This window comes from Hyperolius riggenbachi, chromosome 12, assembly GCF_040937935.1.
Source record: "Hyperolius riggenbachi isolate aHypRig1 chromosome 12, aHypRig1.pri, whole genome shotgun sequence".
Taxonomy (NCBI): Eukaryota; Metazoa; Chordata; class Amphibia; order Anura; family Hyperoliidae; genus Hyperolius; species Hyperolius riggenbachi.
This window is the reverse complement of record NC_090657.1, coordinates 33,699,340-33,843,249: the sequence shown is the minus strand read 5'-3', so window position 1 is coordinate 33,843,249 and position 143,910 is coordinate 33,699,340. Positions and strand designations below refer to the sequence as shown.

The window sequence follows — 143,910 nt, the reverse complement described above, 5'->3', positions numbered from 1 at the left end:
TAATCTACTCGATGCGTATCGACGGACGCGTGCGACGCGGAAACGCATGGTGTGTATTCAGCATTAAAGAAAAACTCCAGTGAAAATAATGTAATAAAAAAGTGATTCATTTTTACAACAATTATGTATAAATGATGTAGTCAGCGTTTGCCCCTTGTAAAATCTTTTAAATCCCCGATTTATATTCTGACATTTATCACATGGTGACAATTTTACTGCTGGCAAGTGATGTAGCTGCTGCTTGCTGTTTTGGCAGTTGGAAACAGCTGTAAACAGCTATTTCCCACAATGCAACAGGGTTCCCAGACAGGAAACTGACAAGAGTATGTACTCAGAATTTCTTTGTTGAAGGGGTTTCACCACAATATCAGCCATACAGCGCCCCCTTATGGTCTGTTTGTGAAAAGGAATAGATTTCTCATGTAAAAGGGGGTATCAGCTACTGATTGGGATAAAGTTCAATTGTTGGTCGGAGGTTCTCTTTAAGGGGTCCATATAAACTGGTCAATTTCAGCCTTCGATCGACAGCCGATTCCACTGCAGTGATCGAATCGGCTAGAAATCGATGCAGCAGGAAGCATGTTCGATCGGCCAATCGATCGATTTCAATAGATTTGCTTGATCGGCCCCAGATGGAAAATCTAGATCGATCGGCTGCTGGTCGTAGAGTTGCATTGGGTCAAATGGTGCAATAATGCATTTTTGATCGATTTCATTCTGAAACCTATTGGCAATCTGTTCCTAGTGTGTGGCACACATCAGATAGATTCCTGTCAGATTCCACCTGACAGCATCTGACAGAAATCTATCTGATGGTCGTATCTGCTGAAAATCTATAAGTGTATGGCCACCTTTACTCCACATTGGTTCATATGCAATAAACTTTTTAACCTAAGTCTTCTCCTAGGAGATCATATTTTTTCATCTTTCCTTTGAAACAACTTTTCAACATTTTGCAACTGAAAAAGTATCAAAAAGTAATTGAAAAAGTACTACCAAAATTATTTTGAGTATTTTCTTGCTTGCTGGGGGTTTAAAAAGGCATCGTATTGACAAGGTGTGACAATATCACCAAGGAGAAAACTTCGGAGAAAGTTAATTACATATGAGCCATTGTGTCCTGTTCTCTAATAGGTAAAGAGAACCTAAACTGAGAGAAATATGGATTTTTCCTATTAAAATAATACCAGTTGCCTGACTGTCCTGCTGATCCTGTGTCTCTAATACTTTTAGCCACAGCCCCTCAACAAGCATGCAGATCAGGTGTTCTGACTGAAGGGCCCGTTCAGATCACAAATGCGGATGGCCATGCGTGCGGAACGCGTGCGGACCGCAACGCGTACGAACGCATGGCCATCCGCGTTTGTGTGCGTTGCGTGGCTGATCCCATCACTGAAAAGTGAATAGGACAGCCACGCGTTTTAGCAAAATCTGCATGCAGCATGCGTTCCCGGACCGACCAGGTCCAGAACGCATGCAGTGTGAACATCAGACATTGCACTCTATGCAATGTCTGATGTCGTGCGTATCGGCCACCTGCACGCGTTTCCAAAACGCGGCTGGAAATGCGTGCAGTGTGAACGGGCCCGAAGTCAGACTGGATTAGCTGCATGCTTGTTTCAGGTGTGAGATCCAGATACTACTGCAGCAAATTGATCAGCAGGAGAGTCAGGCAACTGGTATTGTTTAAAAGGAAACATCCATATCCAGTTTAGGTTCCCTTTAAAGGGAAGGTCCAAGCTCAAAAAAAAAAAATCCACTTACCTGGCGCTTCCTCCAGCCCCTGGCAGCCGTCCTGTGCCCTCGCTGCAGCTCTGGAGGGCGGAGCTTAGCTAAAAATGCAGCTAAAAATGAGACTTCTATAAGAAAAACAAAGTTCTGATGCTGTGAAACTGTTAAATGAAACACCAGGCCTTTTCAGTGCGGCTGAGTAGATTTTTAGTCTAGAGGTTCACTTTAATAAAAGTTAAAGTGGATTTAGACTCGCTACAGAGTCTTTTTAAGAGCTGTTCCAAACTGAAAACTGCTCATCACAATCACTGAAAAAAAATGCCACATGCAGTGCTTTTGCAATGTTAATAAAAATCAAATTTTTAGATACTGGAAATCGGATGAGCAGTTGCTTTAGTAACACAAGCCAGTAGGAAGGGCAGCTGGAGAGCCAAATCAGTCCTATCCAGGTCTATTTAGGGATGTACAATGTGTTATTATATTACACAGAACAAGATAGTAAGTTACTCATGATCAGGCGATCCTGTTTTTCCAGATACTGAACTTGCACAGAAATCACTGAAAATGATATTGTTGTGAGCAATGTGTGAGCTATGCGAGAGAAGCTGATCCATGCCTTGATTACATATAATGTGATGGGTGATGTCACTAGAATGGATTATTAGCCATATATAGCCTCACCTAAGTAAGGCTATAGACGGCAAGGAAAAGAATGAAGGGTTTTTACAAAGCAAGGAAAAAAAATAAGTCCGTCTCTACAGAGGTCAATTTTATGGCATAGTAAAAAAGGGTTATTGAAAAATGAACTCTTGTCATTCTGAAGTTGAACATGTGACGAGCGGTGATTTATGTGCTTGTTTGTCTTTTTATTATACATCAACCACACCAAAACACATCGCTCAGAAGTGGAGGAACATCAAAGGGGTGGTGGAATGAGGCTGTGGCTCAGCAAAAAGCAAGAGACAGAAATGGACCATCTTACTGACCTGCCTACCAGACACTGCCAACCTTTTTCCCAATGCAACCAATTCATATATTCAGATTTCACATTAGCAGCCTGAATTTTAGTTGCGCTGCTATCAAATAATGGCATTGCACCGCAATGCTAAAAAGGAGCCTAGTATACACCCGCTTTGGTGCACGGTATTGTGATTTTTGGCAGAAAACAAAACTATAGGTGAGGCTCTCTAGCACTCCCTGTGGCCGAAATACGAATTGCAAGGGAGTGTTTTGAAAAAAACATGCTTCCGTGCATGCGCCCTCCTGCAACGTGAAACAGTCATGTCGCCATGGATGTTGACCTATAACACACTGATGCTTTTGCATCAGATGCGCCACTTCCAGTGCATGGCATCGCACAGCATCAGGTATGAAGGGTCCCATAGACAAAAAAAAAGGGTAACGCAACAGGTTGATCCTTGTTCTCAGTTGGTAATGGGTAGGATGGAGGCGCATTATATTTTAGTGTTTTAAAATATAAATAAAAATAAAGAAAGTTAGGTAATCCATTACCTCTCCAGAAGATATAGACACTAGTATAACTAGAAAAAAAGCTTTTAATGAAAAAGCAATCTGACAACACGTTTCACGGGTTATGGCATACTTCCTCAGGTCAATACAAAATGCCTAAAACAGTAAATACTGTATGTGTATACACACACACACACACACACACACACACACACACACACACACACACACACACACACACGCGTAAACAACAGAACATGTATAGATAATCATATTTGACATGCACTTTAGTTGCAGCAACATGAATGCATGTAATTAATAATTATAACTCCACTTGTATTAACTGTTTTATTGTGTACTTTGTATTGTTATACTTTGTATGCTGTTGTACAGCACCATGGAAGATGCTAGCAGCGCTATATAAATCAATAATAATAATAATAAAATACAAACAGATTAGCATAACATAGAATGAAAGTCCCTTCTCCAAAGCATGTAACCTATCATAATATCTAATTGGCATATTGCATAGCATAGGATAGGATGAAAGTCCCCAAACTGTAACAAATAGGAATTTGCATAGTATTATTTACATAATGCTTATTCACCATGCATCCCAAAAAACTAACATATAACATCATAAACCACCTTTCCGCTATGAGGTAAGGGCTTTGGAGAAGGGACTTTTATTCTTTGTTATGCCAATTATGGATCACATTTTATTAAACTGTATTTAACTCCTAAGAGGTTATTCTGATCCTCAGCAGAGATCATTTTTGGTAGCTAAATGGATTTTTTTTTTTTTTTTACACACACACACAGTTTTCCCGAATGGTTCGCACGTGACCTTATTTGTGCAAACATCGCTGGTTCACGTTTGCGATTGAACGCAAACTTTATGCGAGTTCGACCTGCTCTCTATACTACATCATTGGGCTAAACTTTGACCCTCTACATCACAGTCAGCAGACACATGGCAGCCAATCAGGCTGCACTCCCTCCTGGAGCTCCCCCCCCCCGCCCTTATAATAGGCAGCAGCGTCGGCCATGATCTCACTCTGTCTGCTGCTGTAGTGAGAGAGAAGAGAGAGGAATCTGCTGCAGAGACATAGGGAAAGCTTAGTTAGGCTCTTGTAGCTTGCTCCTAGCTGATATTTGTTGCTGAAAAGCACCACAAAAAGATCTCTTTTCTGAGCTAATGTTCTTGTGAAGTGTTTTTTTGTGTGTGTGTGGCCCACTCACACTGCATATACAGCCCTGTCTGTCGCAGCTGGCCCTTGCTAATTGCTATACTGTGCCAGGCCCAGCACATTCAGTGTATACCTTTCACTGGCACTGGACCTATGTGTGGGACAGCTGCACATTATATTGTGTAATACCAGTCCATGCATACCTGTAACTGCACCTGTGACTGACCGCACATTGTATTATATACCAGCAGTCACTGCATACCGTTTACTGCACCTGTGTGACAGCTGCACATTGTTATACCAGCAGTCACTACATACCTTTTACTGCACCTGTGTGGCTGCAAACTGTTTTATATACCAGTCAGTGCATAAATTTCACTGCATTTGTGACTGCGCATTGTATTATACCAGCAGTCAGTGCATACCTTTCACTAGGGATGGTCGCTGGATTCCGCGATTCTGACCGGAATTTGGTGATTCCGGTTCAGATATGATGGAACGGAATTGTCATAACTGTAAAACGGAATTCCGTGGAAAATTTTTCAATTCCGCTTAATTTTACGGAAGTCAAATTTATTTCCACACCTAACTAATTTCTGCCTGATAACCTGTCTCCCTTCCTCCCCTCCTCCCTCCTCCCAGAGGGAGGAGGGTCTCATCTTCCAGGGAATTGTAATATTTCAAAAGCCAGCTTACATACCTTGGCTGGGAATTGAACTCAGGTCTGAGTGCATGGTAGGTAGCTCACTTCACCACTATACCACCACCAACACTACATGCTGAAGCCAGCCTAGCATGTACCATTATGATATATCCAAGAGAAAAATGAGCTTGCTTAAGGATTTTTAGCATGTCAAAAGCCAACTCACATTAGCCAGGAATAGAACCCAGGCCTACCACTCTGTAGGCTGCTATCCTAACCATTATACCACCAACACAACACACTACAATGCTACATGCTGAAGCCAGCCTAGCATGTACCATTAGGATATATCCAAGAGAAAAATTAGCTTGCTTAGGGATTTTTAGCATGTCAAAAGCCAACTCACATTGGACGGGAATTGAACCCAGGTCTAGTGCTCGGTAGGCTGCTATCCTAACCATTATACCACCAACACAATACCACCAACAAAACAAACTGCAATAGAATCCGCACACCCGCAGGTAGAATCCAAGGGTTTTTATTTAGGCTATGAGTAAGGATAAGATCCGAAACATGTCAGCCATTGTACTGCTTTTGTGAATTGGACTAAATAAAAACCCTTGGATTCTACCTGCGGGTGTGCGGATTCTATTCCTCCTGTATCTTTTAGGCTATGAGTAAGGATAAGATCCGAAACATGTCAGCCATTGTACTGCTTTTGTGAATTGGACTAAATAAAAACCCTTGGATTCTACCTGCGGGTGTGCGGATTCTATTCCTCCTGTATCCTGAATTGCCGCATTGGATTCCAGCACCTTGCCTTGGGTAGCAGAGGTAGAGCGATCTGATCTACTGCAAAACAAACTGCAATGCTAGATGCTGAAGCCAGCCTAGCATGTACCATTGTGATATACCCAAGAGAAAAATCATCTCTCTCTCTCTAGGACTTGATGCCATTGAACTGAATTTTCAGCTTAAAACCATCAACGGATACCGGCAGAAATTCACAGGCAATTTCGGAATTCCGCCAGATTGAAAAAGCAATTCTGTTCTGACCAAACGGAACGGAATGCCCAATTTCCGCCTAAAATTGCAGAAAATACAATTCTGTGGAAAGCGGTGACCATCCCTACTAGAGAGAGAGAGAGAGAGAGATGAATCTACCTGGCTATCTGGGGTTCTCTTCGGACAACTGTTGAACACAAAAGGCAAGGCCATGCCTGGGTAGGCTTGAACCACCAACCTTGCAGTTAACAGCCAAACGTGCTAACCAATTGTGCTACAGAGACTGTGTACCACAAAGACTGTGCATGCAGTTGCTGTTGAATGATTTTATGGGGATGTATGTGTGTCTTTTGGAGGGAGGAAGTAAGTCTGCTCCAAGAAGTTTCAGCATGTAGTGTTGGTGGTATAATGGTCGGGATAGCAGCCTGCAAAGCGGTAGGCCTGGGTTCTATTCCCGGCCAATGTGAGTTGGCTTTTGACATGCTACAAATCCTTAAGCAAGCTAATTTTTCTCTTGGATACATCATAATGGTACATGCTAGGCTGGCTTTAGCATGTAGCTAGCATGTATCATTGTAGTGTGTTGTGTTGGTGGTATAGTATAGGCTGGCTTCAGCATGTAGTGTTGGTGGTGGTATAGTGGTGAAGTGAGCTACCTACCAAGCACTCAGACCTGGGTTCAATTCCCAGCCAAGGTATGTAAGCTGGCTTTTGAAATACTACAATTCCCTGGAAGACGAGACCCTCCTCCGGGAGGAAGGGAGGCAGGGAGGAAGAAAAGGACTAAGGGAACAGTCAATAGGGTCTATGGGCTACCATATAGGATAAACAATGTTACTCTTGCGATTATTTTAATTTTTCCGGCGGATTCTGGAATTCCGCAGAATTTCGTACAAATCCAGCGGAATTTTCATAGCGACGGAATTTAACCCTGATGGAACCTGCGATTTCCGGCGGAACGGAATTTGGTCTTTCCAAACATCCCTACACATATTTTCTAAATTTGAAGAAAGGCAACCAAACCATGTATAACAGCATGAATAACAATTTTTCACACAAAGAAAAATCAGTACAATATTTCAAGGTTCTAAGCATTGATCATAGAACAAAGCCTTAGCTGACATTTTTTGTAATAAGGTTCTTCATTGGTCCTGTGCTGGTAATGATCACCTCTGTGCTTTGGTGTCCAGGGCCGATTTAAGCTAAGGCCACATAGGCCATGGCCTAGGGCACCACAGGGTCAAGGGCGGGTGGACAGCAGATTATACTAGGGGGAAGGGAAGAGTCACCTGGCTACCTATACTTGAGTTAGGGGGGGGGGGTCATCAGGCTATCTATACAGCAGAGAGGGGAAGGGTAATCTGGCTTTTTATACTGGAGGGAAGGGGGAAGGGTCATCTGGCTATGTATACTGGAGGGAAGGGTCAGTGGGCTACCTATACTGGAGGGAGGAGGAAGGGTCATCTGGCTAGCTAAACTGTAGGGAAGGGTCAATGGGCTACCTATACTGGAGGGCTATCTATACTGAAGGGTGGCGGCTGCTTAGAGTGGCCTTCGGCGGTAAAGAGTTCAAATCCGGCCCTGATGGTGTCAATCATCAAAAAACTACCACCCCTCCCCTACTTATTCCTCTCTGATACTGTGATTGTCCTTGGCAGGTTTTGGTGCTCCACAACAATTTTTATGTACAGAGCGCTTGAGGGAGCCCAATGTAAAAGCCAGAAAGGACCCCATAGTTCCTTAGCTATGCTACTGGTTTCAGCCCTCTGTGTTTGAGCATGTCTCTGAACATTGCAGTTTAGCTGTAAACAGAGGTTTGTGTGTTTTGAGTGGAAACTCAAATGCTAGAAGAACACTGCCAAAAAGTTTAATGCTGGGAGATAGTGGAGACAACCAGATATGCAGTCTCTGCCTTTCACTTGTATTGTACATGTGAGGCCATAAACACTAAAGTGTAAGAGGAATTCCTGACATTTGAGAGGCACGTGCCTTCTGAATGTGTTCAGCGCCAAACCAAGGTGATGATGAGTCAGAGCTTATGAGTACACAGGATCATCATACTTACTGTAAGTCTGCAGCTTTTACACAGAATGGGTAGATTCTCTGTGACTGGCAATGCACTGTGTACATATTTCACAGTATTAGATTGTTTATTCGAAGGTTGTTGTGAGGCAATAGAGGCAACAGCCAAGAAAAAGGGACAGCCTTGACTTATCTTTCATTTGACTAAAGTTCTTCAAAGTATTCCAGAACCCACCTGGTACTAGGCTATATTCAATCATCCCCTTTTTGTATAGAAGCAAATAAAAGAGATGGATGGATTGGCTAGATGCTTAGGAGTGTTTAGGAGTGAATGCCCTCTTAGCTCTGACCATTGCTGAAAAACATGTTCTGCATGTAGCCATGTTCTTGATGAGCTTCTGGCACCCCTGAAAGATTTCTGGTTTAAAATATATTTAAAAAATGATACTTACCTAGGTCGAGGGATCCTGCAGAGGCTTCCCACTTCCTCCCGGCCCCACCTTTGTCACGTGTGGACCCACAAAAGGAATCCAACAAGAGCTTGTAGGCTATCTGACCTCCACTGCGCTCCTCTCTTTGATGCAGGCCTGACCTCACTCATGCAGTTACAGTAGGCTGCAATGATGCATGAGGAGAAGCGTGGTGGTAAACTTAAGGTGGATCCCAGGCAGTGACGTTAAGCACGAGGAGGACAACGAGAATCCAGAGGCTTTGTTCTACCTAGTCAAGTATCTTTTATTGCCTGAGGTTTGTCTTGGGTTTACTTTATGAAGTGGTATTCATTTGGGTACTAGGTCAATGCAAAGAGATTTCCAAAATACCCCTTATGTTTGCATGTCTAGTTCCTGTAATTCTCTTCCAGATTCAGTCATGCATCTGGTTTTTGATGACCTGTTCTGTGCTTAACCTGTTAGCAAATATAAGCGTATAGTCTTTAGCAGGAGTTATGCCCTTGGGGTAAGTATGGGGGAATCTGCAAACCTCTAAAAATGTCCAGGAATGATCCTTTTGAGGTCACAGTGATTACACATGTCTGGTCTCTGGTCCTTAAAGTGGTCTGAACAGAACATTCAATAAAAATGTGTTTTCCTACATTTTATTACTCATACAGTTATCATATTTGCTTTTGTGCATATGTAATATTGTCTGTTTACAAATTACAAGTTTCCAAAGTGTAGTTTTTCTTGCCCTGAAAGCTGGCATTGCATTTTATTCTTTTTCTAGTATAACTGTATTTTATTATATTGTATATTAAAACCTTCTAATGAGCTATTCTGAACACTGTGTGTGCCTGAAGCAGAGACAGTTTCTCAGAGAGTGTTTTTTACATTCCAGTGTTGATACATTTGTGTTTAACAAGTAAAAAAGATACTGTTATCTACAGTTTGGGTGCGGATTTTAAGCTGGATAGCAGGAGAAAATGCTTTGCTTAAAGAGAACCCGAGGTGGGTTTAAAGAATGTTATCTGCATACAGAGGCTAAATCTGCCTATACAGCCCAGCCTCTGTTGCTATCCCAAACCCCACTAAGGTCCCCCTGCACTCTGCAATCCCTCATAAATCACAGCCGTGCTGTGAGGCTGTGTTTACATCTGTAGTGTCAGTCTCAGCTGCTCCCCCGCCTCCTGCATAGCTCCGGTCCCTGCCCCCGTCCCTTCCCTCCAATCAGCAGGGAGGGAAGGGATGCAGGCGGGGACTGGAGTTCTGCAGGAGGCGGGGAGAGCAGCAGACTGACACTATAGAGATAAACACAGCCAGCTCTGACAAGCTGTTTGTCAGCAGCATGGCTGTGAATTATGAGGGATTGCAGAGTGCAGGGGGACCTTAGGGGGGTTTGGGATAGCAACAGAGGCTGGGCTGTATAGGCAGATCCAGCCTCTGTATGCAGATAATATTCTTTAAACCCACCTCGGGTTCTCTTTAACCATTTCAGTGATGTTCTGCTGTTCTCTGGGATAGTAGCTTTTAAGCTGTGAGGAATCTTTTAGAGCAAAGTAGAAATGCTGGATTTCAGACCACTTTAAGGGGTCAAAGACTGCATGTCCCAAAGTGGTTAAATTCATAATCAAATTCATAAAGTTTAATAATGTGCCTATTATATTATGTTAGACAATCAAAATGCTATTTCTATCGTGTTATGCTTAGCTGTGAATAAGAGAGTAGCAGTGCGTCTGTTTCATGCAGTTCGAGGCTTTAGGGCAAGCCTGGCTGGTACGCATTCACTTGAAGCTGTAACTTGTTCATTAAGTTTTATAAATAGCACTTTGGGACTTAGATACGGTTTAATACCATTTCATTAAAATATTTTACTGCTAAGACTGTCCTATGCAGATATCCCTGCAGCAAAAGGAACAAAAACCCCCAAAAAGTACCCAATAACAGCACCAACCTGACTCAATGTAAGAAGTATCATGCATATATGTTGTTGATAATCTATATAACAACATATTAAAAACAATTAAAAATGAAAAGTGATATTTTTCAGTGTGAGATTATCATTCATGAGAGGTCTTTCCAGCAAGAGATTGAAGGCGAAGTGGGATTAAGCTAATTGAGGACAATAATCTTGCATGCATAGAATAAGGCCTTTCGAATAATGAATCTGTGTCCTTTAGACCAGTGTTCCCCAAACCCTGTCCTCAAGGCCCACCAGCGGTGCATGTTTTGTGGAAATCCACAGAGGTGGTTAATCAGCTCTGCTAGGCCACTAATTACCTCACCTGCAAAGGTTTGTGGTTTCCTGCAAAACATGTATTGTTGGTGGGCCTTGAGGACAGGGTTGGGGAGCTCTGCTTTAGACCAATCCTTTTCATCCAAAATACCTAGTAAAGCAATCTGTGATGTGGGTGCAGTATTAATATCAATAATTAACATACCGTAAATAAGGCAAAACATAATTCCAGAAGTCTCTCAATCGAGGGCATTGCCAGATCAGATGCTAGTAATCAACAGCATATGCATGGCACCTAGGGCAGGAGTCGGTACAAGAACTACCCACATTTTAAGCAACCTTTTACGGGAGAGATACACTTGATGTTGCAGGTATAGCTGAATCAATCATTGGCAGTGACGGAACCTTGACGAGTGAGTTCCCAAATCTCGTCCCATTACTCCTCAGTGTAGGTATAAACTTGACCCATTTGTCCATGCCATGCTGTATAATAGTGCAATTTTTTAGTGTGTTTAAATATAGTATCATTGGTGCTCAGCAAGATTTCGGATATCCGAACTTTTTCCACTATCCGAACTTTGAATAGCAATTCGGATATTTTTTCAAATCCGAATAGACTATCCGAGCAAACTCAGATTTCCCATCTGAAATCCGGGCGGTTAGTAGAGAGAGAGAGAAAGAGAGAGAGAGAGAGAGAAAGAGAGAGAGAGAGAGAGAGACCTCCGAAAGGGTTTTTTGCTATTTAAAGAGACTATTGGAAGCATTTTAAGCCATTTGAAGGTCACTACCGGTTTTCTATCCGGATATCCGAATCCAGACGGATACTGAGGTTGGATATCCGATTCGGATTGGAAAATTTTAATCTCGGATATCCGGATCCGAATTAGATCCAGATAGTGAAAAGTGGTATCCGAGCAGCACTGTATAGTATTATATATAGGTATATAGTTTGTATATAGTGTAGTGGGATTATACATAGTGTTAAGGTAGTAGGTTGCATGTACAGTATATAGGTAGTATATAGTTATGCCCTTTAATTAAACCCCTTACCAAATACATTGGGGAGGTGGGAGGAATCTAGTTTTCTAGATGGGGTAATTTTGGGGGATATTCAGGAGGTCTTAGATCTTCTGCAAAGCTATAAATGAAGTATCGTTCAATAAATTCTGCTTTGGGGTGGGGGGTGGGACTCAGGCTGGGTGGGTTCTAGGGGAGGGGATGGGTCTGGGGCAAGGGATAGGGTTCACATACTCTAGGGCTTGGCCGCTTTGGGCCGAGACACCTGGTTGGTCTTATAATGGAGTAGCTATCGGCTCTTCCACATTGAAGTTGAGACTGTTCTGCAATCTGCATGCCATCATCAGCCTTTGTGTAACACTAACATGTCATACAAATTATGTTATTACTGTCATGCAGTCCAGTTCTGGGTGAACATTGATCCCTTATTGGTGTTGTAAATTTCGCTTTGAAAATTTTCAATAAAATATTTGAAATAGAAAAAATTCTGCCTTGGATTTTCAGTCCACAAAAGTCCACTCCATTGATTCTGCCCCCCCCCCCCACACAAGTTCTCCAACAATGTGACTGAGTATGGTGCAAAAAAATCAGCTTTGATTATTTTGATATTCAACGGTCTTTAACCACCCTGGCATTCAATTAAATGCGCCAGGGTGGCTGCTGCGCAGTATTTTTTTTCATTTATTTTTTTAAATCATGTAGCTAGCCTTGCGCTAGCTACATGATGCCTCCCTCCCTGCGGCGTCCCTCCCACCCCTTCGATTGCCGCCAGCACGTATGCCCATAAGGAAATCCCATTCTGAACGGGATTACCTTTAGGGCTTCCCCCGTCACCATGGTGATGAATGGAATGACGTCATCGATGTCGTGACATCACAGGGAGTCCCGGATCCATCCCTCAGCGCTGCCTGGCACTGATTGGCCAGGCTGCGCACGGGGTCTCGGGGAGGGGGCCTTGTAACGCGGCGGGTAGCGGCGCATCAGATCGTCACCAACACGCAGCTAGCAAAGTTCTAGCTGCGTGTTTTTAAAAAAAAAATAAGAAAATCGGCCCGGCAGGGCCTGAGCGGTGCCGTCCGGCGGTTATGGACGAGCTGAGCTCATCCATACCGCCAAGGAGGTTAACCTTTTGCCCTATATTGAACTATATTGAACTATTGTGCAAAAAAGGTGCTTTTCTTTTTTAGTCTTCTAAAACCTAAATACGTATAAGTTTTCCTGTGACATTTGATAATAACACATTGCAAATAAATACACAAAACTTGGTGTGTCTACACTCAAGGGACATTTAAGAAGTAGATTTAAGGAAAAAATACACGTTGACTGCCCTATTAAAATATATTTTGCCGTGTCAAAGTGAAAAAAAATGTAATTTTTTTTCCTTAGTTTGCCTAAAATAATACCAAGATTGTTTATGTCGGACAAAGTACAGCCAAACCATAAGCTGTGAAACGAACGCTACAAGAGGCAAAACATTGCTCTGATAATGAAAACTGCTTTCTAGAGATGGCTCGAACTGTTCGCAGCAAACAGGCCATGTGGAATGACCTCAGGGTAATTTCCGCATTTGTCATATTGCGCATCACTGCGCAAACGCTTTCCAAGTGGCCGCGCATCCTTGATCGCGCACCTGCAGCCGGGAGTGCTCTGTGTGACGTCGTGCTCATGCGCAGAGCACTCCCGGCTGCAGGTACGCAATAAATGACGCGTGGCCACCAGGAAAGCATTTGCGCAATAATGCATAATATGACGAATGCAGAAATTACCCCAATGTCATTCCCCATAGCCTGTTCACTGCGAACAGTTCGGCGAACAGTTTGCAACATCACTACTGCTTTTTACTGATGGTAGTGAAGTGGTTATCAAAGCAAAAGGCGACCATAATAAAAAGGCCAACCAGTCAGAAATCACGCTCGCTAGTCTGGCTACTCTACACTGATAGTCTGCTATGGTTTATTGTAGTTTGGATTTTACATTACATCTTGTATTTATTATAACAAGCTGAAACTTGAATTTCCTAGGTTATGGGTCAGCTTTGTTCCTCCCCATCATTTGTTTCTTCTTTCTTAAAGTATGTTTAAAGTATGTTTTCATGGCAGCTCATCTGAGTAACTGGTAGTATATTTTTGAAATCGGTTTACTTACTATACCTTAATGTTGGCCATACACCAAGCAAGTTCTTAACAAATCTACTGAAAACTGGTGGTGCCACGAGCATGCCAGATCTACGATGTGCCTACTTTTGGGCCACAATTGGTCGCTTGTATGGATCAGATATGCTGCAAGATGTAGGGCTGACATGCTCGGCCGGGTGCGCGGCGGTAACAGCATGCAATATCAGGACAAGTGACAAGGAGGTGGAACCCTTGGAGCTGTCCCCTTAGTGTATTATGTGCCTCCCCCCACTGACGCCTGTGCATGGATACTTTACCTGCCGTCTTTAGCTGGCTCTGTGTCTACATTGCTTCCCATAGACGCGCCCCACATGGTTGCCGTCATAACTGTGGGTGTGTGTGTTGAGCTCTGGCAACAAGTCACCTATTAGTGGGTCACTGCATTAATTACTCATTAATATACAAATTACTCATTACACCGCTAGCCCACAAGAAAAAGCTCTACCAAAAGCACAGGGAAAAAGATTTCGGTTATGAAATTACAGAATCACAATGGACATCCATATGGAAGAACACCTCTAGATGCTCAAACAATGTTTCGCTATCTGAAACGTCCATTAAACTTTTATTCCGCACTTAAAGTGGAATATAACCCTGCATTTCAACTTTGCTCTAAAACATTATTTACAGTATATTATATGCAACCAGCATTTTTTTTTTACTAGACCAGCATTGGAAGGGTTACACAGGGCTTTAAAGTCCCTAGAGATTTCTGCAGACGCATCCGAAGTCGAGTTAGATACTTTTTGTTTACAAATATGTATCTAAGTGTTTATTGTGACTCATCTCTCTGTTGGAGGACAGCCAAAGAGTGTGTAACATTTCTAAATATATACATATAACTAAATAGAATGTAACTATCTGAACGTCTGCACGGAACTTAAAACCTCTGTGTTTAACCCTTCCAATGCTGGTCTAGTAAAAAAAAAATGCTTTTTGCATATAATATGCTGTAAATAATGTTTTAGAGCAAAGTTGAAATGCAGGGTTATATTCCGCTTTAACTCCATCGAGAATAAGTAAATATAACACACAAAAGCCCAATACATGTTTCAGAGGTTGCTCGGTTTTAGGTGACGTCCTCCACATTTGGTGAAGCTGCCCGGCAGTACAAATAATTTGGTCTACGACCTTTCACCTAACAAACAAATTTTGGAACAAACATTCTTCTCTCAACCCCTTGCCAGCCTTACTTAATAGAAGCATTCCTAACTTATCCCGCTTAGAAAACACCTTATTTACAAAGATATTAGTAGCCACTAGATCACATATAGCACAAAATTGGCTTTCTAAAGATCTGAGCTGGGAAAAGGTAATACAAAAAGTTAAAGCGGACCCAAACTAAACATTTTTTTAATTCAAAATATTTAGTTGCACCACTCTGACACATACAAAAATAAATAAACACTCCTTAAAGCCTATGAGCATTTTAGTGCATGCTTTTCACCCTTCTCTTTCCATAACTAGGGTTATACAGGTGGCAGCTAGGGATGCTCATTCGGATTCCGCGGAAATGCAAATTCCGAAATTCCGATCGGAAATTGCATTTCCGCATCGGAATGCGGAAATCGGCAATGCGAGTGCTGTAGGCGGATTTCCGCCGGAAATCGCGGAAATTTCCGCCGGAAATCGCGGAAATTCCACCCGACTTTAACATCGATTTTCTCAAAAACTATAAGGTCTTTTTGAAAACTTTTTTTTGCATCTTGTTCACAAGATTCGGTTTAATAAACCCTGAAAATTTGGTGTTTCTAGGACATAAGGGGGCTTTGCTATTAACTGCTAAAATCGGCAGATTTTTACTGTAATGTAAAATGCAGAAAACCTGCATCTGCCTATTTTCTGCATTTTACATTACAGTAAAAATCCGCCGACTTTAGCAGTTGATAGCAAAGCCCCCATAAGTCCTAGAAACACCAAATTTTCAGGGTTTATTAAACCGAATCTTCTGAACAAGATGCAAAAAAAAGTTTTCAAAAAGACCTTATAGTTTTTGAGAAAATCGATGTTAAAGTCGGGCGGAATTTCCGCGATTTCCGGCGGAAATTCCGCATTGGAATGCGGAAATTGGTAGCGGTATGCGGAATCGGTAATCTGTACATGACGGAATGCGGATTTACCGCGGAATCGGAAATTAGCATTCCGACCATCCCTAGTGGCAGCCATTAGCAATTCCTCCTTTGCTGGACACCATCTACTCCACCAGTTTGCTGGATTTTTTGCCGGCAATATGAAAAAAAGGGAGGGGTTCCTCCAATAAATGTAAAATATTTTATATTTGTCATCATGCAGCTGAAAAAAGGCTGCTATTTATTATTATAATTTAGAAAATAGATTTTATTTCTGAAATCTTGTATTTTTAGTTTGGGTCCACCTTAATTATATTTGTCTGAATGAATTCATAATGGCTCTAACAAATGGAGATATTTCATTGTTTTCTTCTATTTGGACCCCTTGGTTGTTATCAGACCATGGGAAACACATCAAAAGAATTATGGACAAATACTAACTGCAGATAACGCTTTGTTTGACCCCTACCTACTACAAAAATAAACCAATATAGGATTCTGAGTGGGCACCTCTAACCCTAACTTACAAGAAAATCCTTGATCCGATTGATATTACAGCTTGCTTGCTCTGTTTATAAGAATATACTCTGTTGTATAGATGTTTCTATGCTAATCTTTATCCCTTGTACCATATAACGGGAATTAATAATGATTTGTTTGTTATACCGTTTTGTCTGATATACTGTTATTAGCACTGTACAAACTCTTTTGTTCTGCTGAAAATTAATAAAAATTGTAAAATTTTTCTGCGATAAATTCAATACATAACACTTCTTTGGGGAGGTCTTTATTGCTAAAGTGGAACATTAAAAAAACAAACACTTTTATTACTGTTAAGTCACAGATTGTTCATTTTATCCAGTTCGGTTTTTAGATATATGATTAAATATACATACAAATCTTAAAGTGGACCCAAATTAAAAATACAAGATTTCAGAAATAAAACCTATTTTCTAAATTATAATAATAAATAGCAGCCTTTTTTCAGCTGCATGATGACAAATATAAAAATTTTTACATTTATTGGAGGAACCCCTCCCTTCCTTTCAAATTGCCGGGACAGAATCTGGCAAACTGGTGAAGTAGATGGTGTCCAGCAATGGAGGAATTGCTAATGGCTGCCCCCAGTATAACCCTAGATATGAAAAAGAGAAGGGTGAAAAGCATGTACTGAAATGTTCATAGGCTTGAAGGAGTGTTTATTTATCTTTGTATGTGTCAGAGTGGTGCAACTAAATATTTTTAATTAAAAAAATGTTTGGTTTGGGTCTGCTTTAAATGAAATGAACAAAAAATAATTTCACAATCAGATTGTGGGTAAAGGGCTTCACACTTCTTCCTGTGCTAGAGGTCCTGGTGGTCCTTGGCCTGCTCAGCAGAATCATTCTAGTCTGACCTATCAGTGAGCGTTAGCTTCCCAGTTTCTTATTCCCATTTTTCTAATATCCTCCAGGACATCATCCATCCACCTGATGCTCTTTGGCTCGCTTGTCTCCATTTTACTAATGTTTTTGCTGTTTATCCATTTTCTTCGGTGCCCGAGCCTTGCTAATCTTGAGTTTTTATGAATCTTACTATATCCTCTCCATCTATTAATACTCTTTAAAGCATACCTGACCTGAGGTAATGCTACCTAAGCTAAGCACAGAGATATTGTCCATTCCTCTCCTTATTCCCTCTAATCCACGTAATCATAGTCCTTTCTACTAAAGTCAAATTTTCAGATAGGAAGACCCATCACTCTATGGAAAAATATGTTCTACTTGATGAACCTCAACTTCCCTGGTTCAGACCCGTCAATTAACTTGAGCTGTGCCAAAAATGCGTGAGGACCTCAGACCTTGAGGACTGGAGTATAGGGATTCTCATTCGGATTCTGCAGAAATTATATTTCTGCATTTCCATTTGGAAATTGGCATTTACGATCGGAACTCAGGAAAACGGAAATTGGATTTCTATGGAGTTAATGCATTACCACAACTCGGTAATTTTAGCCCAATCACAGAACTCAGAAGCAGAGAATGCAAAGTCAACTCAGAAATTGGATTTCTTGGCCAATCAGAGAATGCAAAACATTAACTCCCTTATCCCCCCTCCAAAAAAAGAAAAAAAAGAAAAAGAAAGACTCCTCTGAAATTGGAGTCTGAAATCCGCAGACTCAGTAATAGGCATCGGTGGAAATTGCCATTTCCAATCATCCATAATTATATAATTATGACATCCCTGGCATAGTCCATGCTTCACAGCCATGTGTTACCACTGGTCTTTTTATGGCTTTATAGAACTTAAAGAGGAACTCCAGTGAAAATAATGTAATAACAAAGTGCTTCATTTTTACAATAATTATGTATAAATGATTTAGTCAGTGTTTGCTCATTGTAAAATATTTCCTCTCCCCGATTTACATTCTGACATTTATTACATGGTGACATTTTTACTGTGGGCAGGTTATGTAGCTGCTGCTAGCTGTTTTGGCCGTTAGAGACAGCTATAAACAGCTAATTCCTGTCTGTGAAGCTTGTTACATTGTAACAAACTGCCAAAAGTACTGCGGTTCCAGAGCTTCTTGTGGGAGGGGTTTCAGCACAAAATCAGTCATACAGCGCCCCCTGATGGTCTGTTTGTGAAAAGCAATATATTTTTCATGTAAAAGGGGGTATCAGCTACTGATTGGGATAAAGTTCAATTCTTGGTTGGAGTTTCTCTTTAAGCTGTGATTGCTGGTAAAAGTGAACCTCCAGACTAAAAATCTACTCAGCAGCACTGAAAAGGCTTGGTATTTCTTTCACAGTTTCACAGCATCAGAACTTTGTTTTTGTTACCCAAACCTCATTTTTAGCTGCACAAATGCTAAGCTCCGCTCCATCAAAGAAAACTGCCCGAGCATTTTTTCCCTGATGCTGTGCAAAGCATGATTTTTTTTTTATGCTGCTGTTCTCGTTGTCTAGCGCCGCTCACAGCTGGGAGGGGTGATCAAGACACAGAACAGTTGGAACTGTGTCTCATGCTCCCTGTCACCTCCTTTCAATCAAAAAGATGGCTGCCCTCATGAAATCACAAACCTTTGCCTGTTCTTTTAAAAGAGGGTGGGTAAGAGATTTTAATTAGCATAACTAATGTAACTTAATGATATTATGTTTGTTTAGGCTGAAGTTCCTCTTTAACTAGTCTGATTTTCATTAGAGGTATATAGGCATGGTGCCATTTTATAGCACAGTGGGATTTAGCAATAATCTGTTAAATTATATTTTGTTTCATTAATTCTAGATCCAAGAAATGAACTCAAAAGGTATAATTTTATACTATAGCTTTATTAGACAGTACTCTTTGTGTTCTTGCTAGAGATGGGCCAAACCTCCGATTTTAGGTCCGCGAACCCCGTTTGCAAACCTTCACGGAATGTTCGGTTCAAGGAAAAGTTCACAAACCGCAATAGACCTCAAAGGGGAAGCGAACTTTGAAAAATAGCAAAAATTATGCTGGCCACAAAAGTGATGGTAAACATGTTTCAAGGGGTCTAACACCTGGAGGAGGGCATGGCGGAGTGGGATACATGCCCAAAGTCCCGGGGAAAAATCTGGATGTGACGCAAAGCAGCGTTTTAAGGACAGAAATCACATTGAATGCTAAATTGCAGGCCTAAAGTGCTTTCAAACATCTTGCATGTGTATACATCAATCAGGGAGTGTAATTAGAGTTCTGCTTCACACTGACACACCAAACTCACTGTGTAATGCACCGCAAACAGCTGTTTGCGTAGTGACGGCCGTGCTGGACTGGTGCGCACCATGGCCAGAGTGTAGGCCGTGGCGGTTTTCAAGCCCATATGGTCGCCGGGCTGTGGTAGCTCAATGATAGAACAACAGTGACTGTCCAGCTGATCAAATTTGGTCTGACCACAATGAAGCAATGACCTTATTATCTTTTGTGTCCCACCCCCACCCAAGACACTCAAATAGCCGGCGGTCATTGCTTCATTGTGATACGCAAGCCCCTTCACCGTGGCAAGGTAATGATCACGAAGGGGGATGGGCACATGTATATGCCTTTGTTTTTTTGTTGCAGCCGCCCGCAGTGCAGCCAGAAAAATTAGGCAGGCATGTACACGCACCAGAAAAATTAGTGTAGTGGCCGCTGCTAGCATTCAGGAATCCGCCTAGAGTCCTGGACCCTGTTGGTGGGGGTGGAGAAGGCAAGTGTCCTGCAGGCAGAGATGCTGTGTGTGGGGACTGACTTAGTCTTCGGTCGTGCAGTAGCCCTCCGTGATCCATTCCTCATTCATTTTGATAAAGGTCAGGTACTGAACACTGTCGTGACTTAGGCGACTTCTCTTCTCAGTGACAATGCCTCCAGCTGCACTGAAGGTCCTTTCTGACAGGACACTTGTGGCAGGGCAAGAGAGAAGTTGGATGGCAAATTGGGACAGCTCTGGCCACAGGTCAAGCCTGCGCAACCAGTAGTCCAAGGGTTCATTGTCGCTTTTCGCAGTGTCTACATCCACAAGGCCAGGTAGTCGGCTATCTGCCAGTCCAGGCGTTGGTGGAGGGTGGATCCGGAGGGACTATGGCGAGGAGTTGGACTAAAGAATGTCTGCATGTCCGACATCACCCTGAGATCACTGGAGCATCCTGTCCTTGCCTGCATGGACTTGGGAGGAGGGTTACTGCCAGTGGTACCTTGATTGCGTTGTGCAGCCACATCACCCTTAAACGCATTGTAAAGCATCATCGCCAGCTTGTTCTGCAAGTGCTGCTGCATCCTTTCCGCCTTCTGTTGAGTTGGTAACAGGTCCGCCACTTTGTGCCTGTACCGAGGGTCAAGTAGCGTGGCCACCCAGTACAGGTCATTCCCCTTGAGTTTTTTGATACGGGGGTCCCTCAACAGGCTGGACAACATGAAAGAGGCCATCTGCACAAAGCTGGATGCAGATGTACTCTCCATCTCCTCTTGCTCTTCCTCAGTGACGGCACGCAACTCCTCTTCCTCCCCCCAGCCACGAACAATACCACGGGAACGTGGAGCAGCAGAAGCCCCTTGTGACGGCTGCCGCAGTTGTTCTTCCGCCGCCTCTTCCTCCTCCACAGAAACACCTTCCTCATCATCATCAGAGTCTGACTCCTCTCCTTCCCCACACGACTCCTCTTCTTCCTCCTCCTCCTCCTCCCCCCTCTGTGCTGCCGCAGGTGTTGTGGAAACATCGGGTTCGGATGTAAATCGCTCCCCTGACTCCTGCTGCCGTAACCGTTCTCGTTCACGCTCCTCCACGGCTGTATCCACCACTCTACACACGGCACACTCCAGGAAGTAGGCGTAGGGGATCAAGTCGATGATGGTGCCCTCACCAGTTTGGTCACCTCCTCAAAGGGCTCCATGACCCTGCATGCATTTCACATCAGTGTCCAGTTGTTGGGCCACAACATCCCCATCCTCCCAGATTGTGTCCTTGTACTGTAATGATACAGGTACTGGGTGACGGCTTTCTCCTGGTCTAGCAGGCGAGAGAACATCAGTACAGTGCTGGGCCGAAATTACGCATTAGCGTAATTACGCATCGTAATTCACTACAAATGCACCGTAAGCGTTACGTGTAAGGTTACGGTATTACGCGTAATTAATTACGCGTAGACCGTAGGGTTACGTTTTACGCGTAACAAATTACGCGTAAGACAGTAAACTCCCATTGAAATTACACAGTCTGCCGTAATCGCGTAATATTACGCTCCCGTATAATATAAAAAAGCCGCCGACTTTAAGGGTTAATAGCAAAGCCCCCTTAAGTGCTAAAAGCCTCAAATTTGGAGAATATATTAAGGAGATCAGAAGGAATAAGAAAAAAAATTTTTTTTTCAAAAAGACCTTATAGTTTTTGAGAAAATCGATGTTAAAGTTTCAAAGGAAAAATATATACATTTAAAAACCCACCGACTTTAACGGTTAATAGCAAAGCCTGCTTAAAATTTAGGAACACCAAATTCACAGGGTATATTAACCAGCTGAGCGGTCTGGACGAGCTCAGCTCGTCCAACACCGCAAGCGGCTGCCGCTCAGGCCCTGCTGGGCCGATTTGAATGAAATAAAAAGCAGCACACGCAGCCGGCACTTTGCCAGCCGCGTGTGCTGCCTGATCGCCGCCGCTCTGCGGCGATTCGCTGCGAGCAGCGGCGAAAGAGGGTCCCCCCAGCCGCCTGAGCCCAGCGTAGCCGGAACAAAAAGTTCCGGCCAGCGCTAAGGGCTGGATCGGAGGCGGCTGACGTCAGGACGTCGGCTGACGTTGATGACGTCACTCCGCTCGTCGCTATGGCGACGATATAAGCAAAACAAGGAAGGCCGCTCATTGCGGCCTTCCTTGTTTATTCTGGGCGCCGGAGGCGATCGGAAGATCGCCTCCGGAGCGCCCTCTAGTGGGCTTTCATGCAGCCAACTTTCAGTTGGCTGCATGAAATAGTTTTTTTTTTATTTAAAAAAAACCCTCCCGCAGCCACCCTGGCGATTTAATCAGAACGCCAGGGTGGTTAAGGGGATCAGTGGGAATAAGAGGAAATTTTTTTTTTCAAAAAGACCTTATAGTTTTTGAGAAAATCGATTTTTAAGTTTCAAGGGCGAAAATGTCTTTTAAATGCGGAAAATGTCCGTTTTTTTTGCACAGGTAACAATAGTGTTTTATTTTCATAGATTCCCCCAAGTGGGAAGAGTTTTACTTACTTCGTTCTGAGTGTGGGAAATATAAAAAAAAAACGACGTGGGGTCCCCCCTCCCAGACCTCTTTAACCCCTTGTCCCCCATGCAGACTGGGATAGCCAGAATGCGGAGCACCGGCCGCGTGGGGCTCCGCACCCTGACTATACCAGCCCGCATGGTCCATGGATTGGGGTCTCGGAAGGGGAGGGGCAGCCAAGCTTTCCCCTCCCCCTCCGAGCCCTTGTCCAATCCAAGGACAAGGGGCTCTTCTCCACCTCCGATGGGCGGTGGAGGTGGAGGCCGCGATTTCCTGGGGAGGGGTTCATGGTGGCATCTGGGAGTCCCCTTTAAAAAGGGGTCCCCCAGATGCCCACCCCCCTCCCAGGAGAAATGAGTATAGAGGTACTTGTAGTACCCCTTACCCATTTCCTTTAAGAGTTAAAAGTAAATAAACACACAAACACATAGAAAAAGTATTTTAATTGAACAAAAAACATAACCACGAAAAAAGTCCTTTAATATTCTTAATTAACTATTAATACTTACCTGTCCCTTTAAAAGCCAGTTCCCACGCAATATCCTCGGAAATATACTAATCAGTTACAATGTAACAAAGTTATTACAATGTAACAACTTTGTTACATTGTAACTACGCCGCACCCGACGTCACTTACCGCCGCCGCCGCATCTGTGCTGCAGGACCCGACAGAGCTCTGAGCTATAGCTCAGAGCTCTCTAAGCCTCTTTGTATTTGGGCTCCAAGGAGCCCCATTGGTCCTTAGCAGACCAATGGGGTTCCTTCTGATTTGAAGGAACCCCATTGGTCTGCTAAGGACCAATGGGGCTCCTTGGAGCCCAAATACAAAGATGCTTTCGAGAGCTCTGAGCTAATATAGCTCAGAGCTCTGTCGAGTGAAGGGACGCTAAGTCCCCGCCGGCTCCGCTGCCCTCCCCGCCTCTCCCACATGTCACCTATATACATGCTGGCACCCATGGGTGCCAGCATGTATATGAGTGACAGGTGTGGGCGGAGTGGACGGCGGGAGCCGGCGGGGACTAGCGTGTATGCGGCGGCCGGCGGGTGAGCGGCGAGTGACGTCGGGTGCGGTGGTGTTACAAAGTAACAAAGTTGTTACATTGTAATAACTTTGTTACATTGTAACTGATTAGTATATTTCTGAGGATATTGCGTGGGAACTGGCTTTTAAAGGGACAGGTAAGTATTAATGGTTAATTAAGAATATTAAAGGACTTTTTTCGTGGTTATGTTTTTTGTTCAATTAAAACACTTTTTCTATGTGTTTGTGTGTTTATTTACTTTTAACTCTTAAAGGAAATGGGTAAGGGTTACTACAAGTACCTCTATACTCATTTCTCCTGGGAGGGGGGTGGGCATCTGGGGGACCCCTTTTTAAAGGGGACTCCCAGATGCCACCATGAACCCCTCCCCAGGAAATCGCGGCCTCCACCTCCACCGCCCATCGGAGGTGGAGAAGAGCCCCTTGTCCTTGGATTGGACAAGGGCTCGGAGGGGGAGGGGAAAGCTTGGCTGCCCCTCCCCTTCCGAGACCCCCCAATCCATGGACCATGCGGGCTGGTATAGTCAGGGTGCGGAGCCCCACGCGGCCGGTGCTCCGCATTCTGGCTATCCCAGTCTGCATGGGGGACAAGGGGTTAAAGAGGTCTGGGAGGGGGGACCCCACGTCGTTTTTTTTTTATATTTCCCACACTCAGAACGAAGTAAGTAAAACTCTTCCCACTTGGGGGAATCTATGAAAATAAAACACTATTGTTACCTGTGCAAAAAAAACGGACATTTTCCGCATTTAAAAGACATTTTCGCCCTTGAAACTTAAAAATCGATTTTCTCAAAAACTATAAGGTCTTTTTGAAAAAAATTTTTTTCCTCTTATTCCCACTGATCCCCTTAATATACCCTGTGAATTTGGTGTTCCTAAATTTTAAGCAGGCTTTGCTATTAACCGTTAAAGTCGGCGGGTTTTTAAATGTATATATTTTTCCTTTGAAACTTTAACATCGATTTTCTCAAAAACTATAAGGTCTTTTTGAAAAAAATTTTTTTTCCTCTTATTCCTTCTGATCTCCTTAATATATTCTCCAAATTTGAGGCTCTTAGCACTTAAGGGGGCTTTGCTATTAACCCTTAAAGTCGGCGGCTACCTAACATTGATCCATGCGTCAACTTTTCCGCTTGGCAGCATGACCTTACGCATTAATTGCTAGTAGGATTTTACGCGTAACCCTATAACGTAATAACCTGAATTACGGTATACTTACGCGTAATTGCGTAAGTGCTATGCGTAATTATAGACATGTACCGAAATTGAATGTCTATGCCGTAAGCGTAATTTCGTAATGCGTAATAGCGTAAAATTACGCGTAATGATCCGTAAGCGTAGCTTTCTCCATTACGACCAGCACTGCATCAGTAGCGTGGAATTCCAGCGAGTCGGGCTATCGCAAATCAGGCGTCTCACCGGCAAGTTGTTTCTACGCTGAATGTCCGCAAAGCGTGCCATGGCCTTGTAAGAGCACCTGAAATGCCCACACAACTTCCTGGCCTGCTTCAGGACGTCCTCTAAGCCTGGGTACTTGGACACAAATATTTGCACGACCAGCTTCAGCACATGTGCCATGCAGGGTACGTGTGTCAGCTTTCCCAAATTCAACGCGGAAATGATATTGCTGCCATTGTCACACACCACGTTGCCGATCTCAAGCTTGTGCGGGGTCAGCCATTGATCCACCTGTTTGTTAAGAGCAGCCAGGAGAGCTGCTCCAGTGTGACTCTCCGCTTTGAGGCAAGACATGTCTAACACTGAGTGACACCGTCGTACCTGGCATGCAGCATAGGCCCTGAGGTGTGGGGGCTGTGTAGTAGGAGAGGAGATTGCGGCACCAGCCAAGGAGGAGGAGGAGGATGATGACAGCGAAGAGGTGGTAGCAGGCGGAGAGGAGGTGGCAGGAGGCCTGCCTGCAAGCCGTGGAGGTGTGACAAGTCTGTCCGCTGCGCAGCCACGTACTCCCTGCTTGCTGCCATCGGTCACCAGGTTGACCCAATGGGCTGTGTACGTAATGTAGCGGCCCTGCCCGTGCTTGGCAGACCAGGCATCCGAGGTCAGGTGGATCCTTGACCCAACGCTGTTCACAATAGATGACACCACTAGCCTCTCAACTGCACGGTGCAGTTTGGGTATGGCCTTTCGTGAAAAATAAGTGTGGCCTGGTATCTTCCACTGCGGTGTCCCAATGGCATCAAATTTACGGAAAGCCTCTGACTCCACCAGCTTGTATGGTAATAGCTGGAGAGCTAATAGTTCCGCCATGCAAGCTGTCAGATGCTGAGCAAGAGGGTGACTGGCAGACATTTGCTTCTTACGCTCAAATACTTCCTTTACGGACAGCTGGGTACTGCTGTGGGCAGAGGAGAAGGAACCGCTCAAGGGAAGAGGCGGTGTGGAGGAGGGTGGCTGTAAAGGTGCAAGGGAGAAAGCGGATGAAGACGATGCACCTGAAGGAGGAAGAGGAGAAGGAGGGTGGCTTGTCTTTTGGGTGCTGCTCTTCCTCAGGTGTTCTTGCCATAGCTGTTTGTGCCTTCTCTCCAGGTGCCTTCGTAAGGCACTTGTCCCTACGTGAGAGTTGGCCTTTCCATGGCTCAATTTTTGCTGGCAGAGACAACAGATGGCTTTGCGCTGATCTGAGACACACATGTTAAATTTCCAAACTGCTGAGCCCCCCTGGGGTGATGGCGCTACGGTGGCATCAGCAGCTGACGTTGAAGGGCATGTTGGCTTGCTGTCCATAGCTGGCAATACATGGCGCCGGACACTGCCCCCAGCTGTTTCTGAGGACGAGTTCCCTCTGCTTCTATCATGGAGTAGTCTCCTCCCACTCCTCTCTGACTCCCCCTCTGAACTGTCCACCTGGTCATCTCCTCTACTGGGAACATACAAGGCATCCGTATAATCCTCATCATAATCCTCCTGCCCAGCTTCGCTTTCGTCAGACACCTCAACTGTACCAAGTCCATACTATCGCCACCTATCTCAGACGTATGAGGTGGCGTACCTGCACCTTCTTGTTGTTGCAGTAGTGGCTGGGAATCAGTGATTTCACCACTACCACCAAATAACTTATGCGAAGTGTCAAATGCAGCGGATGTGGTGCTTGTTGTAGCGCTGGTGGCTGCGGGAGATGAGGTGTTCTGTGTTACATACTCAACCACGTCCTCACAATTTTGGGAAGTGATGACACGTGCCTTCTTCTGAGCACTGTATTTTGGGCCAGGTCCGCACGAAATCACAGCAACACCACCTCGCACAGACCTGCCGGTGCCTGGTGGCCTTCCTCTGGGTCTGCCTCTACCTCTTCCTCTACCTTGTTTGTCTATTTTGTCCATCTCGGGGGGATGCTAGGTAAATGCAGTGAGCTGGGTTCACTCAACCCAACAGGTAGTTCGATGCAGTGAGCTGGGTTCACTGAACAGTAAAGGTATTTAGATGCAGTGAGGTGGGTTCACTCAACACAAAGTTAGGTATATGCAGTGATGAGGTGGGTTAAGTAAACACAACAGGTACTGGGTATATGCAGTACTGGTTAGTACAATGTGCAGCTCCCTGTCACACACACAGGTAGTCACTGAATGTGCTGGGCTGCTGGCAGTGGCACACACACTATGAATTAGCAAGGCTGTGCATGCAACAAAAGTGTCAGTTTGACACACAGGAAAAAAAAAAGTACAGGATGAGCTCTGAAAAGAGCTGTTGAGGGGTGCTATAAAAGCAATAATAATCAGCCAGGAGCAAGCTAAGCAGCCAAGTACCTAACTAATCTGTCCCTAGAAGAACAAGTCTGCAGCAGCTGTCCCTAGTCTGTCTCTAGCAGGCACACGAGTGAGGCTAATGGCCGCCGGAGCCTGCCTTATATAAGGGGGGGGGGGCTCCAGGGCTTAGTGTAGCCTGCATGGCTACAATGTGCCTGCTGACTGTGATGCAGAGGGTCAAAGTTGACCCTCATAGTGCATTATGGGGCGAATCGAACTTCCACAAAAGTTCGCTTGGTCCAGGCGAACGCGAACCACCGAAGTTCACCTGAAACCGTTCGGCCCATCTAGTTCTTGCAAATGCCATATAATTGTTTTTGATTGAAACACTAGACAACAAATCATCAACATTACAAACCAGGAAATATGATTTTTATAGGAAAAAGAAAAGCAAAGATGGCAGCCTCCATATTCCTTTGAGTGCAAGAACTCCGTAATTAAAGAGGCATTGTGCTTGTACTTAAGTTTGGTTAAAATTACTTAGATTAGGCGCTGATCAATAATGCAGTTCATTTGCATAATTGATTTTAGCCCTTTTTTAAAGTGGACCTATAAGGCTGTATTGATGCTGTGTACACTGAATCACATCTGAGCTTATGCAGCAGCTGGGGGGAAATAGGGTGGTTATGAATTGGGTCCCTAACTTGTATGAGAGCTAATGGGGGAGAGGGAGCATTTTAGAGCCAGTTAATCTGCTCATATGTTGCTTTGCTGTTCTTGTGGCTCCTTACTGCATATCGGTAAAGGATTTTAGGCAGAGGCATAAAAATAGTGGGAGTCACCTGCAACATGCAAAAGAGGCCCAAGTTGTGTGGGGGAGGGCAAAACTGCTTACCCTTCCACCCTTGGATACAGGCTTCCATGCTCCAAGATGAGTATTATTGTGGCCACTCTTGTTATATGACCCACGGGCAAATGGGTTCCCCCAACTGTGGGAATTAAAAAGGAGAGGAGGGGGAAAGGTATATGCAGTGCCCAATCAGTGCGGATGCTGGTTGGGCTCAATCAAAGCTTTATTGGTTTGGCCCCATGATGTATGCTTTTTTATGCTTTTTGCATGGTTTTTGTATAATTGTATGACCTGATGTTAAACGTAAGGCCCGGTTCACACTTGCATTTTTTTCCGGACTGGATCCGGAACGTATACTGTACAAACGGAACGGACAAGATTGGATCCAATGATAACCTATGGGTCCGTACACATACGTCCATCCCACTGGATCAGTTTCCTTCCAGATCTTACGTTCCGGCGGCCAGTCTGGAAAAATGCTGCAGCCCCTATTTTTCCTGAACTTGCAGCTCAAAAGGAACAAATGGAAAACGGAAGTTGACAACACACTGCCTATAAAAAAGGAGTTAGGGTGAGGTGTTTAGGTATGGATAAAGGGGTTGTGGGGGTGGGTTGTTTAGGTATGGATACTTACAGGGGTACTATGGACACTTCCGGCAGTAGCTGTAGAACTTTTCTGGGTGTCGTCTAAGGTCCCGGTACAGCGCCTGGAACTGTCCCTTCCCCTTTTCATTAGTAGATAGTGCACCCACGTTCTCCTGCGAGTAGCACGCTTACGTCCCACATAGTAGTAGGTAAATATCAGGAACGATGCTATTCTAAGCCTGAAGCTGTATAAATAAACTGGATCCATGGTCCTCACAGCAGTCTCTGTCTCCAACGATGACGTCCACACAGTAGGCTCTCTCCAACAATGACGGCAGTGCATTTCCACACCTTCTAGACCCCACGTATATATCTCTTTGAAAAATGGAAACTGATCTAAAACATATGCAGAACGTATGAAAAACCGGATACAAATGGAACAGAAACGGAACCGGAAGGGAGCCGGACCGGAACGGACTTCAATGGATCTGTTTCAACTGACCGTTTGGGCTGCAAACGCAAGAGTGAACCAGGCCTAAGTATGATGCCAGCGATGCTTAGTTGGGTGCAGGGATAAGCAGAGATATGCCTCTCCCTGCACTAGACAATGTATGGGAATGTCACAAATATATTCTTCTACTGTTATCCTACTTTGTCCCTCCCGACGCAAACTTCAAGGTCCGGCTATTGCGAGCGCCCTAATTACAGTGATTTTAGGAGAAATTCCCCCTGCGCCGCTATAGCAACATTACGGTCTATGGTGGCACCCAAGTCAGGCACTATGAAGTGCTATGCAGGTGCCAAGATGTCCTAACGCATGGTGTTAGAAGCCCCCTTTAAGATAGTTTTTACTAACATGATGAAGACAACACTATCTCCCGGCTGGCTAGAAAGTAAAAACAGCACAGGCATGACAATGAGTACATAAATACAAATTACAGCGGGGAAGAGGAAGGAGGGGTTAGGGTTGCGGGGCACTATAGGAGCTAATGGAAAATTTTGGAAGCACATTTTTTTCAAACAGGGATCCGTACACTTTGTAGCTAGCTTCCTTTCTGTATAAGCACCTTAAAAAATGTATATATTAAAGAAAAAGTTTAAGTACACTTAAAGCAAATCTGAAGCAGAAATAGAATAAAAAAAATAATACATAGCACGGTCCCTCAAGTTATGCCCAGTATATTGGGCCACTTACAACCACTATTTTGCTCTCTATTTAAACGTTTTTAAAATGCCTAAAATGGCTGCATCCCCTGTAAGTATTTCCGGGTCACGGCTGGTCACGGCTCCAGAGAGCATACGAGTGCGCACATACTACAGGTTCTTGGTTGTGCCGGTTGCAAACAGCAGTTGGGCTGAAGAAGGGCAGATTTTGACATCTATGACATTTTATGAGGCTATAACTTTGCCGCTTCCTGTTACCAGTTTCTCTGACCGAGGGAGTCAGAGAGTGAACCAGAGGTTCAGAGGGGGCCTCGTACAGACGCGAAAAATACAGCCGACCAAGTTGTGAGTAAGATTTTGAATGGTTTATAGTTAAAAAATAAGGAAACACACTTAAGGTTTGCTTTGAAGTAAATCTGAAGCAAGATTTAAAAAACAAAACAAAAAACAGACACTTACAAAAGGAAAGGGAAGGCTCTGGGTCCTAATGCGCATTCTAGTGCTGGATCCCCAGTTCAAATCTCCCGCCGCAGAAAGTTTCAGAAGTCTTTGGGAGCACTCAGGCTCCATACTGGGCATGCTCCACCATGCTCGCATATGCGCAGTACCGAGCGGCCCATCTTTGGGAGCATTCCGGCTCCCGAAGACTTCTGAAGCTGCGGCAGAGATCTGCCCATCCCCTCGTAACCCCGCAGGATCCTCCGTTTAAATCTCCTGCCATGGGAGGCTTCAGAAGTCTTTGTCAGCTCGAGGGCTCCGGAAGACGGGTGGCTCCGTACTGCGCATGCACGAGAGCACAGTATAGAGCCCGAGTCCTCCAGAAGACTTCTGAAGCCCACCTGCAGCAGAAGAGACCAGTTTCTGACCAACCGGTCGGAGACTGCCAACGGGGGAGCCAGAGCAGGAACGACGGGACCAGGAGAGGAACAGGAAGGCTTTATAGGACCCAGAGCCTTTCCACTCCTAAGGTCAGTATCTGTTTTTTTTATATATTTTTTTTTTATATTTGCTGCAGACTCCAAATACACTAACGCTTTTAAAGATTGTTTGAACAAAGCCACAGCCACTATGTTCCCAGCAGGGAGGGAGAGGTTAATGCCTGAGATAGAGTGTAATCGCATTTCAGAATGTGGAGAGCTGCTGTAGAATTCTTTGCAGTCCTATCCTACAGAGCACGCTGGGCAGATGCTGTGCTACCTGATCACAATAGAGTCTGAAACTTAGTATAGCTTCCTCCACCACAGACACACCTTCTCGGTGTAATGTGAATGAGGGTTAAAAAAAAAATGAGTGAGTGAGAGGTTCAGTTGTTATTCAAAATAACAACACCGAGGTGCAGGATTGAGCAATGAGAAAAACGCTCTTTATAAGATGACACAATCCCGGCTCGGCAACGCCCACAGTGGAAGACATAAAGACTAGCAAAGATACACTTCTACTACACAGCAGCCGTGCTGACAGTTCATGTTTGTTAAAGATCTACAGCTGATGTGACCATGAGCATCTACTCTAGCAAGTACCAGTCATCCTCTACCTCTATCAACGGAGGCTTAGGAGAGTCCTACAGCTCCTCCAACTACAGCATCGGTAATGGAAGCAGGCTGTCTATGTCCAGGTCTAGCTCGCTGTCTTCAGGCTTGGGGATGTCTGATTATACCAAGGATTACCTCAATGACAGTCTTCTGTCCAGCAATGGCAAGTATACCATGCAGAACCTAAACGACCGCCTCGCCTCCTACTTGGAGAAGGTGCGATCGCTTGAAGAGGCCAATGCGGAGCTGGAGAAGAAGATCCAGGACTGGCACAAAAACAAGACCCAGAATAATAAGAAGCGAGACTACAGCCGCTACGAGAAGGCCATTGCAGATCTGCAGTCACAGGTAGGAGATGCTTGGAGAACTTTAAAGGACACTTGAAGTGAGAGGGATATGGAGGCTGACATATTAGATTTCCTTTCATGCACCAGAAGTGCCTGAATTACAACCCAGAACCAAGGCTGTGGCAAATCCAGCCAAATATCTGATCTGCGTGCTTGTTCCGGGTCTATGGCTGAAAGTATTAGAGGCAGAAGATGAGCAGGACAGCCAGGCAATGTGCATTGTTTAAAAGGAAATAAATATGGCAGCCTACACATCGGTAATGAGAGGATAGTGGAGGCTGCCATATGTATTCCCTACTACAGTTTACTACTTGCCTGGCTGTTGTGCTGATATTTTGGCTTCAGTAGCACTTGTGTAAAAAGCCTGTGATAAGTAATAGGATTAGGGTGCGTACACACATTCAATTTTGATTGACCAAGGACTGGGCAATTTTACAACGTCCGTGTAATATGAGAGCCAACAAACTAAGTACAATGAACAGATTATGCACAGTAAATACTGTAAGCTTTCATACTACATGGAAGTAGTGAAATTGGCCAATCACTTGCTAATCAAAATTGGATGTGTGTATGCACCCTAGAGGTATCTATTAATGATACATTCTTGATTGTACAATCTTACCACTTCTATGCAACATAATGGGCTGACTAAAGTATGCATTCAAAGTATTTTTACTCAGTTTACCCATTTATTACATAGATTTGGTAAGGCTGAACAATCAAGTTTGTACCACTGATGAGACAATCGGAAACAGGCATATCTGATTTCCGACCATCCCTATAAGGTAATACAAGTTTTGAATAGAAATTCTTAAAAGCACAACTTCAAATGTTTGGGTCAGTTTTAGATAAAGTGGGATGGGCTGGGTCCACATCCGGGTTGTTTCCTGCTGTCTATGTCTCCATTAGTGAGATTCCCTCCCTTTCACTTTCTGTCATGTGACAAGAGCTATGACTTGGCTGTCATTTAAGTCTGGGCTGTCACTAGGAAATGGAATTGAAGAAGAGGAATAAAATGTGAGGTTTCCTCTTTCTGACCAAGCTACAAAAAAGAAAAAAAAAAAAAAAAAAGAAACAAAAAAAAAAATACTTTTTGGACAAGTCTGTCTCTGTTGAAAAGATCTAACTAACCCCTGTTGAGAGAAAATGTGGAAAATTGTTCCCAATGGCAGGGGCATAACTAGAGGGGAGCAGCACCTGCGATTGCAGGAGGACCCCCGGACTCCCTACCTTACTTTCCTAATATAATTCTGATTAGGTGTTTTTGTGGCTACACTTGTTATGGTTGTGAAGATCATGATGGCCATGCTTGTTTTATGACCCTTGTGATATCTGGGCCGCAAGACCAACAAGGGCACCAATAGGAGGCAAAGGAAAGGGGTATGAACATTGGGGGGCCCCATGCATTGTAGTTACGCCAGTAACGCCACTGCCCAAGAGACTACTAATGGGGGAGCCAGCGCAGGAAAGACGGGACAAGGAGAGGAACGGGAAGGCTCTATAGGACCCAGAGCTTTCCCACTTCTTAGGTAAGTATCGGTTTTGTTTTTCATTTTAGCTTCAGACTCCTTTTAACGTTCCTTAACCCCCTTGGCGGTATGAAAAATACTGCCAGGGGGCAGCGCAGCAGTTTTTTTTTAATTTTTTTTTTAAATCATGTAGCGAGCCCAGGGCTCGCTACATGATAGCCGCTGCTCAGCGGCATCCCCCCAGCCCCGCCGATCGCCTCCGGCGATAGGCGATCAGGAAATCCCGTTCAAAGAACGGGATTTCCTGGAGGGCTTCCCCCGTCGCCATGGCGACGAGGCGGGATGATATCACCGACGTCAGCGACGTCGGGACGTCATTGGGAGACTCGATCCACCCCTTGGCGCTGCCTGGCACTGATTGGCCAGGCAGCGCAGGGGTCTGGGGGGGGGGGCGCGCGCCGCACCGGATAGCGGCGATTGGGCGCGCGGCGGTGGCGATCGGGGTGCTGGCGCAGCTAGCAAAGTGCTAGCTGCATCCAGCAAAAAAAAAATTATTTAAATCGGCCCAGCAGGGCCTGAGCGGCACCCTCCGGCGGCTTACCCCGTGTCACACACGGGGTTACCGCTAAGGAGGTTAAATTATGGCTATTGTCTCAAAACATTGCTTTTTACGTTCCAGTACTTTGCCTGCTATGCTGGCTATATATAGATTGATAAAGTAAGAGATGCAGCTGGAACAGTAACAGAAGAGACCAGTTGGAGCACCCTTGGCAAAAATCTGGGATGACAGGTGATTGCAACAAGGTCACCGGAATTCATGTATGTTGGCTTTATGACTTTTCAATACCAGTCGACACGACGCAACGGGATAGTGTTATGCTCTACTAGGCTATCCCCACGTGTAATCTCCAGTGTGGTGTGATTGTAGGACCTTTGCCAAATTAGTTGGCACAGCATCAGCAACTGCAACAGGTCCTATCGCATTAAAAGTCAAGCTGCAAATATGTTGGTGGGTTTCAGCATCATGGATGCAAGTTGTGCCATGGTACTGGGCAAGTTCCATCACTCAAATATCTTCACACCTAGATTACTCAGTTACAGAAAGTGCAAAGGTACTTGGACAGATTTTGGTCCCATTGCATCATGGCCCAAACCATCCAGAACTGGTTGTTTGGTGGCCAGTGACTGATTGCTACATTTTAAGTGTGGATAAAGTTACAACTAGGAGATCAAGACTTGTGATTACTCATGATAAACTTCAGCACTGCTCCGCACTCCCTCACTGAGATCAGATGGGAATGGTTTGCGTGATTCAGAACAACCATGGATGAGTGAGAGAGATTAAGGGTCTGTAGCATCTCATACACTGTTGGATAGTTAGGATTAAAAAAATGCTGCTACCATGCTAATCTCCATTGCCCAAGGGAGGGATAAAAATTGAGCTTGTCAAAACCTCTAGCTGCTGCTTAATAACCGATCTGCCAACTAAATGACAGGCAGCTGACTGAGATAGGTTTAAGTTATTTTGGCTCCTGTATTTTTGGCAGAACAAGCAAGAAGTATTTTTGGAAATTTTTTTTTTTTTTGTAAGGTTCCTATAGTACAATTTTTAATTAATGATCATACTTAATATCTTTCAAATTGATGGAAAGAAAATATATTTAATCTAGCCACACCACATCAGTTATGAGGACGTCTATGAAAAAAAATCTGCCAAGCGGAATGACCATTTCTTCAAAGGACAGGTCTGAAGTAAAAAATAAAAAAAAAACAGAACAAAAAACAAGATCTACTTACCTGGGGCCTCCGCCAGCCCCTGGCAGCCTATTTGTCACTCACCGCAGCTCTGCTCCTAGCCAGTTCCCTCTGTTGCAAATGCCGACCTTGCCAGGTTGGCATCTTCCCCGCCTGCGCAAAATGCTCCAGGCCACATGAGCGAGATTGCGAGCGGCACAGCCACGCCCTCGCACAATAGCCGCTGACCTGACTAGGTCACAATCTGTAACGGAGGGGACGGGCTAAGATCAACGCTGCAGGAATGGACAGAGGCTGCCAGGGGCTGGAGGAAGCGCCAGGTAAGTAGATCTAGTTTCTTTTTACAGCCAGGATGTGTCCTTGAAGAAAACAAATCGATAATGCAAGTGTTCAAGATTGATTGGGACCATCAGCTTCTCTGTTTTCATGCAATAGGATTTGAATGATCTGATCAAAAATACTATCGGTCACTAAAAAGTGCATCGTTTATGGGCACCTTTAATCTTCATTACTACTATAAATTTATTTCAAGGAATACGGTGATTGGATACATTAACATTTCTTCCTGCATGACCATAGGTAGCCCAAACCATTGAATTCACTACATTTCAAAGCCAGTTTTGCAAGCATGCCTGTGGACTATGGTTGCCACCATTAGCTGGTCAGCCACACCATTTCTACCAAAGCAGATGTTTTTTTGGCATGCTTGTTGTTAACTCAAGTCTTGACTTCTTAGAGATTCCACTATCAAGACATTCCATTCGGGATTACCAATTCCAATGTCAAATGACAGTATTTCCCTCCCCTGACGTCTTTGCCATGATGGAAGTAAACAAATAACTTAGGAATTAAATAAAATAAGTATTGTGCCGAGTATAACCACCACTCTTTGGTGTACAGAGTGTTTACAAATTCCTATCTCCCTGCACCATAACTCCTGACATAGAGCCGGGACGTTTTATTTTGTTCAAACCTGGAAGTGGGGAGTTGACCTGTATGAAAGTGTTCTCTTTTTCAACAAAAAAGGTACATCACTAATTTTCACTTATTTTGTTGGGACACAGCTCATTGTGTGTAACGCCTGCTACAAAGACTCATGCTGTCATTCAGTGCTTCTTGCCGGATGTCTTGTTTTGCCAGTTAACAATGAAACATTCTTCACTCCCCTAGTTAATCCCTTGTGATGTGAAAGTTTCTGTTAGCGACTGTCTCTCTCCTCTTATCCTGGCTGGATATATTAACATCCTTTCATCTCTCCTGAGTAAACCCGTTTGGTACTCCATAGGTTCCAGCTGTCAAACTACAGCACATTGTTTTAATCAAGGCTGAACTTAAGGTATTATTTTTTTATCGCTCATGCTCCGTCAATGCACAATATTTTTAGGAAAGTAAGCATTATGATTTGAAACCTTTAACTGTTGTCATGTGACCAGTTTGGCATCTTCTCCTGGTACTTAAAGAGAAACTTTAACCCAGGATTAAACATCAACCCAGTCAGTAGCTGATGCTCCCTTTCCCACAACCTAACTATCTTGTCTCAAATAGAACAGGGAGCTTTGTATTGCTGATAATGTGGTGATACCCCTCATACAGTGTGATGTCATGGCCATGGTCTTCACAGTTTCCCGTCCATGAACCTCATTGCATTGTGGTAAATAATGGCCGTTTCCAACTTCGAAGCCAACAAAGATTTTTTTTTTTTGGGGGGGGGGGGGGGGGGGGGAGTTGTGCAGTGGGTAAATTAATTTTTGCTTTAATTCATATTGAGCTATTGAAAGAAACATTTATTTTGTTTTTCCTAACCCTCATAATTGTAACGTACAGTGTGTTATAACTATTGCATTACCCAGAATTAATCTGTAATAGTCATTAGTGAGCAATGAAATCGGGCTAACATCAATCACAAATGTAGCCTGGTTGCAACGGCTGCAAAGTATAGTTATCGGTGTTCAAGTGTAAGTAAAGTCTTAAAAATGAAACGGAAGAAGAGATAAAGTTTGATTTGGAGGATTGTTAAAAGAAACAAACTTAGAAATGGGTAACTGCTTAAGCTAAGTAGCCATATAAAGATGGCTTGGGGATCAGCGGCAACAAACTAGCATTCCCCAATCCCAACCGACAGTTGCGGTAACAATGGCATAAATGATGTTTTAAAGGTAAATTATCACGATAAAATGTCCACCGCAATCAATGGGCATCTGAACGACCTTTGGTCAACGATCCAACGTTTGATGAAGTCTGCAATTGTTGCAGGTCGCTAACTCATTTTACTTAATTTACGTTTTACAGTAACACCAAAACTGATAATTTGTCACAAAAAAAGGTCACTTATGAAAATAAGTGGCCACAAAAATGGTGTCGTGGGTATGGACTGTGAGTTCCTTACAATGCTGTTCTTTTTTTCTCTGCAACACTCCTAAATATACTTTGTTTTAAAAGCTACTGTAATAGAGGATTGAGATTTTGGGCAACAATTTGATTTTGGAAGTTTAGGGCCATTTGAAAGGATGGATATGGCTGTACTTCTAGAATAAAAATCCAATTTACAGATGTCAAGAACAGTTAAGCAGACAGACATTTACACATGCTGTAGGTTTGTAAGTTTTACTTACAGGTTTGTAGTTCTTTTTCAAGCTCCTGGCTCTAACAAGAGTTCCAGGTAGCCATGAAGCAGCTGCGAGTCCGTTTAAAAGTGTGCAAAGAATTCAGGAAATGCCAAATCTGCCTCACAGCTCTTAAAGGATACCCAAAGTGACATGTGACAAGATGAGATAGACATGTGTATGTACAGTGCCTAGCACACTAATAACTATGTGGTGTTCCTTTTTTTCTTTCTCTGCCTGAAAGCGTTAAATAGCAGGTATGTAAGTAGCTGACTCAGTCCTGACTCAGACAGGAAGTGACTACAGTGTGACCCTCACTGATAAGAAATTTCCCTTTTTATCTCTTTCTTGCTCACAGAAGCTATTTTCTGCTAGGAAAGTGTTTTATAGTTGGAATTTCTTATCAGTGAGGGTCACACTGTGGTCACTTCCTGTCTGAGTCCGGACTGAGCCAGCCACTTACATACCTGCTATTTAACTCTTTGAGGCAGAGAAAGAAAAAAAGGACCACCACAGTTATTTGTGTGCTAGGCACTGTACATACACATGTCTATCTCATCGCAATAATCCTCCTAACATTTGTATAGTGCTTTTCTCCTGCTGGATTCAAAACGCTCAAGAGCTAAAGCCACTAAGGGCATGCTCAAGGGGCCACCCTGCAGTGTTAGGGAGTCTTGCCCAAGGACTTCTTACTGAATAGGTACTGACCCTAGTCAGGATTCAAACCCTGGTCTCCAATGTAAAAGGGAGAGCCCTTAAAGGGGAACTTCAGCCTAAACAAACATACTGTCATTAAGAGACATTAGTTATGTTAATTATAATAGATAGGTAATATAATCTCTTAGCCACCCTGTTTTGAAAGAACAGGCAAATGTTTGTGATCTCATGGGGGCTGCCATCTTTTTCATGGGGGCAGCCATATTTTGGTTGAAAGGAGGTGACTGGGAGCATGAGACACAGTTCCAACTGTCCTGTGTCCTGATCACCCATCCCAGCTGTGTGCGCTAGGCTTAAAATATCAAATTCAAAATTAAGGGGAAAAAATTTGCTTTGCACAACATCAGGGGAAAAATGCCTGGGCAGTTTTCTTCTGTGCTGCTAAAAATGAGGCTTGGATAAGAAAAACAAAGTTCTGATGCTGTGAAACCGTTAAAGAAACAATAAGCCTTTTCAGTGCTGCTGAGTAGATTTTCAGTCTGGAGGTTCACTTTAAGCAATGAAGGACATTAATCTAATCAGTAGTTCTATAAGCAAAACAGGGTACTTTTGTTTATTGCATGGTTTACTGGGTCGGTTCTGGACAGTTTACTGCCTTTAAGCAAACATTGTTAGGACGCCCCTCTCAGTCAAGTCTCCGATCGATCCTTTCTCTCTCCAAATTGGAATTTGTCGAGCCGGGCAGAAGGCAGCAGCCAGTCTCACTGCAGACCGCACATGTGCAGAACGGTCTTGCACAAATGATACAGCGAGATGCTGACATGCACGAGGCGGGCTGGCGGCTGCAGTACACACAGCACAGCAGTCACTGATCTCAGACACTGCACCGCCACTTGAATGGCCTGGCTTGCTTAGCGGCACATTCACCCCCTCCTCCTGTTGCATCTTTCTTGGCAAGTCTCCCCCCCTCCTTCAGCAGAGGTGGAGGCTCCTCCTCATTGCTTCTGCCAGGCTAGCTGCTGTGCTGTCTGTTTCACAGACCTCATCTCCCTCTGTGAATGGCGAGCCATCGGAGAGGTTAGCCACGCGTCTCCTCAGTCCTCACTCTCCTGCTCAACATTCAGCTCAGCTTCACAGCACTTCCTGTTTTAACCTGGTCCGGCCCCTAGGCAGAAGCCACCTGAATCGTGAGACTCGGGCTGCTTCATACAAGATCCGCCTCTGCTTGTTTAACCACTTTAGGTCCACAGTGCTAAACCCCCCTAAAGACCAGGCCATTTTTACTTAAAGGGCCACACAACACACCACCCAAGCGACCCCCCCCCCTTTTTCCCCACCAAAACAAAGCTTTGTTGGTGGGGAAAAATCAGGGGGGAGGGATCACTTGTCTGATTGTTTATTTTTTTACAAATATTTGTTTTTATAATACATTTATGTATTTTTATTGCTTTTTTTTCCACCTTCCCTCCCTCGGCCAGCCTATCACAGCGATCGCTCTCGTGCCCCAGGGGGACAGCCGTGTCACACCGCTGTCCCCAGTACAGCACTGCTGTAGATCGCAGTGCTGTATCATGTTAACCCCCTTGCCATTTCAATTATGTCGGCAAGGGGGCAGCGCAGCACTTTTTTTTATATCATGTAGCTAGCCTAGCACTAGCTACATGATGGCCGCCGAGCAGCGGCATCCCCCCACCCTCTCCGATCGCCTCTGGCGATCTGCGCAAGCAGGAAATACCGTTCAGAACGGGATTTCCTGCTTGGCTTCCCGTCACCATGGCGACGATCGCGATGACGTCATGGACGTCAGGACGTCAGAGGGAATCCCGATCCACCCCTCAGCGCTGCCTGGAACTGATTGGCCAGGCTGAGCAGGGGTCTTGAGGGGGCGGCTCGGCGTGGCGGGTAGTGGCGGCGATCGTGTACTACACGCAGCTAGCAAAGTGCTAGCTGCGTGTAGGAAAAAAAAAAAAATCAGAAAATCGGCCCAGCAGGGCCAGAGCAATCCTCCTGCGCAGAGGATAAAAGACAGCAGTTTCGCTGTCTAACAGTCTGAGTGGCGATCACTGCTGGGAGACTGAAGACAGAGCAGCCTGCCCAATCTCCTGCAGTAGCCAGCCCCAGGACTTGACACCAATTGGCATTACACGGTCCTGGGGCTGCCGCCGCGGTCACGCTTGTTAGGTAGTTAAAAGGAAATCAATATGGCAGCCCCCATATTCCTCTCACTTCAGGTACCTGGCAATATACTCTATAAAATAATTTTGCCAGACATATTGGAAATGATCTAATCACTGGACATTTATTAGAACAATACCATGTAATTGTGATATTCATCAATAACACAGATGATTTTGACCCAAAAGAAAGTGGCAGCAATAAACTATAACACAGGATAATATGTGAATATGGGGTGGACACCAGCGCATGATATGCTCACGTGTCTTCAACAAGATTAACAATACATTCCATTTGTTCAATGATGTTAAGCACTAGCATGTAAATACACCCATTTTTAATCCTCATTTGATTATATATTACTTTGTTATGTAACAGGAATTATTTTGTTGCATATATACAATATATGAGCAAATTATACTGCGAGGATGCACTTCATACTTCTTGTTTTACGACGTATCATCATATATGAATTGCGTCCTCCTCTGTGCCCCTTGCGTCCTCCTCTGTGCCCCTTGCGTCCTCCTCTGTGCCCCTTGCGTCCTCCTCTGTGCCCCTTGTGTCCTCCTCTGCATGGGCGAAGTACAGGGAGCCCCCGGCATTGCGACGGGTTGGAGTTCTGTATTTTCAGGTGTTTGCAAGTCAGGAACTCCCTGCATTTGGACTATAAGAAACAGTGATTTTTTCCCCCCTACTTGTGGGGGAGGAAAAGTGGGTCTTATAGTCCCCAAAAAATACAGTGATTTTTTTGTGTTTGGACCCTTCATAGCAGTGCAGCCAAAATAATTCCCCCACTCATGGCAAGTTTGGCCACAACCACACCTGTTCTAAAGTGGGGTTGTATTACATGGCGAATAAGACATTTGCGCTTGTTATGGCCCTAAGCCTCTGTGGGTTCATCGGGAAGGCGGGAATAGGGGCGCTCTCCTGTGCATCTGGGATTCTTGTACTACAGCCAGCATAGCTATATTCTGCAGTAACCATTCATGGGCTACTACACAATATGTAAAGCATATGTGTAGTAGACACAGGACCCAATTCAATTAAATTTTTCTCCTAAGTTTTCTCCTTGGTGATATTGTCACATTTTAAATAAAATGCCTTTTAAAAACCACTTCAGGACCATGCATATTAAAATCTATGTCCTGTCAATGAATGTTAGTTTCTGACACATTGTACTCTTTTACTCCGGCATTCTTGTGTACTTTGACAGCTGACACCGGAGCAGTGCTTTTCAGCGCTGCTAGATTCGGGTGCAGCCAGCGCCACCATAGGTTATTATAGGAATCACATCTGTAGTGGCGCTCAGTGAGTAACGTCGACGTCGTCCGAAGACGGAGCCGAAGTTGCTTAAAAAAAAACAATAATTCGGCCTCCATCAATTGCTGGAAGACGAATTATATCATTCCCCCCACTATCCATGGCGGCAATAGGGGGAATAGTATTTAACACGCCCGGACTTGTGCAGAAGCAGGATCAGCTATATAATGGCTGTATTCTGCGCCCAAGTCTACCGGCACCGATTTCAAATGTATGCGTCGACACCTTCTGGAATGAATGCGGAGCAATTTTGATTGGCTCCTGATCACTAGGATCACATAATTATCACTTTTTCGCTCTTCAAATCCTAATTTCAACCTCTATTTAGTGCCCCTGCAATGAACCTTAAAAATGAATGTACATAATTTTGACATCTCTGCATAGGCAACATGTGGAATAATCATTGTACTGCTGCAATATGAGATATTTACCTATTTTTGGTTGAATTATATATATATATATATATATATATATATATATATATATATATATATATATATATATATATATATATATACACACACACACATATATATATATATATATATATATATATATATATATATATATATATATATACACATATATATATATACACACATATATATATATATATATATATATATATATATATATATATATATATATACACATATACACACATATATATATATATATATATATATATATATATATATATATATATACATATACACATATACACATATACACATATACACATATATATATATATATATATATATATATACATATACACATATATATACATATACACACACATATATATATATATATACATATTTTTTATTTAATTTAATTTTTAAGCATTTTATTTTTTAAAAACACGGGCAAATTACAAATTTACTATAATTAAATCTCCAAAGTATGTTTGGGGAGGCTAAAAATTGCTCAAAATCTGTCAACTTCGGCAAAGGCATATCAGAATTGTGAAAATTGGCTTGGTCTGGTTTTAAGCCACCAACAAGCAAGAAAATACTAAGAATCATTTTGACAGTACTTTCTCATTAACGGTTTGTAGGAATGCTCATTTCGATTCTGCGGAATGGAAATTTCCGCATTTTCGACTGGAAATCACATTTTCACATCGGAACGCAGTACGTGGAAATTAGTGTGCAGAATGCGGAATTTGTTGAAAATCGCGGAAATTTCCGCTATACCGATAATCAGAAGACTCGGGATATATCAGCCAATCAGAGGATGAGCATTTGTATTGCGGTAAGCTGTAGCGGAAATTTCCGTGGAAATCCGCCATACTAATAGTCGGTAATTTTAAGCCAATCAGAAGACTCGAGATGAATCAGCCAATCAGAGAGTGAGGATTTGTAATGCGGTAAACCGAATTTTCAGCGGAAAACGGAAATCCGCGGAAATCAGAATACCGGAGTACTGCTAAATACCGTAGGAAGATGGCGGTAGCAGAAATCTGCATTGGCGGAACGCAGAATTTCCGCGGAATCGGAAATCAGCAATTCCAACCATCCCTGTTTGGTACTTTTTCAATTGCAGAGTTTTTTTTTCTTGCTGGTGGCTTAAAAGGCATTGTATTTATAATGTGACAATATCGCGTACGAGAGGAATCAGCGCAGGGAGACTTGGACGCATGATACAGCCGGTATATGGCTGATGCTGCTGCTGCACATGTCCCCGGCCGTGTTGAATACTATTCCCCCACCAGGCCACCATGGATGGTGGGGAATAAAAAAATAATTCTGCTTCCAGCAATTACTGTAAGCCGAATTATTGTGTTATAAAAGTAACTTCAGCTCCGTCTTCTGACAGCACCAAAGTTACTCCCTGTGCGCCTAATTCTCCTGCGCTGGATTCACTGTGTTCGGATAATATCACCCTGGAGAAAAAGTGAATTGGACCGGGCCCACGGCTTCTCAGCAATCAAACCCAGGATTCATAGTGCTAGATTGGCAGTGTCCTTAGTTGTATAGTTGACAGCCCAGAAAACAGTGAGTTGGCACATTGCCCTGGTTAGCGCATATTTTCATTTTTCCACACCTTTTCTGTGATGGGACCTGCCACACCCGCTTCTGACAAGTTATAATTGTTCTCTTTCTCTTATTACATAATGTATGTGACACCATGTGAATAGGGTGTTACTGTAATGGCCATTCAACCCCAAAGTAGAGATTTATGCATCATTTCAGAGATAGAATATATATCTAGTTACAATAGAGCCGCATTCATTTCCCAGGTGTCTAGACTGAAATCAATTTGTCTGCCATTACTAGGACAAATGAATGCACAAATTGCTGGGTGAGTTGACTTTATCCCACCTGATCCTGATTGTTGTCTCCTGTTGCCTCTTCTTTGGGCCCTATTCCAAGTATGTTGTGGCTCCGCTATAATGTGAAGCAGTGCCCCTCCCATTCCAAATGCAGACCCCTCTTCCATGTGTATCATCCATGTACAGCAGCCCCCTCCCATTCCATGTGCAGCCCCCTCTTCCATGTGTAACATCCATATAGAGCAGCCCCTCCCATTCCATGTGCAGCCCCCTCTTCCATGTGTATCATCCATGTACAGCAGCCCCCTCCCATTCCAAGTGCAGACCCCTCTTCCATGTGTAACATCCACGTACTGCTGCCCTTTTCTTTTATGAACGGTTCCCTTGGGGATCAGTTTCCCTTTTTCATGTGTTCCTCCTTTATCAGCCTCCTCTTTCATATGTAGCAAACCCCGTTTCATTTTCAGGTTCCCCCCTTAGGCTGCAGCTGCCCAAGGTCAGGGCCCTTATGGCCTTTCCAGAAAACTGGCCCGGTTCTTTGGAGCAAGTTACAACAATACATTTCTAGACCCACGTCTCTTGTCCAAACATTTTACCCTTTTCCTTCTGTTTCTGATAAACATTCAGTATATTTTAAGGCGTGAGTAAGACCTCATAAAAAGCGGTGATGTTTTGGAGAACTGATAAGTTCAGGACGCTCAAAAATTTAGTTAGGTAGAGCTGTGCTGAGTTTTGGCGGAACTGCACATGCTAATTTTAAGGCAGCGGTGCCCACACTTTTTTGGCTTGAGATCTACTATAAAAACTAGCAAGTCAAAATGATCTACCCATGTACAATTTTTGGAGCACAATTGTATATACAGAATGGAAAATTTAGTGTGGTCGGGATTTACCATGAAGTTCTTTGCGATCTACCGGTAAATCATGATCTACTCAATGGGCCTACCTGTTATTCCTGGGAATAGGAGTGAAAATATATATTTTTTGCCAGGGTTTTTGTAAATTTTTTTATTGGTTTTCAAGGGTGAGATTTTTTTTTTGTGTGTGCAACAGATATCACATTTTCAGGAGTACAAGGACTTTTGCAAAATGCATTGAAGTTTATGGGGCATTCAACTGTTCTGGATGCAATCAAGATGAAACAGGGTTTCATGACCTGTCCCTTACTTTTATTTACTGTAAAGTCAGTAATATGAAGGGGTAACAATGCCCTGAAGACTCTATACACCCTTTATGCATGGTGTTTGGGGTTGCAAGGTCACCATTGGAGAGGTACACTCAACATCCCAGTACTGGCCCATGGATGAGAGCCAGAGAATGGTACTTAGCAGGCCTAATGAAATGTATCTTATATAGAGCCACAAAGTTTTCATGTATTCTGCCTCCCTGCAATACAGTATCAACATAGCCCCCCTCAAGCAACCCACCTTATTTAGCAATAATCAGTTACTACCCCTATCCAATGAAAGGTATTTCTGAGTTTTTGTTCTTATACAATGGCAGATAGATATTGAGGTGGGGGTCAAAGACCAGGAAAGGACCTCAATGCAAAGAGATTAAGTCTATTATCAGAGAGGCGCTTAATACTATTGGCTACAGCAGTCCTGGCACTTGTATCGGCCTGAAGAAGCGGGCTTGCACCCGCGAAATGCATTACCTGTGCATAGTAAACCTTGTTGCATGTCACTGTTGTTACTGAGGTAAGCCACCTCACTTATTTTATTGGTTTTTAACCAAATTTTATCCATACCTGGACATCTCTTAAAGGGAACCTAAACTGAGAAGGATATGGATTTTTCTTTTTAAGATAATACCAGTTGCCTGACTCTCCTGCTGATCCAGTGTCTCTAATACTTTCAGCCACAGCCCCTGAACAAGCATGGAGATCAGGTGCTCTGACTGAAGTCAGACTGGATTAGCTGCATGCTTGTTTCAGGTGTGTGATTCAACCACTAGTGCAACCACAGAGATCAGTAGGACTGCCAGGCAACTGGTATTGTTTAAAAGGAAACATCCATATCCTTCTCAGTTTAGGTTCCCTTTAACACCTGTTGTGTCTATTATGAATGACTTGTTTGAGGTATCCATTGCACAATGCATTTTTGTAAATGATCACCATCAAAGACAATACAAAAGGTCTATCAGACTGTATTGTGGATGGACTATTCATTTTACACTGGTACTTAAATAGACCTTCAACAGCGGTAAAAGTTCTGTAGATAAGAGTACTTTAAAAAATAAAAAGTTGAGATCAGGCAAATGCAGTTTGGAACATTCCCAATATACAACAGCAATCCAGTTGTTAGTATATCCCCATCTAGTCTGTTACTGGATATGAAATAATATAACATGAATATTTATGAATTCAATCTGTCCCACGTTCTAAAGCACACGAATATGGGAAATCCATTACACAACCAAATATGGCCATCCTGGCTCATTATTCCTACGTCTCTAAGTACTCAACACCTTGCAGATCCAATTATCATAAAATTAATGAAGTTACTGAGAGATGGCTATAGCAAAGGGCTAATTACATGATAACGTATTAATTATATAAGATGAGTGACATATTGAGAACAGCTTGAGTGTTATATTGAAACTGCAATGCCACACACAACTTTATCCGGATGAACATGCCAGACTGAAGTCTCAAACACGAATAGCTAGTTGCTTTGACTACTCTTGATGGCCAATGCTGAAAAAATTATTCCATGAAAATGGAAAACTAAATGCGTTAAAGTTCATGCGGTCTCTGTGAGTGACTGTCTCTGCAAGCAAAGGTCCTTGAGGGTAGCAGAAGCAGGCTCCTATCTTATGTCCTTTTTGTAGATCACCAAAGCAACCTCTACATTTGTCTAGTGGTGGCTGTTGAATGGGTAAGTAGCCAGGCCTAGAAACTACTGCAGAAATACCTGAAGCCTCACTGCACCCTGCAGTGGCACATAAGCAAGATCAGATGGAGACGTCTTCAGAACTCTCAGAGAAGCAGGTAAGTATAGTTTTTTTCTCCTCACGGATTCTATTTTCAGTAGATTAAAATTTTATTTTAATTCATTGTGCAGTAACAAATATTGCACTATAAATCTTCCATGGACAGCTATAAAGCTACCCATTCCTTCAACTGTGTGCGCAAAATGACATCTATTACATAAACTTGCACATGACAATAGGGAGCTAATCTTTGTTTGTTTGTCCATACAAAGAGCTGTTTCTTATAGATTTAAATTAGGGTTAGGTTTTTGTGGCTAGTTTACCTGCATATAAAGCTTTCAGGTGTTCTTTGCATGCAGTAATCCAAGCTGTGTTCTCATATTTCATATGTACATTGTAGACAGGAAATTCATCCTAAAAATGTACCATTTGTACACTTCGGAAGTATGAGACTAAAGTAGCTTAGATAGGAACAGGTCAGCTGCTCCTGCATCAGCACAATTGTTCTGATCCCAAATTGATGGACCATCTAAGGGTCTTTGGCTGGTCAGCAATCAACAGGCATTTTTAATTTCATACCAAACTTTAAATGACAACCAGCAGAGATAGAGCAATAGTCAAGGGGAAATAAGGCTCTGGCCTTTGAGAAGAGAATGAAACTACGGTAAACGGGAAGTGTCATTCCATCCTGATCAGCTACTTATTTCTGCACAAGGTTTTCAGAAATAGTGAGTTGAACATTTATGTATTCATTCTCTGGTTTCATTTGAAAAGACATGGCCCAAGAGTGAATGGTTAGTACATCGGAAGACTGTATAGAGGAAAAAAAATCCCTAAGGGGAACTGTGGCAGAGAGATCTTGCACAGAACTGAGGTGGAAAGCGGTTGGGTGCCGAGGGGAGACTTCTGTCAGAACTCTAGACCTTCCTTTCTTTTTTTCTAGCCTTTCTTTTCTTGTTTTCCGTAAAGGGAACCTGAACCGGAGATAAAAATGCCAAACTGAACTTGCCTGGGGCTTCTCCAGCCCCTCCCCCCTCCTTAGCCCAAGAGGTCCCTCTCTCAGTCCCTCTAAACTCCCTCTGTTTGACCAATGGCGGCTCTGTTAGTGCACAACTTCACTGGGAGTTGTGCGCAGCTGCACATGCATGGCCCCTCTGCGTGCCCATCTCACTCGTGTGCCAGTTGCCTTGAGCATTCTGCGCATGCATGGTTCTGAAATGAATGAAGCCTGCATGTGTGTAGAACCCTCAAGGTGGCAGGGGTGCAGATGGGCCGCGCATGTGCAGTTTCTCACGACTCTCGGTTAAGTCGTGTGCTAAATGAGCTGCCAGCGGGCAAACAGAGGGAGCTCAGAGGATGCTGAGGAATATCACAGGCTACGGGAGGCTGGAGGAAGCTCTCTGATCTCCTGGACTACTACACCTTCAATGTTGAGAAATATAGAAAGGAACCCCGAGAGCCCAATATAGTGGTAAGGGTAATACTGAAAAGTAAGTAGAAATATATTCACAAACCAGTGTTACCTCCAAGGTAACCACGGTAGATGCAGGTGGGGAGATTAGACTTGTCTCCACTCAGGATTAAGAAGTCATTCTCTGTATATTAAAGCAAGAAGGGGGTATATGTCACCCCTCCACCAGGGGTGGACTCAATTGAGCTCTAGAGAAAACAGAAGCGCCATAAGGATAAAATATGCTAAAAATCTTAAAATTGCTATGGACTGGGAGGCAGTGGTGGACTTACCTCCCAGAAGCAGACACAAGAACTGTCCATTTCAAAACAGTCGTAAATTTGACATACTCCAAAACAAAGTTGCAACACATTTTGCAGGTTTAACCTTGCTTCATCAGGCAATAAACGAGTATATGGCTGTCTCAGGTCAAGATTTCGCCAAGAGCCTAGCAATTTTAAGACTTACCATATTTTATCCTTTTGGCACCTCGGTTTGCTCTATATGTCTTAAATGCTATTATACAGTGGTTAGTGATTTGCAGCTCAAACGCAAACAAAATGCTGTTTAATTGAGATCTCAGGATGCTTCCCGAAGATATACAGTTTATTCTTAATACTGAATTTCAAATAAACAATTTGAAAATGAAAAAAACATTCCAAGGGAAAGGCATACTAATAACACAGACAAAATGTAGACAAGCATTCTATAATATAATTGTATCTTCAGGCAGAAAGTTCAAACAACTCGCCTGAATAAAAATTGCATGTGCCGAGAAATTGCGTAGCAATAAAGATGATAAGTGCCAAGGGCTCCAATAACTGATGGAACGCAGTGTGTAACAAGTACAAACAATGACCCTCTGCTTGTCATAAAGTATGAAGTATCCTTTATAGAAGGTCTCAGTGCATTGTGGGTAAAAAAAAAAATCATCTCTCAAACATAGGTTTATTCAACTAGGAACCTAAACTTTCCATATCAGTGAACAGTCCAGATTGTGGACGACAGATGTGCGAGAAAATCTTGCCTGGAGTCCCACAATGCATTATTCATAGTAAAATAGCTCAACTTAAAAGTTAAAAGGAGGCTCTGCCTAGTGCCTTCTTCCCCTTTTGATCATTTCATTCTACAGGTCCTTCTCAAAAAATTAGCATATTGTGATAAGTTCATTCTTTTCTGCAATGTACTTATAAACATTAGACTTTCATATATTTTAGATTCATTACACACACAACTGAAGTAATTCAAGCCTTTTGTTGTTTTAATATTGATGATTTTGGCATACAGCTCATGAAAACCCAAATTTCCTTTCTCAAAAAATTAGCATATTTCATCTGACCAATAAAAGAAAAGTGTTTTTAAAACAAAAAAAGTCAACCTTCAAATAATTATGTTCAGTTATGCACTCAATACTTGGTAAGGAATCCTTTTGCAGAAATGACTGCTTCAATGCGGCGTGGCATGGAGGCAATCAGCCTGTGGCACTGCTCAGGTGTTATGGAGGCCCAGGATGCTTCGATAGTGGCCTTAAGCTCATCCAGAGTGTTGGGTCTTGCGTCTCAACTTTCTCTTCACAATATCCCACAGATTCTCTATGGGGTTCAGGCCAGGAGAGTTGGCAGGCAAATTGAGCACAGTAATACCATGGTCAGTAAACCATTTACCATTTGGTTTTGGCACTGTGAGCAGGTGCCAGGTCGTGCTGAAAAATGAAATCAGCTCCATAAAGCTTTTCAGCAGATGGAAGCATGAAGTGCTCCAAAATCTCCTGATAGCTAGCTTCATTGACTCTGCCCTTGATAAAACACAGTGGACCAACTACAGCAGCTGACATGGCACCCCAGACCATCACTGACTGTGGGTACTTGACACTGGACTTCAGACATTTTGGCATTTCCCTCTCCCCAGTCTTCTTCCAGACTCTGGCACCTTGATTTCCAAATGACATGCAAAACTTGCTTTCATCCGAAAAAAGTACTTTGGACCACTGAGCAACAGTCCAGTGCTGCTTCTCTGTAGCCCAGGTCAGGCGCTTCTGCCGCTGTTTCTGGTTCAAAAGTGGCTTGACCTGGGGAATGCGGCACCTGTAGCCCATTTCCTGCACACACCTGTACACGGTGGCTCTGGATGTTTCTACTCCAGACTCAGTCCACTGCTTCCGCAGGTCCCCCAAGGTCTGGAATCGGTCCTTCTCCACAATCTTCCTCAGGGTCCGGTCACCTCTTCTCGTTGTGCAGCGTTTTCTGCCACACTTTTTCCTTCCTACAGACTTCCCACTGAGGTGCCTTGATACAGCACTCTGGGAACAGCCTATTCGTTCAGAAATTTCTTTCTGTGTCTTACCCTCTTGCTTGAGGGTGTAAGTGATGGCCTTCTGGACAGCAGTCAGGTCTTCAGTCTTGCCCATGATTGCGGTTTTGAGTAATTAACCAGGCTGGGAGTTTTTAAAAGCCTCAGGAATCTTTTGCAGGTGTTTAGAGTTAATTAGTTGATTCAGATGATTAGGTTAATAGCTTGTTTAGAGAACCTTTTCATGATATGCTAATTTTTTGAGATAGGAATTTTGGGTTTTCATGAGCTGTATGCCAAAATCATAAATCATCAATATTAAAACAATAAAAGGCTTGGAACTACTTCAGTTGTGTGTAATGAATCTAAAATATATGAAAGTCTAATGTTTATCAGTACATTACAGAAAATAATGAACTTTATCACAATATGCTAATTTTTTGAGCAGGACCTGTATATCGAGATGCTTTTCCACAATATGGGAATAGATCAAGAGAACTTGCAGAATAATATTTCACCTTTGAATGTCGCTGTCCAAAATGATTGGTTTTAATAATTTCATGCAAAGAGCTAGTATGCATATACAGTATGTTCTTTACCTCCCCACCACCTTCCTCTATTTAGACTGAAATTGAATGACAGAACTTATATGTTTGGCTGTACTTGTGCTCTTAATTCTCTGGTGGCACTAAATTTGGTGTTTTAGCCCCATTCACTTTTCATTTCTACACCAGTGTTTCTCAAACCTGTCCTCGTGACTCCCGAACAGTGCATGTTTTTGCAGGCAACCTCACTTATGCACTGGTGGTGTAATTAGGATCTCAGGAACATGGAACCCATCTGAGGCACCAATTACCCCACCTGTACATAGGTTGGGGAGCCATGAGGACAGATTTGAGAAACACGGTCTTATGCAGTTATCCCTATAAGGTCCATGGGATGAGATGGGGCAGGTACCCTTGTATCTGGATAGCAGTACTATCAAATGTGGTGCCCCAGGCAGCATCATCTATCCCCTACTTATTATAGCTTCTGCCTATAGCATGACCACAGGTTTTGGGGGACATTGGTGGTACATTATGTTTGATTTCACCACTGGGTTGACCTTCGGTGTATCTGTGGCTCAACAGAGAACCAATACCCAACCCCCTTCACAACCAAGCCATACTCGGCAACACAGAATACAACCAATCACCCCACTAATGTTACTATTCCCTGCTTCTAACAAGAACCTGTATCCCCTAACCCCAATTTCCCCAACCCCCTATTATTTTCTTTTAACCTTCCCCCAGCTAAACAAAACAGAAACCCTAAAGCCTAAATACTTAACCTAATGACTATGTCTACTGCTGAAATCCTCTTCATGAAGATTAGAGTTGGGCCGAACCTCCGATTTTCGGTTCGCGAACCGGGTTCGCGAACTTTCGCGAAAGGTTCGGTTCGCGTTAAAGTTCGCGAACCGCAATAGACTTCAATGGGGATGCGAACTTTGAAAAAAAAAATTAATTATGCTGGCCACAAAAGTGATGGAAAAGATGTTTCAAGGGGTCTAACACCTGGAGGGGGGGATGGCGGAGTGGGATACATGCCAAAAGTCCCCGGGAAAAATCTGGATTTGACGCAAAGCAGCGTTTTAAGGGCAGAAATCACATTGAATGTTAAATGACAGGCCTAAAGTGCTTTCAAACATCTTGCATGTGTATACATCAATCAGGTAGTGTAATTAAGGTACTGCTTCACACTGACGCACCAAACTCATCGTGTAACGCACCGCAAACAGCTGTTTGTGTAGTGACGGCCGTGCTGGACTGGTGCGCACCATGGCGAGAGTGCAGGTTTTGGTGGCTTTACAGCCCATATGGTCAGTCACCTGGCTGATGTAGCTGAATGACAGAACAGTGACTGTCCAGCTGATCAAATTTGGTCTGACCACAATGAGGCAACGACCTTATTATCGTGGGTGTGCCCCCCGAGACACTCATCTAGGCGCCGGTCATTGCTCCATTGTGATACGCAAGCCCCTTCACCACGGCAAGGTAATGATCACGAAGGGGAATGGGCGCATGTTCATGCCTTTTTTTTTGTTGTTGCAGCTGCCCGCAGTGCAGCCAGAAAAATTAGGCAGTCATGTACACGCACCCGAAAAATTATTACAGCGGCCGCTGCTAGCAGCGGCCTAAAAAATTCAGCAATCCGCCTGGAGTCCCGGACCCTGTTGGTGGTGGCGGAGAAGGTAGTGAAGCGGCCTGCAGGCAGACATGCTGTGTGGAGGGACTGGGAGCGACTTAGTCTTCTTGGGGCAGGCCAGGCAGCCAGTCACACGGCGTGCAGGCAGAGATGCTGTATGTGCGGGGACTGACTTAGTCTTGGGGCGGGCAGCAGCCCTCCGGGATCCATGCCTCATTCATTTTTATAAAGGTGAGGTACTTAACACTTTTGTGACTTAGGCGACTTCTCTTCTCTGTGACAATGCCTCCAGCTGCGCTGAAGGTCCTTTCTGAGAGGACGCTTGCGGCAGGGCAGGAGAGAAGTTGGATGGCAAATTGGGACAGCTCTGGCCACAGGTCAAGCCTGCGCACCCAGTAGTTCAAGGGTTCCTCATCGCTGTTCCCAGCAGTGTCTACATCCACACTTAAGGCCAGGTAGTCGGCTACCTGCCGTTCCAGGCGTTGGTGGAGGGTGGATCCGGAAGGGCTACGGCGAGGCGTTGGACTAAAGAACGTCCGCATGTCCGACATCACCATGAGATCGCTGGAGCGTCCTGTCTTTGACTGCGTGGACACGGGAGGAGGATTAGTGGCAGTGGTACCTTGCTGGCGTTGTGCCGTCACATCACCCTTAAAGGCATTGTAAAGCATAGTTGACAGCTGGTTCTGCATGTGCTGCATCCTTTCCACCTTCCGGTGAGTTGGTAACAGGTCCGCCACTTTGTGCCTGTACCGAGGGTCTAGTAGTGTGGCCACCCAGTACAGCTCATTCCCCTTGAGGTTTTTTATACGGGGGTCCCTCAACAGGCAGGACAGCATAAAAGACGACATCTGCACAAAGTCGGATCCAGTACCCTCCATCTCCTCTTGCTCTTCCTCAGTGACGTCAGGTAAGTCAACCTCCTCCCCCCAGCCGCGAACAATACCACGGGAAGGTTGCGCAGCACAAGCCCCCTGCGACGCCTGCTGCGGTTGTTCTCCTGCCGCTGTCCCCTCCTCCTCCTCCTCCTCCCCCAAAGAAACACCTTGCTCATCATCCTCTGAGTCTGACTCATCTTCTGCACATGACCTCTCTTCTTCCTCCTCCTCCCCCCTCTGTGCTGCCGCAGGTGTTGAGGAAACAGCTGGGTCTGATGAAAATTGGTCCCATGCCTGTTCCTGCCGTAACGGTTCCTGGTCACGCTCATTCGCAGCTTCATCCGCCACTCTACGCACAGCACGCTCCAAGAAGTACGCGTAGGGAATTAAGTCGCTGATGGTGCCCTCACTGCGGCTCACCAGGTTGGTCACCTCCTCAAACGGCCGCATGAGCCTGCATGCATTTTTCATCATTGTCCAGTTGTCGGGCCAGAACATCCCCATCTTCCCAGACTGTTTCGTTCTACTCCAGTTGTAGAGGTACTGGGTGACGGCTTTCTTCTGTTCTAGCAGGCGGGAGAACATGAGGAGGGTCGAGTTCCAGCGAGTGGGGCTATCGCAAATGAGGCGTCTCACCGGCATGTTGTTTTTACGCTGAATTTCTGCAAATCGTGCCATGGCTGTGTAAGAGCGCCTCAAATGCCCACAGAACTTCCTGGCCTGCTTCAGGACATCCGCTAAGCCAGGGTACTTTGCCACAAATCTTTGAACCACCAGATTCATGACATGTGCCATGCAGGGTATGTGTGTCAGCTTCCCCATATGCAAAGCGGCAAGCAGATTGCTGCCGTTGTCGCACACCACGTTGCCTATCTCCAGGTGGTGCGGGGTCAGCCACTCATCCACCTGTTTCTTAAGAGCAGCCAGGAGAGCTGCTCCAGTGTGACTCTCCGCTTTGAGACAAGCCATGTCTAAGATGGCGTGACACCGTCGTACCTGGCATGCAGCATAGGCCCTGCGGAGCTGGGGCTGTGTAGCTGGAGAGGAGAACTGCCACTCAGCCAAGGAGGAGGAGGAGGACAGCGAAGAGCATGTAGCAGGAGGAGAGGAGGTGGCAGGAGGCCTGCCTGCAAGCCGTGGAGGTGTCACAATTTGGTCCGCCGCTTTCTGCTTGCCATCGTTCACCACCAGGTTCACCCAATGGGCTGTGTAGGTAATGTAGCGGCCCTGCCCGTGCTTGGCAGACCAGGCATCCGTGGTCAGGTGTACCCTTGACCCAACGCTCTTCGCAAGAGATGACACCACTTGCCTCTCAACTTCACGGTGCAGTTGGGGTATGGCCTTTCTGGAAAAATAAGTGCGGCCTGGCATCTTCCACTGCGGTGTTCCGATGGCCACAAATTTACGGAAGGCCTCAGAGTCCACCAGCCGGTATGGTAACAGCTGGCGAGCTAACAGTTCCGCCACGCCAGCTGTCAGACGCCGGGCAAGGGGGTGACTGGCCAAAAGTGGCTTCTTCCGCTCAAACATTTCCTTCACGGACACCTGACTGCTGCTGTGGGCAGAGGAGCAGGAACCGCTCAAGGGCAGAGGCGGAGTGGAGGAGGGTGCCTGTGAAGGTGCAAGGGAGAGAGCGGCATAAGCAGATGATGCACCTGAAGGAGGAAGAGGAGAAGGAGGGTGACTTTGCTTTTGTGTGCTGCTGCTGCTTTTGCTCAGGTGGCCATCCCATTGCTGTTTGTGCCTTTTCTGCAGGTGCCTTCGTAAGGCACTTGTCCCTACGTGAGTGTTGGCCTTTCCACGGCTCAATTTTTGTTGGCAGAGCGAACAGATGGCTTTGGTCCGATCTGAGGCACACACATTAAAAAATTTCCACACCGCTGAGCCACCCTGGGATGTGGGCACCTCAGCAGCTGATGCTGAAGGGCAAGTTGGCTGGCTGTACATAGGTGGCGAATCTGGCGATACATGGTGCCGGACTCTGCCACCAGCTGTTTCTGACGAAGAGCTGCCCCAGCTTCTTTCAGCAACTTCTATCCTCCTACTACTCTCTGACTCCCCCTCTGAACTGTCCCCCTCTTCATCTCCTCTATTGGGAACATACAGAGGATCCCTATCATCGTCATCATCGTAATCATCCTGCCCAGCTTCGCTTGCCTCAGAAAAATCCAAATGTGTAGGTCCTTCATCCTCCTTACACGTTACATCCATAGTGTTGTCGCGTAACGCAGACATATGAGCTGGTGAAAATTCATCTGGCTGTAACAATGGCTGTGCATCAGTGATTTCACCACCACTAAATAATTCTTGCGAAGTGTCAAATGCAGCGGAAGTGGTGCTAGTAGTAGCGCTGGTGGCTGAGCAAGATGAGGTGTTCTGTGTCGCTAAATACTCAACCACGTCCTGACAATCTTGGGAGGTGATGGGACGTGCCTTCTTCCGAGCACTGTACTGTGGGCCAGGTCCACACGAAATTACATTTACACGACCTCGCGCAGACCTGCCGGGTGGCCTTCCTCTGCCTCTGCCACTACCTCTTCCTCTTCCTCTACCTGTTTTGTCCATATCGGGTATGCACGGAGTGGTATATCACACTGCGTGCACTCACGTAGGTAGGTGGGTTCACTTAACTGCACAGGTATGCGCACTGATGCGGTGGGTTCACTGAACAGTACAGGTATACAGTGGCGGGTTCACTGAACACAACAGGTATGCAGTGGCGTGTTCACTAAACAGGTATACAGTGGCAGGTCCACTTCACAGAACAGGTATACAGTGGCAGGTCCACTGAACAGAACAGGTATACAGTGGCGGGTCCACTGAACAGAACAGGTATACAGTGGCGGGTTCACAGAACAGGTATGCAGTGGCAGGTTCACTGAACACAACAGGTATGCAGTGGCGTGTTCACTAAACAGGTATACAGTGGCAGGTCCACTGAACAGAACAGGTATACAGTGGCGGGTTCACAGAACAGGTATACAGTGGCGGGTCCACTGAACAGAACAGGTATACAGTGGCGGGTTCACAGAACAGGTATACAGTGGCGGGTCCACTGAACAGAACAGGTATACAGTGGCGGGTTCACAGAACAGGTATACAGTGGCGGGTCCACTGAACAGAACAGGTATACAGTGGCGGGTTCACAGAACAGGTATACAGTGGCAGGATCACTGAACAGGTATGCAGTGGCAGGATCACAGTACAGGTATGCAGTGGGCTGAGGGCTCACTGAACAGAACAGGTATGCTGTGGCAGGATCACTGAACAGCTATGCAGTGGCAGGATCACAGTACAGGTATGCAGTGGGCTGAGGGCTCACTGAACAGAACAGGTATGCTGTGGCAGGATCACTGAACAGGTATGCAGTGGCAGGATCACAGTACAGGTATGCAGTGGGCTGAGGGCTCACTGAACAGAACAGGTATGCTGTGGCAGGATCACTAAACAGCTATGCAGTGGCAGGATCACAGTACAGGTATGCAGTGGGCTGAGGGCTCACTGAACAGAACAGGTATGCTGTGGCAGGATCACTGAACAGGTATGCAGTGGCAGGATCACAGTACAGGTATGCAGTGGGCTGAGGGCTCACTGAACAGAACAGGTATGCTGTGGCAGGATCACTGAACAGGTATGCAGTGGCAGTATCACAGTACAGGTATGCAGTGGGCTGAGGGCTCACTGAACAGAACAGGTATGCTGTGGCAGGATCACTGAACAGGTATGCAGTGGCAGGATCACAGTACAGGTATGCAGTGGGCTGAGGGCTCACTGAACAGAACAGGTATGCTGTGGCAGGATCACTGAACAGGTATGCAGTGGCAGTATCACAGTACAGGTATGCAGTGGGCTGAGGGCTCACTGAACAGAACAGGTATGCTGTGGCAGGATCACTGAACAGGTATGCAGTGGCAGGATCACAGTACAGGTATGCAGTGGGCTGAGGGCTCACTGAACAGAACAGGTATGCTGTGGCAGGATCACTGAACAGGTATGCAGTGGCAGGATCACAGTACAGGTATGCAGTGGGCTGAGGGCTCACTGAACAGAACAGGTATGCTGTGGCAGGATCACTGAACAGGTATGCAGTGGCAGTATCACAGTACAGGTATGCAGTGGGCTGAGGGCTCACTGAACAGAACAGGTATGCTGTGGCAGGATCACTGAACAGGTATGCAGTGGCAGGATCACAGTACAGGTATGCAGTGGGCTGAGGGCTCACTGAACAGAACAGGTATGCTGTGGCAGGATCACTGAACAGGTATGCAGTGGCAGTATCACAGTACAGGTATGCAGTGGGCTGAGGGCTCACTGAACAGAACAGGTATGCTGTGGCAGGATCACTGAACAGGTATGCAGTGGCAGGATCACAGTACAGGTATGCAGTGGGCTGAGGGCTCACTGAACAGAACAGGTATGCTGTGGCAGGATCACTGAACAGGTATGCAGTGGCAGGATCACAGTACAGGTATGCAGTGGGCTGGGGGCTCACTGAACAGAACAGGTATGCTGTGGCAGGATCACTGAACAGCTATGCAGTGGCAGGATCACAGTACAGGTATGCAGTGGGCTGAGGGCTCACTGAACAGAACAGGTATGCTGTGGCAGGATCACTGAACAGGTATGCAGTGGCAGGATCACAGTACAGGTATGCAGTGGGCTGAGGGCTCACTGAACAGAACAGGTATGCTGTGGCAGGATCACTGAACAGCTATGCAGTGGCAGGATCACAGTACAGGTATGCAGTGGGCTGAGGGCTCACTGAACAGAACAGGTATGCTGTGGCAGGATCACTGAACAGCTATGCAGTGGCAGGATCACAGTACAGGTATGCAGTGGGCTGAGGGCTCACTGAACAGAACAGGTATGCTGTGGCAGGATCACTGAACAGGTATGCAGTGGCAGGATCACAGTACAGGTATGCAGTGGGCTGAGGGCTCACTGAACAGAACAGGTATGCTGTGGCAGGATCACTGAACAGGTATGCAGTGGCAGGATCACAGTACAGGTATGCAGTGGGCTGGGGGCTCACTGAACAGAACAGGTATGCTGTGGCAGGATCACTGAACAGCTATGCAGTGGCAGGATCACAGTACAGGTATGCAGTGGGCTGAGGGCTCACTGAACAGAACAGGTATGCTGTGGCAGGATCACTGAACAGGTATGCAGTGGCAGGATCACAGTACAGGTATGCAGTGGGCTGAGGGCTCACTGAACAGAACAGGTATGCTGTGGCAGGATCACTAAACAGCTATGCAGTGGCAGGATCACAGTACAGGTATGCAGTGGGCTGAGGGCTCACTGAACAGAACAGGTATGCTGTGGCAGGATCACTGAACAGCTATGCAGTGGCAGGATCACAGTACAGGTATGCAGTGGGCTGAGGGCTCACTGAACAGAACAGGTATGCAGCCAGGAAGAAGTTAAGCCTAACTAATCTTTCCCTGAGAGACAGTCTGCAGCAGCTCGCCCTACTCTGACTAATGCAGGCACACGAGTGGCCGTAATGGCCGCCGCTGCCTGCCTTATATAAGGGGGGGTGGGGCTCCAGGGGCTAGTGTAGCCTAATTGGCTACACTGGGCCTGCTGACTGTGATGTAGAGGGTCAAAGTTGACCCTCAGGTGCATTATGGGGCGAACCGAACTTCTTCCGCAAAAGGTTCGCGTGCGGTACCCGCACGCGAACCACCTAAGTTCGCGCGAACCCCGTTCGCCGGCGAACCGTTCGGCCCAACTCTAATGAAGATCACATGAAACATTTTATTCATTACTAATTTGTTTTTTTTTTTTACAACCCTTACAAAGTTACTTTGTGCTTTTATGTGCATTCGCATCACCGAATAATTATGATGAATAGCATTAATGTACAGGTGAGAAATGCAACCATTATCCTGGCTGGGCAGTAATTCCTTAATAATGAGATGACAGAGGTGCTAAAGCATCCTCTGCATAAAATTAAGCCTGGTCATAACTGTCTCTAATTAGTCCTCCTTACTGGCAATTCTCATTCCATTTTTCCAGTCAACCCGTATGCTGTAATTTCAGAGGCAATTCATGGCTTATGCAATGACAAGTGAGACAGGGGATGATGTGCTCTCCTAACACGCCAGCGCTGTAATATGTCAACGGACTACATCAGTCCAAGAAATATGTAAACACGTTATGCAAGAATTTACTAGAATGTTTACCAATGTGACGCATAGCGTGGGATTGCTTTATAGTCCCAATAAAGAGGATTAGTCACTCTTTTTACTAGTGTACAGTAGGCAGTTGCCCATGCCTTAATAGCAAGGTGCTTGGAATTGTGAAGCGCAGCTAGAAGACCGGCAGCAGCTTTTCATACTTCAGTTCGGGCATGTCAACTGAGTGGCCCGATGTGAACCTCTAAGTGGACCAATTTCTAGATATTCCAGCCAGTGTGTGTGGGGGGGGGGGGGGGGGGAGTAAGCATTGGAGTATGGCAAAGATGTTACCTGTTCTACTGTTCTGAGAATCTCCTTCACCAAGCCACTGTGGTGCCTTTTCTTCTGTTTAGCACCACTATGGACATGTGACGCGTGTCGCATGACTATAGTGCTGCTAAATGGAGGAGATAGGTGTGTGTGGTGGATAGATAAAGAGGAGTTTCAGAGAGAGCAGCAGGACAGGTGACATAACATTCCCCTTTAGCTGGCATGTTTCATGCCAGACTTTAGTGGTGGGTGATTATGCTGCATGGAAATGGGAGCATATTCATAGGGAAAGCATAATATTGGGAGACTATAAAAGGGATTATTTAACCACTTGCTGTCCCTATGATGTTAAAATAAGTATCTGCACTCTCCTTCCTACAAAATCTTAGATAACACTGTTTATTTATCTCTGACCTGATAACCTCTTTACAGAGTTGTAAAAGAATGACTGCAAACCCCTCTCCTTCTCCCACTGAATTCAATGGCAGAGTTAATTAGTAAAGAAGTGTAAAATACACATTCCAGGAGCAGACAGTAGCAGATTGTATACATTACTTAATTGTTACACCTAATACATTATAAAAACAAATTAACAGTTTAAATAAACAGTAGGGATAGACAAATAAATTGTGTGGGTTTAATGTACAATTGAACTGTTTACATTAAAGCTCTAATGTATGAAAGTGGATAAATTGTGTATTTTTTCACTTTTTTCTTATTTTCCTTTTAAAATGCATAGAAAATAAGGTAATTACTAATAACTAATATCAGCATCAAGAAAACCTTATTTGTCCTGAAAAAAAAAACAATATATACATCATTTAGTTGTGATAATTATTGATAAAGTTATTACCAAAGTAATCACAGCTGAGATGAACTATGAACATTACCAGGGTTGTAAAGTGGTTAATGGTCAGACCACAATAATGGCCACTATAATTGGGAAGCATCGTTACTAAATGGATTAAGGTACCATAATGATAGCACTTTGAGGGTGCACTATAAAGCTATACTATGAAGGGGACACTATAATTGGTAAGTACAGCAACAGTGAAAATTGTAAGTTATCTATGCAAAAGAGCTTGCGAAAAGCTTGTTGAATTAGGCCCCTAGTGAACTTTACGTTCTTGAAAGTGGTGTGGCTAATGGGCAAGCAGGAGGATCTCAGTATCTTTGATAAGGACCAACGTGGAAGGTCTTGTACCTAGTACACAATGACTGGTACTGCACAGATTTAGAGGCGTAACCATAGCAGGAGCAAACCTGCACCTGCAAGAGGACATAGGACTATGGGGTCCCCCGTTTCTGTCCCTCTTTCTGATACAGGAGTTGTACCTTTAGAACAGTTGTTGTGGCCACACTTGTTACGGATGAAGGGAATCATGGATAATGCATATGTTAGATGTTTCCTGGCAAGAGGGTTGTGGTTGTGGGGTTAACACTGAGAACTTTGGGAGTTCCCAACAATTTTTTTTCTAGAGGGCCTTGTGATTTTAGTTACCACTCTGAAATAGCACCTACAGAAGGCACTTGGACATCAAAGCTGGACCACAGAACAATAGACAATGGACTGGTCTGATAAATTACATGTTTGGCCTCCAAATTCTCCAGATCACCATTGATCAAGCATGCGAGGGAGAAAATGTGTATGATCCATAAAGGCCCCACCTTGTGACTAAGCAGCATGATCTATTATCTCAGTCTCCGATTCCAGAGGACACCTTCAGAAATCTTGTGATGTCCATGTCTTCATGAGTCAGACCTGCTTTGGTGTCGCAAAGGAGACCTACACAAAATTAGTCAGATTTTAATGTTTTGACCGTTTATTGTAAATGTGCAACTGGTTGCAGCAGTGAATGTTTTATTCTTTTCTGTCACATGACCTGACTGCACATATCCAGTAATCAGATGCGTGTACTGTAGAGGAATGAAAAAGTATAAGTAAAAGGTATGGCACCTACTGGTCGGATATACTAAGCATGAAGAATAGAAAGGACGCCAAGGAACGTAAATGATTTACCAAACCAAGTCTGGATTCCTTCAGACAGTTGTCATATTCGTTTTTTTTGTGGGGTCACTCTCACCTTGGTTATGTCAGAACTCAGAGTTGCTAAATGGATAGTAAATTTGTGACTGTGCGACTGCATTGCAGTAATTCCCAGCTGCCACCATGAGAAGGTTTTGTTTTTTTGTTTTAGTCATTTCATACTCTCCTAGATCGAGTAAAAATGATATTGTACTGTGGGTGAGACCAACCAACTGCGACAGCTCAAGCTCCCGTGATAGGTTTTGATACAACATAGACAAGGGCTGCACACTTTTTTTAAAAACCTCTGCTCAGTTTTGCTGGAACATTTATGTTCTCCAGTGATCAACAGCTTAGAGAGGATCTGTAAAATTAAAACATTCCCTGGAGGGTATTTACCTCGGGGGGGGGGGGGGGGGAGCCTCTGGATCCCATGAGGATTCCCACCTCTACTCTGTCCCTCGGCTCCAGTGCTAGCAGCCCTGTTACCCAACAAAATCCAACACAGGCACAATAGCAGATTTCTGCTCTGGCTCAGGACGCAATAGCAGGTGACTTGTGCCTGTGCAATAGAGCAGACCCGATCATGCTCAGCTATTTCTGCCTGAGCCAGATTGGAAAGCCACTACTGCTCCTATGCTGGAGGTGAGAAAAGGTAAATATTTTAAGCCTGGGAGGATGGGGGGGAGCCTTATTAGGGTCCAGAGGCTTCACCCTCTTCAGGTAGGTATCCCCGGGGGGGGGGTATTTTCTTACAGGTCCTCTAAACCATTCTGAAAACAACATTACCTGCAGATCTTGTTATGCTAAAGTAGCATTTGACACTTGCTTGCTTCAGATGCTAAGTAGTTATATCATACATCTATGCTTCCCATAGAGGTGAGTGTTTGCACTAAAGGGGCAGAGCAAGGTCAATCAGTCAGTCAGTTGCCATCACTGTCCACATTCACAGGTTTTCAGTGCAGACAATTACAATGTAATTATCCCCTGATAACAGCTGGATATATGCATGCAAAAAGTTTCTGTGGAATAGACTTGAGAAGGACTCAAGCATTTCTTTGCAAAGGTTTCCCCAAGATCAGAAATACTATAATAACTCGCCCATTGTGCGATTAAAGTGGACCTGAACTCTTCCACAAAACAGAAGGAAAACAGAGAAATGCACCTTGTATGTATTTAGAGAGTTTAGCATGTCTATTTCCCCCTTATCTGTGACCAATCACCACTGTAACTTGATCTCTTCAGCTGTGTGGGCTCAAAATATCCTTTGCCACGGCACAGTTGCTAATTTGCAAACAAAGTATGTTAACCCTATGTCTGCTTCCATGAAAGCAGGACGTAGACACTGCAGAATTATTGCAAGATTTGTAACACATGTTTTTCTTGAAAGGTTATTATGCTGTTGCACATATTTCAGAGCAGAGGGGAAGTTCTGAGTTCAGGTCCACTTTAAATGCTACTAAATTGTCTACATTATGCAATGTATACAGTACATATTTGTTGTGAGGTAACGGTGGAAGACCTGTCATTGGTAATGTCACTGGATCTATCACATGCGCGCTGCAGACCTTAGTAGAAGACATCTCTTAATAATTAACCTATGGGAACATTTCACGGCGTGTTTGGAATTCTATGGAGTGATGACTGCTGGGGGCAGATCAGCCCAGGCTGGCGGATGTGTGCACAGAATCTATCAGGAACAATTTTCATAGGAATATTTGTGTTGCCTCCTTGATGTGCAGCGATTCCTATTCTGCGTGACTGTTGGCATTTGCCTAAGTTAAAGGGAACCTTAAAGGGGCACTATGGCGAAAAATTGTAACATTTAAAATATGTGCAAACATATACAAATAAGAACAACATTTTTTTTTCCAGAGTAAAATGAGCCATAATTTACTTTTTTCCCCATGTTGCTGTCACCTACAGTAGGTAGTAGAAATCTGACAGAAGTGACAGACTTTGGACTAGTCCATCTCTTTATAGGGGAGTCTCAGGGATATTTATATTTTCAAAAGCACTTAGTGAATGGCTCCCCCTTCAGCATCTATCACTAGCAGCATCGGCGGGCACAAACACATACCTCTATCACCACCAGATGGTCTGCTCTCTAAGTGTCTGACACTACTTCCTGTTTAAACAGGAAGTATCGTCAGACACTTCGAGAGCAGAACCTCTGGTGGTGGATGGAGGTTTGTGTTGCTGTCGCTGATGCCATTGATGAGGTGAGGAGCCATTCCTGCCAATGTCCAATGCTCTCCTTGTGCTGCAACCTCTGCTGCCCTCCAAAATGGCCCTGAGCGAGCCCCCCGAGGGGCCCCGGGCTCCCCCATGGCAGCTTGGCTTGCAGCCCCTATTGTTACACCCTTGCAGTTCAGGTACTCTGACCAGATTCAAATCAGTTAAAAAGAGCATGCAGCGCGTCTGTTCATTTGGGCACTGCCATAGTCCAACATGTAGTTATCGACTATGGCAGCGCCACAGACCCTGAACAAGCATGCAACACATCAGGTGTTTCTGACATTGTCAGATCTGACAAGATTAGCTGCATGCTTGTTTCTGGTGTTATTCAAACACTACTGCAGCCAAATAGCTCAGCAGGGCTGCCAGGCAACTAGTATTGTTTAAAGAGGAAATAAATATGGCAGCATATGTCAGCCTCCATTTCCCTCTCGTTACAGTTGTCATTTAAGCTCACAGCCGCTGCAACTCTGCAGTGGCTTCCTCTCCTGGGCACTGGGTGACAATATCAGGCAGCACGGTGGCGTAGGGGTTAGCGCTCTCGCCTTGCAGCGCTGGGTCCCCGTTTCAAATGCCAGCAAGGTCAACATCTGCAAGGAGTTTGTATGTTCTCCCCGTGTCTGCGTGGGTTTCCTCCGGGCACTCCTGGTTTCCTCCCACATCCCAAAAACATACAGATATGTTAATTGGCTTCCCTCAAAAATTGGCCCTAGACTACAATATATACACACTACACGATACATACATAGAAATAGGACTATGGTAGGGATTACATTGCGAGCCCCTTTGAGGGACAGTTAGTGACAAGACAATATACTCTGTGCAGCGCTGCGGAATATGTCGGCGCTATATAAATACCTAAAATAAATAAATATACCGTGCACCCATTTTACCAGGTGTCACTCTTAGACATGCTTGTTTCAGGGTTGTGACTCGGTCACCATTGATGCCAGAAGATCAATAGGACTGCCAGGTAACTGGTATTGTTTAAAAGGAAATATAATTGGCAGCCTCCCTATCCCTTTCACCTCAGGTTCCCCTTAAACAGGAAGTAGATATAAAATCCTATTTGGTATTCACTTCTATACACACACATAATCTAACGGTACAATATTTGGTGTAGTACGTTATTTGCCAGGCAAAGAAGTTAAATAGCAATGATAAATGGATACTCACAAAATTGGGTTACAAAAAATAGCAACCACTATATAAGCGTATGGGGAATTAATGTCCCCACTCAACCGAGTTGAGTCATGATTGCTCTCCCCAAAAAACTTTTATGTTAAAAACAAAGTCAAACAACCCCCCCTCCCCTAACTGTGGAGAGGTACTGCAGAATGTAAATAGAGATGTTGAAAAACTCAATACATAATTATTAAAAAGTTTGTACGTAAGCATTGGTTTATCTTCCAGAAGCCTGCTTGTAGGATCTTAGAGTTTTATTGGGTATATGCACAAGACAATGCGTTTTGCTGTACCAGACCACTTCCTCAGGTCAAGTAAAAAGCATGAGCATCTTTTACTAGGGGTTTGGGGTTTTTAGTAAATCTTCCTTGAAAAGGACATGGAAACCATCTGCACCACTTAAAACTAGTAAACCGTTTTGGATCCCCAACTGAAAGCCCGCTTTGTGCCATTGAATTGATCCGGAGCAATGGGAAGCTTTAATAGGAATTTCCATTCCAGTGTACACACGGAAGTCTCTCATTTTCCCACATTAAATCTATTTGTTGAAAGCACCAAGTAAAATGTAAAAAGTCTCTGCACTTTGTTACCTTACCTGACATCTCACTTTTCACCTGAGCTATGGGAAAGTCATATAGGAAAATAAGATACATATTTAGGTTGAAAAGGTGAGACCTCCCCATGTATACCAGAGCATAGTTCAACAGTAGTTTCCAAAGCTAGTACTGAAATGTTCCCATCCTGCAGCGTCTGTGGCCCTTTGTACAAGTCTGCATTGTGGTGAAGATGAAATTTCACATGGACGTAAACAAGAAGCTCACAAGAAACACAATATTCCTACATCGAAGTATCACTCTGACACAAAATCTTGATTTAGAAAAAAAAAAAAAAAAATTCTGCTTCAGGCAGAAAGCCAGGTAATGTTTACAGAGAAGCGTGTGGTAAAAACAGTTCAAAAAGGTTCACAAAACAACTAAGCAGTGACTTAACCCACAGTCAACAAAATGTGAGAAGGCACAAAAAAAGGTTTTGGATCCCAAAGCGCCTTCCCAGTCCTTGGTCCGTCCCCTTGTTCCACCACTGTTCCCCGATAAAGTTACGTGCCTTTGGGACTCCTCTGCAATATTCAGAAATACTTGTGTCCCCAAGTAGTTCCGAAGATGGGGTTGTCCATACTGCCCATTTGCTAGCTTGGACTTGCGTGTGTGCAGTAGCGATACGGTCATCTTCAGTACACAGGGATGCACGTACTTCCTGAGTGCCTGAGAAGGTCCAAAGATGTATCCAACCAAGCTGGTTGAAGAACTTCACTGGGGCCCCGTGCTGGAATTTACGGGACAGAGAGGATCTGGAATGATCTAAGGGTCCAGAGTAGGGATGAGCAGAAACTACGCCAGTGCAAATTTACGCATCGTAGTTCGCATCTACGCATCGTAGTTCGTAGGCGAAGTTTCAAAACTACGCTTGCAATTTTACGCGTAGCGAAATACCATTACACGTAGTTTACGCCCCCTATGCATAGTTCACATGTGTATTCCGAAGTAAACTATGAATGAGTTATTTGCGTCTATTTTTCCGCGTACGATTGTATGCTTACAAAATTACGCATTGGAAAGGGGAATGTACGCATAGAAGAGTTCCTGGAACAAGCATTTGCATGGGAATGAATGAGTACATTTTTCCGCGAATGGCATGAGCGTCCGGGCCCTTGGACCAGATGTGCCCTCCCTCAACTACAGTATTAGCTCTCTATTGGTCCTGTGCTCATAATAATCACTTCTATAGATACTGTGAATAGTGGTAATCATTAACAAACTGTTCCCCATCCCCTTCTTGCACCTCTGACACTTTGGTTGTTCTTGGCAGGTTTTGGTGCACCGTATCAATTGTTATAGAGTGCTTGGGGGGCCCCATTGTAAAACTTGCATCGGGGCCACAGCTCCTTAGCTACGCCACTGAGTATGTTTATTGTGCTGATTCACATTTACTTTAAGGGGACTCCTCAGGCTTTATGTCTAAGAGTCTTTTTTTTACCTGCCACATTTGGATCCAAAAATCGTACTGCGCGAGATTTGCCAACACATAACCACTTGCAGGGTACCGTGACCATCAATGTAATAGAAGTGCCCGGTTCCCACTGATGTGACTTGGTTTTTACCCAAACACAAATATAGTTCCTTAGGAACCCCCATGGAGCTCTCAATCGTTTTAGCCCTTTTAAGTTGCTGTAGTGGTAATGAACACCTCTGTATGTGCTTGAATATGTGCTTTGAATACTGGTAATCTTTCCTATTTCTCTGCCTACACCTCTCTCACACAGGGTGTATCCTCAGAAACGTGGCTGTATTACGCTATCAGGCTATATACAGAACTGGAGAAGGGCAGTCTAAAATTCTGTACTGGGGCCCTTGGCTTTGTTGCTATGGCGTCACTGCATTGTAGATTTATAGTATTTTGCTTAGTACATGAATTAGAACATCATGTACCTTTTTTATGTGTCACTTTAGGGATAGAACTATTTTTAATTAAGCTATTAATAACACTTAATGTTCTGTACTGTGGGGACAGATTCTTTCAGCTTAACAAAGACTTTGTTGAGAGAGTACTTAGCCTTGCCTAAATAGGTATTTAAATATCCTCTTATGAATTATTAAAGGAAGATGACTGCATGAGAAATGCAGGAGGTATGATCCAGCCCAGCATGGAATGCTGTTAAGCACTAATTGCTGTTAGCCTTCCCCGGTTATTACTGCATATATACTGGGTGACCAAGCCTTGTAATTAGACTAATTGTCTGCACTACTCGATTGCCAAAAAAGAAGATATCTTTATGAGGGTGTGAAACGTGTCATACAAACACTCACATGGATTAACCTACAGCCATAACAGTGTGGACTGATATGTAAGGGAAGGTTTTTTTTTTTGTTTTTTTTTACCCCTCCACAGATCCCTTTAAATTCCTCTTTAGAGCGGACCTGAACTCTTGCACGGGAGAGAAGGAGAACAGAGAAATTTGCCGTGTCCACCTTGTGTTTATAGAGAACAGCCTGTCTAGTTCTCCCTTATCATCAAGTAATGAGCTAGTGTAATTTTTGCTGTCTGCTGAGTTGTGGGCTAATATGTAAACACAGGAGTTTAACCTTTTCTGTGCTCCCAGCAAACCAGTAAATAACTTCACTGCAGCATCTCTCAAGGAGCTTCATAAGCTGGAAGAAGTAAAAAAAAAATTCTTGAAACAGATATTCTGCTGTTGCTTATCTTTTAGAGCAGAGAAGAAGTTCTGAGTTCAGGTCCACTTTAACTCTCACTGATAACCATTTAGAGCCAATAAGACTCATGTGGGCCTAAAGGTGCGTACACACCTTTTACTGATGGCGCCTGTGGACATCAATGGGTCGGGCTGTACAGACACAAGTCAGCTGTATAGCTGACAACACTCTGTTGCTATGCGGAGGGACAACATAGCCGCATGTACCGGACACCACACAGCAGGTGGGGGAGCAGCGAGCACAATGAAGTTGGCCATCAGGCAGATAGATTGTTGGACGGCAGTTGGGGGTCAAGTGCTACTGTACACATGCCTGACTGATAATGACCACCTCAGCTGACTTAGCTTTAAAGCGGAATGAAACCCAGCATTGCTTCTTTGCTCAAAAAAGATTATTTACAGCATATTATATACTACCACTTTTTTTTTTTTTATTAGAACAGCATTTAATTAGTTAAACACAGGACTTTACAAGTTCCCTGCAGGGAAAGCTGGACGCATCCAAACTGGAGAAAATGTTATCTTGTGTTTACTTAATTGCATCAAGTGAGGAATGTGACACGTTCTCTGACTGTGCAGACTCTCCTGAACACAGACAGACAATAAGAAAGCATTTCTGCCTTCAATACAAGATGAATAAAACCAGTTATGAATAAAATGCAAAGTCAGCTCTCAGAGCAAAAAAGTGTAATTTCTAAATGAATAATAATACTTCTGCACAAATGCAAATATGATAACTGTATGGCATATAAAAAGTAGGAAAACATGTTTTTATTGATTATGTCAGGGTTTTATACCGCTTTAAGGCCCACACACAAGCTCAATGTCACCTAATGGGGATTGGGACCCAATCCCTCGAGTGACGTTGCAGAGCAGAGGCTGTGCAGAGGCGTTGCTTGCTCGCAAGTGTGTTTTGTTCTATGCAGGGCAACAGAGCAACGTGGAAGTGACGTGTGAGGGAGGTGGGGAGAACAATGCTACTAGGAGGGATTGCTGGTAGACCTACATTTGAAATCGGCGCCGGTAGACTTGGGCGCAGGATACAGCAGTATATGGCTGATCCTGCTGCTGCACAAGTCCAGGCCGTATTAATTACTACCCCCCCTCCAGGCCACCATGGATAGTGGGGGAATGAAATAATTCGGCTTCCAGCGATTGCTGGAGGCCGAATTTTTGTGTTTTTTAAGCAACTTCAGATCACTTCAGATCCATCTTCTGACGGCACTGACATTACTCACTGAGCGCTGCTATAGACTGATTCCCATTACAGTCTATGGCGGCACTGGCTGCACCCAAATATAGCAGCACTGAAAAGCACTGCTCCGACTGGTAGAGGGGCATTGGGGCTGCCGTATAAACACACTGGATTTTGGCATGTGTATGGGCCTTAACATCCTTAGCGGTAATCCCGAGTCAGGCTCTGGATGGAAATCCGCAGCTCAGAGAGGTAATCGAGTGCCCGAGTAAATTATATGCAGGAGCTGCTGCAGAGCTTTCTGCGGTATGTTTTTTTTCCCTTGTTTTAGGGTCTAAAGCTGGTGAAAAAAAATTGCATCATAACGCCAGGAAGGTTAAGAAGCACTTCTGAGTCCGGGGAACTGGTTAAAAAAAAAGTTTCAAGATTTGTCTGTTTGGGAGCTGAAAAATATTCAAAAGCGGTTGTCATTCCCCTCAATTAAACGTTTAAAGGCAGATTTCATCCTTTAATTCAAAAATAAGACTATAGGATTCCAGGAAAGTCCTGTTTACAGTAGGGCTATAGATAAAATTTTTATCTCATCAGTGTATTTTCACTTCAAGTTTTCTTTAAAGAAAACCTGTAATGAGAAAAAGTTCACCTCGGTAAGGGGAAGCCTCAGGGTCCTATCGAGGCTTCCCCCGTCCTCCTGTGTCCCACGACGGTCTCGCTGTGCCCCTCTGAACAGCGGGGATGTAAATATTTACCTTCCCGGCTCCAGTGCAGGCGCAGTATTGGCTCTCCGCTTGGAGATAGGCAGAAATAGCCGATCGGAGTCGGCCCGCTCTACTGCGCAGGCGCAAATTTCCTGAGCCTGCGTAGTAGAGCGGATCGGTAATATTATAATTGGGAGAATATCTTTTTTAGGAAAAAGACTAAAAAACCGTTAAAGTCCTTTTTGATGTGATCCACTTCACCTCAAAATTATTCACTACGTTAGTAGAAAGAACTATGGTATAATAAACATGAAGTACAAAATCTTGCAACTCTTGTGGTACAAAAATATCAAAAATCTTTATTGACACAAATGCAAAAATATCTTAAAAGGGGAGGTCTCTGCAGGATGCTCCTTATTTGCATGACTAATCATATGGATTCCAGTATTTTGTAATGAAACAAGGCTTTCAAGAAATTGATTGGCAACGACACGCTCGTTTCGGGCATATAATGCCCTGCATCAGGCCACTGTATAAGCACTTTCTACAAAACCAAACAGAGAAATTCCAATTAAAAACATTAGTAAAATATATTAGAAGATAAGTACCAGCACCCTACAGAAGATAACCGATACAAAGAGTGAAGACAAAGTGTGTTCCCCACAGGTCTCAAAAGAGGGACCTTCACACTAGTGAACTAGTGTGAAGGTCCCTCTTTTGAGACCTGTGGGGAACACACTTTGTCTTCACCCTTTGTATCGGTTATCTTCTGTAGGGTGCTGGTACTTCTCTTCTAATATATTTTACTAATGTTTTTAATTGGAATTTCTCTGTTTGGTTTTGTAGAAAGTGCTTATACAGTGGCCTGATGAAGGGCATTATATGCCCGAAACGAGCGTGTCGTTGCCAATCAATTTCTTGAAAGCCTTGTTTCATTACAAAATACTGGAATCCATATGATTATTCATGCAAATATGGAGCATCCTGCAGAGACCTCCCCTTTTAAGATATTTTTGCATTTGTGTCAATAAAGATTTTTGATATTTTTGTACCACAAGAGTTGCAAGATTTAGTAGAGCGGATCGGACAGAGATTGGCTATTTCCGCCTATCTCCGAGCTGAGAGCCGCAACAGCGCCCCTGCTGGAGCCAGGGAAGGTAAATAAATCTAGCTTGTCAGGCTTGTCGAGCAAGGATTGTGGGACGCTTCGGGGGAGCCAGCACTGGATTGCCTGCAGCTACAGGGGAGGGGGAAGCCTCATTGGGACCATAAGGCTTCCCCTTCCCGAGGTAAGTACCCCCGGGGATGTTTTTTTCAGGACAGGATCTCTTTAGGGCTGTTAGTAGACCGCTGCTCTTCCACCTAACAAAAATGACTTGTGTGCCTTTTAGCCTAGAAGTAAGGTTCAGGCGACACCTCTTGAGAGGCTTCTGAGCTTCTGAACTCGTGATCTTCACTGGTTGGTTGAGTGGAGAAGGTTTTGAATCATCGTAGTTGGCATATGACACGCTACAATGCACGCCAGTCGTACTTCCCCTTACGAGATTGTTCTATGGAGTAAAGGCCTATAGACCCAAAAAGTAGCTCAATGTAGTCACGTGACCATTACCCTCTAATGAATTTGAAGGTGTTAAGGAGGCCATGAGATTGGTATGGTGAGCACAGAGTTTGGCTTTTATATCCTTGCATGCAAGCTGCATATTAGATGGCTCTCTTTTTATACTTGGCCATTGCCACTGCATGTCTTCTAGACTTATCTTCTTAATCTTTTAACAATGATCATGTCTTCAATGTGATGAAAGTATTTTCATTGCTGAAGAGGTTTGGTTTCATTTGGTCCATTGTACTACGCTGTGTTTTTGATTGTATCAATCCTCTTACTGCCAGAGTAAGACTTTAGCAATTCTTCAGGCGTTTCCTGACACCAGTCAAGTGAAGTCAATCAGTTGTCCAGATGAAAGGAACATGCATTTGGGTGTTTCTGCAGATCAGCAGTTCTTGAAGCAGAAGCAAACTTGCTAAACAGCCTACAGATAAAAACATCACACCGAACATTAGGTGTTAGGCTTACACTATAGAAGCAGACTAACCAGCAAGCGCATGGAGAACCAGAACTCATTGGAGTGTGCGAGGGGCTACAATGGTCCTAAAAGCCCCCTTACTAAAATGCTAAGAAAATGCTTTCTTAAAACAAAGAATTTGTGATAATTCAGGTTGGAGTGAGCTTGAGATGTCTCCCAGAGCATCACTGCTGAATATATGCAAATTAACCATTCTACCCTTAGAAGCTAAACACACCTCCAGAACTGCTGGAATGCAATGATGTGTCACCTTGTTAATTTGTACAGAGCCATAATAATCCAACATGCATACAGACTGTTTCGGATTGTTTGATCCTCATCAGTGCATGGCATGAATTAATTTGGCTCTAGGGAGTAGGGCTTGTTACAAGCCCTACTCCATAAAGCCAAATTCATCCATGTCATACACTGATGAGGATCAAACAATCCGAAACAGTCTGTATGCATGTTGGATTATTATGGCGCTGTACAAATTAACAAGCTGACACATCATTGCATTCCAGCAAAGCCCCCGCACATGCTACTGATACCAAAATTGCTAACTATGGTAAAGTGAATAGTAGGTACATGGGGAAAAAATAATTTTAAAGAAGACCATATAGTTTTTGAGAAAACGGATTTCATAAAATGCAAAGAAAAATGGTTTTTAAACTTGGAAAAATGATTTTCTCAAAAACTACAATGTCTTTTTGAAAAATTCTTTTTTTTTTTTACTTGTACCCACTATTCTCGTTAACATGTGTACCAATTTTGGTAGCAATAGCATGCATGGGGGATTTGCTATTAACTGCCAAAGTCGACATGAAATTGCACGACAAATTACGCAAAATTATGAAATACTACTATGATATACAAAATCAATTACAATTTTCCCTGAAATTTCGCATTACGATTACGATGCAAAAATGCGAATTTCGATGCAAAGTTTCGTCCCATCACTGCGTTAAAGGCTCTGCCTCTGACAAATGAGACAGAGTTCAAATCTCGACTCTGCCTGTTCAGTAAGGAGACCTTGGGCTAGACTCCCTAACCCTGCTACCGCCTACTGAGCACGCCCTAGTGGCTGCAGCTCTGTCGCTTTGAGTCCGCCAGGTGAAAAGCACAATATAATTATTATTTGCCTTGTTTTGTATCTGTAGCGTATTCGGTCTGTAGGTGGAACCCTGTTTCTTGGTGATACTTGCCCCCAAAGAGACTATTCAAGCCGCATTTTGATTGGCATGTTTCCAATGAAATGGCAATTTCGTGACTGGATGGCACGAGGTGGAATGGTTGTGACTCTAGCACATCAGGTTCTAACACCTGCCAGGACACTCTGTTCGGAGTTTGCATGTATTTGTGTGGTGCCTACCTAATGTTAGCCTAGTTGAAGTAGAAAGCAGTACTGTGCTCCTTACTGATGGGAGGTTGACATCTCTCTTGTGTGTTCTGAAGAACCTTGAAACATCTGGAAATATAGAGACACTCCCCATATTCTGAAGTGACCAAGAAAGAGGCATACTACTAACCAAGGAGAACCAAGAGAGACTTCAATGCCCCCCCCCCCCCCCCCCCATCTTGTGCTCTCCTCCTCTATGGGGACCTCACAAGTGTGAACTATTTACGCTTCACTGTCTCCAAAAACTAGGGTGGTCAGTGACATCCCTCATCCCATAGCAGGCGTGGCCAGCATAGCAAACCTACCCCACCCACCATACAAATGTGGCCAATGGCCATCATAGCAAACCTTCCCCACCCACCATACAAATGTGGCCAATGGCCAGCATAACAAAACCTCCCCCACCCATACAAATGGGGTCAGTATAGCAACCCCCCCCCCCACCACCACCACCCTATACACATGTGGCTAACATAGCACCTAAAATAGCACCCCTCACTCCAAGTGCAGCCAGTATAAACCTCCCCTCACCTTGTAGTGAAAACAACAATGAATAAAATTGCTTAATTTTTTACAATATTCCTTTATAGATTATTTAGTCTGTGTTTTCCCATTGTAACATCATTCCTCTCCCTTATTTACATTCTGAAATTCATCACTGGTGGTGACATCTCAAGTCCCACCAGGTGATCTGTACGGAATGTTTGTTACTGAGAGTTCTATGCACAGAGGAAGATAATGCGTGCTTGGCGGCTGGAAACCACAATTATTTCCCACAATGCACTGAGGTTCACAGACAGAAAACTGTCAGGATCATGGTCATGATATCACACTGTGGGAGGGGTTTCACCACAATATCAGCCACAGAGACCCCCCTGATGATCTATTTGAGAAAGAGGTAAAGATTTCTCAGGAAAAAGGGGGTATCTGCTACTGATTGGGGTGACAGTCAATCCTTGGTTAACGCTCCTCTTTAACCTCCCTGGCAGTAGGATTATTTCCAGATTCATTTATTTTTCCCCCAAAAGCGGTGCAATTTTTTCACAAGCTTTCAGACCGTAAAAATCATACCGCTAGATAGATCTGCGGCAGCCCTACACATTCCACACCTCCGATGGATCCAACTCGGGATTTCTGCCCTGAGCCGCAATATTCCATCCCGAGCTTGAGGAGGTTAACTGAACTGCTGTCTTCACAAATTGTGAAAATGTCAAGGTTCTATCTCCTCCAATGCAAGCATGCTTCAGTTCATTTAAAGAGAACCCGAGGCGGGGTTCTGACAATGCAATCCACGTACAGAGGCTGGGTCTGCCTATATTGCCCAGCCTCTGTTGCTATTTCAATCCCCCCTAAGTTCCCCCTGCACTCTGCAATCCCCCATAAATCACAGCCACGCTGTGCGGGCTGTGTTTACCTCTGTACTGTCAGTCTGCCGCTCTCCCCGCCTCCGGCATAGCTCCGGTCCCGCCCGCGTTCCTTCCCTCCAATCAGCGGGGAGGGAAGGGATGTGGGTGGGGACCGGAACTATTCAGGAGGCGGGGGGAGCAGCAGACTGACAGTACATAGATAAACACAGCCCGCTGGGACACACTGCGTGTTGGCAGCGCAGCTGTGATTTATGGGGGATAGCAGAGCGCAGGGGGGCTTAGGGGGGATTGAAATAGCAACAGAGGCTGGGCAATATAGGCAGACCCAGCCTCTGTATGTGCATTGCATTATCAGAACCCCAGCTCGGGTTCTCTTTAAAGAGAACCTGTACTAAGTAAAAATATTTAAAATAAACACATGAGGTAACTTCAAATGAACATTACATAGTTACCTTGCCATCAGTTCCTCTCAGATGCTCACCATTTTCTGCTGACAATAATCCCTTCCAGTTCTGGCAATATTTTGTCAGATCTGAAATATATCAGTAGCTGTCAGTAAAATATCAGTTGCTGTCAGTTATAGCTGAGAGGAAAACTGATGTACCAGGTAATGTCCATGTTTCCCTATGGCTCAAGTGGGCGATGTTACAGTTTAACTGTGTGCTGACCAGAAAGCTGTTATGGGTAATGACCATTTTCAAAATGGAGGACGGAAAATTCCCTTGATCACAGTGAACAAACAGGACGCGGGACAGGAGAAAGACACCAAGGAGTAGACTACATGGAAGGTAAGTATGACTTGTGTATGCTTATTTTGACTTTTAATTTTCAGTTCAGGTTTTCTTTAAGTTGAGCTGTCCAAAAGTGAAACGAGATAATACACAAGCCCTCCTTCCTTTATCAAGTTCAGTTTCACTTTTGTCAGGTGATGTCACAGGTTGGTGCAGGCAGGCAGCCTAGATCACCACAGGAATACTACAATGCTAGGGAGGAAGTAAGGTGTTGCTCGCTCAACTTTCTATCTCATTGTGACATTGTTATTTTTAGAATTAAGATGAGATTAATGCTAATGTTAGGAGTTTCTCAGATGGGCTGCTTAGATTATGAACATTAGGCATGCTCTGCCTCTCCAAACAAGGAAGACCGTGTCTAGACCCAATAAACTGAACAGCGGATTACGGAGCTTTGCTTTGGAGACATGTATAAGTCCTGACTTCCTTGTTGTAGACGGCAACTTGTACACAGAGAAAAGATTATTTGTATTACAACTCCAATGAAATTAGCAATATTTTTAAAGGACATCTGAAGTGAGAGAGATACAACAGCTGCCATATGTATTTCCTTGTAAATAATCCACATTGCCTGGCTGTCTTGCTGGTCCTCTTTCTTCAATATGCTTAGCCATAGACCCCGATACAAGTATGCAGATACACATGGTGGAGAGGTGCCCAATATAGTAACATAATTAAAATGAGGCGTCTTACTTTATAGACAACACACGCAGACAAAAAGTTTATTAGCAATACACTTTTGTTAAACTTTTGTCTTGTACCCCAAGTATTGTCGTCTTTGAGGTAAGCCACCTCATTTTAATATTTTAATTAACCACTTCAGCCTACAGTGTTCCACTTTATGCAACGGATCAACTTTTGCCAATAACTTTATCACTACTTATCACACTGAAATGATCTATATCTTGTTTTTTCCACCACCAATTAGGCTTTCTTTGGGTGATACATTTTGCTAAGAATTGATTTCTAAATCCATTTAACTGAAAGATTGAGGAAGAAATGAAAAAAAAAATCATTTCTTCTCAGTTTTTGGCCATTTTAGTTTGAAATGAATACATGCTACCGTAATTAAAACCCATGTATTTTATTTGCCCATTTGTTCCCGTTATTACAACGTTTAAATTATGTCCCTATCACAATTTATGGCGCCGATATTTTATTTGGAAATAAAAGAGCATTTTTTCAATTTGTGTCCATCACTATACAAGCTTATAATTTAAACAAATATATAGTAATATACTCTTATTTATATTCAAAAAGTTCAGACCCTTAGGTAACTATTTGTTTTTTTATTGTAATTTTTTTTAATTAAAAATTTTATTTGGGTCATTTTCAGTGTGGGAGGTATACAGTTAATTTTAAATGTAATGTGTTTATTTAATAATAAATACATGCATGTGTAGTTTTACTATTTGGCCACAAGATGGCCACAGTCAAAAAGTCCTGGAAGTGAACACTCACTTCCAGGAAGCATTAGGATGATGGGAAAATTTTCTTTGTGCAGGAATACCGTGGCCTCTGATAAGAGGCAGTTGGTTTTGCTGCCAGGGACTTGCTTCAATGAATGGGAACGTTGTTCCCATTCATTGATCTCGGGGCTAACAGAAGGCGGTGGGAGCGCACACGATTGCGCGACCGGCGCAGCAGCAGCAGGGCAGTCTATCTGGATGGATATATCCATCCAGATAGACTTAAGTGCTACCAGAGTTTCTACTTTACATCTATGTATACCACGTTTGAACATACTACACTCCCAGTATCGGTTTTATTTCACAAGGTTCATCACACCTATTCCACAGTCTTTACAAGTATGCAGATGTTTGATGAAAGTTTGACTGTACAGTATTTGCCCGATGCTTGTCTCAGTAAATGATACAGACACTACTGATCCATGAAAGATCAACAGGGCTGCCAGGCAACTGGTCTTGTTTAAAAGGAAATACATATGGCAGCCTCCATATTCCTCTCACTTCAGGTGGCCTTTAACTGCTTGAGGACCACAGGCTTACACCTCCCTAGTGACCAGGCTTTTTTTTTTTTTTTTTTTTTTTTTTTTATACAATTCAACACACTGTAATTTTAACAGTTTGTTGCACGGCCATACAACTTAGCAGACAAATGAATCTTCACTCCTTTTCTTCCCACCAACAGAACTTTCTGTTGGTTGCATCTGATTGCTGCTGCAATTTCTTTTTTTATTTAATTTTTTTTTTTAAATAAGTTTTTTTTTTCCTCCCACTCTCCCGAGAGACAATCAGTGTGATCACTCTCATAGGCTGATGCCTGTGAGAGCGATCAGTTTGTGAGCCAGTGACAGAGCTGTCCCCCGTACAGCGCTGCAGGAGGTCGCAGCGCTATACATATAATTAACAGCTTTTTTCTTTTAAAACAGCACATGCTCGTGAGCGTTCCCTGCTAATCTCCGCCCCCAGGACTTGATGCCAATTAGGCAGTCCTTGGGAGCCACTCTGTGGTTGCAGTGCGGTTAAATACACCAGAATAGTTGCGTATAACATGGAAGAAGCAATTTATTGTTGAGGCCGCAGATGTAAAAAAATAAAAATAAATAAATAAAAAAATCATCTTAAAGTATGGATTGCTGCACATTTGTTGTGCTGTCCCATTCAGTAACATGTGTTCAGCATTCCGTAATTAAGATTGTTCCCGGGCAGTTGAACAATGTGCTCAGCAAGCAGTTACCAGGCAGCAGTGAGCAGTTACAAGGCAGCAGCAAGCAGTTGTGAGAGTTTGAGAGGCCTTTCACTGCCTATCAATTGCCAGTGGAAAAGAGGACTTGGGCATCTTTTCTACGAGCAGTTGATAGGCAGTGAAAGGCCTCTCAAACTCGCACAACTGCTTGATAACTGCTTGCTGAGCACACAGTTCAACTGCCCGTGGAAAAGAGGCCTTATAGCGACAGCATGTGCAAGGGCCTGTGCATTATCAGTAATTGCAATCAAATGAGTGAATTTCCTGAGTTTAGTAATTACTTAAATTTGCCTAATTACTATTCGAAACGAAATTACACCCATTTTCATGATTAAAATAACTTTTGTTTCTATAGAAAACACAAAATTACGAAATTTTGTATTAAATGCAAATTTGCAGTGATCCATGAAATTATGCATACGGAATTCCGAATTACATTTTGCATTTGAAATTTCGAAATTACCAATTCGCATCGTAGCAGCAATATTCAAGTCCGTCATTATGAGAAACGCAATTTCAGCTCAACACTAGGGGCGAGCCTTTTTACTCAGTAAAAGCACTGTGGGAGATGTCAGCGATATATAAACACTAAATAATAATAATGCATTTGTAACTAATTGCGTCATCCTGGCAGGTTAATCCACCTAATTTGTGCATGGATAGTGTTTACTTATATTGTTGAATGTAGAAACATTGCTAGTAGTCTTGGGTACCTTGTTTGAAGGGAGTATACCGTAAACCCATGGGAAAAGTATCCCTGGTGTCTCCTTGTGTTGTCTACTATATAAGTTTGTGCTTCTAATAATCACAAACCTATCTGCACTGTCATTAAATCTATTGTCTACAGCGACTTTTTTTTTGCCAAAATAACAAAAGGGCATGACTGACTAACTAAGGACTCCACCTCGATTTGTGCATCATAAAAGCAATGAGAATGAGAATGAACTTGTTATCTGCAGAGATGCAATCAGGTACTTCATTATGTTTTGTACCTGCATTAGGCCAGGTTCACATTAGCGTTCGCGATCCGGATTTTCCGGATCTGATCCGGACCGCATACTGTACAAACGGAACGTACGTTCCGCATAGCAATGCAAAGGCTATGCGGACGTTCACATACGTACGTTCCGTACAGTACGGAGCCGGACCGGATCCGGACTCTTTTCCAACATGCGTTATTTTTTGAGTCAGGATCTCCGGCCCACGCATCCTGACCGGAGCCTGACCTGAGCCTGACAGCACCATCAGGAACACAGAAACCAATGGGAAACGGAAGGCACAGAACACACTGCCTACAAAAACCTGACGTTCTACCCCACTTCCTATGCGTATCCAAGCGGCCATTTCGGATGGGGACACATGGGCCAAGCATGTCTGGAGTGGAGCAGCAGTGACAGACGTGCTGGAGCGGTTTGGCAGAATGTCGGAGGTGGAGGTGAGGCCTACAGCGGAGGAACCAGATTGTACATGTGCACCAGGTGCACCTTCTGCAGACCCGAACATTTTTTTATTTATATTTAACTATTTTTTGCCCACAGATCCGGATGGCAACCTGATGCATGCCTGATACAAACGGACCGGATCCGGATCGGAACCGTACGGTTCTGATCAGGATCAGGTCAGGATCCGATCAGGATCCGGTCCGTTTACTTGCCAAAACGCAAGTGTGAACGGGGCCTAGAGAAAAAAAACAAACAAACATGATATTCCTCTGGTTATTATGGAAACCAATTTCTTTTTGTTCCAGACGTAGAATGTCCCTTTTTATAGGTACCTAGCAGTAGACAGGGGAGCAACCCAAGGAAGGTCCAGAGCTGGGGGGAGGGGGGCAACTACTAACCTTCCCCTCCTCCAATAAATGGGTCCATACTTCAGATCAGGTGTATTTGGAACTACACTCATCATGGGTGTAAAAGTCATGATGGCCACACTGGTTTTTATGACCTATGCAAGATTGCCCCCCAGGTTGTGAGGGACACCAAGGTACAGAGGCGTCGCTAGGGTTGGTGTCACCCGGTGCAGAAACTTGTGGTGTCACTCCTCTCTTAGCACATGAACCTCCAACCTCACCAGGCTAAACAAATCCAATGTTACTTTTTTTTTTTGCAGTATCATTACTTGTTACATTTGTTGAGAATGGGGTTGGGAAGGGATTATACTGGACCCATTTGCTATAGGGGAGAGAGGAGTTGGGCAATAGCCCAGTCTATCTTTACATACCCCTACTCCACTGTCACTTAGCCTGGAGCTTGATGTCACCCCCTCTGTGGGTGACTCCTGGTGTGGTCCGCACCTACTGCACCCCCCTAGAGACGCCACTGAAAACGTAGGCAAGGGAAGAGGTGTGAACATTGGAAGCCTCATCCAGTGGCGTACCTAAAGAATTTGACACCTGGTGCTGATTATTTACAGACACCCCGACCCCCAAACAATTTTTTTTGATGGGAGGGTTGACTGGTTGGGACGCAGAGCATGTCGCTGCAAATTTTGGGGGATTTTTGGGGAAAAGGAGTCATCAGGATTTGGACAGAGCTAACTGTCATGAAATTCTGTACTCTTTACAGTGCTGCAGAAGATGTCAGTGCTATATCAATACACAATAATAATATGGTAGAACATTAGACTGGCACGATTAGCTCCCTGCCCTGAGGACAGTCAGAAAAGGGTGACATATGAAAGTGGGGAATACATGGGGAGGGTAAAGAGGTAGAGGCACAAGACAGAGAGCCTGGTGGGAGAGGAGAAATGGCAGGAAGGACTCTCAGTGGGACTTCAGACATCACTAGTGCTTTTTGGCAGGGACATGCTGTTAAAAGAAGCCACTAAAATCTGAAGAGAGGAAAAAGTCATGGGGAAGACAACAGGGTGGGAGGGGAAGCTGGGAAAATATAGGTTTACCTGCAATTAAGCTAATCTAAATTTACTAGAGCTTGCTTCTCTGCTCCCTACAGAAGTTGGCTGTCAGCACCTCTATCACTGGCTTCTGCAACAGCAGACTGCCCTGCATTATTGATTAATTACTCTGATCAGGATAAATAATCAATAGTCTAGGGCACTGTTGTATTACAGCAGCCAGTGCACATGGCTACTAATGACAGGCAACTTCTGAAGCACTAAACACATCCTGCCACCTCTCCCTGCTAATGTCCCAGCTGCAGCACAGCAATCATTCTCTCTACTCACCCTGCTGCTCTGCACATTCACTCACTGCAGGCTGTGTGTAGAGAACTAGAAGACACATTGCCCATGGGACGAAAGGGGGAGGGGTGCTACATCTAGTGCAGGAAGTTGTACAGTCCCCTGCACTGCCTGCTGCTATTTTCCTGAATGTTGCCCAAAGCCCAAACTATGAGAAAAGATCCCAGGTGGAAGAACACATAGACTGAGCACCACAGCGGCACCCCTAGCCATGGCTACATCGAGGGCTGAGCACCTGCAGCCTTATGGTAGGTACGCCTGGCCCCTTCAAAGTTTTTCTGGGGGGACACCATTATTTGACTTTTTTTTTGTACTACCTCGAAGATGCCAAACACTGATTCTAAAATAGAGCATTATGGTTATTGGAGAAATATGTAGGTACTTCTAGATTCAGAGCTTGCATGGAAGCTGTAACATTTGTCCACCTGAGCTCTTTCAGGGGCCCCTTTACCTCTAAAAACAACATCCTTTTACGTGCACATGTGTTATAGTTGCCTGTGTTTTCTTGGCTCGGGATATTGCTAAAGTTTTTCTTTTAAATCTCTTTTTATTACCTCCAAAATTGCTCTGAGCGGGCACCTGGGGGTGCATACAATCTGTCTGGAGCTTGTCAACAATCACCTTGACAAACCAAATTCATATGCCAGGGTTCTCCTCCTCGACTTCAGCTCGGCATTTAACACCATTAGCCCCCAAATACTACAAGAGAACCTGGCTGAGCTCGGGGTCCACCCCACACTCCAACTGTGGATCAATGACTTCCTTACAAACAGATCCCAGGTGGTAAAGCTGGGCTCCACCTTCTCACAACCAAAGACCACCAACACAGGGGGCCCCACAAGGCTGCGTCTTGTCACCATACCTGTTCTCCCTTTACACGAACAATTGAAGATCCTCGGCAAGTTCTGTCAAGGTAATCAAATTTGCAGACGACAACCACCATTGTCGGCCTGATCTCCAATAATGACGAGCAGGCATATCGCCACCAGGTGGACAGGATCTGCCACTGGTGCAAGGAGAACAAGCTGGTCCTCAATAATGCAAAAACGGTTGAGATTATCATTGACTTTAGGAAACATGCCTCCACCCCACCCCCACTGCACATTGGCAGAACGGAGGTGGAGAAAGTGCCCTGCGTCCGTCTCCTGGGCACCACCATCTCCAACACCCTGAAATGGAAGGCAAACACTGTCTCCACCCAGAGGAAAGCTCAGCAGAGGCTTTACTTCCTCCGCCAACTGAAGAAGTTCGGCATGTCAAGGGAACTCCTGACGAACTTCTATACTGCAACCATCGAATCCGTCCTCTGTTCTTCCATCACTGTCTGGTATGCTGGCTCCACCGAAGATGACAGACGCAAACTACAGAGGGTCATCAGGTCAACGGAAAGGATCATCGGGAATACGCTCCCTGCCCTAGACTCCCTCTATAATGCCAGACTACGCTCCAGAGCACTGAAGATCACCAAGGATCCCTCCCACCCTGGCCACCAGTTTTTTAATCAGCTCCCCTTGGGGCAGAGGTACCTGAGGTACCGGTCCATCGCCACAAAGACCACGAGACACAAAAACAGCTTCTTCCCCTCAGCTGTAACTAGAGTTGGGCCGAACCTCCGATTTTAGGTTCGCGAACCGGGTTCGCGAACTTTCGCGGAAGGTTCGGTTCGCGTTAAAGTTCGCGAACCGCAATAGACTTCAATGGGGATGCGAACTTTGAAAAAAAAAAAAAATTATGCTGGCCACAAAAGTGATGGAAAAGATGTTTCAAGGGGTCTAACACCTGGAGGGGGGCATGGCGGAGTGGGATACACGCCAAAAGTCACCGGGAAAAATCTGGATTTGACGCAAAGCAGCGTTTTAAGGGCAGAAATCACATTGAATGCTAAATGACAGGCCTAAAGTGCTTTAAAACATCTTGCATGTGTATACATCAATCAGGGAGTGTAATTAAGGTACTGCTTCACACTGACACACCAAACTCCACTGAACAGAACAGGTATGCAGTGGCGGGTTCACTGAACAGAACAGGTATGCAGTGGCGGGTCCACTGAACAGGTATACAGTGGCGGGTCCACTGAACAGAACAGGTATGCAGTGGCGGGTTCACTAAACAGGTATACAGTGGCGGGTCCACTGAACAGAACAGGTATGCAGTGGTGGGTTCACAGAACAGGTATGCAGTGGCAGGATCAATGAACAGGTATGCAGTGGCAGGATCAATGAACAGGTATGCAGTGGCAGGATCAATGAACAGGTATGCAGTGGCAGGATCAATGAACAGGTATGCAGTGGCAGGATCAATGAACAGGTATGCAGTGGCAGGATCAATGAACAGGTATGCAGTGGCAGGATCAATGAACAGGTATGCAGTGGCAGGATCACTGAACAGGTATGCAGTGGCAGGATCAATGAACAGGTATGCAGTGGCAGGATCAATGAACAGGTATGCAGTGGCAGGATCAATGAACAGGTATGCAGTGGCAGGATCACTGAACAGGTATGCAGTGGCAGGATCAATGAACAGGTATGCAGTGGCAGGATCAATGAACAGGTATGCAGTGGCAGGATCAATGAACAGGTATGCAGTGGCAGGATCAATGAACAGGTATGCAGTGGCAGGATCAATGAACAGGTATGCAGTGGCAGGATCAATGAACAGGTATGCAGTGGCAGGATCAATGAACAGGTATGCAGTGGCAGGATCAATGAACAGGTATGCAGTGGCAGGATCAATGAACAGGTATGCAGTGGCAGGATCACTGAACAGGTATGCAGTGGCAGGATCAATGAACAGGTATGCAGTGGCAGGATCAATGAACAGGTATGCAGTGGCAGGATCAATGAACAGGTATGCAGTGGCAGGATCAATGAACAGGTATGCAGTGGCAGGATCAATGAACAGGTATGCAGTGGCAGGATCAATGAACAGGTATGCAGTGGCAGGATCAATGAACAGGTATGCAGTGGCAGGATCACTGAACAGGTATGCAGTGGCAGGATCAATGAACAGGTATGCAGTGGCAGGATCAATGAACAGGTATGCAGTGGCAGGATCAATGAACAGGTATGCAGTGGCAGGATCAATGAACAGGTATGCAGTGGCAGGATCAATGAACAGGTATGCAGTGGCAGGATCAATGAACAGGTATGCAGTGGCAGGATCAATGAACAGGTATGCAGTGGCAGGATCAATGAACAGGTATGCAGTGGCAGGATCAATGAACAGGTATGCAGTGGCAGGATCAATGAACAGGTATGCAGTGGCAGGATCACTGAACAGGTATGCAGTGGCAGGATCAATGAACAGGTATGCAGTGGCAGGATCAATGAACAGGTATGCAGTGGCAGGATCAATGAACAGGTATGCAGTGGCAGGATCAATGAACAGGTATGCAGTGGCAGGATCAATGAACAGGTATGCAGTGGCAGGATCAATGAACAGGTATGCAGTGGCAGGATCAATGAACAGGTATGCAGTGGCAGGATCAATGAACAGGTATGCAGTGGCAGGATCAATGAACAGGTATGCAGTGGCAGGATCACTGAACAGGTATGCAGTGGCAGGATCAATGAACAGGTATGCAGTGGCAGGATCAATGAACAGGTATGCAGTGGCAGGATCAATGAACAGGTATGCAGTGGCAGGATCAATGAACAGGTATGCAGTGGCAGGATCAATGAACAGGTATGCAGTGGCAGGATCAATGAACAGGTATGCAGTGGCAGGATCAATGAACAGGTATGCAGTGGCAGGATCAATGAACAGGTATGCAGTGGCAGGATCAATGAACAGGTATGCAGTGGCAGGATCACTGAACAGGTATGCAGTGGCAGGATCAATGAACAGGTATGCAGTGGCAGGATCAATGAACAGGTATGCAGTGGCAGGATCAATGAACAGGTATGCAGTGGCAGGATCACTGAACAGGTATGCAGTGGCAGGATCAATGAACAGGTATGCAGTGGCAGGATCAATGAACAGGTATGCAGTGGCAGGATCAATGAACAGGTATGCAGTGGCAGGATCAATGAACAGGTATGCAGCCAGGGACAAGTTAAGCCTAACTAATCTTTCCCTATGAGAGACTGCAGCAGCTCGCCCTACTCTAACTAATGCAGGCACACGAGTGGCCACGGCCGCCGCTGCCTGCCTATATAAGGGGGGGTGGGGCTCCAGGGGCTAGTGTAGCCTAATTGGCTACACTGGGCCTGCTGACTGTGATGTAGAGGGTCAAAGTTGACCCTCAGTGCATTATGGGGCGAACCGCAATGGGGCGAACTTTTCCGCAATAAAGTTCGCGTGCGGTACCCGCACGCGAACCACCTAGGTTCGCGCGAACCAGGTTCGCCGGCGAACCGTTCGGCCCAACTCTAGCTGTAACTTCGCTGAACTCTATAAACTCTGCCCGTGCCCCCCCCCTCCCCCGCAGACGCCCCATGCTGACTTTCTGTCTGTAAACCACATGGCAGATGTTTGAAAAAGTATTATGTATGTTTTTGAGATGAAGTGATGTCTACTATGTTCTATGCTCTTGACTCCTATGCTCTATATATATATGCCCTGTATTCATGTGCCAAACCCAATTCCGGGCACGACCCAGTCGCGCTTGGCGAAATAAATGCGATTCTGATTCTAAATGTGATTTCATGGGGGCAGCCATCTTTTTGGTTAAAATGAGGTGACATGGAGCATCACACACAGTTCTGTTCCCTGATCACCCCTCCCAGCTGCGTGCGCTAGGTTTCAAATCTCAAATTCAAAATTTAAAAATAAAAAATTTGCACCAAACAGCAGAACGAGATAATCAAAAATCCCATCATGCTTTGCACAGCATCAGGGGGAAAATGCCTGGGCAGTTTTCTTCTGTGCAGCTAAAAATGAGGCTCGGGTAAGAAAAACAAAGTTCTGATGCTGTGAAACTGTTAAAGAAACACCAAGCCTTTTCAGTGCTGCTGAGTAGATTTTTAGCCTGGAGGTTCACTTTAACAAGTGATAATACACTAGGTTTGGCTCCTCCTGCTGATTTTAGATTTCTGTCTGTTTAGGTACTTGTTATTCTCAAGCTGCTCAGTATCAGTTGGGCTGAGTACAGGAATGATTGAGGTCAGACTACATTTACAATTTGTAAGAAGTGAAATAGATGTTTTGTTTGATGGTGGTTCACATGGCTGCTGTGTGTGGGTCCCACCCTTGATCTAATATTACACAGATGGATTAACACATTTACATTAGCAAGTTATTGCTGGAACTTCAAACATTAAGCCCACGCCTTACTGGTGACACAAACTAGCAACGTGCTTTGCAGCTACTGCAGGAGATGCTATGGAAATCTTGGAGAAGGAAAACAATGACAGAGATTAGAGAGTTTGTGTGTTTATTCTAAAGTGTTGTTAACGTGTACTAAATGGGGCTGTGAACAATACTGTAATATACAGTAGAGTCCTGTTTTTCCGAAACTTAACAACAGTCTCAACCAACCAGCACAAAATCACCGGTAGTACGTGTGATAATGTTACTTGGACAATAAAAATGCATTTCATACTTCATGCTTTATTTATAAAGCGCCAACATATTCCGTGGCAATGTACAAAGTAGGAAAACAAACAAGGGATACATAATACAGACAATGATATATATCAAATATGGACACTGGTACAAAATACAGAAGTGGTGATTACAGTAGCAGATGTAACAATAAATAAAATCAGGGGCGTAACAATAGGGGATGCAGCCCCTGCACCCGCGAGGGGTCCCACTCAGGGCCGTTTTGGGGGGCACGAGGGGTCGCAGCATGAGGGGAGAGCATTGTATATCCACGAGAAGGGGGGGGGGGGGGGCAGTGGGGGGCTGTCCCTCCCTCTCACCTCGGGCTCTCCTCTCAGCGCTGGCAGCAACACATACCTCCATCCACCGCAGAGGTCTCCGATCTCTAAGTGCTTCACGCTACTTCCTGTTTAAACAGGAAATAGCATGAAGCACTTAGAGATCGGAACCTCTGGTGGTGGATGAAGGTATGTGTCCTGCCTGTCGCTGCTGCAGCCAGTGATAAATGCTGAAGGGGGAGCGCTAAGAGGAGAGCCTGAGGTGATGTCCAATGCTCTCCTCTCATGCAGCGACCCCTCCTGCCCCCCCAAAACTGCTCTGAGTGGGCACCCGGAGGGGGGGCATACAAATTCTTGCAGGGGGGCCTGGTGACTCCTAGTTACGCCCCTGAATAAAATGTATAACAGAGTGGAAGTTATTAAATTAATAACCTTCCAAGACACAAAATGGTGAGAGCCCTGACCATGCGAGCTTACAATCTAAAAAAATTGGGTGGAAACAAGAGGTGGGGGAGTATACAGTATATATACAGGCAGTGCATGATTAGGTTATTTAGTAAGGAGTAAAACTAGATGTGAGATTGAAGGGTGCATGGCCTAAGATAGGGCTTTGCTCTTAAAATGAGTTTTTTTTTTAAATGCTAATAAAGATCTACACAGGAAAGATATAAAGTGCAAGACGACAATTTAAAAGTGCACTTGAGGTGAGAGTTATATGGAGGTTGCCATATTAATTTCCTTTTAAGCAATGTGATTTAGACTGCAGCCTAATTGATCAGTAGGGCTTCCAGGCAACTGGTATTGTTTAAAAGAAAACAAATATGGCAGCCTCCATAACACTTTTACCCTGGGTTCACTTTAAAATCAGACAGAAAAAGGATGTACAAATCATACTCACTTTAAACCACCATCTGCAAAGGTTCAGGCGTTTTTATGGGTTTTTATACATTATCACAGTTTTATTAAATATTGGAGTAATGACATGGTTTTACTGCCTGTCCGTTTATTCTTGTTTTTTTCCTTCTGTCATCAGCTCCTCAATGGACATATGAATGGAGCAAAGCTTACGCTACAGATGGAAAATGCCAAACTGGCCTCAGATGACTTCAAACGCAAGTATGCATTACTTTGTATTTCTTCTGCTTTCACACTTAAAGCAAACCTGAAGTGAAAATAAACTGATGAGAAACAATTGTGTCTACAGTGCTAGGCCTTTCATGGAATCCCATAGACTTTTTGTTGGTATTCAAAAGTTGAAATATACTTTTAACCACTTGCTGTCCCTATGATGTTAAAACAAGTCTCTGCACTCTCCTTCCTACAAATCTTAGATAACACTATTTAGAGTTGTAAAACAATGACAGTGAACCCCTCTCCTACTCCTATGGAATTCAATGGCGGAGTTAATTAGTAAACAGGTGTAAAATACACATTCCAGGAGCAGACAGTAGCACATTCTGTACATTACATGATTGTTACATCTAATACATTATCAATACAAATAAACTGTTTAAATAGGAGGGATAAACAAATAAATTGTGTGGGTTTAATGTACAATAGAACTATTTATATTTAAAACTTTAATGTATGAAAGTGGATAAATTGTGTATTTTTTCACTTTTTCCTTATTTTCCTTTTAAAATGCATAGAAAATAATATAATTACTAATAACAAATATCAGCCACAGAAAGCCTCATTTGTCCTGAAAAAAAATATATAGATCATCTAGTTGCGATAATTATTGATAAAGTTATTGCCAAAGTAATCACAGCTGAGCTGAACTGTGAAAATTACCAGGATAGTGAAGTGGTTAAAAACTTTTGCCTTTGGCCCCGTTCACACTGCACGTGTTTCCAGCCGCGTTTTGGAAACGCGTGCGGGAGGCCGACATGCACGACATCAGACAGTGCATAGAGTGCACTGTCTGATGTTCACACTGCATGCGTTCCGGACCTGTGCGGTCCAGGAATGCATGCTCCATGCATTTTTGGCAAAAACACGTGGCTGTCCCATTCACTTTTCAGTGATGGGATTAGCCACGCAACGCACACAAACGCGGATGGCGTGCATTCGCATACGTTGCGTTCCGCACGCATAGCCATCCGCATTTGTAATGTGAATGGGGCCTTATGTACCCAGGTACATGAGGCAGTTTTAACTATTCTGCTGCCATACAGACTTGAACTATTGAGCTTTATATATCTCTTCTCTGCTCTCACAAGTGTTTTTCTCAGCCACACAGGAGTTTTATGACCTCTGATTAGCTACCAATTAGCGTTAAACCTCGTACACAAGAAGAATGAATATTGTTAACACGGATTAGGACTTAATCCAACAGTTTGAGTATTGTAAAGATTGTCACTAGCTTACCTGTTAATATGGGGGGTGGGGGGGTTTGTAAAAGAATGATGGTGTTGGCACATGATGAAGTGAGAGAGGGAATGAAAAGAAAAATGGCCTTGGCCTGAACTCCGATCAGATGATACAGCAGGCCAAGTTGCTTACCAAAGAATCAGGGCCACTGTACACATAATATAATCTCAGAAGAGGCGGCCCTCAACCAAGCAGCACTTGACATATAAAACTGTTGCAGAAAAACCTCTTGGCAAATTTAAAGGCACAGCACTTGGAATTGCATCCACACTACCAGAATATGCAGGGCCAAAACCAACTATACTCCTCTTCCTCTCACTAAGAGGTATAGGCTCACAAAAAAATGCTTATGCGTTAACATGCGATGAGCAGAGAAATCGGTGACATTGATGCTTGTTGCGGTGTGAAGGCGAGCTGGCTACATATACTGAAAAGGGAGGGGGGGGTGGGAAAAGGAGGGATTAAGGGAGTCATCTGGCTACTTGTACTGGAGAGAAAGGTGGGAGGGGTCATCAGGCTACTTGTACTGGAGAGAAAGGGGGAGGGGTCATCTGGCTACCTATAATGAAGGGAAGGGGAGGGGTCATCTCGCTACCTATATTGAAGGGGGGCGGCTTGTGACAGTGGCCTTGGGTGGTAAAGAGTACAAATCCGGCCCTGACTGCCATGCATGTGCGCCACATCTCATTGTGCTCCCACTGTGCACCCTTGCTGCATTGAATTTGCTGCATAATCTATGTGGCAGGCACGGATCATGCGGTACCGTACTGCAGTCTTTGCATCAGAATTGCGCTGATTTTTCTATGTCCAGCGCACCACATTGCATTGCGCTTACTGCGCATGTCTACATAGACTTGCATGGCCCTTGGCGGCGGAGAAACGTAACATGCGGAGATGCAGCACGCGAGTGTGCAAAGGGCCTCAATCTACATTTTCTACAAAACTTAAAAAAAATTCACTTAGGAAATTTGTTCCGATGAAAGGTAGAAGATAATGAATGATGCAAGCTTAAAGTAATTTTGTTATGCAATTCTAGAAGGTAGACTCTGGCTTCAGAAGGATTCCCCCTTACAGCAAATTCCAGCATGAGGAATGTTGCACTGTAAGCTGAAATGTAGCACTGAACTCAGAAATGATCTCACCTATTGAAATGACCATTCCTGGAAATCATGATATCATATGCTTCAAAGAAAAATCAGAATGTTCATACTGGCAACATGTGCATTTTCCCTATATGGTCACCCCAACTCACATCACAAATTCCACACCATAAAAATAACTGGATTGATGTGTCAGCTGCCTTTGCCATACACGATTCAATTTATTTATTTATTTATTTTTTAAACGAGAGAACTCTGATCGATTTTTCCACTCGACCGAAAAAAATCAGACAGATTGAACCAGTACACCATACACTTATGATTAATTTTTCCTAAACTATCAAATGATCGCATAAAAAAAAAAAAATCTGTCGGATTTTCCAACACATCAGATCAGATTCTTAAAAAAAAAATAAAAAATAAAATTTGATTTCTTCCCCCCCCCCAATTCTCAAAAATATTTTCAATTTCTTATGCAATCGATTGATTTGATTGTATAGTGTATGGCCACCTTAGGGGTGATAAAACAGTAGTTTTGATGGATGTTAAATGCAGTCTCAGACTCACAGGAGCCTATAGGAACAGATGTATGGGCACCCTAGACTTCGCATTGCAAGAACCCACAAACCCGGGCCCCAACCAAACCACACTGCAAGTATGGTGGCTGGCCCCGCTGTCACTTTTTCCTTAATTATCTTGACTGTCATAGTTAGCTACACATGTTCCTTTGTTTTAGGTAGCCAGGGCTATACTCAATATTAAGTACCTTGAGGTGCCCCCAAATGGAGAGAGATCTGGTCAATAGTATGTCGAGACCCATGTGAGTAACCTCATTTACACTCCACTTTGGACTCTGCATAGGTAAGGTGGGAGGAAGGCACTGGAGGGGAGTGAGGCGCCTCTCCATCATCAGGCACTTGTAGGCACAAGCCTGCAGTGTCTCTTGGAAAATCCAGCCCAGTTTTTAGTTTTATTTATACTTAGTTTGTCAGGGGTGAGAAAACTGCACACTTCTAACAAAAGGCACTGTAACTATGAAGTATTTGGTTCAGTTACATGGAGTACTTTCTATAGGAGTAATGCATGTGTCAAAAATGAATTCGAAAGGTTGCTGAGGCCGCTCCATTTAAATTCACACTTCATTTACATCTTTTCTTAAAAAGTCCGCATAATAAGACAACATAGTGCATACAAGTGGCAGAGATGTCCACGGTGCAGAGGCTAGGTATGGAATACAGCCAATTTGCATTTCCTCAAGCAAGAGTTCCTTAGTAAAAAAACAAAAAAAAAATATTTGTTGCCCCTGATTCTCCCTAAAAAACATTTACAACTCCCTTTCCCTATGGCCAGGGAGGGCATTTGCCAGAGGTCATATAAGAAGTGTGGAAACCAGGATCTTCTCCCGCAACAGCGTCACCCCGATTCCTCCCACTGATAACAAGTGTGGCCACAACATCTACTATGGAAGGGTGGCCCTATATTGGAGTGGGTAGGTTGGGCCCCCACCACCCTGGGCCCCACTGCAGTTTCAGGTGCTGCTCCTTCATTAGTTATGCCTCTTTTCTCAAGAGTCCTAAAGAAGAGCAAAGCAAGTATCGACTGTATGTAGCCTCTGCAGTGTTGACATCTCTCTCCTATTAGCCTGTGAGTAAGTAAGAATGGATTTTAATGGATGGGCCTCCAATGGTTATTGTAATAAATTTTAATATTGTGTAGTTTACACAACCTGTCCTAGGGAAGGTTGGGAATGCTGCAATTCTGAATTCCGACAAGTCTTTATAATTTTCGCAGAATTCCATGGAAATCTGAATTTCCTATTTCCAAAGAATGTTTTTTATTGCCATCTTTGTTAATAAAGTTAGGGAATTGAAAGTTTAATTTTTTGTGGAATCTGCTATATTTTGCGGATGTACACTATTATGTGTACAGCCATGCTACACTTCAGAATTTTGTGACTGGCCTAAAATTTCCATGGTATTCAGATTTCTGCAGTACAGTACTGTCTCTCAGATTGGCCGAATACTACTGAGACTTGTGATTGGCCTAAAATTTATCAGTAAAGCAGTGTTCTAAATTCCACATATCGATTTCTGTCACAGAAAGCAGATTTCTAATTTCAAACTCAGAAATTTGAATTTAGCGGAAATTTGGAAGCCCATTTTTATTTCCATCTACAAAATATCTTCTACATGCAGGAGATTTGGGACCAGTCTATTCTCTGCTGAATAGTCTCATATTTGTCTCTCCAGGTATGACACAGAGAAAGCCTTTCGTTCAGCCCTGGAATCCGACCTCGAGGGCTTGCGTAAGGTGATGGACAATCTCACCATTGTCAGGACAGACCTGGAGATGGAGGTTGAAGGAATGAGGAAACAGCTGATCTACATGAGGAAAAGCCATGAGGAGGTAACACATTGTCCCACCCATTTATTATCGGTGTAGCTGTATTATGCACAGCGAAAAGACATCTCCAAACAATATATTGTGGGAGAGGTTACTTTATGTTAAAAAGAAAAAAGAAAAAATAGGCCAAACAATTGAGAAGTGCTGTTCACAGGGCTGAGGCATCTCCTAGACAAAATCTATATACTAAAGTATTCAATGCACAATATGTCTGGCTTGTATTAGCTGGAGATGGGCAGAGAACCAGGTTTGCCAAATAACAATGGGTGAATTGTGTGTGCTAGACATAACGCTGAATAAGGTACGCTAGGAGTTCTATGAACATGTAGGCCAACCCTAGTTGCCTTAGCCATACCAGACCACGTGACCAATAAATGGCCTTACAGCCCTCAAGTAGAGGCTACGCCCTGTCTATTGTCATTGAAGTCCCATATAAACATCTCAGGAACATTGTTGCCGGAATTTGTTGTAGAGAGCTGCAGGAATATGAAAGTGGGTTTCTGCTATCATGCAGGACTGGAGTTGTAAATTGTCCATCCCATATATCATCTACCTTCTGCCCTTATTTTCTAAATGAAGCAGCCATATCTTCAGTTTGCAGTAGAGAGCCTCTTTGGTGTATGGCACCCCTTTATCCACGTGTAGCAGCCAGCACTTGACCCTATGCATTTCCCACCACATGCAGCAATCCTGTGCTATGATCTACGTGGCCTCAGCAGAAAATCGGTTTGAGGACTACTATTCAGACGTGGTTCCTGGCTTAACTTCCAGCAATTTCGATTCCCATTCACATGACAAGACCAAATGTTCTATCGTGCCTTTTTCCTGGCGGACTCAAAGCGCCAGAGCTGCAACCACTAGGACGCGCTCTATGGGCAGTAGCAGTGTGAAGGAGTCTTGCCTAAGGTCTCCTACTGAAAAAGACTAGGCAGAGTCCTTAACCAGTACACCATCCAGTCACAACATTAATCCTATACGAATGGTGCTCTGGAATCAGGTACTTTGAAGCTGAACTCCAAGATAAGTCTGCAGAAGAACACTTTGGTTAGATGCAACATGTATTTAAAAAGTGTGGAACATAGATACTTCCAGTATTTGGGAATCAAGACTAATTAGTAATGTTTAGAACAGCGGATAAAATGCCATGAGGTTCACAAAATCTACCCACATAGCAAGCAAAAGAAGTATGGAACCTTTCAGAGTACTCACCCCCCCCCCACCCCCCATTCCACCATGACCTCCTCTTCAATGTGCAGCACCCCCGTCCCCATGCAGACTTATCCCCATGGCAATGATATACAATTCCAGATTTTAACATTTTCTGCCCCTAGGCCAACTTTCTTGTGGCTCCCCCTCCAGGTGCAGCAGCCCCCTTCCCACTCCATGTGATGCCCACTTTTCCATATAGAACATCTCCTTTTTTCTTTTATATCAGCTCCACTAGACATAAACTCCCTTATTCCACATTATGCATCTTAATTAGCAGCATCCGTTTTCAGCATTATTTTTCCTATGTAACCACCCCTCTTCCCCGGGGGCTATGTGATATATCCATGGCCGGGCCGAGGCAGAGGTGAGAGAGGCTCCAGCCTCAGGGCGCAGTGTATGAGGGGTGCACAACTCACTCAGCTATCATTCCCGTATTGTGCTGAAAGCAGAGAGAAATAAGAAAAGGGGATACATGGCAGTGATTGCGAGTCAGGTAACTAGAGATTAAGGTGTTGGGGTCCCTGGGGCACCTCTTAGTCTAATAGCAATCAGTGTGTGACGACTGGGGTGGGAGGGATGGAGGGGCGCACTTTGGTGTCTCAGCCTTGGGTGCTGGAGGACCTTGTCCCGGCTCTGGCATATATCACATGGCTAGAGTGCAGGGAATAAGAGGCAATATCTTTAGTGACCTTCAGAAGAAAATATGACTAAGCACCCTGAGAAGCATGGCTTCAACTTGAAAACCTCCATGGAGCAATTAGAAGAGGGGCAGCTGGACCCAGGGTGAAGTTGTATGGAGACTGAGAACCAATGAAAACATTGGAGGGGCACACAGGTGAAGGATTGCACATGGAGAGGACTATCACAGGCACTCTGTAAGGAGAGATCCTACTGTATATGTATTCCATAACAAATACTTCTGACACTTACACATGCTTGCTGACTTCCTTGTTATTACCTGGGTTTTCCCCTGAGTACTGTCACCAGCGATGTCTCAATGGGCTTTATTATGTGCGTCTATGCTGGCTCTTGCTTGAAACAGAGACCGAGCTGTGCTACGTACTGTGGGAGCCAAGAAATTCTATCTGCAACATTAACTTGGATACTGTTGTAACACTAGTAGATCCTGTAAGTCACTTGACCCAGAAAAGTGAAAAGAAACAACCAATCATCTTCAGCAAGTACACAGAAGAGGATAAACAAGACTATTGTAGAACAACAATGACGATAAAAGCAAATACCCACACCTATATAACAAAAGAAAATATTCATATTATTGCAATTGATGGGAATAAAGAAGAACAAGTATTTTATTGTTTGTAGTCTACAGTCGGGACAATATACTTGCTGATAAAATTTCTTAGTACAATGCACTGAGTACACACAAAAAGTACAAAGATCAGGGAACACACAATAGTGAAAGGGTCCAGAGGAACCTGAACTAGGCTTCCTTAGTTCCATTTGTGTATACAGTACAAAGACAATTCATCAGTTGCTTTAGGAGCCATATAATCACAACAGCCATAAAGTTATTGGCTAGTGAGGTATGCATGGTTTAAGGTCAAGTCAGGGATGGGAGATTAATGTGGGGGTCAGGATAGTGCTAGCCTTGGACTAGTGTGAGGGCAAGGCTAGTATAAAGCCAAGTACTTATCTCATGATGCAGGGAGATGGATCCAGCTGGTCGGAGTTTCTCTTTAACTTGGGTACTAGATTGGATGATTGAACAGTAATTTGAAACCACTTGTTTTGTCTGCTCATCTCTAATAAGAGTAGTCCACTCACATCCTGTCCAGCAGTTTTGACTCAGGTTTGTAGCCTTTATTCCTGAAATTTCCACAGAAGAGTGCATTTGTGCCTCCAGGAAATATTCACCGTAGCTTTATTGACAAGTCCACAGCAACATACACTGACAGCCTTAGCATTTCATCATGCCTTTCCAGTGAGGTTTGTAATATGCTAATTATGATTTTGTGACGTTTTGCATAATTTTCATTATTAGGATTACAATCATAACTAAAGAATCGAAATTGTGAAAAATCACAGAAAAATTGTGTACTCACCGCGATGGTCGTAGTCAGCCAACTTCGCTACGCTGGAACTACGCGTAGTTTTACGCAATTACGCTTCGCCAAACTACGGCTTCAAAATCAATGCGTAAATTCGTAAGCGTAGTTTTTAAACTTCACCTACAAACTACGATGCGCAGATGCGAACCACGATGCGTAAATTCGCACTGGCGTAGTTTTTGCTCATCCCTGGCTGTATACATGCATTTACCAAATTACGATCATTTTTCATAATTACAAGTATTTTCATGATGGAATTGTTGTAAGGGCAATTATTTTATCAGTGAAACTCAAAAATTAAGATTTTGTGTTATTACAATTTAGTGTGAAATTATGAAACACAATTGCAAATTATGTAGAAATAAATTATGGATTTCCTAAAAATTATGAATGATTATTTTATGCTGTAATTGTAAATATTGTGTTGTAATTATGCAAATGTGAAATCTCGGCTCATTACTGCAAGCCACATTAATCGGAGCCATTCTAAGTGCACAAGGCAAGTTCTCAGAAGAAGATGGGAATGTAGTTTTGGGTTTGACTGGATGGGAAGGAGTCAAGATGACCGCATCAATGACAGGAGCTCTCCCTGCATTATCATTGTCACTGTCACAGCAGACACACAAGTCTCAGCTCCTTCCAATCACTCCGCACTCGGTAACCTTTTCATAAAGTCATGGCACCTGTATTTATAGCCTCAGATGTCCAAAATGGCACTGTGACATGCTCACTGCAAATGTAATTAGAAGCTTTATCTACACACGTGCAACTTTTTGGCCAAACTATCATCCAAACATGGTCTGTTGGATGATAGTTGGATATTTGAATGTGTGACAAACGACTAGACGAGTGACTGATAACAGGTGGTTTGCCTGATCCAATAGGCTGTTTGACTATACAATTGTTGGTCTGGATATCATTTGAACAACTTGTACTGGTTTTAAATGCAGTCATATTGTGCAGTCTGTCCGCTTGCGTATGCAGTATGCAAATGAGTTGGTCATTCAGTTGGTTGGTGTGCACAAAATGCAAGTTGTGCAGTCACTTGGTTGTGCGTTGGTCATGTCATCTGGTTGATCATCCGAAAAAGTTGCGCATGCATACAAGCCTTTAGGTTTTACCGTGTATAAGCCTAGATAGAAACCTATTTCACTATTATGGATTCCTTCAGTCTAAAACCAGCCAATGAGCAGTTGAGCACCAGTCCTGTAACAGCCAGTAGGATTATGGCAAGAAGGTGGAACTTGACTAGCCATACAATGCCATATTCATGGGGTTCTGCTGTGAGTAAGGCATGTTGGGAGTTGTAGTTTTACCATGCTAAAGAAAGACCTAGTCTAATGTTTTGCTGCTGAGCTGCAAATCCCAGCATGCCTCCATGCACCAAAGAAGTTGTCTGTAATATTCTTTACTGTTGTGCAGGTGTGCAATGTTGTCATAACTGTGCACCAATATGGTGGCAGATTAGTGCAAAGGGAATATGGTAGCAGGATTTTTATGATTCACTAGTTGTCCTATTCCCATTTAAAAACGGGCTCTAGGTCTCTTCATGCCACCAGTCAATGCACCCGCCCAGCTCCCTGGCCCATCCTCCAGTCCCAATGGTTGCCTGTACTGCGCACATGCGCAGTACAGAAAACCCACGGACACACAGACACGGACAGGAAGGATTAAGCAGGGACAGTTAGGTTTTATTGCATAGGATTGTGGAAATGGACATGTGACTTACATGTTTGCATGTACACTGAGGCCTGTGCCCCTCTGCTGACTGCATTGCAATTCATCGTCGCTGCATTTGGGTTTTGTAAAAAGCACTGTTTGATTAACCCCAATTTTATTTTTTTAAAACAGGATATGAAAGCGGCTCTAGCTCAGAAGCAAGGTTCGTCTGTCAACGTGGAACTTGATGCTCCCAAAGGGGAGGACTTAGTCGAAGTCATTGCTAAAATGAGGAAGGAGTATGAAGCCATCATTGAGAATAACAGACGACAGGCTGAAGAATGGTTTAAACAACAGGTAAGAAATCTTCCATGGATTAGGTTTTAACAATGCTAATCCACATATCTGAAGCTTTTGAAAAATGGTTACTAGTTCTTGGAAATAAAATGGACAAACAGAAGAACAGTATACATACCTAGTGTCCTAGTCTAAAAAGACAAGAGGTAAAGCACAGTAACCAAGCAGCTCAGGGTGACCCAAAACCACTAGGAAAGTAGAGAGGACTAAAAGAAACCGAAAAACCCTCCTACTAAAAAGTAATGCTCAGTGTGGTTTGCCTTCTTAAAACAAAAATAATTTGTGAGAATTCAGCTTTAAGTGAACATCTGTGGCTATCCACAATGCACCACTACTGAATATGCAAATTATCTCTTTATGCTCCTGAAGCCAGGCTTGCATCCAGAACCACTGATGTCTAGCAAGCCTATAGCTTTTAAATTTTACAGAGCCACACCAACCCTACATGCAAATAGTCTGGCAGCATGATTGTAAATTGTACTTGAGGCCATTTGAAACAAAGGTCCAGAGCCGAGCGCTAGTGTAGAAAAGACTTTGCAACTTCCCTCCATCAGGGACAAAAGAACCATATCTAAGACCTCTGACAAAGGGGAGACCCGCAAAACGATTGTCAGGCTAATCGGTCACTCACGAATTCGCAAAAATGTCTTGTATAAAAATATATACTGTATATTCCTGCGTATAAGACTACTTTTTAACACTTAAAAATCTTCTGAAAAGTTGGGGGTCGTCTTATACGTCGGGTGTCATTGATACCGGGTGATACTCCCTTTCCTGTTACCGCCTCTCAGATCTCACTGCTGAGGACTGTAGTGAAGCGGCGCAGGCGCATATATGCGAGTTCTGAGAGGCAGAGAAGGAGTTAAATAGGATACAAGGGTGGGCCAGACAGGTGAAAGAGGCTTCTTTTATGGGCACAGCGCAATCTATTCTTCCATACCGCTCTGATAAACCAGTAGACAAGGCGAGCTGACCAATCCACTTAGGGAGAGTTCACCAATCTAACCAGTCAATTGACTATATACTGTTATATACTGGGTAACACATACAGTACAGCACCAGAATATGACCATATATAGCACCAGTATATTATGTTTTTTTTTATTTTAATGTGGTGTGCATTGGAAGAGGGGTCTTATACGGTGAGTATATCCCAAACTCTATATTTTAACTGTAAAAGTTGGGGGTCGTCTTATACACCAGAATATACGGTATATTTTACCATGAAAAGCACACAAAAAATTTTTTTTGCCAAAAAATGTTTACCAGAAAAACTATCTGCAAAGATGATAGCATGAGCAGAAAACAAGGCTACTGTTACTGCAGCTTTACTGTTATGTCATTCTTAAGGACTATAGTTTTCTTTACGTGTGTAGACAGAGTGGCTGGCAGAGATAGATTTTCACACAGTTGGCACTCTCGGTAGACAAACAACATAGTACCTAACCAAGCTACGTGCCGGCTAAGAACAAGCTGAGGCATGCTCTCTACGTACTTCTCGCTCTCTTAGCTCATGTGTCCTTGTATATTGTAAATACAGAATGCTTTAAGCCTGGCGTATGCCCCATACAAACATGTGACCCATTAGATTAGACTACATGGAAAAAATGTTTAATTTGTTCAACATTTTATGTTAATCCAATTTCATTTTGGCGTTTGTGATTTTTGGCTTGTGGTAGATCTGGAATCATTTCATTCATTTTAAATAATCCTCGGGGCACTTCAGAAACATTAATAGTGTCATTGTGAAAAAAAGGAGTAACAAGAATTGGCAGATAAGATCCATACTATTACATATATTGCCATGCCTCTAATTTCCTGCCTTTGACTGATGGGATGCTTTGGGCTATAAGGAACGATGTAATTAACCGTGTTTGCCTTCGAGATTAAAGCAGCAAAGAGGTATAATCAGTAAAGAAAACAAATATAAAATATATTGAATAGAAATAAGCTTGAAACACAATAATCAAATAATAAATGACTTAACAGTGTGGCCTCTTCATTACTCCCAAAGACAAACTCAACTAAACCGTTAAAATATCATCTTACTCGCCAATAGTATTCATCAATAGCACTGGTACATTAAAACACCACAGATAGTTGTAAATAGGTAGAACTCAAGGTTGAGTTCCAGGAGCAATCTTTCAAGTTTAAGTGGCAAATAGAGGATATCGGTGTAGTGTGTAGGCTCAACTCTCCTCAGTCCATGACCAGTTGGCAGATGACTCCACATCTGGATCAGCTGGACCTCACTTCTCAAGCCCAAATGTAAATGTCCCACTCCTGAAAGTTGATCGGTATAGTGGTCAGCTTGGAGTTTTGTTCTCCTTTGCTCTCTGGGAGAAGCTCCCGTTCGGCACTCTGGCTAGGCACTGGGTTTGGATGCTGTACACCCCAGATAAACTGGAAGAAGCTTACTTCTCCTCCATGGATGAAAGAAAATATTTACTGCTATTCCCCAATAAAACATCTGGGCACATCCAGTTATTTAAAGTGAACCAGAGATGAAGCATCTATATGTTACCATATAGATCAGTGGGAACATTAGAGAAAACACCTACCCTGCTCTCTGCTTCACTCTTCACTGTTCAGCTTGCTTCTTTTCAGCCCTTATAAAATCCCAAACTGAGCATTTAGTCTAGCTTTGCTCAGGAATCATTATAGCTGAGTCATTATAGCAGAGCCACAAGGGGGAAGGCTTGAACTTGAAAAGACAGAGAACACAAACTCAGCTATAATGATTCCGGAGCAAAGCCAGACTGAATGCTCAGTCGGGGAATTTATCAGGGCTGATAAAATGCAGACTGAACAGTGAAGAATGAAACAGAGAGCCGGATAGGTGTTTTCTCCAATGTTCCCACTGATATATATGGTAAAATACATGAAGGTGCTTCGTCTCTGGTTCACTTTAAAAATTAAGATAATTTCAAGAAGAATAAAGCAACCTCTTTTGTAAGCACCTCCCACATGGAAGGTGGGGACAAACTAGTTGGAATGGAACACAGTGCCATCTTGTGGTACGTTTTCAAACTGCCACCTGTCCAACCCTACAATTCTAAATTATTTTGCTACTTCGCTTGGTGGCTTACAAATGTATATAAAGATCAATCTATTTTTTGTTAAATACAATTCTATACTGTACCCTTCTTTTAATAGCAGAGTTGCTGAATCTGGAAGTATTTGCCGGGGAGGACTGAGAATATGTTGCTGTTAGGGATAGAAGAGAAATAATGTAACAAGGTCTTCATGCAAGTAAAATGTGTTTTATATTCAGTACTATGTTTTGTATCTCTCAGTCCACAACAGTGCAGCAGGAGGTAAACACAAACACAGAAGCTCTACAGAGCAACAGAAGCCAGATCAAGGACCTGAAACGTACTCTACAAAATCTGGAGATTGAGTTTCAAGCTGAGATCAGCAGGGTAAGTCACGTTTTTTGTTACAATCTTACATCTGTGGTTCCATGTGACTTTTTCTCTCCATATTCCAGGATTGGCAGGTGTCATGCACAAGGTAAACCAATTAGGAAACACACATTACTGACAATAACATAAAGAGTAATACCAGTCATCAAACACACTAAAGCTTGTCAGGCCTGGTGCACACCGAGCGGGTTTTGTAGCGTTTTCCAAATCGCATCCACCTGTGAAAACGCTTGGCTAATGTATTTCAATGGGATGGTGCACACCAGCGGTTTGAGGTTTTTAGCAAACTGCAAATGTGGCTCCTGCAGCACTCTTGCGGTTTGCAGAAGCGTTTCTGCCTCAATGTAAAGTATAGGAAAAGCTCAAACCGCTCTGGAAAACGCTAGATCAGAGCTGTTTTCCAGGTGTTTTTGTTACAGAAGCTGTTCAGTAACACCTAACTGTAACAATATGTGTAATCTGCTACCCAAAAACGCTAGGCATGTTTAGAAACCGTCTCTAATCATGCCTAGAATCGCTCTGAAATCTGTTCCCAAACCTCTATCGTTTTGTGGATCTGCTAGCGGTTTTGGTGTGCACAGGGCCCAAGTTAAAAATTGAGTCGTTATGGTGAGTATATGATAATCCCTGAACTGAGAGCTTCCATGTGTGCTTCCAGGAATGCAGCTGTCCAGGTCACACCTATTACCCTTTAAAAAAAATAGAAACAGGGCGGGATATAGTTTCAGCACCACTTCTGTTTATAGTCGAGATTGGAATATGGCTGATCTAAGAAGCGGAAAGGGCGAAAAAGGAAGAAGAATAAAGTACTTATATTACTTTGAACTTGGTTTACTGAATACCTACCAGTACAGGGATTTCCTCTTCCTATTCGATACCATATATGGGTGCCGTCACACTTATCCCTATGATTTCCATATTTGGGATTCTATGTTTTTTTCACATCGGATTCTTCTTTATTAGTCTAAATTGCTGTGCAAATTTTCCCATTCCGATTTTTTCATGCATACGGATGATGTTGCTTTACATTCATTTGTATGTGAATTTTTGCATTTGGAATGCAAAAATGTGCAATTCCATTACTTGTCCTTTGTGGGAGAAGCATACCTGTACATTTGTTTGTTTGCATATCCTGATTCCATTGACTTGCACTAGATGTGCAGTGTGAAAGTCAAGTAGCAAAAGACATCAGACTAATTCTGTCATGTGTGAAAGAAGCCTAAAGCAAATGTGTGGTGATTGTGGGGGTATCATGCTCAAAGACCTAATTGACTTAAAGCAGTAGGATTAGCCATACTATGCCAGGGGAAAAAAACACATATATAAGTGGATAAATACTTGATATACTTACATAACGCATGTATTGTACTGTCCATGTTTTGGTTTCAGTGAATTTTGTATAGTAAATGAAGAGAATTCTGTTCCTGGTGGGAACCATGTCTTTTGCCCATAGGCTAAATCCTGATGTCATTTCTGCCTTTTACTTTTTTTCTTTTCTCCTCCAATCGCTGAGTCACCTCAGCCTTGCTTGTAAACACAAGTGAGCAGAGGATCATGTTTCAGATAAGGAGCTCAATAAGGGTATAAGAAGAGCCCTGGTGTAATAAAAGCATCTAAAAGCAGTTTAAACGGGAAATAAATTTTAGGTAGCTTACCTCAGTGACGAAAAAATCTTTGTATTTTACAAAGGTTTTTATTAGTAGCACAGGCAACGCGTTTCGCGGGTCAGAGCCCGCTTCCTCAGGCCAATAACGGTGCCTACATCAGTAAAAAAAAAGGCTCCTTAGCATACCAGAATCTTACAATATACATATATAAACATATATACAACATAACGTTATTATCACATGAATTGCATATTTACATACTTTCATATCCACTTATGCACACATACAATGATGGTCCATATATATATTATCATTAATTGGGAGTATTGACAACTGATACAGTTATTAGTATTCAGGAGGTGTGCATAAATAAAAATGCTGCAAATGTATGCATCTAGAAACCATTATAAAAAAATGAACAAGTAGTGAATAAATAATAGAATTGCTGCAAATCAATGTATATAAAAATCCTAAGGGAATGATAGGAAATGTCATTGAAAATAGAATTGCTGCAAGTCTATATGTATAAAAATCTAGGGTGATTCATAGGAGTTGTAATAAAATTACAGCTCTATATAGAGAGGGAAGTTAGGGAGAAAGGAACACACATACTTTCTCCCTAACTTCCCTCTCTATATAGAGCTGGCCAAGTCTTTTTAGTACCACATTTTTTTTATCACCAATTGATTCATGTATGTAAATAATTTTATTACAACTCCTATGAATCCCCCTAGATTTTTATACATATAGACTTGCAGCAATTTTATTTTCAATGACATTTCCTATCATTCCCTTAGGATTTTTATATACATTGATTTGCAGCAATTCTATTATTTATTCTCTACTTGTTCATTTTTTATAATGGTTTCTAGATGCATACATTTGCAGCATTTTTATTTATGCACGCCTCCAGAATACTAATAACTGTATCAGTTGTCAATACTCCCAATTAATGATAATATATATGGACCACCATTGTAGGTGTGCATAAGTGGATATGAAAGTATGTAAATATGCAATTCATGTGATAATAACATTATGTTGTATATATATGTATATTGTAAGATTCTGGTATGCTAAGGAGCCTTTTTTTTTACTGATGTAGGCACTGTTATTGGCCTGAGGAAGCGGGCTCTGACCCACGAAACGCGTTGCCTGTGCTACTAATAAAAACCTTTGTAAAATACAAAGATTTTTTCGTCACTGAGGTAAGCTACCTCAAATTTATTTCCCATTTTTAAATTGCTTTTAGATGTTTTTATTACACCAGGGCGCCTCTTATACCCTTATTGCGCAATCATACCCCCTTACCTCACCCGTCTGAGGGGTGGGTACAGACCACACGTGGCTTCGACCACAGCGGATATCTGTCCCCTTTCTTTTACTAAGGAGAACGACAGCATCCAGGTCCCTAGGGATCACCCTGAGTGGAGTCGGGTTTGTTGTCTCCACCTGCTTCCTGTGGTCGGTTGCCCCTCTGCAACCCACCTTTGTGAGTAGTGTCTTACTTTTATTACGTTCCATTGTTTTTGACATACTACACCATTGGGCTCCCACTTTTGTCTCCTGTATCTTTTCACTAGAGGGTGTTTTTGACACCCACATCCCACTACAGATAAGCAGCTAGGCAGAGAAATCAATAAAAGAGGAGGAATATATTATAGATAAAAAGAACCCCCAGCATGTAACTGTTTGGCACTGACTATTAAAGGGCCAGTGCTCCTAAAGTATGTGATAACTCCAAACCATAACAGCAGGAAAAGTTTTGAAAGTTTTGAATGCAGGATTAGTATAGTTATCACTTAATACACTCACACCCGTTGCTGTTGAAATTTGATTTTTATTGTGACAATCCCGCTTTAACTAGACTTTAATCTCTTCCTTCAGGTGCTTAATCCAGTCATATAAAAAAGCATCAAAGCACATAGTCACACCTGATGGAATCACCATTTAATGTTTTTCCATTATGGTGAATGGGCTGTTTATTTACTGTTCAGTGGCGTAAAGAGGTTAACCGTTTACAACCTTCTTAAAAAGGTTATATCAACATTACACAGGGTGACATCAATGAACACTTGATGTCGGTTACTCACCATCCTTACCTTTAGTATACCCCAACATAATTCATGGGCGCAGGAAGGGAACCCAAACTGGCTCACCAACGTATAAACAAAAAAGTGGGTTGCCAATGCCAAATCAAAAAGTACAACTGAGCATCCACACATTTCAGAATCATTTATTTTGCCAAGTACAATGGGGGATGTACCCGGAATGATTTTTGGCACATACAGGGTCGGTGATGTTACAGTAGCATACAGTAGAAATACACAGAGTAGTCATATGTATATAACACTTACATTACATCGGATACAGAGGTCCATGTGAGTTATGTTGGGCGGAGCTGCCGCATCCTGTGTGGCACTCAACTACCCTGCAGCAGTTTACAGATGCCCCCCACATGTCTTGAAACGTGCAGGTGAAAAGAAGAGCGAGAAAGAAGGAGCGATCAGAGAGAGACCAAGAGGAGTCTTGGGTAAAAATGACAGTCCTGGGTGGAAACGACAGTCCTGGCTGTAGCCATGCCTCATACCCGTGTCCATGCCTTGTAAATTTATCCCCAGACTTATGGCCTGGTCCAGTGCAGATGGTAAGCTTGGAAAAATTGAAGACAAAGCGGCAGCTGTCAGTGAAGGGTTGCAGTCCTAGCCTATGGAGATTCTGCTGCGGCTGCATGGGTTAGCCAGGACTGCGGTACAGACCGGGTCTAGCAGCTGTGAGAATTATACAGAAAATACATTTTCAGAACTGTAGGTGAGGTTAATTATATGTCAAGAAGTAATAGTCCATACAAAAATATATAACAAAGCAGACATGCAAATTTACAAATTACCGATAAAAAGCTCAACCACTGGAGGGGGGGGGGGGAATTACGCAAAGCACAAATGATCATCAGTAAAATTTCTTTCAGTAGAAAAAAAGCACTGGGAAATGAATAAATGAAAAGAGGGAAGAGGAAGAAAACACAAAGAACATGTCCACAGAAGTGAATTCTGAACTCTGTTCAGATCAAGCAGTTGCAATTTTGAAGTACATTTTTAGGCACCAACATACAGTGGGGTGCGAAAGTTTGGGCAACCTTGTTAATCCTCATGATTTTCCTGTATAAATTGTTGGTTGTTCCAATAAAAAAATGTCAGTTAAAAATATCATATAGGAGAAACACACAGTGATATTTGAGAAGTGAAATTAAGTTTATTGGATTTACAGAAAGTGGCAACATGATTGTATAAATAAGATTTGGAAGGTGCATAAATTTGGGCACTGTTGTCATTTTATTGATTCCAAAAGCTTTAGAACTAATTATTGGAACTCAAATTGGCTTTGTTAAGCTCAGTGACCCCTGACCTACATACACAGGTGAATCCAATTATGAGGAAGAGTATTTAAAGAGAACCAGAGAGGATAAAGAAAAGCTTTTATACATACCTGGGGCTTCCTCCAGCCCCATACGCACGGATCGCTCCCACGCCGCCAACCTCCGCTGCCTGTATCCGCCGGTACCGGGTCCCATCATTACCGCCGGTCGGCCAATTCTCCGCATCACAGGGGCTCCCTCTATACACTTACCCGTGCGGCTGCCTACTGCGCAGCCGCATGCGTAAGGGTATGGAGAGACCCCTGTGATGCGGACAATTGGCCGCGTCCGCCGGAAGTGACGGGGCCCTGTACCGGCGATAGAGGAAGCGGTGGATGGCTGCGTGGAAGTGATCCAGGCTTATGGGGCTGGAAGAGGCGCCAGGTATGTATAAAAGCTTTTTCTATTTTCACACTTCATTCCTCTCTGGTTCCCTTTAAGGGGGTCAATTGTAAGTTGCCCTCTTAATTTTCTCTGAAGAGTAGCAACATGGCAGTCTCAAATCAACTCTCAAATGATCAGAAGACAGATTGTTTACCAGCATGGTTTAGGGGAAGGATACAGAAAGCTGTCTTAGACATTTCAGGTGTCTGTTTCCACAGTTTGGCACATACTGAGGAAATGGACCACAAGCTAAGTTCAAGTTAAGGCTCAAAGTGGTAGACCAAGAAAAATCTCAGATAGACAGAAGCGACGAATGGTGAGAACAGTCAGAGTCAACCTACAGACCAGCACCAATGACCTACAACCTCATCTTGCTGCAGATGGAGTCACTGTGCATGGTTCAACCATTCGGTGCACTTTGCACAAGGAGATGCTGTATGCAGAGGAAGCCTTTTGTCTGCCCACAGAACAAACAGAGCCGCTTGAGGTATGCTAAAACACATTTGGACAAGCCAGCTTCATTTTGGAATAAGGTGCTGTGGACTGATGAAACTAAAATTGAGTTATTTGGGCGTAACAAGGGAAGTTATGCATGAATGAAACAGAACACAGCATTCCAAGAAAAACCCCTGCTACCTACAGTAAAATATGGTGGTGGTTCCATCATGCTGTGGGGCTGTGAGGCCAGAACAGGTACTGGTAATCTTGTATAAGTTGAGGACCGCATGAATTCCATCAGTATCAGCAGATTTTGGACACCAATGTCCAGGAATCTGTGACAAAGCTGAAGCTGCGCCAGGGCTGGATCTTTCCACAAGACAATGACCCTAAACACTGCTCAAAATCCACTATAGCATTCATGCAGAGGAACAAGTACAATGTTCTGGAATGGCCATCTCAATCCCCAGACCTGAATATAATTGAAAATCTGTGGTGTGAGTTAAAGAGAGCTGTCCATGCTCGGAAGCTATCAAACCCGAATGAACTAGAGAGGTTTTGTAAAGGGGAAAGGTCCAAGATGCCTTCCACCAGAATCCAGACTCATTGGAACCTGCAGGAAGCATTTAGAGACTAATTTCTGCAAAAGGAGGAGGTACTAAATATTGATTTCATTTCTTTTTTGTGGTGCCCAAATTTATGCACCTGCCTAATTTTGATTACATTTAAACAATTATTGCACACTTTCTGTAAATCCAATAAACTTCATTTCACTTCTCTAATATGACTGTTTGTGTCTCCCATATGATATATTTGACTGACTTTTTTATGGTAACAACCAACAATTTATACAGGAAAATCATAACTATTAACAAGGTCGCCCAAACTATTAACAAGGTTGCCCAAACCCACTGTAGAATATGCATTTTTGTATCTCATATTGGAAATCTTGAATTTAAAAAATACCAAAAGGATGTGAAAAAAGTACTCAAAACAAATACTCTATATTTATATTCTATTTTTTGCTTTATGCTGATTTAAAAAGACATTTTATTGATTAGGTGTGAAAGTATAACCTTATTGAAAACTTAGAAGAAAAAGGGATTTTAATAAGGGTCATGTACCCACATGCAATTAACTTTTTCACCTGAGGAGATAGGCGATAGAGTTTTCTTGTAGGAGATAATTTTTCCACTTTTTTTTTTAAATAACTTTTCAGCCTTTTGTCATTGAAAAAAGAAGTACCAAAAAAAGGTAAAAAAGTCACTTCCATCCAGGGCCTGACCCGGGGTTACCGATAAGGAGGTTAAAGGGCATTTTATTAGCAAGGTCTGAAAATAACGCCTAAGAGAGAAAACTCAGGAGAAAACGTTATTTGCACATGGGCCCTTATCCAATTAACTTTTTCTACGGAGTTTTTTTTCCCAGGAGATAATTTATCATTCGATCTATAGATACACTTTTTAGCAATTAGCAATTGAATAGTTCAAAAAAGTAGACAAGCGGGCAGAGACCATAGAAAATAATTGCAAACCCCATCCCCACATTTTGCAGGACATTTTCGAACCCCCAAATAAATCGGATTTGCTGCTTCTATCCAGTCAATGACATGGCTGGCCTGATGCCTCCCCAGACCTCAGCAAGTTTCTGCCTGTTAAATATGAAACCAATCTGGGAAGGTGCTGGTGGCTTTAAGTGCCAGGTTTCTGTCAGTGTAACATTTCAATGCAGGGATGCCAAAGACGTTATTTATGGTGCGTTCGGTTTAAGGGTTAGACATTCACAAATAAGACTGTTCATTCTTCCACAGATATTAACTGGGCTGGATTGAAGGAGGTGCTAAAGGGGTGTGACCCAATCAAACAATGTATTTCTTTTTGAGTTATGACTAAGACCCTAATTGACTGAAATGCAATAACTTAATTTTTTTTGTGGATGTATTAATAAAAAAAGAAATACAGGAATTTTCCTTAAGGGTGCAGCTGCAGACCTTGATATAAAAACTATGACTAGAGAATAAACCTAGCCTGTACTGCTTCTTGGGAGATATACAGCAAGTGTGAGTGAGCTGGCTTTCCACTTTAAATGCAATTTCTTTAAGCCCTCTGCACATTCATATGCTCAAGGATTCTGTTCCTGGCTATGAGTGAGCAGAGGGTGAAACGGAAATGTACAATTTAGGGGTTTCGGCTCAAATCAAGGATCACAAAGATGGCGGTGTGTGATCTATTTGACCCAGAGGAAGCTGTTTGGGGCACAAGTTCAAGAAGGAGGGTTGAGGAAAAGGAGATCAAGAACTTCTTTGCATTTCCCTGGGTCTTTTGGGTTTTTGAATAAACTTTTATGCATATTTTTTAGGTGTGTTTGCATGCAAATTTTCTGGTTTTTCGATTCATGCCAAGAAAGTTAACTTACCAGTACATGAAAATGTCAGGCACAAAACACAATTTTTCTGAATTATTATTGACTTGCATTTTACGTCAAGGATTTCCAAATGTTACATATCTTGTAAGTAAACAGACTTTTTCTCCTCAGATTTCTCCTAGGATATGAATCTTTTACCTTCTGCTCTATTCAATTAAAAAAGTATCAAACAGTAGTTGAAAAGTACAGTTAAAATTATACTGAATATTTTCTCGCTTGCTGATGGCTTAAAAGGCATTTTAATGATCAGGTTTAAAACTATCACCTAGGGCAGAGATACCCCAGTCATCAAGGGCCGAGGATCTCACACATTTTTGGAAAAGCTCGAATAATGAATAAGAAAAGGTTTGGTTCATCAAGTACAACATGTTTCTCCATTTCTCAGTTTATCCTAAAGACTGGCATGGATATGGCCCTCGAGGACCAGAGTTCGATTCGACACCTGTGACCTAGGAGAAAACCTAGGAGAAAACTTAGGAGAAAAAGTCAATAGGGACTTATTTTTATTTATCTTCTAGATTGCCTATATTACTGTTTATAATAATATGTTTCCCGCTTTAGAAACAAAGCATGGAGAACACCTTCAATGAGACACAGTGTAACTCAGCCCAACAGTTGGAGAAGATCCAGATTCTTATCTGTGAAATGGAGGAAGAACTGCGAAAAGTCAGGGGTGATCTAGAAAGACAGAATAATGAGTATAGGATACTCCTGGATATAAAGAGCCGTCTAGAGAATGAAATTGCCACCTACAGAAGACTGATCGATGGAAATAATAGCAGGTATAACAGCATAAACGTGGCACGCCGACTTCTCCACAACCACTGTAACTTGCTAATATGTGCATTGCAATAGACAGCATTTATAGCAAGCGCTATGCAGACCAAACAAAGGATGACCTGTCAACCTGGTTCTGTGCGTCACCCACACCTTGCCTCCACAGCATCCTGTTGGTGGCACAGTGGAGAAGAACAGAGCAGCTTGACTGATTTCAATCTGACCAGAAACTGAGTTCCCAAGTGTACCAGTGGCTGGATGGTGTAATGGTTAAGGGCTCTGCCTCTGACACAGGAGACCAGGGTTCGAATCTCGGCTCTGCCTGTTCAGTAAGCCAGCACCTATTCAGTAGGGGACCTTTGGCAAGTCTCCCTAGCACTGCTACTGCCTATAGAGCGCGCCCTAGTGGCTGCTGCTCTGGCGCTTTGAGTCTGCCAGGAGAAAAGTGCGATATAAATTTGTTTTTGTTTTTTACCTTGCATAACTGCTCGCAAACATCTTGTGACAGAGCCAGGGAAATAAGAGTAGCTTCAGGGCAGGTGAGGACCTGTAAAGTCATTATGGTGGGCTGTTCTGTGTGGTGGAGGTCAGCCTGTATAACATGGCTCTCGTGTCATTTGGTATCTGTAACAAGGTATTGTGATCACTTGGTCTCTGTAAAAGGTCAGTGGCCATTTGGTTCCAGCATTTACCCATTTGACAAAAAGGATTTTTATAAATTATTTTTTTTGTAAGTGAGAAAGACAGAGAGGATCTGAAAAGATTGCTATGCAGCCCCTTGATTTTTTTTGTTATTCCACATGTCATTGTGGGGTTTATGTAGAGGAAGTGAAGGGGTCCATTCTACCCATTATCAATGAAGAGTTCATCATGATTATTGACCAGTGTCCTATATAGATCACATGACTTTTTTTTTTAAGAAAAGAAAACTTTTGATAGTTCATCCATCTCCAATCCTAGATTGTAACTCTAGAAAATGTTTTGCTGTCCGAGATGACCAATGATGATCATCTCCAGGGAAAATCTATCATCAGAATAGAGGTTTCATGACACTGTGTAGCAATCAGTCATGCAAGATCAATAAACGTGAGACAGAGAGGACCTTCGTTGTTTGGCACCTTCCACTTATCCTTTTTTCTTCACCCTGCACACTCTCTATGTATAGGGGCTGCTCAGCTGTACCCTAGCAGCATGTCTGTACTAAAACGGTCACCCAGATTTGGTCACAAACAATACTTCTAAAATTATTAAGCATCTCTGCAGGCCTCGAGTCTGATCATGGATTTCTGGAAGAGTATGAATAAGTTATGCCCCTGCTTTTTGTTCACTTAATATTTACAAATAACCTTTATTCTGTTGAGAAGGCATAAATATGCTTAGCATAGTCTTTTAGCAAGGGTTAGCAAGGGTTTAGTAAGGGTTGTTTTTTTTTTTTTTTTAGTTAATTAAGGCCATGTTAAAAATCAAGAGGTTATTGGTTCTCCAAAAGCTGAAGTAAACCTGTAAGCTTTACAATGCAAATAATGTGATACTTCCATCGGGAGAAGAAAGCCTCTGGATCCATTTCAGAGCAGAGTCCCCTGAAAATTGGGGGCATATGGCTGCACTGCGCCTGTTCAGTAGCATGGATCCTCTTGGGCTTTGATGTAAAAAAAGCTGAGCCCGATCAAGTCCATGCTACTGTGCGGGTGACCTTGGCTCATGCATGCATAGTAGCACAGTACTGATTGGGCTAGGACCCGATTGGGCCCATGTTACTGCCAGGGCCGGATTTCTACTTTTTACCGCCCAAGGCCAATTGTCACCAGCCACCCCCCATTCCAAAAACATCAACACCAAATATCTAAAACAGCAACGTGCTATTGCACTGATCGTCTCAAGCAACCCCCCTTAAGTATAAATAGCCAGATTTTTCTCTCTCCTCCTCTATAGGTAGCCAGAGGCTTCTTCTCTCCCCTATAGGTGGCCAGATGCTTCTTCCTCCCCTATAGGTAGCCAGATGTTTATCCTTCTACCTATAGCTAACCAAAGGCTTCTCCCCCTACCCTCTTACTATAAGTAGCCAGATGCTTCTTCTCTCCCACCTTATAGGTAGCCAAATGATTCTCCAACTGACCCCCCCACACACACTCACCACCAGCAGCTGCCGACAGTCACTCACCTCTTCAGCTGCCTCAAGCACTGAAGCTTCATCCTCGTCTCCATCAGCCGCTGATGTGCATCGCTCTCTGAGCTAGCACCTTTTGCATCATGTAACGTGTTGGCTCAGTACCGGCGAGTCACATGTTGGGAAACTCTGCCTGGAGAGAGACGCACAGTGGCGGCTGACAGAGGAGAGGATGCTTCAGCGCTGGGGGTGAGGGATGAGGCGAGTTGCTGATCCAACCCTAGTTACAGGGGGAGAGGGAGGCTGGAGACAGAGTTGGACTCAGCGAGTAGAGTCACAGGTGTCATTGCCTTGCCGGCACTGACTGCCAGATGTACACCTAGTGCCCAGGCAGCAGTCAGGAGTGTACAACCGCCAACTACAAGCTTGCAATTGAAAATGCAGTTGCCAGCTGCACCTCTCCAGCCTGCTGCCCACCTGCCCTTGCTCCTGTGGTGCCCAGACCTGGCTACTGTGCATGTGCGAGCCATTGACAAGCCCTTCTCAGCGGTCATTTGGGAGGATGCAGTGCTGGAATGATCCGGTGAGAGTACCTGTGGGGCACTTTTTTCAACTACAGAAACCCTTTAATAAAATTAAAGCATTTAGCTAATTTGCATGTGTGAATTGCAGTGCAATCAAATATTTTATGGACTTCTTTTGTGCTTTATTTTTCAGTGAGCTATCAAACCACTCAACAGGTAATTATTATTTACAATTTTATTGTTTTATTGCATATAGGCTCTGAGCATAATGCTTTAAGAGATTAGCTGTGTATTTATAAAAATGGCATATGGAAAAAAGATGTAAAATGTTTGTTTGAATTATACTATGACTGATTTACTAATGGCCCAGAAAGAACAAGCATGATGTTTTGCTTTGCATTGCTAAGAGACCATGTTCATCTGTACACAAACTAAGATTGTAGTCATGCTTAGGTGTGTCCCCAGGGATGTCCAGGCCTCCTTGGCATCTATCGATGACCTACATTTCAGATTTCCTCCCTCTTCATTTCTATAGCTTAAAGTGTACCAGAGCTGAGTAAGCTTAAAAGTTTTAAACATACCTGGGGCTTCCTCCAGCCCCATCGGAATGGATCACTCCCACGTTGCCGTCCTCTACCTTCTTCTGCTCCGATACCGGATCCCATAACTTCCTCCAGTCGTGGCCAGTCTGACGCAAGAGAAGTGCGCTCTTTACGTATCTCTCCAGCAGCCAGAGAGATACGTAGAGGTTGCACTGCTTTTGCGCAGACTGGCCACAGTTACGGGACCTGGTACCAACCAAAAGAGGGTGAAGACAAAAAAAAAAGAAAAAAGTTTACTCGGCTCTGGTTTCCTTTAAAAAAAGAAATTCAAAAAAGTATTTTCTTGTGTGCAACTTTGTGTTAATTCAGTCCCACCATTACAGTGTGGTTTTAAATAAACATGTGACTCTTTCCATTGAAAGTAAAGAGGAACTTTTAGAGAATTTCATGATGTAGATCATCAGGCATTGCACTGTTTGACCATCAGAAAATCTAAAACAGCTACTGTTGGACCCGGCTGAGCCCTACTGAGATCCTACCAGCATGCTGAATCAATTGTTTTAATCTACTTTGGACAGAAATCGAAAAAAATGTTGATTGTTTGGCCACGTTACAGAATTGATCATTAGGATTGAATCAGCCGGATATTGATACTGCAAATCTAATAGGTTGGGCACATTTAGAGAGCATATTCTTGAACTTACCTCTAAGTGTGTGCTATTTTACAGTGTAATAAAGTTTTACATTTATGGTTTTAGAAGTTTTAGGGAGGTGGGAGGGTCCTATAGCTCTTTAAGGATGTCTATGAGTAAACTAGATACATTTTTGGGGGGTTGACTTATCCATTCACAGATTTCCTTTTGACACACATGACTTATTCAGTGAATGTGTGATATGCAACTTCACTGTCACATGTATGCATGGGAATTGTCAGTGTTGTACATGAGGAACTGACAGATTTGTTGGATCGCAGAGCCAATAAATCTGATTACGGCGATTATGGCTTTAGTAAATGATGCCCTGGGAACACTTGAAGAAAACAAATTAAAATATAATGTGGTCGTGGATGGCACAGCATGTAGTGCTGTGGTAAAAGGAAGAAAAAGGGCATGGCTCAATTGAGATGGGGGTGTGGCCAGCATATAACAGGAATGTTGGGGGAAGCCTTTTCCAGCAGAGTGGTGATGGGCTTCACATTTTGGTGAGGTGATTCCTGTGAAGTTGTGCAGTAAGGGACCTTTTACACTATATCAGTTGCTCTCAGTTATAAGTAAAGCCCATGTTATGGTTCAGTTCACACTGCTATGGGAAGTTAAAATCAGTTTCAGTGCATAGTGTAAAAGAGGGCCAATAGTACAGAAGCATCCCCAGAGTAATACTATCATGTGCATGTCCTCCAAAATAACAGCTGAGCAAGGTGTCCTCCAAAATAATAGGCATGATCTTATCTCCCAAAATAACAGGCAGCATATCACCCAAATATTAGCAATCTAGATGTCCTTGAAAAAAATTGTGATTTTTTTCCCCAAATAACATGCAGGATGTCCCCGAACTAACAGCAGAAAGCATGTCCCCACAAAAAACACAGAGTATATCACCCTAAATAAGCAGCATATTAACCAAAATAACAGCCAGGCAGTACAGCTCAAAATAACAGGCAACATGTGCCTCAAACAAACAACAAGAAAAATGTACCCTAAGTGCTATAGAGCAGGTGGCCCCTGTCCTCATTGGTGAAAACGGAGCGGTTGCTTAATCTCCACACCATTTCTTCTCTCCAATCCTCCAAGTTCCAGCTCACTGCCTCTCCTGCAGGCCAGGGGCTCTCCTCTGACCAGTCTTCAACTCTCCTTCTTTTGCATGCTGCACACTGCAGACCCCCTCCCCCACCACCACCCAGTGGCGTAGCTAAGAAGCTATGGGCCCCCATGCAAGTTTTACATTGCACCCCCCCCTCCAGCACTTTATACATGACATTTGATATGGCACACCAAAACCTGCCAAGGACAACCACAGTGTCTGAGGCGCAAGAGGGGGTTGGGAAACTTTTACTGATTACCAGTATTCAAAGCATCTATAGATGTGAATATTAACAGCACAAGACCAATAAAAAGCTTATACTGTGGTTGGAGATGGAGCCCCTGGGGCCCCTCTGGTCCAAAGGCCCTGATGCAGTCACATCCTTTGCTCCCCCTTTTGCTATGCCACTGCCACCACCAAGGTTGAACCAACTCACCAAGAGACCAAACAAATTCACCTAAAAATACAGAGTCTTCAGGTGACATTCCGCAAGTTCCCGACCATACTTCACTACAAATTATTTTGCCATCAGCATACATTACAATGGGAAGACCACCTCACGCCAATGGGCGTGACCGCGGCAGAAGCCCCAGGACTGCCTAACGCCAATTGGCATCAAGTCCTGGGACCTGGTCTTTATGGGGGTTTAGCACTGTAATCCTCAAGTGGTTAAAGAGAACCCGAGGTGGGTTTGTGAAATCATATTCGGACACAGAGGCACATTCTGTATACAATCACCTGCCTCTGTGTCCCTTCATTGTTTCTCCAGGCTCCCCCGTGCTCTGCTGTCCTCCATTAAAAAAAAGTGCCACGCTATCAACATGCAGATTGTCGCTAGCCTGTCATTTACCTCAGTCTGCAGCTCACCGCCGCTCCCCCGCCTCCTGTATAGTGCGGCTCCACGCTTGTGTCCCTTCCCTCCCCGCCTCCGTAAGGTTCCTCCAATCAGCTTACGGATAGTTGCAGCTTGAAACTGGTTCATTTAAACATAGTTAGTCAACGCTGAGCCACCTCCATTATGTGCTTATAAAAGATGTAGCCCACCAGATACCATCTACGACTAAAATACATTTGAAACTTGAAAGCATTTCAATATCGTGCAAAAGTCCATTTCAGTATTTCAACTTAAAACTAATATATGAAATAGGAACCCTTGCCGGATTGCTTTGGATTCATTAGCGGATTAGATTCTGACACTTTGACCCTAGAATGTGGAACATTTTCACAATATTCTAATGGTCTAAGATTTTGTCTTTTTATAACGTTGATTATGGCTTACAGCTTATGAAAACCCCAGGCTTGAAATATCTAACTTTGCATGTGATGAGTCTATTTCATACATTTCATACATTTATCTACGTTTCACCTATCAAGTTGAATTACTGAAATATAGTCTTTTGCACAATATTCTAATTATTCTAGTTCCATTTATAACTCCTGTTGAAAGTAACAACCTTTTATAATTATTGATGGCATTTAGTAGTTGTACTGGCTTATTAAATTATTCAGCAAATATTTATTCTTTTCTTTTTTTCTTTTAAGATGTCAACCGCAAAGTCAAGACTATAGTTCAAGACATGGTTAATGGCCGAGTGATTAACTCCAGAATTTCGGAGATACCCCAGAAACTGTGAAGATGAGAAAGTCTTGTTGGGATATAACAAGTTTCACAAGCAGGCAACCATACCATGTTTACATGTGCCAATATGTATCATTACTGTACAATGGGAGAAGTCTCATACCTACTGTGCCTGTCTATATATTTATTACATTTACTGGCAATGTAAGAGCACAAGAGTTTACCAAAAAACGATCCTACTACTCATTTTGCCATACATTATTAGCTAGGAGTACTTAATTTCTTTACCTAAATTAACAGTACTTTCCTGGATGTTAACAGTACTTATCTGAACAATGTGAACTATATTTTGCCACAACCTTTTTACATAATGCCATCCCGTGGTCATAGGGGAGCTAAGAATATGCCACTGGCAGTAAATGAGTACATAGATTGCAAACTCCAGCTTGGTTACTAATGATACTATAGGTACAGTTTGTGTTATTTAACATATTCATGCTAACAGTTAATTTATCGATAAATCAAAGAAATCCGTGACTACTGATATTTATTTATAACTGAATAGGCAGCCTAGATCCCGCTACTGATAATGGAGTGGAAGTATTTTTCCGACTTTTGTGTAACTAGGCATTACATCTTTAAGCATTGCGATATGAATGTACAGACTACACTGTTCTCTTTTTTTTCCGTTTTTGTATCTTTTTAAAATAATTACTTCTATGTAAAGAATACTGAAAATAAGGTTAGGCATTCTTAGGTTCTTTTTCTCCTTTTGAGAAATGTAAATGGTAATCTTCGTGTAAAATAATGAATTGCCTAGCTCATCAGAACAGTTATTTTTCACTGCCTGCTTTTGAAAAGAAAGCGCTGCTGAAATTAGCAAAGCATTATGGGATTGCCTGCTATGGCCCAATCAGAAACAAGAGCACTGAGGGATCATCTGATAATAGCTGCTAGGTAACCACATTTTAACCAGCTCTCCCTTTTTCATGATTTATAGTGTACCTAATATAGAAATTAGGTCTAATTTAAATAAAGGTGATTATATTAAGCTAAGCTCTAAATAAAAATATTGTGTCTTACAAATGTGGATTCCAACTGTATCGTAAAATGGTTTAAACTTCAACAGAGTTACACTTTAAATCCCGGTGTTCCATATGCTTAAACACAAGAGACACATTAAGATTTTAATACATATCATTGCTAAAGGTAGACATAAAAGCAGCAATATAAAAATATTTAATAGTGATTTTCAGTCATTACATATTTGTACAAAATAATAATAGAAAATAGTTTTTTTAAGCTGGCAGTATTTAAATAGTAGTATACTCTGTAGTATATTTTGATAAATAAAATATTATAATTCATTACATGATATACTTAATGAACCAAAAGATATATATTACACGGTTTAAACATCTATTTTGTTTTAAATTTTAATTTCTTGCAGATAACTCATACATAGCTTTATCTTTAAAGTGGTACATTTGCCATTTTTTCCTGTTTATTTATGTTTTTTTTGTCTTAATCAAAAATTATATTTTTTTTACATGATTTTCTTTTTCTTTTTAAATCTTTTAGTTTATTAATTTTGCACTTGTCTGTATTTAATGTTATGTCCAATTAGCATGTTGTGTCATAATACTTGGGCAGATCAGGCATCCATGCGGTTTGTGTGCTTATTTTATCATCACGGGGTAAGCAGGAACCAGGGGTGTCACCACAGGGAAAGCAGCTCCTGCAGCTGCAGGATGGAACAGATCTGTGGTGAGCCACTACTTAGGCTCGGTTTCCATTGCTGCGAATCCCCGGCCACAAATTCAGATGGATTTTAGCAGCCTATAGAAGTCTCTGTAAGCCATCCGAATTCTTGGCCGAGGAAAAATCTGAGGCCCTGCAGCATAATTCTGTGTGGGACTGTCCGAATCCCATAGCCGCGCATAGCGAGGCTAGAGGGGTTCGTCTGCGAGAGGCAGCAGCTGTCTCACAAGACGCATGCCGGCGCACAAGTGGGAATGGGGCCTGACTCTCCCCTCTGATACAGCAGTCTTTACTCAAGATCAGGTGATGGTGTGGCCATTTGTTATCAGTGGGGAATCTTGATAGTCCCCAATGACCCACTTATTTTTTGGACTCCTGAAAAATGAGCCCCCTCGGCTATAGGTGTCACCAATGGTAGACGGGGAAAGGTGTGTCAATGTTGTTGGGGCCACATTAATGTTTTGCCAGGAACCCCAAGATATGTAGTCATTCCACTTGCAGCATTAGCTGTCATTTGTTCCTTTCAATATTTCACCTTTGTTGGGACTTTGATGGTTTTTATTTTTTTTTCCTTACTAATTGGACTCCCGATATGATTTTTTAAGTATTTTCTTTTGATAAACATGGACAACAGCTGCCACCAGTATTATAGAACTGCTGCCATGATACACATTCACAACACTCTATGGTCCACCTGTCATTTGATCATTGAAAGTGATGTCTAAATTGTCCCAGCATTAGGGAAAGTGGGAATTATGTATGAAAGCAAAGAAGTGCCTGAAAACCAAAGCAACCATAAGCCTCTCATATGCATCAACTTACTCTATATGTTTAAATTGTACGGTTTGTATTTTTTTTTGTAATGGCCAGCCATACAAATTTGCCTGGGACAATGGTTGAAACCAGAAAAAAAAAATCTTGTCTCCGTTTTTTTTTATGGATGCTTAAGGTTTTTCACTAATGCTACAAAGATTTTCCAGTATGGAGCATCAACTAATGTTTGCTCCTAGCACTACCTGACTGCCACCAAGGATAATAAAATACATTCCATCTCAAGGAAAAATTCTATTGTGTATTCAACTTTCTTTCTCTTGACTTTCACACAAAATTCCCCACACTGTAAGTCTTTTTTAGTGAAGGTTAATGAAGGTGATATTTTTAGCATGAGTGTTTGAAAATGGTTAGGGCCTTTGTATGGCCTGAATGTTCAAAAATGGTTAGTGCTTTGTAAGGTCTGGATAATTGTAGGAAATACACTACTGGCTGGTGTTAGATAGGTGCTGATGAAAGTAGTCATAGTGGTTTACTAGTTTGTACTCTGAGCATTCTTTCCATCTAAGCAAATTACCACAAAGCTTACCATTCAAAAAATAATTATCATAATATCTGTATAAACAACAAGTGAGCTAAATGACAATTACAAATATGAAATACTCAACTCTTATACATCACCATTCAATATTTTACATTTTTTTCTGTGTTTTTTTTTTTTGTTCAGACAAAGAAATTATTCAGACAGAAAAACGGAAGTGGTCATATGACAGTTGTCTGTACACCAAAGAGTACTCAATGACTGTACAGTTGCCATATTTGCAAAAATATGAACTTTACACTTACTGGAATTAAAAAAAAAATGGCTGCAGACTACCTAAGTGGAAAGATTTAAAAAAAAAAAAATAAATAAAAAAATATTTAACAGTGCCGATATAGGTTTTAAAATTAAAGTAGATTTACACTTTAAATTTATGGTTGCCCAAATTACCACCTGAATATGAACATTTTAATGTAAAGCGTGCAATACATAATCTAAAACAAGAATGGATATTCAACTGGATATTCAATCACCTGGAAGCTATAATAGCATACTGGTTTTTAAAGTTCATTGCGGAAGTCATCATAGTATTATAAATAATTACGCAAACGGATTAATATTGAGAATAAGTACACAAATGTTGTTTACATAGGACACCTAGTAAACGTGCACACTACTGCTGAAACAACAATAGAAAAGGGTGCAGCACAAACAGCAAACAGAAATGCAAAAGGGCGCAGCATAAATAGATGGCAGTGATCAAAAATCAAGGTACATATGCAAACATAGGCAAAAACTAAATAAAGCAGCGGCACCTACACCGTGGATAAGGCTTAAAAAGGATATATCACATATACACACACACACAATATAACAATAACACAGATATATATATATTGTTATTTTTAACCACTTGCCGACCGCACACTCATACCGCGCGTCGGCAAAGTGGTAGCTGCAGGACCAGCGACGCACATCTGCGTCGCCGGCTGCAGGATAATTAATCAGGAAACAGCCGCTCGCGCAAGCGGCTGCATCCTGTAAATTCACGGCGGGGGGCTCCGTGAATAGCCTGCGTGCCACCGATTGCGGCTCGCAGGCTAAATGTAAACACAAGCGGAAGTAATCTGCTTTGTTTACATTTTTACAACGCTGCTAAAAATGCTAGTGGTTTGAAAACCACTTGGGTAATGTATTTCAATGGGCTGGTGCCAACCAGACCGGTTCGTTTTTTCCACATATGGAAACTTGGGGGCTGCAGCATTTTTTAGATTTCTGACGCGTTTCTGCCTCAATGTTAAAGTATAGGAAAGTGGAAAACCGCTCTGAAAAATGCTAGATCAGATCTGTTTTCCAGGCGTTTTTGTTACAGAAGCTGATCAGTAACAGCTTTACTGTAACAATATTTGTAATCTGCTACACAAAAACGCTCCAAAAAACGCTAGGCATGCTTAGAAAACCTCTCTAATCATGCCTAGAATCGCTCAGAAATCTGCTTCAAAGACCTCTAGTGTTTTGTGGATCTGCTAGAGGTTTTTGGTGTGCACTGGGCCTGAGACTATATTGCAAGTTTTAGGATAGGTCCAGAGTAACAACGTATACTGTACATAAGGCTACATGCCAGCAGCTTAACAAAAAGGGCCATTATTTTAAGACATTTTACCTTTAACATTATAAATGGGGTTCAGCTAAATACAACTAGCATGCAACAGAAAGTACCTGTCTAATATCAGCCAGTTTTGTATTAAAAGGAGTAAGTAGGCAAGAGGTTTGGGAATGATATCTATATAATGCAGAGGATATGGTGGGAAGAAAAAAATAAATAAACCACATTCGGTGCGTTTACAATACTGTATGTATTTATGAGCTAATGTTCACCTAATGCATTTTCTATATTTTGTCTAAGCACTAATGAAAGAGCTGTGAAGGTTTATACATCTGTATTTGTGTCCTTATGTCTGCCCAATATGCAAAAATAAAGAATTGTGACATCACCTTACCGCATCTGTATGCTGTGTTCTTATACTTGGGTACCATTTTCTTCCTGTCCACATTCTCCAATCAGATCTTCCTGGTGAGAAGCTGTGAAATGGGCTGCTACACTCAAACACCTCCATTCTGATGTATTTCTGAAACTGAAAAACAAACACCAAAATTAAAGCATCACTATTGTGAAAAATTGGACAACTTAAAATATATGTTTACACATACAGGTCCTTCTAAAAAAATGTGCATATTGTGATAAAGTTCATTATTTTCTGTAATGTACTGATAAACATTAGACTTTCATATATTTTAGATTCATTACACACAACTGAAGTAGTTCAAGCCTTTTATTGTTTTAATATTGATGATTTTGGCACACAGCTCATGAAAACCCCAAATTCCTATCTCAAAAAATTAGCATATCATGAAAAGGTTCTCTAAACAAGCTATTAACCTATTCATCTGAATCAACTAATTAACTCTAAACACCTGCAAAAGATTCCTGAGGCTTTCAAAAACTTCCAGCCTGGTTCATTACTCAAAACTGCAATCATGGGTAAGACTGCCGAGTCCGACCTGACTGCTGTCCAGAAGGCCATCATGGACACCCTCATGCAAGAGGGTAAGACACCAAGACATTTCTGAATGAATAGGCTGTTTCCAGAGTGCTGTATCAAGGCACTTCAGTGGGAAGTCTGTGGGAAGGAAAAAGTGTGGCAGAAAACACTGCACAACGAGAAGAGGTGACTGGACCCTGAGGAAGATCGTGGAGAAGGACAGATTCCAGATCTTGGGGGACCTGCGGCAGCAGTGGACTGAGTCTGGAGTAGAAACATCCAGAGCCAACGTGTACAGGTGTGTGCAGGAAATGGGCTACAGGTCAAGCATTCCCCAGGTCAAGCCACTTTTGAACCAGAAACCGAGGCAGAAGCGCCTGACCTGGGCTACAGAGAAGCAGCACTGGACTGTTGCTCAGTGGTCCAAAGTACTTCTTTCGGATTAAAGCAACTTTTGCATGTCATTCGGAAAACAAGGTGCCAGAGTCTGGAGGAAGACTGGGGAGAGGGAAATGCCAAAATGCCTGAAGTCCAGTGTCAAGTACCCACAGTCAGTGATGGTCGGGGGTGCAGGGCCGGGCCGAGGCATAGGCTGGAAAGGCTCCAGCCTCAGGGCGCAGTGTAGGAGGGGGCGCACAATTCATTCAGCTGTCATTGCTAATTGTGTTTGAAGCAGAAAGAAATAAGAAAAGGGGATACATGGCAGTGACTGCAAGCCAGATAACTAGATATTAAGGTGTTGGGGAGGTCGTGGGCCCTGAGGCGCCTCTTAGTCTAATAAGAATCAGTGTGTGATGGCTGGGGGGGGGGAGGGATGGAGGGGCGCACTTTGGTGTCTCAGCCTTGGGTGCTGGAGGACCTTGTCCCGGCTCTGCAGGGGTGCCATGTCAGCTGCTGGTGTTGGTCCACTGTGTTTTATCGAGGGCAGAGTCAATGTAGCTAGCTAATAGCTATCAGGAGATTTTGGAGCACTTCATGCTTCTATCTGCTAAAAAGCTTTATGGAGATGAAGATTTCATTTTTCAGCACGACCTGGCACCTGCTCACAGTGCCAAAACCACTGGTAAATGGTTTACTGACCATGGTATTACTGTGCTCAATTGGCCTGCCAACTCTCCTGACTTGAACCCCATAGAGAATCTAGGGCATATTGTGAAGAGAAAGTTGAGAGACGGAAGACCCAACACTCTGGATGAGCTTAAGGCCGCTATCGAAGCATCCTGGGCCTCCATAACACCTGATCAGTGTCTCAGGCTGATTGCCTCCATGCCACGCCACATTGAAGCAGTCATTTCTGCAAAAGGATTCCCGACCAAGTATTGAGTGCATAACTGAACATAATTATTTGAAGGTTGACTTTTTTGTTTTAAAAACACTTTTCTTTTATTGGTCGGATGAAATATGCAAATTTTTTGAGATAGGATTTTTTGGTTTTCAGGAGCTGTAAGCCAAAATCATCAATATTAAAACAATAAAAGGCTTGAACTACTTCAGTTGTGTGTAATGAATCTAAAATATATTAAAGTCTAATGTTTATCAGTACATTACAGAAAATAATGAACTTTATCACAATATGCTAATTTTTTGAGCAGAACCTGTATATATACAATGTACATTTGTCCCAAAATGAAATGCATATATATTACTTTTCTCCTATGTCGACATTGCTTATATTCGGTAATAAAAAAAAAATCAAATCTGGTTTTGGACTCTTTATGGGGGATTTTTAGTATTTCCTTTAATCTTTGTATAGATCCTTTAAATTGAGTCCTTTTATAAAGATGCCGGGTCAGCCTTCCATTTGACCACTGTTTTGCCAGTTGAACTGAGTAAATAAGTTCAACAGTGGTTTTAAAATAAAGAAAGCCCTGGGAATCCTCCATAAGGAGATTGACTAGTTTAAAACCAGTGATGATAGTATTCAGCAAAATTACAATTTTGCTAAATTTTGCGTACATTTTTGCAATCACACCTATACTTAATTATGATTTGCAAACTAAATTGATTTCGTAGTCATTTGCAATTTCGCATAGAAATGTGTGTAATTTTCACAAAATTTCGCATCATTTTGTGCCGACTTTGGAGGTTAATAGCAAAGCCCCCATACATGCTACGGATAACAAAATTGCTACCTATGTTAAAGGGAATAGTGGGTACAAGAGAAAAAAAAGAATTTTCCAAACAGCCCTATCGTTTGAGAAAATTGATTTAAAAAATGCAAAGAAAAAATGGTTTTTAACTTGGAAAAATGACAGTTTAAAAACCATTTTTCTTTGCATTTTTAAAATCGATTTTCTCAAAAAACTACAATGTGTTTGGGAAAAATTATTTTTTTGACTTGTACCCAATATTCTCCTTAACATATGTACCAATTTTGGTAGTATTAGCATGTAAGGGGGATTTGCTATTACCTGCCAAATTCTGAACAAAATTTCGCAAAATTACATACAAAATCAATAACGATTTTCCCTAAAATTTCACATTGCAATTACGATGCAAAAATGCAAATTTTGATGCGAAATTTTGGCCCATCACCGCCTGTCAGTTCTGTAAACAAATTTTACTAACTACTGTATGTGACAGTAACATAGGACAAAAAGTACTTTATGTTGCATTTCACTCAGGGCTCTTTCACATCAGAGCTTGCGTTGGAGAACGCTCAAAGCATACGTTTTGTTGTATGCGTTTTAATGGGTTTTTCACTGCAGTGCACTGCAGTGAGTGTGCGTTTTTAATCCGTTTTCAATGCGTTACAGGACATAGGAAAACGCAGGTAATTTTTTTTTCTTTTAGTTTTCAACTTTCTACATTGTTCCTCTGTTGCATTCTGGGACTGATTGCCTGCGTTAACGGATTAAAAACGCGCATAGTGTGCGTTTTACATTGACTAACATTGTAACGCATAAAGCTAGCGTTGGCCGAAAAACTGCGCCTGGGTGCAGTGTAACGCAACGCACAATAAGGCTGCGTTATATGTGAAAGCTAAAATGAAAGTCTATGGACTTTCATTTCACCTTGGGTAACGCAAACTTTATCCTTTGCGTTGAAACGCAGAAAATCTGCCCTAATGTGAAAGAGCCCTCAGGGACATATATTGGGAGTTGTTCCACCCTTTAGGTGTGAAAACACAACCCAGAGGGGGACGTTCCCTTGCAAATATATGAATGTAGAAAGCAATCAAAGGTGCTTCTGAGTAAAAACATACAGCTGATATATAAATATTCAGAATAGTAGTAGTACCACTGAGGAAGCATTAACCTCCTTGCCGGTTTTCCCGACCTGAGCTCGGGGTAGAAAAAACAAGCTATTAGCGGTGATCCCGAGCTCAGGTCGGGGTATGCATTGCAGAGCTTTACTTGAAGTTGTGGAGTCCCGCACGCGATCTCGCTGCGCAGCGGGACTCCAGCCTCTCTCCCCGGCAGTGTGGGGTCTTTCCCTGGCCGCCGGGATCCCCCATGTCCCCGCTATTCTTCCGGGGACCCGGCAGCCAGTTGGAGCAGCGCAGCCGTGGTGGTGGCAGCAGAGCGGTGGTGGCAGCGTGACGTCATCGGGGGCGGGGCTAATATTGAAAATGAACTTCTCTATATTAGAGAAATATAGAGAAGTTCGTTTATATGTATATTAGCGCCATCTTGTGGGCAAAGAGAAAACTGCAGCACAGGAGCCCAGGAAGGTACATTTTTTTTTTATTTTGCTGCAGATCTCCCTGCCAGAATGATTTTTTTCAGGTTTTAGGGTCTGAAAGAGTGAAAAAAAATTGCACCGCTTTTAGACCCTAAAATCTGGAAAGAATCAGACCGCCAAGGAGGTTAAAGATATCAATGCAAGCAAGAAAAAATAATAGTGATTAAATGTCCTAAGACAGGATAACATCCCATTTCATATTTCAAGTCCATTGGGGTACCGGGTGCCCATCCTGAAGATTCAGAATTCCTCCCTTTTGAGGAGAAACCTCTGGAAATCCCCCAGCAGAGATGATGTCATCAAACCAGGACCAGGTACATGCGAGCACAAGAGGACGCCATTAAGAGTGAGAGGAGAGAGCCAATCACTGCAGGAACCAGGAAGGGTGAGATAAACATTTTAAATACTACCCAAGAAATGAGGAAACATGTACAGGAAATGTATTGCTTACCAGTTAACACCAAATGAAAGGAAAAAACAAACAAACACATTCACCTTTTTGATGATGCTACAGCCCCCTCCCCCTCATATCACTCCTCAGAGCTTGGATTGGTTCAGAGTAGTGATGATCATAATTTGCCATTTACAATTATGCAACATTTTGCACATACGTTTACAATTATGGCCATACATAATTATGAATAAAAACAATTGATTTTGTGTAATTCATTCGTAATGTTGCATTATTATGCACAATTGTGTAATTTTGTCCCGAGTTTAGCGGTTTATAGCAAAGTCCCCATAAATGCTATCACCACCAAAGTTGCTACATATGTTAACTTCCTAAAGACCGCGTCACACCAATGGGCGTGAACGCGGCGGCAACCCCAGGATCACCTAATGCCAATTGGCGTCAAGTCCCGGGGCTGCAGTTTGCAGGAGATCGTGAGGAAGCTGCGCGTGCATCTCCTGCTCGGGGGGGGGGGGGGGGGGGGGGGGGGATCGCCGCTCAGAAGGCCGTCGTCTTAACATTGTACATTGTATTGTATTTTTCATATTTTAACATTGTCCCCCTGGCCCACAGGAAAGCAATTGGCTTTCATAGGCTGAAGCCGATCGCGTTATTGGCTGGCTGGGGAAGGGAGGAATTTCAAGGAAGGGAAAAAAAAATTGTAAATTTTATAAAAAAAAAAAAAAAAAAAAAAAAAGACATTTATATAAAAAAAATAAACAATGTGGGGGCGATCAAAACAGAGCTCTCTGTTGGTGGGGGGAAAGGGGGGGGATCGCTTGTGTGATGTGTTGTGCGGCCCTGCAGCTAGGCCTTAAAGCTGCAGTGGCCAATTTAGTCAAAATTGGCCTGGTCTTTAGGGGGGTTTAACATTGCAGTCCTCAAGAAGTTAAGGGAAATAGTAGCAACACATTAAAAAAAAATAGATTTTTAAAATGCAAAAGGAAAAAACTAAAATGCAAAAGGAAAAAATAGTTTTTAAACTCAGAAAAATGACAGTTTTAAAATAATTTTTCCTTTGCATTTTTTTTAAATGGATTTTCTAAAAAACAAGTTTGTTTTTTTACACTCGTTCCCACTATCCCCCTTAACATACATAACAATTTGGTAGTGATAGCATGTATGGGAGCTTTATTAGCCATTAAAGTTGGCACAAAATTACAGTTTCTGATTCCGGTTACAAACAAAATTAATTAGGATTTCTCTTGATATTTTACTTTACAATTTTGCATCCAAATTGTGAATTAGGGTGCAAAATTATGAGAATGTGAAATACAGGCTCACCACTGGCACAGAAAACAGCCTTTTTCCTTATGCACCATGTGGTGCTGTCATGTGCGACAGAGGATTCCTGGTGAACAGAAGAGGCCACAGAGTCACCTCAAGTATGGGAGCTCCACTAGAGGCGCCTATACTCTATCCCCTATGCTATCGAGGCATTTTGTATTGCCCTGATGAAGCGGGCCATGACCCGTGAAATGCATTGTCAGATTGCTTTTTGAATAAAAACTTTTTCCAGTTGAACTGGTGTCTACATCTTCTGGAGAGGTAAGCAATTACCTCTCTTTTTATTATATTTTTTTTTATTTGCATTTAAAAATACCAGAATAGAACATACATTGGGCTCCTCCACCCTACACACTACCAGTCAGAAGTTTTGAATCAGGATGATACCGGATACCAGGATGATTTATGACACTACCAGTCAGACCTCCTTTAGAGGTAATAGCTTTGCAGTTTTTCTGGAAAGTATATCGTACTACAGGAGAGTGACCATTCAGTGTCCAGCAGGACCTGGAGTACCGAGCGGGGACGATTAATTCCCTGCAGGCCTATACGGTGCTTGCAGGAACTGCAACCCACCTTTGTGAGTATTTATATGATTTTATCCTCCCTATACCTAACGATACTGCACCAATGGGCTTCCGGTCTTTCCCTACTTCTCACCTAGGTATTCTTGGCCCTTACAAGAATTACCAAAAGGAAAAAAACCCTATGGGAGCTCAAGGAACTTATTTTGGGATAGAAAGGCTGTTCAGATGCAGCTTTATTGTCCCCGCAATTGGGATTGAGGGCCTTGCAAGCAAGGCAAGAATTCTATTTTTTCCGCTCCTGGCCATCTTTCTTGTGGCTCAACTTTTATGTGCAGTCCCCTGTACCACCTCTAAGGCTCCCTGCACACGATTCCGATTTTTACATCAGATTCTGATTTTTAATCGTTACTGCATGCTGCATTTTTCCTCCGTTTTTTTGTTGATTGCATTCAGGGAAAAATCGGAAATGCAAAACGGATTTGCGGTGTGCAGGGAGCCTTATGGCCTTTCCAGAATTCTGGCCCTTCTTTGAAATCAACTTGACGTTTTTCGCTGTTCTCCATCCCTGCTACACCTTAGTAAATTCAGCTCTGTGTGTCAGGATTAGGTGAGTTTAAATTACCTTTGATTTTTTTTATGCATTGATGTGTAAACAACGATAAGAACTTCCTTCCAGACAGAACCCAATCATTCTGCTACGTTTGGAGCTGTTAAACTATCTCCGACCACCATGACTTTCTCAAATAATATCAGACAGAGAATCAGACAACTGAGTACAGAGAGAGAATTCAAGTAATACTAAGGGCCGGGCCCTACTATGAAGCAGACTGAATTCATGTGATTCAGGCCAGATGACTGCAGGGGGCAGCCTCAGCTCTACACTCAGCTGAGCTTTTTCAGTCTCCCCCTCTGCTCTGCTGCTTCTGCCTGAATCATAGAGCTTGTCTGATGCACACAGCAATTATGCACTGCTTGTTGCTAGCCTCCTCTCCATGTACCGTTCTGCTCTCTGATCTTCCTGCAGCTGCAGCTTGTGCGTGAAGGAAAGCATACTGCCTGAAATTGCTGCAAAATATATATATATATATATATATATATATATATAGTTTGAATTTTGCCTCAAGCCATAAAACAGTAAGGAGTCTTGGACAAGGCTCCCCAATGCTCCTGATCGCCTTGGAGAGCCTCCTAAGAGGCTGCAACTCTAAAGCACCTCGAGTCCGCTGGGAGAAAAGCGCAATATAAATCTTTTGTGTCATCTATGTTAAACCGGTTTTTTTTTTTTAACACTGTTTTTTTATTCAATATCAAAGATGAAATTGGTACAAACAGTAACATGAAGTATGTAACAGTAGTTAGGGATCTTATGTTACATGAGTCAAACAATTTTTGGTCCAAAAAAAAAAAAAAAAAAAGGAAAGTATTTTGATGAGGAGTTGAAGTTAGAAAATCAAGATGAGAGGGGTCACAATGCTCAGAATCCTAGCATGGCAAATAAAGAAAATGTATTATTTAAAGAGTAGAAAGGGCAAGGAGCCTAAAACATTTGTGCATAAGCCCATACATTTGCTTTAATATTATTAGGGTGTCTCAACAGTTCTAGAATACCTTGGATACTTCATGCTCAGGTCAAAGATGATGAGAGGTTGGGAGGATCTATGTTAAACCTGTTTAATGCACAGTCAAATTAAGCTTCGTAAAACACTCCTTTAACCAGTTTGCGTTCCACGGTTTTTACCTCTTAACCTCTTTAAGACTGCGTCACACCGATAGGCATGAATGCGGTGACTCCCCCAGGACCACCTAACAACAGCATAAAGTCCTGAAAGCTCTGTTGGTGGGCAGAAAGGGGGGGTAAACCACTTGTGTGCTGTGTTGTGCAGCCCTCCAGCGAGCCCTAAAGCTGCAGTGGCCCATTTTGTACAAAATAGCCTGGTCTTTAGGGGGGTTTAAGCACATGGGCCCATATGCAATTCACTTTTCCTCCTTAGTTTTCTTCAAGTTGATATTTTTAAACTTGCGAAAAAAATGCATTTTAAGCCACCAGAAAGCAAGAAAATGCTCATAATAATTTTGATAGCACTTTTTCAACTTCTTTTGGGTACTTTTTTAGTTGAAAAGTGCTGGAAAGTTATTTTAAATTGAAAAATGATCTCCTAGGAGAAAACTCAGGTGAAAAGTGAATTGCATATGGGCCCTGGTCCTTAACCTCCTTGCCGGTTATCCCGAGCTCAGCAGGAGGATTTCTCTGGCCCCGCTGGGCCGATTTGCATATTTTTTTTTTTATTGCACGCAGCTAGCACTTTGCTAGCTGCGTGCATATTTCGATCGTCGCCGCCGATTTGCCGCCACCCGCCGCGCCGTCCCCACCCTCCAGACCCCTTGCGCAGCCTGGCCAATCAGTGCCAGGCAGCGCAGAGGGGTGGATCGGGATTCCCTCTGATGTCATCCCACCCTGGGGAAAGCCCAGCAGGAAATCCCGTTCTGAACGGGATTTCCTGCTTTCAGAGAGCGCCAGCGGCGATCGGTTTAGGTAGGGGGATGCCGCTTGTCAGCGGCTATCATGTAGCTAGCGCTAGGCTAGCTACATGAATTTAAAAAAAAATGTAAAAGTGCTGCGCCGCCCCCTTGCCGACACAATTGGAACGGCAAGGGGGTTAAGGAGTTAAGGCTCCTGACATTTTTGACACTTTAGCTGTGTCACTTTGATACAGCAGTAACTTTTAATGACTTATACCATTTTAGTGATACACAATGTTTTTTCAGTAAAATCTAGGCCTTCTTTGCGTAATATTTATTTCCCTGAACTATTTTATTTTTTTAATCATTGTATGGAGACAAATGCAGAAAATACACATTTTTATCATTTTTCATCCTTCCTAATTTTCACATGATGTTTCACAGCTATAAAACACATAAAATTGAATTATTTCGCCCTTCCCAGTTAAAATGACACCCTATATGCCATGTTTTATTAATAAGCAATAAGCCGAGATTGTCCCCGCGTGTATCAAAAAAGGGCGCCTGGAAAAAAGGGCGCCTAGAAAAAAGGGCGCGGGATATAGTCGAAATTATAAGTTGTAATGTAAAACAACATTTTTCGTTTATGGCTTGTAAATGAAAATGTAGTGCTAAATAGGTTAAATAAACGGAAATTAAATGGCAAAATACCGTCTATAACAAACAAATTCTGAAATAAATTATCAAATAGCGTCTATAACAAAAAACAATATTTACACTTGTATTAAGCATAGTAATACAATGGTAGATGTTACAAGTATTTTATTGCAATTATACCTAACTGTAGGCTCACACAGATCTCTCCCTATCCCTAAGCCCTAGAGACCCCCTTTTTGTAAATATACAGAATTTAATAGTTTGTACATATATTGTGCTGTAACTATACCTAACCCTACTCTCACACAGAACCCTCCCTGTACCTATCCCTAACCCCTAGACCCTCCTGGTAGTGCCTAACCCTAACCACCCCCCTGGTGGTGTACATTGTACTGTAACTATACCTAACCCTACTCTCACACAGAACCCTCCCTGTACATATCCCTAACCACTAGACCCCCCCCTGGTGGTGCCTAACCCTAACCACCCACCCTGGTGGTGGTTAGGCTTTTCTATTAACCGCTAAAGTCGACGGAATTGAATTTCATGTAAAAATTGCAAACTAACATCTGAAACTATGGCGGCTGCGGATACACAGGCTATACCCGCAGCCGCCTTTGTTCCCTGTTCACAGGCCTTATCCGTCCCAGCGGCATCCAGCACGCCAGGAACGGCATTGTCTCTTGCTCATAGGGTCTCTGTATCGCGCGCGCGGAGACAGAACCTTTATGCTGGAAGAAGGCGCGTCAGCTGACCTGCCGGTCGGCTGACGTCAGCAGTGACTCGCGCCGCTCGGATTGGCTGATTGCTAGGGGGCATGGCGCTGGGCTCTCCTCGGCTTCTTAAGCCTTCACGGATCATTGGCAACTTGTCTGCTGTTGCGAATACACTCGTGTTAGCGCTCAGACCTAGTGAGGTTCCTGTTGATAGATGTATATGCAGTGTTTGCAATATACATCTATCTATAGTTAGTTATTACATTGTACTCTGATAACCTGTGTATGATTCTGGCTACTCTCTGACCTTGCTATTGCTAAAACGATTCTGTACCTCTGCCTTTCTGACTTAAAGTTGCTGAACCTCTGCCTGATATTAACTACTCTCTTGCCTGCCGATTTTGTACTATCTCTACCTGCCTGTTATCAAACCTTGCCTGTCTGACTATTCTACTCACCAGTGGGCCCTTGCCACTGGTGAGGTGCTCTAGCTGTTAGAACCTACAAGCCCCTCTGGTGCCCCTAGGTTCCGACCTACTTATATAGCTCCAGTGACTGATAGTATCTTGCCAGCCCCTCTGGCAAGGTCTAGTTAAACTATTCAGTCATTTGTGCTGTTAGTACCTTACCAGCTCCTCTGGTAAGGTTTAGCCAAACTTTGTTAATCCTTTCATTATGAGTACTTTGCCAGCTCCTCTGGTAAAGGTATTGTTATTAGTGTTGGTAGACCCTCCAGCTCCTCTGGAGAAGTCTATACTGTTGCACCTAACACCACACCTTACTCTCAGCTAGCTATGCTAGTATTATTAGTGATTCTGCAGATCACAAATAATCAGACGTCTGAGTTGCAGCACCCAATCGTTACACAAACACATTTTTTGAAAAACGTGTGTTAAATGCAAACTGCGAACAGCACAAGTTTGCCAGGAGATGTCCGCCAGAAAACTATTTGGATCATCTCTAATACTAACCTCCCCCACCTACTCCTAACGCTAACCTCTCCCTGCCTACTCCTAACATTAACCTTTGCCCCCCAACTACACCTAACACTAAACTTCACCCAACACCAACTTTCCCCCTATATATGCCTAACACTAACTCCACTCCCCACCTACTCCTAACACTAATCTTCGCTGGCTACAAATCAGCTTTAAAAGCTGCTCATTACAACTTCCATAAAGCTGCAAGTTACCCGTGGCCTCAATTTACCCAGATGGCCAAGATTTACCCGTAGCACTTTAAAGCCGCTAATTCGAATTGCCTTTAGAACCACAATTTAACTAGGCACCCATATTATACAGTTAGCCTAATTACTAAAGAGATCTGTTTTGCAGCAAGTGGAGCTCACAAACTGACGAGCGCTTTTTTTTTTCCAATTAACTCATTCATTTGTCAGCTGTCATTTACAGTAGTTCTTATTCATCTGACAGCTCTGATAAGTTTTGCCAATGGGTTTTGGACTAGTCCATTATCTCATGGAGGATTCTCAAGACTTCTTGAGAACCCCCATAAGGACATGTACATGGAAGCCATTTACAGGGCATTATGTGAGCAGCCTATGTATTTTGTATTTTTACAGTTTTTCCACTTTAGTGCCCTTTTAAAGGGACTCCGAGCATCTCTCATGGGCATGCCTTTAAGACAGACGAATTCCAACAAAGTCGTGCTATGACCCCTCTGGAGGAGCCTCTTGCAATGGCCATGCGTGTCACTTCCTCTTCCTGCTTCATTCAGTGATGCACTCCTCTAACAGAGAAGACGGGGTTACCCGGAAGTTTTAACATAGCCAAGATGGCAGCCACAATTTTTGCATTGAAAGACAACTATTTGGTGTAGAACGGCATCAGGCATCAAATTAAAGGAGGAGAGCACAAGCTACAGAAAGGTATGCATCTTTAAAGTGGTCTGAAAACCAGCATTTCTACTTTGCTCTAAAAGGTTCCTTACAGCTTAAAAGCTACTATCTCAGAATTATTTTTTTTAGCAGAACATCACTGAATGGGTAAACAAAGCACTTTGTCCTGCTATTCAGCTTCAAATCGGCATCCAAACTAGTGATAACAGTATCTTTGTTTACATTTCAATGTCACAATGTGTGTAAACCGTGTAACAAGTTAAAAGGAACTCTCTGTGCTTCAGACACACACAGAGTTCAGAAAAGCTCATTAAATGATGTTAAGATATAATAAAAAGCAGTTTGAAAAAAAATGCAATGACAGCTATTAGGGCAAGATAAACTACACTTAGGAAACTTGTAATTTGTAAACAGACAATATTACTTATGCACAAAAGCAAATATGATAACTGTATGAGTAATAAAAAGTAGGAAAACACATTTTTATTGAATATTATGTCAGGGTTTCAGACCACTTGAAGTACTTTGCAGTACTGGTCGGAGCCTTAAAAGGCATACCCATGAGAGATCCTCGGAGTCACTTTAAGTACCCCTCGATGCACAGATTTTCCCATATTAATTAGGAACACAACATAGTTGTATGTGAATGCCTTCCAGACATTCCCTTCTACTTCAAATAGTCATGTTTGCTCATATACTTTTTTTTATCTTAAACTTTACATAATTATTGAACTGTAGAAAAGTTCAGGTACCCCCACAACACATTTGAAGCACTAATGGGGTATGTATAACACATGTTGGCCCATAAAATTATTTGTATCTGTCAAGAAGTTTTGTTTTAATGTTCTTTTGTTATAAATTAATAAGTATGTCAATTAAGTGTGTGTTTTTTTTTTCTTTTTATGATCATCCTGTGTTGACAATGTAATTTTATAGCTCACCACTAAAATTAATTGAATGCCTACTTACTCAACAAAGCTAATTATTCTGGCAAAGATGTATTCTACAGTGATTCACAAAATGTACCATAAATACATAACCTAAGTGGCTGAATAGAGTACTGGTTAAGGGCACTGCCTTTGACATGGGAGACCAGGGTTCAAATCCTGGCTAGGGTCAGTACCTATTCAGTAAGGAGTTCAAGGCAAGACTTCCAAACACTGCAGGGTGGCCTGAGCGCGTCCCAGTGGCTGCAGCTCTTAAAGAAAACCTGTACTGAAAATAAAAGTCAAAATACGCATACACAAGTCATACTTACCTTTCATGTAGTCTACTCAGTGATTTCTCCTGTCCCGCGTCCTATTTGTTCACTATGATCAAGGGAATTTTCCGTCCTCCATTTTAAAAATAGCCATTACCCATAACAGCTTTCTGGTCAGCACACTGTTAAACTGTAACATCGCCCATTTGAGCCATAGGGAAACATGGACATTACCTGGCACACCAGTTGTCCTCTCAGCTATAACTGACAGCAACTGATATATTTCAGATCTGACAAAATATTGTCAGAACTAGATGGGATTTTTGTCAGAAGAAAATGGTGAGCTTCTGAGAGGAACTGATGGCAAGGTAACTCTGTAATGTTCATTTGAAGTTACCTCATGTGTTTATTTTAAATATTTTTACTCAGTACAGGTTCTCTTTAAGCGCTTTGAGTTCGACAGGAGAAGAGCGCTATATAAATGTTCGGATTATTATTATTAAAAATAAAGTCAACCACAAGAATTAGTTGGCATTTTCTAACTTAAATGGGTAAAACGATGTCGAGGATCAAGTATGACCAAGAAGCAAGTAAAGTCATGTCACCTCTCGCCCCCCTAGATCAGGCCTACTCAACCAGGTGCCCCAGGCTTCCTTGAGTACTTTGCAGGGGTTCCTCAGCATTTTTCCCATTGTGGGGTGAAGTATAATAGAGCACACTATAATAGGTGGTACTGTAACAAGAAGCACAAAATTGGGGGGGGGGGGGGGGGGGTCAGGAGGCAGTATAATGAGTGGCAGTGTAATAGGGGGTTCCTTGAGATCAAACCTTTATTTTCAGGTTTCCTCCAGAGTAGAAAGGTTGAGAAAGGCTGCCTTAGATATTGGCATGTCCCTCAAGAGCAACAAGTATTTCTATGTCCTCCACAAGTATTCCTGCATCTCTTAATGAGCATTGCCATGTCCCTCCTCCTTGGTCACACTGCCATGCCTGGGGGAGTTATGTTCCTGTGCAGTTACAAGCCTAAACCAACTGCCCTGGCATAGAACATTCCCAGCCATTGGAGCGAAATTAAGGAGGTGGGAGGGCAGGGCTGCACATGCGCAGTAACCACCGACTACCGGAACAGACAGCGGAAGAATGGAGGAGACCGGGCAGACACCAAAGGGAGTTCACGGACTATAGGTGGTTGGAGGTTGTCCCAGGTAAGTATCAATTCATTTGTTTGAAATGTCTTAGGTTTACTTTGAGTATAAAAACTTTATTTGCAGCCCAACATACCTCCCTGAGTGCCGGCCCCACTTCTGCAAGGTGCAATAATGCTAGTCAACCATAGCAAATGCTAACCAGGTATAATCCTGCTGAAGGCCATAACAAATGTAAAACTAGTTAATTAAAATCTAAAATGAATTTTTTTAAGATTTGACAAGGCTGTCAGAAGTAATAAAGTCATTAGCAACTGTTTTGGGGGCAGTTAGTTTGTATTTCAGTTTGACAGTCACCCCTGTAAGGGCCTGTGCACACTGCTGCGCTTGGTTTTTAAAAACGCATGCGTTTTTAAAATCGCGAGGTCTTTTGAAAAAGAATGAAAATCGTGAGGACTTGTACACACTGGTGCAATGCGTTTTTAGAAAAACGCAATCGCAGTGCCTGCTGCGCTTTTTTAAGCGCAGCGCATTAAAAACGTTGTGTTTTTGCCTGCGTTTTTCAGAAGTCAGTATCCCAGAAGACTCTGCAATCTCCTGATTCCTGTTGAAATGTAAACTAGAAAAAAAAACAAAGGATTCTTTAGCCAATCAGCAATTACAAGAAAAACGCAAACGCACAAAAAACGCAGGCAAAAGCGCATGCGTTTTTAAAACTACATGCACTTTAAAAACGCATGCGCTTGCGATTTTGCTTGCGTTTTTCAGTGTGTACAGGCCCTAAATATAAAAGTGGGCTGAAATTTAACGCTGGGACCTGGTAGCAGGAAAACCTCAATGTCTGTTGGCCACTTCTCTACCTTGTAACATTCCCTGGGGTCCAATGCCTCCTCTCACCCCTATACAGTCCCCTGGGCATCTAGTGGCCTCTCCCTCAGTGATGAGCGAAAATGCAAAAATTAGTTTTCGCCGAATTTTCACCTAATTTCGTTTCAACAGGCGAATTTTCAATCAAATTTTTTCACGTTAATTTTCGCCTAATGCCCGTCAATTTCGCATAACTTGCGTATTATTAAGGACATTTTTCCGCATAAGGGCATTAGCATCCACATACGAATTTTCTTGCAGATTATTGAGGACATTTTTCTGCATAAAGGCATAAGCGTCCTCATAGAATGAATTTCCATGCAGATTATTGCGGACATTTTTCCGCATAAGGGCATAAGCGTCCGCATACAAAGAATTCCCATGCGGATTATTGCGGACATTTTTCCGCATTAGCGTCCTCATACAATTTTCGATGCTGAAAACGCGAATATTTCTGTAGATTTTTGCAAAAATTTACCGAATTCAAAAACGGGATTTTCGATGCGAAAATTCGCAGGCAACACTGCTCTCCCTACCCTATATACAGTTCCCTGGTGTCTAGTACCCCCCCCATACAGTTCCCTGGTGTCTAGTGTCCTTCCCTACCCTATACAGTTCCCTGGTGTCTAGTCGTTTCCCCCTACCTTGCCCATATGGCTTTCCTGGTGATCTGGTGATTTAGGGCTTCCCCTCCAATATAACTTCCTTGGTGATCTAAAGTGGGCTAAACATACGGCAAAGTGGGGTAACCATTAGGGGGCCAAATTTGATGGCTCTGTAGGCCAGAGTTGGCCCATGGGCCAGAGCTTGACATGTATGTGTTGGGGGAGATTATGCTTAGAAATCAGGAAGGGAAACTAGTATTAGGAGAACTAGTTTGTGTTAGAAGAATGAGGTGGGAAATTCAGCGTAACATAATAAAAACACCACATTGCATTGGTAATTGCTTTGCCGATACTCTGCTTATCAGAAACCAGCACTGATTCTCACCACACCACGTGTACACGTACCCCACGTAGGAGGGGAGGAGATAATTATACAGCAATTTACTAATTAAAACTGCAGAATGTAATTAAAACTAAATGCCATATTAATAAGCTATTGGATTTCAGCCTGTTTGCAGGGAAAACAATAGTGACCTATTTCTGCGATTGGAAACGCATGTCAAAGGGATTGGTCTCTGGAATAATGACTGGGGCAGGGCCTGATGCCCAGGCATGTTACAGGTCCTATATCATTTATCAGCATGGACTTTTTATAAGCCAACAAACCAAGGCAGGTGTACAGCAAATGACATCATGGTAGGAAATTATAGGTAGTGTCATCTTCCCCCTGGGTAAACCTGTTCAGTGACAGCCACTGCTAAATTGGCATTAATTGCCAACAAGCTTCAAAGCAAAACTGAAGTCAGATGGAAGAGTGGCAAAACATCAGGGATGGTCGTAGTCAGCCAACTTCGCTACGCTGAAACTACGCGTAGTTTTACGCAATTACGCTTCGCCAAACTACGGCTTCAAAACCAAATAATTGCTTCAAATGCATTTCGTAGAATACGCATTAAAATACGCAATTACGCGTAGTGCGTAGCGTAGTACATGCAGACGCTTATGCCATTGTGCATAAAAATGTACGCATGAATTCCTCTGCAAATGCTTGTAACAGTAACTCTTCTATGCGTACATTCCCCTTTCCAATGCGTAATTTTGTATGCATACAATCGTACGCGGTAAAATAGACGCAAATAACGCATTCGTAGTTTACTTCTCAATACACATGAGAAGTACACGTAGGGGCGTAAACTACACGTAACGGTACTTCGCTACGCGTAAAATCGTACGCGTAGTTTTGAGACTTCGCCTACGAACTACGATGCGTAGATGCGAACTACGATGCGAAAATTCGCACTGGCGTAGTTTCTGCTCATCCCTGCAAAACATTCAGTAATGCGACAGCTGCGGCAGTGATTACTGTCTTATCTTTTAAAGTGTATATTTTATTTAACAATGGCAATGTGTTGATAATACACTAAAAGGAGGGAATATAGAGTGCTATGCTGGATGACTACAGCTACAATGATGTGCCAACCTTGTCACCTCCTCGGCCCTGATCCTACAAAAATTTAATTTACAGTTAACCATCAGTGGCAGGGATCCAGGGGTCGGTACCCCATCGTTCTAGAGCTGTGGTTTTTAAACTCAAATACAAAGTGGGCCGAAACAGAGCTCTGGGACCAAGTTGTGGGTCAACCTACAGTCTAGTGGCCACCTCCCTCTCTTGTAACGTTACCTGTCATCTAATCCCCCTCCATCCCCTATACAGTTCCCTGGTGTCTAGTGGTTAACTTACCTACACAGTTTCCAGGTGTTTAGTTATTCTCCCTTCCCTATACAATTCTCTGATGTGTAGTGGTCCACCCTTCTTCTATACAATTCACCAGTGTCTAGTGCCCCCCACTTTCCTATCCAGTTCCCTGGTATCTAGTGCTTTCCCCATATGGCTTCCCTGATGATCTAAGGCGTATATGCCCATATAGCTTCTCTGGTGGTCTAGGATGGGTCAAACATAATTCAAAGTGGGGAAACAACTTGAGGGCCAAATGACATGGCTTCAAGGGCCAGATTTGGCCCACGGGCTGGAGTATGACATGTATGTGCTAGAGCAAGAAGATGATGCAGCTTCAGTGGCAGGACCAGCACCATCTTGCGCCCTGTGGCTCCTCCCCCCCTCCCCTTTGCAAGAGCTCCAGCATAATTTTCTTATTATGTGGCACTCTCCGTGTTGCTGGAGGGAATTAAAATATCGGATTTGACACTTTGATCCACGTAGAGAGATGCCCACAAATGGGCCCACATCATATTTATATTATGTGGAGCAAGTGATGATCGTAATTGAACCTATTTTGGTTCCTGGACGTAGAAACTACGTCCAGGAACCATGCGCGCTCCCACGGCCGATCGCGCGCGTACACGCGCACTCCCGGCCGCGGATTCGGTAGCCACGGAATCAATGTATCGGGCTATGGTGCCCGATCACTGATTCCTCTCCCCGCTGAAAAAGCGACAGCTTCTCTCGGATGCTGTGCTTTTTCTGGCTGTTCCCTCACCGATGCGTCACTCTAAGCGTGTGTTACACTTAGAGTGACGTCATGTAAACAAACTCATGGCCGCCATCTTGTGGCCAAAAAGTAATACTACAACTGAAAGTAAAAAAAAAAAAAAAATAACACACATTTACATTATAAATCTATTGTTTACCTCCCACCCACCCAAAACTACCCAAATAAAATGTTTACTATAAAAAAAAACCATTACAATAAAAAAAAAATGTAAATATTTACCTAAGGGTCTTAACTTTTTAAATATCAATGTAAAGATTAAATATTTCTATATTTTTCTTATTTTAAACTTGTAAATAGTGATAGATGCAAAATGGAAAAATGCACCTTTATTTCCAAATAAAATATTGTCGCCATACATTGTGATAGGGACATAATTTTAACGGTGTAATAACCGGGACATATGGGCAAATACAATACGTGAGTTTTAATTATGGAAGCATGTATTATTTTAAAACTATAATGGCTGAAAACTGAGAAATAATGAATTTTTACATTTTTTTCTTATTCTTCCTGTTAAAATGCATTTACAGTAAAGTGGCTCTTAGCAAAATGTACCCCCCAAAGAAAGCCTAATTGGTGGCGGAAAAACCAAGATATAGATCAGTTCATTGTGAGTAGTGATAAAGTTATAGGCTAATGAATGGGAGGTGAACATTTCTCACGTGAAAACGACGGAACGCGAATGGGTTAATTATGATTATGCAAAATTTAGAGTACATTTTTGCAATTACAGTCACACATAATTATGATTTGGACATTCAACTGATTTTGTGTAATCCATTCGTAATTTTGTGTAATTTTTACATAATTTTTTGTAATATTGTGCTGACTTTAGTGGTTGATAGCAAGGCCCCCATAAATGCCATCATAACCAAAATTGTTATAGTCACTAAAAATTATGCAACATTCCAGTTCCTGATTACATTTACAAAGTCTAGTCTAGTCCAAGGTCTAGTGCTCGCTTAGGCTGCTATCCTAACCATTATACCACTAACACAACACACTACAATGCTACATGCTGAAGCCAGCCTAGCATGTGATATACCCAAGAGAAAAATGAGCTCTCTCTCTCTCGCTCTCTCTCTCTCTCGGACTTGATGCCATTGAACTGAATTTTCAGCTTAAAACCATCAATGGATGCCGGCAGAATTTCACAGACAATTTCGGATTTCGGATTGAAAAAGCAATTCTGTTCCGACCAAACAGAATGGAATGACCAATTTCCGCCTAAAATTGCGGTAGTGTTGGTGGTATAATGGTTAGGATAGCAGCCTACCAAGAGGGAGGCCTGGGTTTGATTCCCGGCCAATGTATATAAGCTGGCTTTTGAAATCCTACAATTCCCTAAGCAAGCTCATTTTTCTCTTAGATATATCACAATGGTACATGCTAGGCTGGCTTCAGCATGTAGCCTTGTAGTGTGTTGTGTTGGTGGTATAATGGTTAGGATAGCAGCCTACCGAGCACTAGACCTGGGTTCGATTCCCGGCCAATGTATGTTAGCTGGCTTTTGAAATCCTACAATTCCCCACGCAAGCTAATTTTTCTCTTGGATATATCATAATGGTACATGCTATACTGGCTTGAGCATGTAGTGTTGGTGGTGGTATAGTGGTGAAGAAAGCAGCCTACCAAGCACTAGACCTGGGTTCTACTCCCGGCCAAGGTATGTAAGCTGGCTTTTGAAATCCTACAATTCCCTGGAAGATGAGACCCTCCTCCCTCCGGGAGGAGGGAGTGAGGGAGGAGAAAAAGGACTAAGGGAACAGTTAATAGGGTCTATGGGCTAGCATATAGCATA

At 43.1% G+C, this 143,910-nt stretch overlaps 1 protein-coding gene and 1 long non-coding RNA gene across 2 annotated transcripts; one reads left to right on the top strand and one right to left on the bottom strand.

The window, feature by feature from the left end:
* The first annotated feature begins 31,385 nt into the window (after positions 1-31,385).
* On the top strand, positions 31,386-123,597 carry LOC137541904 (keratin, type I cytoskeletal 42-like). Its single transcript, XM_068263479.1, has 8 exons — positions 31,386-31,931; positions 89,367-89,449; positions 94,056-94,212; positions 99,339-99,503; positions 102,800-102,925; positions 111,758-111,978; positions 114,798-114,820; positions 118,489-123,597. Exons 1-8 carry the CDS (start codon positions 31,548-31,550, stop codon positions 118,578-118,580), a joined length of 1,251 nt encoding a protein of 416 aa, XP_068119580.1. The 5' UTR covers positions 31,386-31,547; the 3' UTR covers positions 118,581-123,597.
* On the bottom strand, positions 72,644-76,508 carry LOC137541906 (uncharacterized). The gene is made up of 2 exons (XR_011025305.1): positions 76,266-76,508; positions 72,644-73,014 (listed from the first exon to the last, which is right to left on the bottom strand). It is a non-coding gene; the product is annotated as an uncharacterized lncRNA (long non-coding RNA).
* Positions 123,598-143,910: the final 20,313 nt, after the last annotated feature.

What these genes read in the sequence shown, in the direction of transcription:
- LOC137541904 (XM_068263479.1), top strand. Translation starts at nt 31,548, where the DNA reads ATGAGCATCTACTCTAGCAAGTACCAGTCATCCTCTACCTCTATCAAC. An exon ending in TCAGATGACTTCAAACGCAA is followed by an intron (nt 89,450 to 94,055) that starts GTATGCATTACT and finishes TTGTCTCTCCAG; the next exon opens with GTATGACACAGAGAAAGCCT. An exon ending in AAGAATGGTTTAAACAACAG is followed by an intron (nt 99,504 to 102,799) that starts GTAAGAAATCTT and finishes TGTATCTCTCAG; the next exon opens with TCCACAACAGTGCAGCAGGA.